This window comes from Xenopus laevis, chromosome 7S, assembly GCF_017654675.1.
Source record: "Xenopus laevis strain J_2021 chromosome 7S, Xenopus_laevis_v10.1, whole genome shotgun sequence".
Lineage (NCBI taxonomy): Eukaryota > Metazoa > Chordata > Amphibia > Anura > Pipidae > Xenopus > Xenopus laevis.
In genome coordinates this window covers 10500259-10644437 of record NC_054384.1, presented here as the reverse complement: position 1 = coordinate 10644437, position 144179 = coordinate 10500259, and the positions used below count along the sequence as shown (strand labels likewise).

Sequence of the window (144179 nt, the reverse complement as noted above, 5' to 3'; positions counted from 1 at the left end):
ACAAAGTACATGAAATTATAAGGTGTAGGTTGTATCAACCAGAGCTAAGAGGGTTCCATCAAAGGTCTGGTGAAAGGCAAAGTATAGCCCCATTTAATGCACAATGCTTGTTATACTTAGGGGGTTATTTATTAAGCTCTGAATATTTGAAATCCAAACAATTCTGATTTTGCGGACCTTAAAAAAAACGAATTTTTCGGTATTTATTAATGTCCGATGGTATGAAAACTCTGAATCTGAAAACCGGCATCTCAAAGCTCTCGGGGTCCCATATTAGTCAATGGGGAAGGTCCCAATGTCTGCGCTGCTGTCAGTATCCGATGATTTTGGACCAAAAAGCCAGAAAACTCAGAAAAATTCATGGTTTTTGCGGAAAAGTCAAAAAACTTCAGATTTTGGGCAAAGATTCGAAGACCAATTTTTTTGAATGATAAATAAGGTCCATTCGGGAATTCGGAGTTGCTTGGATTTTTATCTTAGAAATACTGAGATAAATTTGGAGCTTGATAAATAAACCCCTTAATGTGCAATTTATTTTAATTGAACAGAGCATAAGGGCATGACTCAATTCTTGTTTGTTAAATAAACTGGGTTTTTTTCCCCAAAACCTTTTCAATTTTATTTCAGTAATCGATTTTCTTGGTGAAGAATGCATCCTTGGATTGGTTGCTATGGATTAGCAGTCCTGGAGCAAACTTTGGGGCAAATTCACTAAAGGACGAAGCGCCTAATGCTAGTGTTAATTCGCTAGCGTAGCGCATTTTAGTTAATTCGCCGATTCACTAACGGACTCTGGCGTAAATTCGCTTGTGTTACTTCGCACCCTTATGCCTGGCAAATTTGCGCAATGGACTTAACTACGCAAATTCACTGACGCGTGCATTTTTCTGAACGCTACCTTTTACACTAGACTTCCTTCGCCACCTCAGACCAGGCGAAGTGCAATAAAGTAGATAGGGATTGCTTCAAAAAAAGTCCCAAAAAACGCTGGCGTTTTTTCTTTTTTTATGGGTGATAGGCTGAAAAAGATTGAACAATTTTTTGGGGCTACCCTCCTTCCCCCCTACATTTCCTTACTCATGGCACCTTAACTATACAGTATATAAAATAAAAATTTTATTTGATGTTTTGAAAGTTTCCCAGGCTTGTGTAGTGCTGCTACGTATAGTTCCATTGTAAATTCAATTTGGCGCAGTATGCAAATTAAGCATCGCTAGCGTAACTTCGCTTTGCCTGGCGAATTAACGCTAGTGCAAATTCGCAACCTTTCGTTTCCCCTGAGCGCAACTTCGGATTTTAGTGAATTTGTGTAGCGCTGGCGAAAATACGCCTGGCGAAGTGCGGCGAAGCGGACACTGGCGCAACTACGAATCTTAGTGAATTTGCCTCTTTGTGTTTGTTATTACCCTACACAAGTTGACAAGTACTGTTTACAAGTACTGTTTGCACCTCCGTAGCATCTTTTCTCATTTCACTCTGCTTCCCATGTCTGACTTGGGTGGGAACTTTTTCAAAGATTTCTGTACTGCGCATGGACCCTACTAGAATTAGTGCAGGGGACACCTGGGAGGATGGTGCAATGCTCATCAGTAACCTGGGCTGGTTCATTTTTAAAGAAGGTGATACTGGTGATGCCATGTGCCACCCATGTCTTTTATTCATGCACTAGACATTAAGCCCGTTAAATTAACGGGAGCTAGAACATATGTAGTCAAACATTCGCCAGAGACGGTCCGTGGGGCACATGCGCAGTAGCGCAATCCCACGGACACAAGGACTGGACGCAGAGACACTTCAACTTTATTATATAGGAGGATACGGCACTGCAGACTGTAAGTTGTGCCACATACAGGTAGAAGCATATGTTTTGCACCTTCCATTGTTTCTGTGTTTCTTAGTTTAGCCAACACGACAAGCAGTGTTGTAATAAGAGGGTACCGTATATACTCGAGTATAAGCCGAGTTTTTCAGCCCCCAAAATATGCTGAAAAACTCTACCTTAGGCCTATACTCGGGTCAAGCGCAAAAACGGTCTCCGGAGTCTAAGAATAGTCGCCGGCGTCTAAGAATAGTCGCATGCGCCTAAGAATAGTCGCCAGCGTCCAAGAATAGTCTCCAAGAATATTTGCCAGTGTCCAAGAATGGTCGCCGGCACCTCCAATGGGAGCAGAAACCCTAAATTATTTGATTGAAACTTACCAGAAGCTGCTGCATTTCTCACCCTAGGCTTATACTCGAGTCAATAAGCTTTCCCAGTTTTTGGGGGTAAAATTAGGTACCTCGGCTTATACTCGGGACGTCTTATACTCGAGTATATACGGTAATCATTTTTGCCCCCATACTAAAAAAATTGGGGTAGCATCCATCAGAGACACAAAGTGAGACATTCACTAAGATTCATAGTTGCCCAAGGTGTAACTTCGCCGCACTTCACCGCACATTTTGCTGCACTTCACCAGGCGTAGTTTCGCCAGCGCTTCGCAAATCCGAAGTTGCACTCAGGGGTAGCGTAAGGTTGCGAAGTTGCGCTAGCGTTGATTCGCTAAGCGAAGCGAAGTTACGCTAGCGATGGTTAATTTGCATACGGCGCCAAATTCAAATTTCAATGGAGGAATATGTAGCAGCACTACAAATGCCTGGGAAACCTTCAAAACATCAAATAAAATTTTTATTTTGCCCTACACATGTGCCCACTGTATAGTTAAGTTGCCATGAGTTAGGAAATGTAGGGGGAAGGAGGGGAGCCCCAAAAAATTTTTCGATCTTTTTAAGCCTATCACCCATAATATAGAAAAAACGCCAGGTTTTTTGGGAATTAGAAACAATATAAAACTTTTTTTGAAGAAATCCCTATCTCCTCTATTGCGCTTCGCCTGGTCTGAGGTGGCGAAGGAAGTCTAGCGTAAAAGGTAGCGTTCAGTACACTGCGCGCGTTAGTGAATTTGCGTAGTTACGTCCGTTGCGCAAATTCGGCAGGCGTAAGGGTGCGAAGTTACACTAGCGAATTTACGGCAGCGTTCGTTAGTGAATTTACGAAGTAACGAAAATGACCAACGCTAGCGGATTGACGCTAGCGTTAGGCGCTTCGGCGCATAGTGAATTTGCCCCAAAGAGCTATGAACTTCTGTAGACACATTTTAGGAATATTCCTAATTATGGATATACAAACACATATGCTGCAGTCAATGTATGGGTGGATCAGTAGGTATCAGTGATCCCTTTTTGTCTTTATAATCTGTCAGAGAGAAAGAAAGAATGTGGCACAGCTTGAGCAGATTACAGATGGGCATGAGTGTGCAGGTTAAGCTACAGGGCAGACAAAATGTCTTCTAATCTGCCCAAGCTGCACCAAATTATTTCTGTCTCCAATGCACATTCAAACAATGGGAACATTGCGCCATTAAATAGTAATGATTGCAGATGATACAGAGCAATTACATGTGGGAGGTTATTCTACACACAATACATAACTGCAAGGCTGTTTTAGCTGGCCAATCATAGATGCCCTTCTTTGATAAATCTTATTCGGTATAGTATTTAACTATAGATGATTCTTATGGTTCCATTTAACAGGTTGGTGCTCCTTTATATCAGAAATTCAGAACACTACAAATTTATACATATGATTCCTATTGTTATTTGTCTTGCTGGGAAGGGAGTGTAACACCTATAAACTCTATAGGAGCCTAATAGGTCCCTACAGGAGTATGACTGTGGGATAGCAGGTATAGTCGAGAGATGGTGCCTATAGTAACAGTGGATAATAGTCTCTGGGAAGGGAGTGTGACTGTGGGATAGCAGGTATAGTAGGGAGAGATGGTGTCTATAGTAACAGTGGGATAATAGTCTCTGGGAAGGGAGTGTGACTGTGGGATAGCAGGTATAGTAGGGAGAGATGGTGCCTATAGTAACAGTGGGATAATAGTCTCTGGGAAGGGAGTGTGACTGTGGGATAGCAGGTATAGTCGAGAGATGGTGCCTATAGTAACAGTGGATAATAGTCTCTGGGAAGGGAGTGTGACTGTGGGATAGCAGGTATAGTAGGGAGAGATGGTGCCTATAGTAACAGTGGGATAATAGTCTCTGGGAAGGGAGTGTGACTGTGGGATAGCAGGTATAGTAGGGAGAGATGGTGTCTATAGTAACAGTGGGATAATAGTCTCTGGGAAGGGAGTGTGACTGTGGGATAGCAGGTATAGTAGGGAGAGATTGTGTCTATAGTAACAGTGGGATAATAGACTTTGGGAAGGGAGTGTGACTGTGGGATAGCAGGTATAGTAGGGAGAGATGGTGTCTATAGTAACAGTGGATAATAGTCTCTGGGAAGGGAGTGTGACTGTGGGATAGCAGGTATGGTAGGGAGAGATGGTGCCTATAGTAACAGTGGATAATAGTCTCTGGGAAGGGAGTGTGACTGTGGGATAGCAGGTATAGTAGGGAGAGATGGTGCCTATAGTAACAGTGGGATAATAGTCTCTGGGAAGGGAGTGTGACTGTGGGATAGCAGGTATAGTATGGAGAGATGGTGTCTATAGTAACAGTGGGATAATAGTCTCTGGGAAGGGAGTGTGACTGTGGGATAGCAGGTATAGTAGGGAGAGATGGTGCCTATAGTAACAGTGGGATAATAGTCTCTGGGAAGGGAGTGTGACTGTGGGATAGCAGGTATAGTATGGAGAGATGGTGTCTATAGTAACAGTGGATAATAGTCTCTGGGAAGGGAGTGCGACTGTGGGATAGCAGGTATAGTAGGGAGAGATGGTGCCTATAGTAACAGTGGATAATAGTCTCTGGGAAGGGAGTGTGACTGTGGGATAGCAGGTATAGTATGGAGAGATGGTGTCTATAGTAACAGTGGATAATATTCTCTGGGAAGGGAGTGTGACTGTGGGATAGCAGGTATAGTAGGGAGAGATGGTGCCTATAGTAACAGTGGGATAATAGTCTCTGGGAAGGGAGTGTGACTGTGGGATAGCAGGTATAGTAGGGAGAGATGGTGCCTATAGTAACAGTGGGATAATAGTCTCTGGGAAGGGAGTGTGACTGTGGGATAGCAGGTATAGTAGGGAGAGATGGTGCCTATAGTAACAGTGGGATAATAGTCTCTGGGAAGGGAGTGTGACTGTGGGATAGCAGGTATAGTAGGGAGAGATGGTGCCTATAGTAACAGTGGATAATAGTCTCTGGGAAGGGAGTGTGACTGTGGGATAGCAGGTATAGTATGGAGAGATGGTGTCTATAGTAACAGTGGATAATATTCTCTGGGAAGGGAGTGTGACTGTGGGATAGCAGGTATAGTAGGGAGAGATGGTGCCTATAGTAACAGTGGGATAATAGTCTCTGGGAAGGGAGTGTGACTGTGGGATAGCAGGTATAGTAGGGAGAGATGGTGCCTATAGTAACAGTGGATAATAGTCTCTGGGAAGGGAGTGTGACTGTGGGATAGCAGGTATAGTAGGGAGAGATGGTGTCTATAGTAACAGTGGGATAATAGTCTCTGGGAAGGGAGTGTGACTGTGGGATAGCAGGTATAGTAGGGAGAGATGGTGCCTATAGTAACAGTGGGATAATAGTCTCTGGGAAGGGAGTGTGACTGTGGGATAGCAGGTATAGTCGAGAGATGGTGCCTATAGTAACAGTGGATAATAGTCTCTGGGAAGGGAGTGTGACTGTGGGATAGCAGGTATAGTAGGGAGAGATGGTGCCTATAGTAACAGTGGGATAATAGTCTCTGGGAAGGGAGTGTGACTGTGGGATAGCAGGTATAGTAGGGAGAGATGGTGTCTATAGTAACAGTGGGATAATAGTCTCTGGGAAGGGAGTGTGACTGTGGGATAGCAGGTATAGTAGGGAGAGATTGTGTCTATAGTAACAGTGGGATAATAGACTTTGGGAAGGGAGTGTGACTGTGGGATAGCAGGTATAGTAGGGAGAGATGGTGTCTATAGTAACAGTGGATAATAGTCTCTGGGAAGGGAGTGCGACTGTGGGATAGCAGGTATGGTAGGGAGAGATGGTGCCTATAGTAACAGTGGATAATAGTCTCTGGGAAGGGAGTGTGACTGTGGGATAGCAGGTATAGTAGGGAGAGATGGTGCCTATAGTAACAGTGGGATAATAGTCTCTGGGAAGGGAGTGTGACTGTGGGATAGCAGGTATAGTATGGAGAGATGGTGTCTATAGTAACAGTGGGATAATAGTCTCTGGGAAGGGAGTGTGACTGTGGGATAGCAGGTATAGTAGGGAGAGATGGTGCCTATAGTAACAGTGGGATAATAGTCTCTGGGAAGGGAGTGTGACTGTGGGATAGCAGGTATAGTATGGAGAGATGGTGTCTATAGTAACAGTGGATAATAGTCTCTGGGAAGGGAGTGCGACTGTGGGATAGCAGGTATAGTAGGGAGAGATGGTGCCTATAGTAACAGTGGATAATAGTCTCTGGGAAGGGAGTGTGACTGTGGGATAGCAGGTATAGTATGGAGAGATGGTGTCTATAGTAACAGTGGATAATATTCTCTGGGAAGGGAGTGTGACTGTGGGATAGCAGGTATAGTAGGGAGAGATGGTGCCTATAGTAACAGTGGGATAATAGTCTCTGGGAAGGGAGTGTGACTGTGGGATAGCAGGTATAGTAGGGAGAGATGGTGCCTATAGTAACAGTGGGATAATAGTCTCTGGGAAGGGAGTGTGACTGTGGGATAGCAGGTATAGTAGGGAGAGATGGTGCCTATAGCAACAGTGGGATAATAGTCTCTGGGAAGGGAGTGTGACTGTGGGATAGCAGGTATAGTAGGGAGAGATGGTGCCTATAGTAACAGTGGATAATAGTCTCTGGGAAGGGAGTGTGACTGTGGGATAGCAGGTATAGTATGGAGAGATGGTGTCTATAGTAACAGTGGATAATATTCTCTGGGAAGGGAGTGTGACTGTGGGATAGCAGGTATAGTAGGGAGAGATGGTGCCTATAGTAACAGTGGGATAATAGTCTCTGGGAAGGGAGTGTGACTGTGGGATAGCAGGTATAGTAGGGAGAGATGGTGCCTATAGTAACAGTGGGATAATAGTCTCTGGGAAGGGAGTGTGACTGTGGGATAGCAGGTATAGTAAGGAGAGATGGTGCCTATAGTAACAGTGGGATAATAGTCTCTGGGAAGGGAGTGTGACTGTGGGATAGCAGGTATAGTAGGGAGAGATGGTGCCTATAGTAACAGTGGGATAATAGTCTCTGGGAAGGGAGTGTGACTGTGGGATAGCAGGTATAGTATGGAGAGATGGTGTCTATAGTAACAGTGGATAATAGTCTCTGGGAAGGGAGTGTGACTGTGGGATAGCAGGTATAGTAGGGAGAGATGGTGCCTATAGTAACAGTGGGATAATAGTCTCTGGGAAGGGAGTGTGACTGTGGGATAGCAGGTATAGTAGGGAGAGATGGTGCCTATAGTAACAGTGGGATAATAGTCTCTGGGAAGGGAGTGTGACTGTGGGATAGCAGGTATAGTAGGGAGAGATGGTGCCTATAGTAACAGTGGATAATAGTCTCTGGGAAGGGAGTGTGACTGTGGGATAGCAGGTATAGTATGGAGAGATGGTGTCTATAGTAACAGTGGATAATAGTCTCTGGGAAGGGAGTGTGACTGTGGGATAGCAGGTATAGTAGGGAGAGATGGTGTCTATAGTAACAGTGGATAATAGTCTCTGGGAAGGGAGTGTGACTGTGGGATAGCAGGTATAGTAGGGAGAGATGGTGTCTATAGTAACAGTGGATAATAGTCTCTGGGAAGGGAGTGTGACTGTGGGATAGCAGGTATAGTAGGGAGAGATGGTGCCTATAGTAACAGTGGGATAATAGTCTCTGGGAAGGGAGTGTGACTGTGGGATAGCAGGTATAGTAGGGAGAGACGGTGCCTATAGTAACAGTGGGATAATAGTCTCTGGGAAGGGAGTGTGACTGTGGGATAGCAGGTATAGTAAGGAGAGATGGTGCCTATAGTAACAGTGGGATAATAGTCTCTGGGAAGGGAGTGTGACTGTGGGATAGCAGGTATAGTAGGGAGAGATGGTGCCTATAGTAACAGTGGGATAATAGTCTCTGGGAAGGGAGTGTGACTGTGGGATAGCAGGTATAGTATGGAGAGATGGTGTCTATAGTAACAGTGGATAATAGTCTCTGGGAAGGGAGTGTGACTGTGGGATAGCAGGCAGGGCCGCCATTAGAAATCACGGGGCCCCGTACAACAAAATTTTTGGGGCCCCCTGGGCCCCGCCCACACTGACGACCAAGCTCCGCCCCATATCCCGCCCACATCGCAGTTAAAAGACCACACAGACATCAGCGCTAAAAAAGTAACCCCCCCCCCACACAAGTTGTAAAAAGCTATTGATGGTCAGGGCCCCCTTATAAAAAAAATTGGGGCCCCAAAAAAAAAAAATTAAATTTTTTTTTTTTTTAAAAAACATTGGTGGCAGGGGCCCCCTGTTAAAAAAAACTTGGGGCCCCAACAAAAAAAATGTAAAAAAAACTAAAAAATAAACAAACATTGGTGGCAGGGGCCCCCTTCTAAGTTAAAAACAAATTGGGGCCCCAAAAAAAAATTTGAAAAAAAATTTATTTTTTTTTGAAAAAAAAAAAAACATTGGCGGCAGGGGCCCCCTTATAAGTTAAAAACAAATTGGGGCCCCAAAAAAAAATTTGGAGAAAAAAAAATTTTTTGGAAAAAAAAAAATGGTGGCAGGGGCCCCCTTACAAGTTAAAAACAAATTGGGGCCCCAAAAAAATTTAAAAAAAAAATAATTTTTTTTTGAAAAAAAAAAAAAACTGGTGGCAGGGGCCCCCTTACAAGTTAAAAAAATTTGGGGCCACCAAAAAGAAAATTAATTTTTTTTTAAAAAAAAAACCCCAAAAAAAACAATGGTGGCAAGGGGCCCCTTACGAGTTAAAAAAAAAATTGGGGCCCCAAAAACAAAAGTTTTAAAAAAAAGATTGGTGGCAGGGGCCTATAGAATATTAAAATAATACATTGGTGGCCAGGGGATTAAAAAAAAACACAAACTGGTGTTCAGTAGAATTGAACTCATGGCTTCAGTACTTCAACTTCGCCTCCTTTCGTGACTTCGGGTCTTTTCACCGCTTCAGGACTTCGGCTTCGGCTGTTTTCGTGACTTCGGGTCTTTGCGCTGCTTCAGGACTTCGGCTTCGGCTGTTTTCGTGACTTCGGGTCTTTTCGGCGCTTCGTGACTTCGGGACTTCGGCTTTTTCCGTGACTTCGGGTCTTTTCGTCGCATCGGCTTCGGCTTTTCGGCACTTCCGCATTCGGCACTGAAGAGGCAAGACGTACGGCTCGGGCGCTCGTAAGGGGGGCCCGGATCTTCAAAAAAATGCAGCGCTGCCGGGCCCCCCTTCATGCCCGGGCCCGGTACGCTTGTCCCCCCTGTCCGCCCCTGATGGCGGCCCTGATAGCAGGTATAGTAGGGAGAGATGGTGCCTATAGTAACAGTGGGATAATAGTCTCTGGGAAGGGAGTGTGACTGTGGGATAGCAGGTATAGTAGGGAGAGATGGTGTCTATAGTAACAGTGGATAATAGTCTCTGGGAAGGGAGTGTGACTGTGGGATAGCAGGTATAGTAGGGAGAGATGGTGTCTATAGTAACAGTGGATAATAGTCTCTGGGAAGGGAGTGTGACTGTGGGATAGCAGGTATAGTAGGGAGAGATGGTGTCTATAGTAACAGTGGATAATAGTCTCTGGGAAGGGAGTGTGACTGTGGGATAGCAGTTATAGTAGGGAGAGATGGTGTCTATAGTAACAGTGGATAATAGTCTCTGGGAAGGGAGTGTGACTGTGGGATAGCAGGTATAGTAGGGAGAGATGGTGTCTATAGTAACAGTGGATAATAGTCTCTGGGAAGGGAGTGTGACTGTGGGATAGCAGGTATAGTAGGGAGAGATGGTGCCTATAGTAACAGTGGAATAATATTCTCTGGGAAGGGAGTGTGACTGTGGGATAGCAGGTATAGTAGGGAGAGATGGTGCCTATAGTAACAGTGGATAATAGTCTCTGGGAAAGGACTGTGGCTGTGGGATAGCAGGTATAGTAGGGAGAGATGGTGCCTATAGTAACAGTGGAATAATAATCTCTGGGAAGGGACTTTTTGTTAAAGGCTATAGAAGTTCCCCACTTTGTTTCGCCCTGCCACCATACAGATGTCCCTTTTTGTAAATGCCTGTTCTCTCCAGCTGTAAATGTGGCTACACACAGCATGGTAAGATTGGTGAGGGAGCAAAAGAATAGTGCACCTGGGTGGCATAAATAATAGATAGTTTCAATGAATGTGTGCAATACAGTTTATCTTACAAATTGCTTGGTCTTGGGGATACTAGACCCGGCATTGTCCAGTGAGGTCCATTAATTTCTTGTCCCATCAGTTTTTGGGTCCCAGAGTTAAAATATATTTGTAGTTATTTTGCTGCTGGAATTAAGATGTAGGGATGCTTCTTCCCAAGCAACAATGGGGTTAACAATAAATCTGTATTAACAGCTGGCCACTAGGCCATGAACACATCACTGACATGTGAAGGGACCTCTTTACACGGTCAAATATAAACAGAAGGCCGTGCAAAGCTGCTTCTAGAACTCTCGCCCTTGAGTGGGGCCATGAAATCGGATTAAATAGAAGGTTTTCTTCCTGTTTCCTTAGAACAGCAGCGCTCAAGAGTGCACTTGGCCTTGTATTGATCAACACTTAATCAAAGGACTTGAATCCCTGGCCAATGAGTGACAGTGGAAACCTCTAACCTCTAAAGGAAAAAGCTCCACCACACACCTTTGAAAGGGCCATGTCCAAAGCTGGACTAACCTTTAATGGGACTTTCTATGACAAAACCCAAACAGTGTAAAAATAAAAACTTGTGGGCAGATTTATCAAGGGTCGAAGTCAAATTCTGAAGTACAAAAATTCAAATTTTGAGCTATTTTTGTGTACTTCGACTAGGGAATAGTCCAAATTTGAATATTGACATTTATCAAGCACTGTCTCTTCTAAAACCTGCCGAATTGCTGTTTTAGCCTATGGGGGACCTCCTAGAACCTATTTAAGGGGAAATTCACAAACATTTTTTTTGTTATTTTGTCAAAAAGTTTTTCGATAACAAAGAAGACATAAAGCAGAGATAGGGAAGGCAGTACATTTTTAGAAAAGTGGGCAACTCTACACTTCGTTTTCTCCTGTTAAAATATACTTTGGCTGTTTCCTCTGCTGCTAATACATTTGACATTACATAGAGAAAACAGACAAATCTGCTTTAATGCTTTTGCACCTTTAAAGGAAAACTATACCCCCAAAATGAATACTTAAGCAACAGATAGTTTATATCAAATTGAATGACATATTAAAGAATCTTACCAAACTGGAATATATATTTACATAAATCTTGCCCTTTTACATCTCTTGCCTTGAACCACCATTTCGTGACTCTATCTGTGCTGCCTCAGAGATCACCTGACCAGAAATACTACAACACTAACTGTAACAGGAAGAAGTGAGGAAGCAAAAGGCAGAACTCTGTCTGTTAATTGGCTCATGTGACCTTACATGTGGTTTGTATGTGTGCACAGTGAATCTTACGATCTCAGGGGGCGGCCCTTATTTTTTAAAATGGCAATTTTCTATTTATGATTACCCAATGGCACATACTACTAAAAAAGTATATTATTATGCTAATGGTTCATTTACATGAAGCAGGGTTTTACACATGAGCTGTTTTACTCAGTATCTTTTAATAGAGACCTACATTGTTTGGGGGGTATAGTTTTCCTTTAAGAAAAAGGTCCCAAAACTCACACTCACTGCTCTGTCCAAAAACTTTAAATCATATGAGCACGTTTCTGTAGGCAGCCAATCCACCTCGATTCTTTATTGCCAATTTAGCAACTTACAGCATCTGAAAAACCTCTTAATAGTCCCCTGGCTTTTATCTTGGGTTATGTGTAAATCCGATCATATTCACAGCTCTTGAGAGACTAAGCAATGTAGTCTAGCTGAAGGTCCTGTACCTAATACACTCATACTGTGTCTCGCCATGTAACCTTGTAGGGAAGCAGGACATCTTGCCCTTGGCATTTTATTGCTTCCCCATAAATATGCCATTACTCAGTACGCTGCCTGTAAATCAATATTTTGGAGCTGAAATACACCCAAATGCTCTTGGCCACGTCTAAGTGTAAAATGTGCAAGAATTAGCATTGAAGGCATATAATAATAATAATAATAATAATGACATTGCCTTTTCACTTTCCAAACTGGGAACACACACTAGAGAAATTCAATAAATTGGGTACAATGGTGTCAATTCAGAATGGTACAAGATGCAATCATTTAATAGTATTTTTATATTTTTAGCAGTACCTTTAATGGTATTTGTCAAAGGCAGGGCATTAGTAGTACTACTCACTAGCAAGTACTACTCACTAGCAAGTGTCCAGTCCCGAGAGTGCAAGACGCTCAAGTTGGTGCTCTTCAGGAGATATCTCTATTACTAAGCCTGACAACTTGAGTCACTATGCAGGCAGATGACACCTAGGGTCAGGGTCGGATTGGGCCGGTGGGAAAACGGGAAAAAATCCACAGTCACAGGCCCGCTCCCCCGATCGGCCGTCCCTGTTAAGAAGAAATTGTGATGTGGCGCTATGTGATGCTATTTGGTTGGATGAGTTCAAAATTTGGAAGGGGGCCCTCGTGACTGACAGGAAGGCCCTTTGTGTCCATCCTCGGTGTGCCTTCAATGCTCCAGTCTGACCGTGCCCAGTACTAACCTCTTATAGTTGCCTATTCTGCTAACTACACTCAGCCTGACTTTAACTCAGCTATAGCAGACTTTATCCTCATGCAAGCTACTTCTTCTGAGGCCTCCTATCTCTGGCTCTCCAGCACCATCCTCCAGCAGGTTAGGTCCAAAAGAGACAGAACCACATGTAGACTCCCCTTTTAAAGATTAAGGATACCTGACATCCCAACGTCCCTGGCCAATGAGTGACAGTGGAAACCTCTAACCTCTAAAGGAAAAAGCTCCACCACACACCTTTGAAAGGGCCATGTCCAAAGCTGGACTAACCTTTAATGGGACTTTCTATGACAAAACCCAAACAGTGTAAAAATAAAAACTTGTGGGCAGATTTATCAAGGGTCAAAGTCAAATTCTGAAGTAAAAAAATTCAAATTTTGAGCTATTTTTGTGTACTTCGACTAGGGAATAGTCCAAATTCGAATATTGAGATTTATCAAGTACTGTCTCTTCTAAAACCTGCCGAATTGCTGTTTTAGCCTATGGGGGACCTCCTAGAACCTATTTAAGGGGAAATTCACAATGGGGTGAAGTGACTAGCGTTCATCGCCGATTTACTAACGAACGCAGGCGTAAATTTGCTAGCGAAGGAGATAGACTGTAGCGCTACTTCGCACTCTAACGCCAGGCTATTTTCGCTCTGGCGAATGGACGTAACTACACAAATTCACTAAGATGCGCATTTTAATGAACGTTTACTCTTGCGCCAGACTTGCCTTCACCACCTCAGCCCAGGTGAATAGAGAAGATAGGACTTCCTCAAAAAATAGTTGAAAATTTTTCTAAGTCCCAAAAAATGTTAGGGTACCCGGCTTCCCCCCTAAATTTCCTTACATATGGCACATAAACTATACACTGGGCACATGTGTAGGGCATTGTAACACCTTTATTTTATTTTATTAAGGTTCCCTGGGCTTGTGTAATGTAATGTTTTTGCTGCAACATACGGCGGGAAATTTAACTTCCCGCCGTATGCAAATTAGCCAACGCTATCACAAGTTCGCTTTGCTTGCCGAATTAATGCTAGCGAAACATCGCCATCATTCGGCGCCTTGGAAGCAACTTCGCATTTTAGTGAATTACCGTTGTCCTGGCGAATTTTCGCCTGGTGAAGTGTGGTGATGTGAGCGAAGCAGGTTAGTGAATTTGCCCCTTGGAGTCAATTGGTGGACTTGTGAAAATTCTTTGAATTAAATTCAATAGAATGCGATCTTACTTCAATTCGAGTGATTCGAATACAGCCTATTCACCCGCAGGAAAAAACATTGATTTTTTAAATAAATTTTGGTTGGTCTTATTTTATTCGAATTTTAAAGTTATGGGAGTTCAAAAGAACTCCCATTACTTCGAAATTCGACCCTTGATAAATCTGCCCCTATGTAAAAAGATAGGCTGTGCAAAATAAAAAAATTTTGTAATATAGTTAGTAAGCCAAAAATGTATTATATAAAGGAGTTAGTCAGTGACTTGAAGGGGGTTTGCAATTGATCCTCTGCATTCAGCTCAGATTCAAAAGCAACAGATATGACCAATGTGGCCCCCCTCAAGTCTCTGATTGGTTACTGCCTGGTAACCAATCAGTGGAAACCAGTGGAAAAAGCAGGAAGTAGTGTTCTGGCTATTATGTTACACATCCAGTCACTCCAGCCTTTATACATTACATTTTTGACTAACTAACTATAGTAGAAATATTTTTTATTTTGCACAGCCTATCTATTTACCCAGTTTTTATTTGTACACTTAACTGTTGCTGCCGATACTATTATCCCATTTACTAATAGCAAGAGATGAGCTTACTAGCAATCTCTCTGGTTTCCATTTGAAATTGTTTATATTAATTTTTTAAAGCCAATGTAGGGCAAAACTGGTGCAAAAGAGGCTAACAATAGCATTACTGTTTATTCTGCAAGCCCTACCCAATGGAATGAATATCAGGCGCTAAAGGAATCTATAAAGAACAAGGGTGTGTTTTTATATGTTTGGCTGTATGGTTCAGCTCTCAGTTAATAACTGCATGCAGCCATCCACAATCACTGAAAAAAGGGTAAGTGCTATTTTCCAATAAAGTCACAAATGTTCTGGCAGATCTGTGCTTAGTACAGGAAAATACTGATGCTGGCACGGATTTGCTATGGGAAAACCTAGGTAGCTGTCCCTGCTATGGAGTGTTCCATTCAGTTGGCTGTGACCCCAGTAGAAGACTAGGTTATAAATAAAATAGATTAGGCAATCCAGTCCAAGTGCTGATAACTGTTTAAGAAATCTTTTATATGGTATCTGACAATTTACCCTTAAGGCAGGGAATGTGCTTATTTAGCAATTTTATATCACAATCACTTTGTTGGAAGAATAATTTTGTGTCTGTGACTGATGAATTTATAGAGGCGCCAAAAATACTGCATTGCAACATGAATTTGTTACCTTGCCAGTGTCTACACTGAGCCTTATTAACCCCCTTTTTTGTTTTTTCGCCAAAGGGACTTGGAATTCACTGACTGTAAAAAATGCAAAATATGATCTGGCAGATTTGTAAGATGTTACATGAATAATTGTGTCCAAACTGTAATAAGTCCAAATTCTTTGTGTCCAGTGCTTCAACCATGGTGAGTTTCTGCAGGAAAGGCTGAGCAAACACAATACTTTCAACAAAGAATTAAAGGTGTAGTTCCCCTTTCAGTTACATTTCAGTATTTTATATTAATAGGCCTTCATTATTTATTTTTTATAGTTTTTTAAATTATTTTTAGGGATACACCGAGTCCACTATTTTGGATTTGGCCAAACCCCCGAATCCTTTGCGAAAGATTCGGCCAAATACCGAACCAAATCCGAAACCTAATTTGCATATGCAAATTAGGATTCAGTTCGCCAGGCAGAAGGTTTCGGCCGAATCCGAATCCTGCTGAAAAAGGCTGACTCCCGAACCGAATCCTGGATTTGGTGCATCCCTAATTATTTAACTTTTTCTTCTGACTCTTCTAACTTTCAAAAGGGTGTCACTGACCCCATCTAAAAACAAATGCTCTGTAAGGCTACAGATATAGTGTTATATCTAGTCAGGCCTCTCCTATTCATATTACAGAATCTTACTGAAATCACTGCATGGTTGCAAGCGTAATTTTGGACCCCAGCAGCTACCAGATTGCTGAAATTGCAAACTGGAGAGCTGCTAAATTACAAGCTAAATAACTCAAAAAATACAAATAATAAAAAATTAAGCCCAATTCGAAATATCGCTCTCAATATAATTCTAAAAGTTAACTCAAAGGTGAACAAGCCCTTTAAATCATAAAGAAATATTGGTTTTGCAGAGCACCACAATAATTGGTGCTGTATATATTATAATATAATAAATTACCAGCTTTAAAAACATCAATAAAATTCCTCATTAATCTAAAGGCCCCCAAACACGGGCTGATAAAAACTGTCAAGTCTGCAGCTTACTGGCCCGTGTGTGGGGCCATCCGACGAGCGTCCCCAATCGATATCTGGCCGAAAGTTGGGCGGATGTCGATCAGGCAGGGTAAAAAATCCAGTCGGATCACGGCTGCATCTTTTTATTGATGTGGTCCCGTGATCCAACCGCCTGCATGGCCTCCATTCTGATCAGATTGTTGGGCCCTAGGGCCCACGATTGGTTCAGCCCGATATCACCCACCTATATGTGGGCATATCGGGGAGAGATCCGCCAAATGAGCGTATCTCTCTGTGTATGGCCACCTTAACAAGAGTCCTTCAGTGACATTGAGTAAGGGCTCTTACTGACGAGCACTTGAAGCTGCGCTCCCCTGCGTTCCATTTTCCTGCGTTCAGCCGCAGCAGAGCGCAGGAATAGACGCATTTAGCTTTTTTCAATGGGGCTGTACTCATACAGGCGCGTGTAGGCGCCGAACACAGGAAAAATGCAGCATGTTGCGTCTCAACCTGCGCTCAGCGCCTACACGCGCCTGTGTGAGTACAGCCCCATTGAAAAAAGCTAAATGCGTCTATTCCTGCGCTCCCCTGCGGCTGAATGCAGAAAAACGGAACGCAGGGGAGCGCAGCTTCAACCGCTCGTCAGTAAGAGCCCTTAGAGAAAAAACAAGAAGATAGCTAAAGGAGTTTGCTCTATCAGAAAGGGACTTAGCTTAGGGGACTTAGTTTACCAAACTGTAATGCATATTTCATAAATCATTGTCTATATACATGGGGAGGACTGTTTAATAAAACGCAACTTTTTCTCAATCTCATGTAAAAAACAATATTTGACCAAACCTCCAAACTTAAATCCCAATATTTTTTAAACTGTGGAAATCATGTAGAAGTCAATGGCAGATGGGCTCTTTAACAATTGGAATTTTTTTTTACCTTCAGGATTCTTAATAGCTTTGGCTGTTTGTGCTGGTTTTCGTTCAATAATCTGATAACTTTGATATTTAGTTTGGACTACTCAGTTGCTAAACTTCCTAATTGTGTTGTTTGTCGCAGGAAAAAATGATTGGCACATTAAAGGGTTTGTTTACCATTAAATTAACTTTTAGTATGATGTAGAGAGTGATATTCTGAGACTATTTGCAATTTCAGCTGGTTGCTTTGGCCCCAATTACCCTAGCAACCATGCACTGATTTGAATAATAGACTAGAATATGAATAGGAGAGGCCTGAATAGAAAGAGGAGTAATATAAAGTAGAAATAACAATATTTTGTAGCCTTACAGAGCATTTGTTTTTAGATTGGGTCAGTGACCCTCATTTGAAAGCTGAAGAGTCAGAAGAAGAAGGCAAATCATTAAAAAACTATAAATGATAAATAATGAAGACCAATTGAAAGGTTGTTTAGAATTGGCCATTCTATAACAAACTAAAAATGAATGTAAAGGTGAACCACCTCTTGAAGGGGCATGTTTATCGTGCCATGTAAAAAGCATTACCGGTGATGTTGCCCAGAGCAACCAATTGGCAATTCGATTTCAAAAGTGAGAAAACAAAAGCAAAAATCTGATTGGTTGCTATGAGCAACATTCACCAGTAATGTTTAACTCTACTTTTTACACAGATTTTGAAGCAGATTTATATACACTACAGTCATTTGTGTAAATTTGAGTGTCTTTTAAAGGAGAACTACGTGTTCCCTATCAAAGAATATCCGTATATCGTCTTTTTGTATGTTTTATATTGAGCCACTTGGTTTGTTCTCTCACAGGACAAAGTACAGGGTCTAACTGTAACAGGAAGTGTCCATTCATTGGATAATGTCACCTAGCAAGTATGTGTGTCCTAAGTCCTTAGTTTGCGTGAGCACTTGCCAGAGGGACAAACTTTAGCACCTAAAATGGCAGTGTTTGTTGTGGCATTATCCATAGCACATATTAGTGAACGAAATATATGTGTTTTTTTCGCAAAAAGGATTTGTTTATATGCAAGAGGGTTTAAAATGTGGGCCGCAGTGTTTGGGTACATTTAAGAAGATGATAATAAAGATGGCTGCTGGGGTGTCTCGTTGCTAGGGGGATTTTGTAACAAGTTCCTCTCCTGTTGACTTTAAATATTTCTGCGATGAAGTCGATGCTGACAAGCGTTCTGAGAAGCACAATGTTATCTGTAAACAATGATCCATGTTCAGTAAAGCAAAACAAATGTTTTGGAACTTGCTTTAAATTACTGCTGGCCAGACGCGATTACAAGCTGAAAACGCCTTATTTGCAAGAGAAAGGATTTGGAAAGGAGAAAGGATTCGGAATTAAATTCTGAGCCAGTCCATTGTCTAAGGGTAAATAACAACCATGTCCTTATGTTACATTCAATAATCGAGGTGATGACCCCTTGCTTTAAGGTAATTGTCTACGTTTTGCTTCTGATTAGGTCTGACGAAGCAGCGCATTGTTCCCTGGCCACGATGGCTTGTTTGTACCTGTATCCTGTGAAATAAAATGAACAGTTACACGTCTTGTTTTTTTTCCCCAGGTGCTGTTTTGTGGGGGTTTTTCTGTAGTAGGCGATTGAATAGAGGACATCTAATGCAGGTGAGAAAGTTATATTTCAATCGCTAGAGATGAGCCTCAATGGAAAATAAAGATTCCATTTCCTCCCACTGTGCTTTCATTCTATTTGTTTTCTGCCTTTGCAACTAGAATGAAGTGTTTGTATGTCGGTAGTAATCTTATAACCATGGTTAATGCTTAACGAGCACCAGACCATTGAGGTGGTGGGTGGGGGCAGCTGGTCTTTGGTGAAAACAAAATTGAAGACTCAGGTTGTGGTTTGAGGTTATTTGGAAATAGAATCTCTTGAAACTAATAAACTGTGGCAAGTAAGCACAGCTCATCAATGGCATCTTTGTTGGGTGTGATGAAAAGTTTGGGCATCCAGGGGGGTGGGCTGGGATAAAAAAAAAAATATATATATATATATATATATATATATATATATATATATATATATATACACATACGTCCCAACATTTTGGAAATAAAAAGAGGGACAAAAAAGTTGGCGCACATATTGTGGTGAATTTTTTTTGACCATGCCCATTTTTGTGGCCACACCCCCTAATTAACATGTTCATTTTACAAAACTTTGCAGGTTATAAGAGTCAAGGACTTTCCATGGCCAAACTTCTTTTTCTTATGCTTCTTAGAACATGATAACTTGAAAAAACTGATTATTTCTATACTAAAACAAATAGGAATAATTAAGAATTTTAAATCTGGAGCCTATTCACGATAATCTTGGGGGTACAGGAAAAAACTATGTATAATTGATCAAATAGTACCTTTGATCTACATTTAATGGATCATGTTCACTGAGTATAAAGGAAAAAGAAGGAGTGTCTGCCCTTTGTTATTATAATGGAAAATATTAGGAGAATCATGTATAATGAAGCATGATGATACAACCTGATTTGCTCAAGACGAGTTATGCAGAGACACACCCCTTATTAGGACAAAACCCCTCCTACTTTCCATTAAGCACACCTCCTTGGGGGTCTCTGATTCTGATTGGAAGTTTTGACAAAGTGTACAACCTGCAGCCACCATGTAAATAGCACTGTGTATGTGTGTATGTATAAATGATAATATATACAGTATATTATATATACAGTATTTATCTGTAGTGACAACGGGGTATATCTTGGAGTTTTAGGGGTTAAGATTTCAGTTTACGAGGTTTATTGGCCCACATGCCTGCTTATAGGATAGGATTTCGAAGGCTCTGTCTGGTTTGCTTTTAGAAGAGAAAAAAGGGAGAGATGGAATTCTTTAGTGTTGAAATAACCCATTCTTGTTATATTTTAATCATCGCACAAAAGCAGTTTTGCTGAACTTGGCACAGGGTGGGTTTTTTCAAGTTCCCGGATTTGTAAACCTTTTTTAGCATCATCGGCAGCGGATAGCTTCCAAAAACTTACTCAGCAATTTCACTGGCCACAGCCAAAGACAGGTAGTCCAGGGAACGTTTCTTAAACATGATGAAAACAACTAAATAAGGAATTTTGCTTAGCCTATCCAGTGCTGACTTTTTGGCGTTGTAAAAAATAACAATGAAGGTCATTGCCTGGGATAGAGTTTATTGTTTAATGCTGGTACCCAACACCGCAAGGCCCAGGGAGCTTAAAAAAGTATTTAAGGGAGTATTTGGTTCCATGACAGCTAATATTGTTGTAGGGCAGTGGTTTTTAGACTACACTAGACAACGTGGACCTTCCTCAGCATACAGTATATATATATATATATATATATATATATATATATATATATATATATATATATATATATATATATATATATATATATAAAATTAAAACAACAAAGAAAAATGCAGCTCATCCCTTTTTGGGTTCACATGGGTCAGGCTTGATATACATACTACTACAGAAATTAACCCCAGAAAGGGATGAGTGGCGTTTTTCTTTGTTGTTTTAATTTTATATTAGGAGGTGGCTCTCTAATCAATGCCTGCTCTCCCAACCCTGCTTAATGGTGTCTTTGGAAGAGATCATGCTAAAGAGAAAAGCAGGTATGGTCTTTCTCCCCCCAAAGATAACACTTTCGGGGGGCAATCGGCCCAGGGGTGCGCAGTTTTTAAATTTTGCCCTGTGAACTGACTTCTTATTAAATCTGCCAGTGTCTGACCATATGATCGTATGGTATCTTTTTTAAGCCCAAGACCATGAAGCAGAAACCCATCTGCCTGGATAGCTTGATCTTTTTTTTCTGCGGGGAAAGCTAAATGATGTTTTACTCATGGATCCCCTTAAAGTTTGCCTTTTCTATCCAATCTTAAAGGTTAATAAGGTTATCCTATAGCTCTAAACAACATAAGTTAGCCAATCCATTTTCAGCTTTGAGGAATCTTCAGCAAGATCTAAATAAATTGGGGTTAATTTACTAACAGAGCTGGAAAACTGCACCAGTACAGTTGCCTGTGCCATCTTACCAGATCCTTTTTTTAACTAGTGACTAGCTGTCTCATCAAAACAAACTGTTAAATTGCCACTATAAGGAAACAGTGCTGGGTTTTCTTGCTTTGGTTTAAATACTCCAGGAGCCAGGCCGTCGCCTGATGTATGATCTCACCCACAATAAAAATGAGCTGCTTCAAATTATTACATAAAAATGTTCATAATAAGGGATATTACTTGAGTGGTTTCATAATAACAGCTTTAAGGCTGTTCGATGGGTCTTTTCAAGACAATCAGTGAAGACCAAAGATTGAGGTAACAGCTGTGATCTTCATTTCTTAAAGATATAAAGGACCAAACAGGACCCCAAAATGATATACTGTTAATCAGCTATGTACCCTACAATTTAAAGTAAATGGGCAACGGGTGCGGGCAAGAACCTACCCTCTCTTTAGAAATGCACTGATAGATCAGATGTGGGTTTCCTAGTCCATAACTAGGTTTAATGTGATAGGGTAACTAAATTGTATTCTGGGCTCTCTCCCAAAAACCAATTAAGTTAGAAACGTTGTATGTTTTTCTGTCTGTTCAGTCCAGGAGATCAAAGAGAAAGACTGCGGGTTGAGCTGTCAAAATCAGGACTGTCCCGCGAAAAACGAATCAGTTGGGAGGTATGGTTAAAAAGTTGAAGTTGATGGACATTTGTCTTTTTTCAACCTAACTTACTATATTATGATTTGTATGCATACAATTACCTTTATAAATTCTATGGTTTCCAGGTATATCTTTGATCTATGCCACCCACATGTTTACTGGTAACATTTGAAGTGGCAAAATCAAGGAGAAGCAGCCACAGAAAGGGTTAAAGAATCATGTCATTTTTCCATACATTTATAGATAAGGTAAGTAAGGAGAGCAAAACAAAATGCCCCCCGCCTGTGTGCTGGCACAATAACAATAACCTATAACAATAACCTGTTTTTAAAAACCTTTATTTTTGCTTATGCATGCTAAATGTTAAAAAAAACCTTTATTATAGTGTTAGTGTCCCTTTACTAGTATTTTATTGGTGTTACACCCCAGCATGGGGCTGCAGGGCCAATAAAAGAGTTTAGTGTGTTCGGCCATGGGGTTAATGACAGGGAAAAAGCAGCCTTATCTCAGCTACTCCTGTGCAGATTACAGGTTTCTACTGCTGATAACTGCTCCAAGGGAATGAAAGGAGCTTTGTGCTGGCTGCAAGTCACCTGGAATCTTGCCTCCAAAGTCCCTTTCAGCCCCACTCACTAGTGGTTGTTGTTTTGCAGCAACAAGCTGGCCTCGTGCTGGTTCCAGCGGCTATCTCACTTCCGTGCTGCTAATTTCTTAGATTAATTGGCACAAGATTAATGGGCACATTACTTCCAAACGTCTACAAGTGCACAAGGAGATCATAATAGGGTTAGATTGCTATAAATGTGCTATAAATGTCAATGAAAGGGAGAAGCCACTCTGAACTATAACTCTCCCCTAGGGCTTACTGAGCTGTATGCACAGTGACCCTTAGTGGGTAATTACTAATAATTACTAATTTCTGATACTCCCCTCTGGCACATCTGCCACCACCTTCCTCTGGAGATTGTATATTAGGCAAGATCTTGGTTTCACAGCACAAATTTGTGACTGCAGGGGAAAAGCAGAGAATGAACCCTTTAGAACAGTGATCCTCAACCAGTGGCTCATGAGCAACATGTTGCTCCCCAACCCCTTGGATGTTGCGCCCAGTCAGGGCCGGAACTAGGGGTAGGCAGAGTAGGCACGTGCCTAGGGCGCAAAACTGGGAGGGCGCCAGGCACGTACCTCCTCTTTTGCCTACCCCAAGTCCGGTTCCCTTCTCTGCCCGACCAGCGACGTAACTAGAGGGGGACGGGCCCTGGCGCGGGATGTGCAGCCGGGCCCCACCCCCCTCCGTACGGCCAGAAACGGCCGCATTAGAACCGCGAGCTGCCGGGGGGGCCCTGAGTGGGTGCGGGCCCTGGCCCAATCGCACCCCCTGCTCCCCCGGTAGTTACACAACTGTGCCCGACTCGATGTATTTTTCGCGCTTTGTGCGCTTCTGCGCATGCGCAAATTCTCGCACTCTAAACACGCGCCGCAACTGCCGGGCCTGCCTAGGGCGCCTGCCCAGTGTGGCCCGGCACTGCTCCCAGTGGCCTCAAAGCAGGCGCTTATTTATGAATCCCAGGCTTGAAGGCAAGTTTTGGTTGCATAAAAACCAGGTGCACTGCCAAACAGAGCCTCCTGTAGGCTGCCAGTCCACATAGGGGCTACCAAATAGCCAAAGTTGTTATTTGGAATTTCTGGAACCCTTTTCATGCTTGTGTTGTTCCCCAACACTTTTTCCATTTGAATGTGGCTCATACTTATAAAAGGTTGGGGAAACTTGTGCATTGGAAATATACAGAAAGAAAATCCCGTGTGCACATTTGCCTATTTAAAGGAAAAATTACTATAAACCTGACTAAGGTACAGAGCATATTTTTCCATTTAATGCACAGGGAAAAATGACTCAGTATATAGAAAATGGTTAAAATAACTGCAGCTCTTCTTTCCCACACATTCGGTTGCAGGCCAGTAACTTATTACAGAAAATGACACAGAAGCACTTCTAGGTTTCTCGAGGGTTGCAATACGCAACAAGGATGAAAGGCACATGAGTGGTTTATTTAAGCGAGTATGAGGCTTTAAACATTTACTTCAAACGGATTTCTTCTCACTGTGGAATGCCAAAGTGTCGGCACAATAACACAAAGGCTTTGGGCAGGAAGAGAGGACAGATAGATACAGCGCTCCCCCAATTCAAACCAGACATACGATAAAGTTATGGTGGGTAACTGAAACCACCCAATGTATAGGATAAGGCTGAACTCACATATGGCCCTTATACTGAGCGTATTACACACACAAAGAGATTCCTTTCATATCAAAGAGGTTTTGTGAATCTGAGTGGGAGAGTTTAGAATTTGTGCAGGACAAAAAAAATTTAACTGATGTCAATTTATTGACATATGGACCCAAAACTCAGAGGAGATCACAACCAGCATCAATGGTGGCGGAGTCAAACAATTTCTATAAAACAGGAATGCTTCACTTATGACTCCAGTAGTATCTGAACTTCTACCTGCTGTTCCACAGCCATAGTCCCTTACCAGAGATTATTATCCCACTGCTATTATAGGCACCATCTCTCCCTACTATACCTGCTGTTCCACAGTCATACTCCCTTCCCAGAGACTATTATCCACTGTTACTATAGGCACCATCTCTCCCTACTATACCTGCTATCCCACAATCACACTCCCTCCCCAGAGACTATTATCCCACTGTTACTATAGGCACCATTTCTCCCTACTATACCTGCTATCCCACAGTCACACTCCCTTCCCAGAGATTATTATCCCACTGTTACTATAGACACCATCTCTCCCTACTATACCTGCTATCCAACAGCCACACTCCCTCCCCAGAGACTATTATCCACTGTTACTATAGGCACCATCTCTCCCTACTATACCTGCTATCCCACAGTCACACTCCCAAAAAAAAAATGGACGCTGGATGCTGTTTCGTGAATTTTTCAACCCCAAATTCACCCATCACTATGCACAACCTTCCAGTTGTGTGTATTGTCATTTCTCCGCCGGATCGTGGTTACTCCAAAGTAGGATATTACACATTATTTCATCCTCCTGATGACCATGATCCACGTGTTCTTGAGCTACATAAATAGATACCAAACATGGTTCCATTGCGAAAAATCACCTGCCTAGTAAGTTAGGTTAACTAAAGAAATTCCATGGAGTGCACCCCAACCAAAACACTGTACAGGTTGTTCCAATGGAAGGAAAACAAATTTCCTGAGGGGGGAAAAGTAGTTTGAAGGATCAAGTATTATTGATTGGTTGAACATTAATATAATACACACATATATAATGTATTCACATTTAAATGTCCCTTTTAAAAGCAATTCAAACCATTTTAGTACCAACCTATGGACCACTCATGGCTCTATCTTGGTGGAGAATTTGAAAAAGATTAATCTTAAAATAAGAAACCCATCCTATGCTGCTGGTAAACTTTTCCCTTCAGCAGTTTAAATATGTATGATTTTGTCACATTTACAGTCTTAGTTAGATATATTTTCTGATCACACTTAGTGTAAGGTAATTTTTTCCACAGGAGAAAACCATCATTTGTCAAACCTTTTCTTATAGGTTAGACCATCAAGTCCTTTAGTGCCCAATATGACTAAAGCTTTCCTCTTTAGTCCTCTTTAATTTAGATTAAAATACCATACCAGTGATCAGTCATAATGTTTATTACATTTTTTTACTAGCCCACTTGCAGTAGCAGTTTATGATGACCAGTGTTTTCGGTTTCTAGAAGGATTCCGGGTGAAAATGCCCATATAAGCAGAAAAGTTCTTAGGGTGCTTTGTAAATCAGGTACAATACATTGTGGTGGAATCCAAAGACTTCTAATCTGGGGACCTGGAGTTCGATAAAGGTCATTTGGCTTGATGTAACATTGCTATTCTATATTATTATTTGGGGACTTATCTTCACATGGCAAGGGGAAGTTTAGACCTCAGACACAGGCCCACAGCCTTAAATATCATAAATACTCGACCCCCAGTCACCTTTTCTATTCTCCTGCTGTTCCATTATCTACTCAGCTTCTTTCTAATCCAATGTATTATTCTATTTTTCTGTCTCTCGCGTTGTCTGCTTTTGTCTCGTGTACTTGTTTCATTCACATTTCCCCAAGCACCTTTCTCCTATATTCACCCTTCTTTTCGCCTTTCACCCTTTTTCCTATCATGTCATGTCATCACTTCAAATGTCCTCTTCACTTTGGACTGTCTGCTTCCCTTCTTCTCTTTCTAATTTCCTAATTACCCCCATCTTCCCGTTTGCTTCTCTTCCTACCCCCTGTACCCGTCTTCTAACCTTTTCAGCTCTCCCCCTTTCTTTCCCAAACTCTCTGCTCTCAATGTACCCTTACACTTTTTCTACTGCATCTTGATTTCTTTTGGGGGGGAGAGGTGGAAATATTTATTTTAATTCATTTTGTTTCCTCTAAAGTACTTTGTTGTTATTGTTTTATTTCTCTATAACTTGGCTATACATAAAAGTACAGCTATTTTTATAGGACGCTCTGCCATTTTAAATTCAGCTAATGTGCTAGTCACTATATTGTAAATGTATAAATACAAATATTTGAGTTCTTTGGCAAGGATTCACATAATATAAAGTTTTCTCACTGTTCTGCCAAAGTACACTGCTTTGGGGCCTAAAAAACTGCAAGTTTGAACTAGTGTGAGAAAAGTAGTCTGGGTAAAGAAGAGGCTGCAGGTGGAAATAATTTAAAGGTGAACTAAAACTCTTTTAAATTGCTTCTTGGCGTATCCTTCTACTTGCCCAAGATCAGCCAAACGTCTACTCTTCAGCTTACTTGTCCAACAAAATCCATAATTATTTCTTCCTAACACACCTTACATGATGGATGCCCAATCAAATAGGGATTGCGTCATTCACATCTTGCAAAGCTCCTTATAGAATATCTATAGATTGATAGACATGACTTGATCCTGCCCAGTCCCTTCTCTGGTACCAGCTATAAGAATCTTCCAAGAGTCCAATTTCTGTCTACCAACAAAAGTATTAGTCACATAATAGGATTATCCTTTTACATTCCAATATTCCAATAAGTAGTCAAGGCTCTAAAAATAACAGCAAGGTTCTACATACAGAATATTGGTCATTTAGTGTTCGCACCAATATCTCACCCTAAATGACCTTCAAAATTGGCTTCCTGGCATATTTGCCTTAAAGAAAATCCCATACCCAAGTGGTCAGGGAAGGGTTACTGAAATATATCTAATCTTTGTATAGTCTTTTCTTAACCCCTGTCAAAATAATGTCCCTAAAACTTTACAACAGCAATAAAATCTATTAGAATGGCCTCATGTTTTCTTCATTTTAAACAAAAAAAAATCAGGGGGTCACCAACATTTTATAACCTTTTTTTTGAAGATATAAATGTTAAATGAGGGTTTACAATTTTGAACTGACCTCCAGATGGCTGGAAGCATTTCTTTTTTATAACTACACGATGTCTGGGGGCCCGTAACCCTCTCATCTCTACTATCCTCCTGAGACCCCCACTTGCTCTGTGTCTCTCCCAATTTAACATACTGTTTCATCCCATTGCATCTTGTACTCCCACAGACAGCCTCCAAATCAAATGCAGATCTTTGCATCATGAATTTAACGCCATGGAAACTGTTTCCTATGAGTGCCAGGCTTTAATTCCCAGCAAAATTCTCCCCATATGGAGAGCAGCTCTAGAATCCTACAGATCTAGAGATGTCTGAGTGTGGAAAAGTAGAACTGAAAGAGCATGGAAGGCGAGTACAGTTCATCAGGCAGGGGGGCTATAGAGATTTCTCTGATGGATGGGGGTCATTTTAAGTTGTTGTAAGATTCAATGCGGGGGCCCTTATTTATATAAAAATAGTACTGTTCCACCATGTGCCCTGGCTCAACTGTTGTTGATGCCAAGATGATATTAATGGGGCATGAAACCTTGCAAAAAGTGAAACTTTTTTTTATTAAAGTATTTTTTTTGTATTTTAGAATTATCTGAAAAAGAGTAAAAAGAGTAAAGGCCCACATACACGGGCCGATAAAAGCTGCAGACAGACCAAGTCAGCAGTTTATTGGCCCGTATGTGGGGCCATCCGATGGGCGTTCCTGATCGATATCTGGCCGAAAGTCAGCCAGATCTCGATCAGGCAGGTTAAAAAATCCTGTTGGATTGCAGCCGCATCTGTGTGTTTATGAGGTTCCACAATCAGACCGCCCACATCGGATGCATTATGATCCGATCGTTGGACCCTAGGGCCGATATCGCCCACTTTAATGTGGGCATATCGGGGAGAGATCCGCTCATTTGGCGACATCGCCAAACAAGGGGATCTCTACATCCTTGGCCACCTTTACTGTGATTTTTTTTGTATTTACAATTTTACCTCAAATTACTCTACACAGGCCTGGCATAATCCCATACATTGAACAATTTCTTCCATTTTAGTACAAGTGGACTTGTGACTACATTTTTAAATGACCCCTAATATGGTGGGAGAGGGGTGAAAGCTCAGAGGTGTGGGGATAAAAAGAGAGAGAGAGAGAGAGAGAGAGAGAGAGAGAGAGAGAGAGAGGGTGAACATCAAAAAATAAGTGGGTGGGTGTAGTGCATGAACATTGGTGGCAATGTGATGGAGAAGGGATTTTAAATGGTCCAATGAGATGAGGGAAATAAAGAGATGTGAGACCTGGTGCAAGGAGATGATTGGAAGTAGCCAGGTGGCAACCCTAGAAGTGGCAAAATGGCAGTAATATGGACAGAGGAGCGGGTAGTATAGGGAAAGAGCACAGAGGGGAAGAGATAGCAGATATCAAGGAAGGAGTTTGGTGTTGATACGTTGGATATATATGATGAGCATGAGAGAGCATAGCCATTTGGTATGGAGTAAGTGGAGGCAGGAATATTGCAAAGCAAAATGGTGTCAATTTGCAATGAGGGTATAGTCTATAGCCCAGGCCCTAACTAGGAGTCAAAATAGGCCCTGGCATTTCAAGTACACAAAGTTCTAATCAGTCCCACTCCAAATCACTAAATAGTGATTGTCTATGGCATCTTACAGCAGCCCCTCTGGCATTTGCCAATCCAGGCCTGGTCTCCATGACAAATCACCCACCAACAGAATAATTATGATTTAGTGCAGTAATGTTCATGGTTTGCACCACATAGATAAAGCATTTTAATAAGTATTGTCTGTTGTCAATAGAGGATTCAGATTATTATAGGGAATCATGAGCACCCACTCTAAACAGCATGGAGATCCGTTTTTGGGTCAAGATCTCCAGTTATATAGATAAGTATACATTAATGACAGATAAGGTATATTGTCCTTTAATGTCTAGAGCACTAGTGACTTTCAAGGGAATTTGTGAACATTTTTAACCTTGGGAATGTTCAACCCATTACCCACTAACATTCCTGGAGTGGCATGTGTTGTGCAATACAACTTAAATGCATAGCGGTACTCCTGTGATTTTTCAAGTGAACAATACAAGTGGAAACCGTACTTGTGTAAGATAATTCTTTACCAACAAAGAGATACAGTATGTGTATTTCTGATGATTACACATGAAACCTAGCATTGTTACTTATTATACAAGGCCATTCCAGTTGGTATTGTTTGTAAAACAATAATTTATTCAATGTTCCAAAAGTCATTTTAAAGGTATTGTTTTTCTACTGCTTTTGGCTTTGCAGATCCATCTTATTGCTACTGTGTCGAGGAATAACTGGCTCTGCGGAAGGCTTCACCAGTGGACCCCACTGCCCTTTTTGCCTGTTTAGGATTTTAAAGATTTAAAAAGGGGCAGCTCACATTTTAAATTAACTTTTAGGATGATGTAGATGTTGATATTCTGAGACTATTTGCAATTGGTCTTCATTTTTTATTTTTTGTCGTTATTCAGTTAGCTTTTTGTTTCAGGGTCAGTGATCCGAATTTGGAAGCTGGAAAGAGACAAAGCATGAAGGTAAAAAATTTGAAAAATATATACAAAATAAACAATGAAGACCAATTGCAAACTTTATAGGAAAAGGACATTCTATAATATACTAAAATATAATTTTAAGGTGTACCACCCCTTGAACTTTTGGTCCAGGCATTCATTCATTTTTTTTATAACAATGTTGCAGATATTTGAGGACATTTTTGCAAATGTCACCCTTGTATAGTTACAAGAATATTTTGGTCAGAAGAAAATAAAATTGACTTCTGTTGGTCCAGCCGGGTCTCTCCATTTGCTGCTTTTCACCCAGTGACACCCAGGAAGTATAGGGGCCCTATAAGGCCTTCCTTCATATACAATTTAAATAAATTTAGGGATGCACCGAATCCAGGATTTGGTTCGGGGTTCGGCCTTTTTCAGCAAAACTCGGATTCGGCAGAATCCTTCTGCGCAGCCGAACCGAATCAGAATCCTAATTTGCATATGCAAATTAGGATTCGGCTCAGTATTCAGCCGAATCTTTCGCCAAGGATTCGGGGGTTCGGCTGAATCCAAAATAGTGGATTAGGTGCATCCCTAAAATACATAAATATTTAAAATAATAAATATTGGTAAAACAGGTCAGCCTCTACACATTTTGGGGGCCTTAAAAATACAAATAAATGCTGTGGGACCCAGTGATATTTAGTTACACCACTGAGTATTCCAGTCTTCACACCTTAGAGTAATGGCACAGGAGACGCATTTTCCACCATTTTTTTTCCAGCCTAAGGAGCATGTTATTGGTTGATATGGAAATAAGTGAGATGCTTTTTCCATTAAAACTAATGACAGACTCTTTTTATTCTTCAGGCATTTCAGAGAATAAAACCCGTGTGTCATGAACCTAAGAGTTATAAAATATATAGTGTTTTGATCACCAAAAAAATGCAATCGCAATACAAAAATCATGGCTAGAGTATCCTTGGTTTCAAGGTATATTGATTTCATCTATAAATCCTTGTCATTACGAGAGTATATTTGCATAAAGAAAGAAAATGTGATTCTAAGCAATATACTGTACATTTATTAATAGATGTCAATATAATTGCATAACAACATGGAAGCAAACGTTGAGCTCTCGTTGCACCACATCGCCTTTCATGGCAGTCAATAGCCATCATTGTGGGAAGTGTCTTGTTTATTTTGCTATTGAGCAACATCACTAGTGATATAGTTGGGATAAAGAGGAGTTTCTACTGCTATTTTCACCCCAGCGATACCCTCGTAGCCTCTCCCTTAGTAAATCAATGTATTGTTTTGTACATGAATGGCTTGTTTATCACAATGGCTAGGATCGAGCCAGCGTTATCTCAGCCTTATCTCCACAGCAGGACTGTTCAAGCCATTTCTGGGTAAATAATACAGGCACTTGGGAGGCAGCAATAATGTTTCAGGTTAAGGTTAGATATTGAGATGGCTTTGATATGCCGGCTATGAAATCAGATACCATGTACTCTACAGCTGATCATCTAACCATTTTAGGGTAGGGGCAGACGGGGAGATTTAGTCTCCTGGCAACTAATCGCCTCTTCTGCGGGACGACAATCTCCCCGAACTGCCTTCTTCCTGCCTTCCGCCTGCTTCTGTACCAGCCCAACGCAACCACAGCCCTTTAGCAGTAAAGATCTGTGTCTCCAAAGATGCCGCAGTAGCTCCCCATCTTCTTTTCTGCTGATTCACTGCACATGCTCTGTGCTGCTGTCACTTACTGAGCTTAGGGACCCACTCACAATATACAGTACACATAGAATAGAAATGTCACAATATAAGGCTGATTAGTAATTAATACACATAATTACTACATGGCAGCACAGAAACCAGTGCAATTAGCATCAGAATTTAATAATCAGCCCTGTAGCATCAGCTTATATTACAGCCAGGGAAGCTCATTTTCTGCTGGATAATTAGTGACGACCCCTAAGCTTAGCTTCTCAGCAGCTGCTCAGAGCCCACTGAGCATGTGAGTGTCACAGACACTTTCCAAGATGGTGACCCCCTGTGACAAGTTTGAAGTCCTGGATCATTGCTGCTATTGACAAGCTGAAACTTTAGGCTGGTTCAATACGGTTATTATATAAAATATGGCATTTTTCACCATATTAATGTTTAGGGTTTAGTTCTCCTTTAAGTGCTTCAATGACAAACCAGCCAATCAAAAGCAAATGCGACATTCATAGGGATATCCAATGTGCTAATGAATGGCTGCAGCAAGACATTTCTGGTTACTATTAAATCTAAACAGTTTACAAACCACTTTAGAGTAGTTGGTCATGTTCTTCATAAGGAGGTTATTTTGGAAACACTTTCAGCTATTCATACCTCCGCCTGCCTTATTATCTGCCTCCTTACATATACACTGGAACATGCTAGACTTTGTATAGGCTGGTTTATACATGGACGATCCTGTGTCTGCTGTGCCCCCTCTCGCTCCGCACTTAAAAATCAGCATCAGAGCAGGTGTAAGGGTGGCAGCATCACTAGTGCAATGAGCGCAACAGTGCTCTCTCTGCACTAGCAAAGCTGGGAAAAATTTTTTTTACAGCATGAATCAGTTAATAGTGCTGCTCCATCACAATTCTGCGCTGAAATCCATTTCTCAAAAGAGCAAACAGATTTTTTTATATTCAATTTTGAAATCTGACATGGGGCTCGACATATTGTCAATTTCCCAGCTGCCCCAAGTCATGTGACTTGTGCTCTGATAAACTTCAATCACTCTTTACTGCTGTACTGCAAGTTAGAGTGATATCACCCCCGTCCCTTTCCCCCCCAGCAGCCAAACAAAAGAACAATGGGAAGGTAACCAGATAGCAGCTCCCTAACACAAGATAACAGCTGCCTGGCAGATCTAAAGGTGGCCATACACGGGCCGATAAAAGCTGCCGACAGAATGTGTCGGTAGCTTATTGGCCCGTGTATGGGGCCCCACGACGGGCTTCACCGATCGAGATCTGGCCGAAAGTCGGCCAGATCTCGATCGGATGGGACAGAAAATCCCGACCGCCCGTTGGGCCCACGATCGGATCAGCCAATATTGCCCACCTCAAGGTGGGCATATCGGAGGGAGATCTGCTCGTTTGGCGACATCGCCAAACGAGCGGATCTCTCCATGTTTGGCCACCTTAAGAACAGCAAAATGTCTAGCCCCATGTCAGATTTCAAAATTGAATATAAAAAAATCTGTTTGCTCTTTTGAGAAATGGATTTCAGTGCAGAATTCTGCTGGAGTAGCACTATTAACTGATTTATTTTGAAAAAAAACATGTTTTCCGATGACAGGATCCCTTTAACACCTGTCAATGCCATAAGAATGACATGAATTCTAAGGAGCATTCCAGGGGAATGTCCAACACCTGCCCTTCTCGAATGCATTGCTGATGAACCCAGGCAAGGTGAGGTACAACTCTTTGCACCTGTTGTTTGCACTTAACTCTTTACATGGTAAATGAGCCATAATATTTTATGTAACCTTATTGGAAACTGGGGGGGGGGGGTTTACCAATTTCACTATGAAAAGGGGACAGTTGCAAAAATTATCCTTTTTACATATACAATGTAACATTCACGCCTGTTTAATGCCCTATAATAATGATCCATTTAGCAGGAGCCACTCTTGTTTCATGCTTAGTTGTTTATTCCCTTCCCACAGAATAAATTATATAATCTCTGAAGGCAAATGCCTGTTGTGTGGTTGTGGAGGGAGAGTAACATCAAAGGGATCCGTCCCTTTTGCAGACACTTTTCTTTTTAAAAGGTGTCAATTAAAACACTGAAATGCTCTTATCTGAGAAGGAATAAGAATACCTTAACTGGCTACAGCCAAAAAAACAATGTTTTCTGATGGTGCCAAATAGCAAGCACTGAAGCATCAATTTTGCATTTGTGAACTACAAATATCAGCATTGGCTGCAGACAGATTTTTGCACGTAGTGTGGTATAAATGGATATTAGCAGCCTCCTCCAAAGTGTACGGCTGCCCTCGTAGGGGAGCTCCAAGTGGATGAAGCCTAGTTATGGAGAGATTTTGGGTTAACTGTTCATTTACTGTCTAAAGCTGGCCATAGATGCAAAGATTTCATTGTACAAATTTCTGTTTCGTATGATTTCCGGGCCATGTGTGGAGTGTCCCAACATTTTTCTTACCATGTCTATCGGTCGATCAGACAGGTTATCTGTCTGCCGATAATATCTCTGCGTGTATTGCCGATCTGACGATATCAGTGGGAGACTGTCACCAGCTTTTGTCAGACATAACTTTCGTACGATGTCTGATCTGTTCTTTTACTACTTTATTTGATCTGAATGGTTAGTGGCAGGTCGGGAGATGGCACCGATCAATCGTTCGTCCAATATGAAGGTAAATCTGCACGTCTATGGCCAGCTTAAGATACAACCATGCCTTCCTATATCTGTAACTTTGTCATATGATAAATGGAGCTGGATATGAATGAGGGGCCTAAACCCAAAAGGCATGAAGACCTCTGAGCTATATACAGAACAAACTCAATTGCATTCTGAGCCTAAAGCTGGCCATAGATGTTGAGATTTTTAAAAGATCAGATCCTCATCGTGAGACCACGATCTTCTCGGAACGATCATACGAATTGACCATCAACTAAAAAGACCAATTTGCCAGGAAAACAAAGGGGAGCTGCCTGCTTGGCCCTGCAAACATAGATACATTGCACTGGGACCGACAAAGATTTTTTGACCTGGCCGATCAATTTCCTGACAGATGTCGGCTGAAAAATCGTAAGATGTACGATCGTTCGAATCCCACTAACCGCACGATAATTTCGAAGGACTTCCCTAAAATCGGTCATTCGGCAAGGAGAATCGTCGCGTCTATGGGGAGCTTAAGAACCATTGTCTCTGCTACCTCTAACCAAATATATCCGTTTTTAGGATATTGTCCCTTCATTACCAATGTTTTCAGTGATTTGGCTCCTTTAGTCTGCATCTCACGTCTTTCCATAGTGATAAGTGGGACATGCAACAGTTGGATCTTCGCTTTGAAACATTCACCGGAGTTAATTTTGAGAACATTTCCCTGAAAAAGCTCTGGTATTTCCAAATAAAAATACTAAGAGCATTATTTCTACATACTTTTAGGGCATGTTTGTTTCCTGGTGACACTTTCTAAGCATCAACTGAAAATCAAGTGGCATAAGGGTAAGGCCAGACGAGGAGATTCGGGGAGATTTTGTCGCCTGGCGACTTATCGCCACGTCTTTTGCGTGACTATCTCCCCAAACTGCCTCAGCGTCTTTTCCCCATAGGCTACAGCGCAAAATCGCCTGCGCTAAGACTTTCCCCTGATGGGTCTGCAGGTGTTGGCGTTTTTCCTGGGAGGCAGTGACGGGGTTAATGGGCAGCATCTAATGCTATTGGGCCTTCCATGGCATGGTTAATAGCCAGACTCTCAGATTCCATTTGAGGCCTCCATCTCTCCTGCAAACCACAGTTGGAGATGTCGCCCTGTATTTGTCTTTCACTAACCACAGAACCGATGAAAATTCCTGGAAATTTAAACAAGGGCAATGTGTTTGTAATTACAGATTTCTTTCACTGGCACGGCTGTGTAGGGCCCAAACTCTCCAGGTTTAAGTCTTGCGCAGACTCGCCCTCCTAAGGCAGGTTCACATTTTGTCACAGGGCAAATTTCTGCATTCTGTTAATATACAATGAACAACAGTGTGTTGGCTGCTACTCCTGCTGAATTAACTCTTTCATGGCTTGATTTAACCTTACGCAGAGCTAAAGGCAGCAGCACCAGGAGAAGAGGTCCCAGGAGTATGATGTCATTAAGTGAAATGAAATCATATTCCACAATTTCTATTGGGTTCCTCTTGCAATTCCCGTTTCTCTGCATGTACAGTACTCCATAGTGGAACACGGGGCAATTTCTTGGCATGTGAAACTGCAACTTTCACCATGTGGCACACGCAGGATCCTGCTGTTGTAGATTAGCACTTTGGCACACAATGGGGCTCATTTATCAACACTGGGCAAATTTGCTCACGGGCAGTATCCCATGACAACCAATTAAATTGTGCATATGAGGCACTGCTCGCACACCCTGGCCTTCTGGAATGGACGCCTGGTGCACGGTGATGGAGGGATTGGCACCCTCCTAATCAGACTCACTGGCACTCAAAGGCTGGTTCAAGCAGGGACGAACCCTTGCGTGTTTATTTGCAGTTGTGCAGAGTGAATCTTCCGGGGGTTAACCAATCAAATTGTTGCATTCATTGTTCTACTTGCAGCTGGCTTTAAAAAGCTAATCACTGATTGGTTGCTATGGGTAACTGCCCATGGGCAAAATTGCCCAGTGTTGATAAATGACTGCCAATGTCTTTTATGAACTATTGTGTTTCCACTGGTGTTTCCTGCCATCACACACTGAAGTGAATCAAGTGAATTTGTGGTCCATTTAAGAAGCATTTTTCGGCAGGGCAGCCATCAGGGGGGGAAAGGGGGGAGAGTTGTAGGGGGCCCCGAGGGTAAGGGGGGCCCGGCCACGCCACACTTACTTGATTATCTGGGCCCCATCTTTCTGAGAGCTGCTGACTTCGGGAAGGCATGGACGTTTAAGGGGCCCTAGCCACCAATTTTCTTATAATGTGTGGGGGGGGGGCCTAGCCACCAATTTTGGCCACCAATTTTTTTTTTCTCATGTGGGGTCCTAGCCACCAATATTTTTTAATGGGGGGGCCCTGGCCACAAATGTTTTTTTATGGGGGGCCCTGACCACCAATACCTTTTTATTTTTTATTAACATGTGGGAACCCTAGCCACCAATATTTTTTTTGTTTTTTTACTGTGCGGTGGGGGCCGGCCCTGTGGAGTGGGGAGGGCGGACCTGTAGGTGGGGCTTGCGGTGGGCGCAGCCCAGGGGGCCCAGGAAATTTTGTCGTATGGGGCCCTGTGATTTCTGATGGCGGTCCTGATTTTCGGTCTATGGAAAAAAAGGTGTAAATGATTAAAACCAACTTGCATCCATACCCGCATCCACAAGCCCTGTCCTCAACCCACATGTTAGCTGACCTGCTGTAGGGTTCTATCCCAAAACACAAAGCGTTTGCGCTGCCCATGTACTTCGCGGCAGAGAAACTGCTGGAAATGCCTCCTTCCATCCGGTTCTCTCTGATGATGTCACTTCTGGTTAGAAACAACGACACTTGTGGTTCAATGGTGTGTAGGAGGTCAAGTTGCAGGTTGGGTAGTGAGTCCTTGTGGGTCCGGGTCCCGGGGTACAGGTCCAACTTTCAAAAATTGGACCCACACAGGACTCTAGTTTACAATCCATCAGCACACAATGCATTTGATGAGCTGTGTAAAGCAATACAGAATCCCTACACTATAATAACAGTAATATAACAAGTATGTACAGATATGGTATCCATTATCAAGAAACCCTTTATTCAGGAAGCTCTGAATTACGGAATGAGATCTCCCATAGATTCCATTTTATCCAAATAATCCAAATTTCAAAAAAAATAAAAATTCTTTTTCTCTGTATTAATAAAAAAGTAGCTTGCACTTTATCCAAATTAAGATATAAATAATCCTTATTGAAAGCAAAACCAGCCTATTGGGTTTATTTAATGTTTACATGATTTTTTTAGTAGACTTAAGGTATGAAGATGCAATTTACAGAAAGTTTCCTTATTCGGAAAACCATACCTCCCCACATTTTGGAAACAGAAAGAGGGACAAAAAAAGCATGGAGCGATGCAAACTTTTTGGCCACTCCCACTTTTGTGGCCACACCCCTTAATTACCATGTCTATTTTACAAAATTTGTCAGGTTATAAAAGTTTGAACCCATTTCTATGGTTTTTATGTGTTATTACAGTTTTGCTAATGAAACTGACTTGCCCTTTAAGATGCAAATCACACTTTCCCCAAGAGACCTACTTATCTTAAATAGTTACAAAAGTATCTATTCCGTGCTCTCTGCCAAAAGCCGATTAAGTTAAAAACTTTGTATCTTTTTCTGGCTTTTCAGTGCAGGAGATCAAAAAGAAATTCGGGACATTTCAGTACAAATGCGGGATTGCGGGTTGAGCTGTCAAAAGTGGGACAGTTGGGAGGTATTGGAAAACCCCAGATCCCAAGCATTCTGGATAACAGGTCCTATTCCTGTACTTGATCCCAACTAAGATATAATTAACTCTTACTGGAAGCAAACCCAGTCTATTGTGTTTATTTAATGTTTTCTAGTAGACTTAAGGTATGAAACTTGATTTTCTAGTAGACAAACACCGAATAAAATTAAAGTGTTTTAAAGTAAGGACAATATAATGTACTGTTGCCCTGCACTGGTAAAACTGACCTGTTTGCTTCAGAAACACTACTATAATTTATATAAACAAGCTGCTGCGTAGCTGTGGCTGAAATTGAAAAAAGGCTAAAAGGCACAGGTTAAATAGTGGATAACAGATAACACCATTATGTTCTACAGAGCTTATCTGCTGTGTAACCTGAGCCTTTTCTCCGTTGAATGGCTGCCCCCATTGCTACACAGCAGCTTATTTATATAAACTATAGTAGTGTTTCTGAAGCAAACACACCAGTTTTACCAGTGCAGGGCAACATTGCATTATATTTGTATTACTTTAAAACAATAAAACATTTTGATGTTACTGTTCCTTTAAGGCAGTGTTCCCCAACCAGTGGCTCCTGAGCAACATGTTGCAAAGCAGTTGCTTATTTTTTGAACTCCTGACTTGAAGGTAAGTTTTATTTGCATAAAAACCAGATGTACTGCCAAACAGAGCCTGATGTAGGCTGCCAGTCCAAATAGGGACTACCAATAGCCAATCACAGCCTTTATTTTGTCCCACCCAGGAACATTTGTTATGCTTGCGTCGCTTCCCAACTCTTTTTACATCTGAATGTGGCTCATGGGTAAAAAAAAGTTGGGGAGCCCCGCTTTAAGGTATGAAGATCCAAATTACAGAAAGATCCCTTATCCATGAAAACCCCAGGTCCCAAGCATTCTGGATAACAGGTCCCATACCTGTATTGATTTGGGCTTTTGCTTGCTATTTACAGGGCCAAAAACTGCAAGAAATGAAAATACACCTAATCCATGTCCACATAAAGGCACACAAACACACATTATTGTATCACCAACCCCTGACTTCAAAGAACAGCTTTATTGTGGTTGAGCTGAGTCAGGAATATGCTTTCCAAAATGTTACAAACCCGCAGCCCAGAGTCGGCTCAGACTCACTTTCCTTTAATTGAAGTTGTGTAATAGAAACAGCTGAGATTTTTCTTTTTTGTCTGCCGTGTCACATCTAATGCCTGGGTCTGAGTGACTCCTGTTTAGTAACAGAGCCAGTCTGGGGACTGAGGCTAGTATGGGAATGGCCCAAGATAGAAAATACATAAGGGACAAGTTTTTTATTGTATTACTTTGAATATTTAAAGTTAAAGTTGTCTCTTTATATCCTCTAAAAAGCTCTTTATATCCTATTACCTGTCATAGGTAGTCAGTCTGCCGACGTTGAGCCTCTCCGTTCCGATTAAAAATAGAATATAGAATACTAAGCACGCCCAGATTTGTTTTCTACTTGTTTCATTTGGATAGGACTTTAAAGGACAAGGAAAGGCAAAAAAGTAAAATCTCATTTTTTACTTTCTTTAATGAAAAAGAAACCTATCTCCAATATACTTTAATTAAAAAATATGTACCGTTTTTATAAGAAACCTGACTGTATGCAGTGAAATTCTCCCTTCATTTACTGCTGTGGATAGGAATTGTCAGATGGTCCCTAACTGCTGAGCAGGGAAATAATCATATTTATGAACAGCAACCATAATATGTGTACTCTTCAGCCTCTCTGGTGCCAAATCTAGCATTACATAGATGGCATAGGTTATCTACTATCTTTAAGGAATGAGGTTTTTCTTCAGAGTCCGGATTTAATCATTTGAATATTGGAAAATCAGTCTGAGCTGTTGATGCTTTCAGTTTGGCTGGAGAAACCCAGACTAATCGGATATACTCTTTACAGCTGGCCAGTGCTAGGTAGTTTTTAATAACACAAAGGGGCCCATTTACTTAGGGGCTGATTCACTAAGGGTCGAATATCGAGGGTTAATTAACCCTCGATATTCGACTGGGAATTGAAATCCTTCGACTTCGAATATCGAAGTCGAAGGATTTAGCGCAGATAGTACGATCGAACGATCGAAGGATTATTCCTTCGATCGAATGATAAAATCCTTCGAATCGAACGATTCGAAGGATTTAAATCCAACGATCGAAGGAATATCCTTCAATCAAAAAAAGTTAGGCAATTGACTTCGGTAGCTTTTAGATGGCGAACTAGGGGGTCGAAGTTTTTATTAAAGAGACAGTACTTCGACTATCGAATGGTCGAATAGTCGAACGATTTTTACTACGAATCCTTCGATTCGAAGTCGTAGTCGTAGTCGAAGGTCAAAGTAGCCCATTCCATGGTCGAAGTAGCCCAAAAAAAACTTCGAAATTCGAAGTTTTTTTACTTCGAATCCTTCACTCGAAGTTAGTGAATCGGCCCCTTAGTTCGAGTGAAGGAATAGAGGAAAAATAGTTTGAATTTCGAATGTTTTTTTTGGCTACTCCGACCATCGAATGGGCTACTTCGACCTTCGACTACGACCTTCGAGTTCGATTTGAACGATTCAAACTAAAAATCGTTCGACTATTCGACCATTCGATAGTCGAAGTACTGTCTCTTTAAAAAATTCTTCGACCCCCTAGTTCGCCACCTAAAACCTACTGAGGCCAATGTTAGCCTATGGGGAAGGTCCCCAGAGGCTTCCTAACAATTTTCTGATGAAAGGAATATCCTTCGATCCTTCGATCGATGGATTGAAATCCTTCGAATTGTTCGAAGGATTTAATCGTTATTATTCCTTCAATTGTTCGAACGAATTGCGCTAAATCCTTCGACTTCGATATTTCGAAGGATTTTACTTCGACGGTCGAATATCGAGGGTTAATTAACCCTCGGTATTCGACCCTAGGTAAATGTGCCCCAAAGTGAATTGCTGGGAGTTCAAAAAAGAGAACAGCTGGGAATATACAAGGGGTGTATAAGGCCCTGAATATAACAATATGCCCAACCTACAGTGCTAAAGTCGAGAGGGTGCTGGGAAGTTATCTAAGGTGTCATAGTATGGTTTATCCAACTATTTAGGGAACTGCGTTTGTTAAACGAAAGCACCAATGTTGAGCATCTCAGTTCTGACTAATTTTGTAACTACAAATGATTTTATATTTAAAAAAACTAATTGTATGCTCTTGAACGGCGTGCACCAGTTTTGACTTTACTAATTACATTTCACATTTTTTAAATGTAAAAAAAAAAATCTCGGCCCTGTGACAAGTGGGCACTTGGATCTCCAGTATGGGGTTAATCCAGGTTGTTCCTTTTCACAGGGTGAAAGCGATAGCAGCAAGCAGGAGCAGGTAGAGACTGGGCATGGATCCAGAAGTAATATTTTCCCAGGGATGAGCTTAAAAGAAAGGTAAAAAGTACAAATTCTACATTCTTGTTCCTGTAGTCTCTCTGGAAAATGACTTGGTTTTGTACCCTGGACACAACTGTGTTTTTCTTTGTGTGTCTGGGAGGGGAGTGTATTAATTTGACAAATTACTGTACCAAACCTGCCTTTTTGTGTCTTCTGTTTCACCCGACTGCATTGCAATGCAAAAGCCACAGACCAGGAATCCCTCCAGACAAAGCAGCTCCCACATCCTTCCTTGTCAGTAAACTGGTTGAGTGCAACAGGGGGAGGCAGATGCTGCAAAGGAGGCCTGCTGTAAGGATATTATGGGAACTGTCTGGCCTTGGATAAGATACTGCTACAATACAGAGAGAGTAGACAAAAGTAGAACAAGATGGAAAAAGTAGAACAAGATGGCGGCAGTGTTGACCAACTGGTTTCCAAACAGCTACCAAAATTTGTAGACACAATTGCTCTTAGTTATTTAAGGAGGAAAACAGTGTGCAAAGCATTTAAACCCATTATATATTTAAAGAAATTTCCAAAAGCTGATCTTGATCTGGCACAGAATGGTAAGGGGCCAATATGGCACACAGAGCACCCAAGGATTTTGCATTATAAAAAAAAATAACAGAGATATATTATTGCATCACAGCCATGCATGTAACAAAAGTAAAGAAATAAAAGTGACCTTTAGCTAAAAGGAACTCTTTTGGGGAGTGTTAAGTCTGACCTTGATGGGTAACAGCCAGTGACCCAGATGACAGTTAATAGTGGAGCAGAGAATTTAAGCTAAACTTCACAAATCTAGAGAAGGACAAGACCAAACAGTAGAGGAGAGAATAAGTAAGAAGAAAATTCTTGATTGCACAGAAGAAGCACAGATGTTGAGTAATGTTGGCCTCCACTGTATATTAATGGAGGCCAGGGCTGCCATGCGAAACCTTGAGCCCCATACAACTAAATGACCAATGACTTTTTATAAGTGGCACCAGGGCTCAGATATTGTCTTGAGTGCACAGAAATAAGAGAGTTTGTGGTGGCTTCTTAAAACAGAAGATTAAACTGTCTGTAGTGTGTGAATGTGATAGGACCCTTTGATTGTAAGCTCCACTGGAACAGGAACTGATGTACAATGTGTACAATATGTTGGCACTATATAATTAAAGGATAAAATCAGTAGTTGACACATAACATTATGGAACACAAGGTCAGAGCTCATTTTCTTTACATTCAAAATAAATAATACTTTATAATTATATAATAACATAGCCTCATTTTTTAAGTAGAGGTGCAGAAAATCCCTGTTGTCCCCCAGAATTCCACCTACTGCTAGATGTGAGCATTCAAAAAAATATGGCCACCCCACCCATATGTTTTAGAATCTCTCTCTTTTTGACCTCAAATATTTATTTTTTTAGCAGTTCTCATGAAAAATAATTACTTTTTGGCCTTGTTTAGAATGATCTAGCTGGGTGTGTTGTGGGTGCTGTGTAAGACACGCAGAGAGATTTCTCCGTTCTCTTACCTCCCGGCGCGTCTCTCCCTGGCCTCTGGGGCACAGGCGCACGCTTCCGGCAACGTCACGTGTTCCGGTTGTGCGCAAGTGATGCTGCCGTCGGTTTGTTCCAGTTAGTCGCTAGCGTTGTGACGATCGTGTTTTGACATGGAACGTCATTACGAAATTTTTCAGTGCGAGATACAAATTTTTGGCTCCAATTCTCCTTTCAAAAGGCCTTCCTCCATTTTAACAGTGCCCAAGCTGGCTTCTGTTTAAAGACCCTGCTGAAACATTATTTACTGTTGGAATTTCCTGTTTTTCTTCTGCCTGTTTTGACTTTGATCTTTGCCTCGACCATTTTGCCTGTTTTGTGACTACATCTTGCCTAATCCTTGTTGGTACCTCTTAACGGACTTATCACTATCAAACGCACCGATTCCTTGTTGGTTCTGCAGCAGAAAGCCCGGAGCCCCAAAAGGGCGTTGGTGAACACCGGAATCCACAGGGCTTCCCTTGCGCGTCTGAGCCTACCAGCTGCCTTCAAGGTTCCTGATTGACGAGTACGTTACATGCTGCTTCCATTGCAACTGTTTCTTGATAATGATGTACATTGTGTAGTCAATTAAAGCTAAGCCAAGGAGCTATGGTACACAAGGCAAGGGTGACACTCTGAACCCCCATTCGTCCAACCACACCATTAACCCAGTCTGGAAGGGTTTGCAAGAGTTCGGCATAGACCATCACATCAGACACAGAAACACTGATTACCTATTTATTGGAAGAAGGACACACATAGTTAAGAATAGTTAAAGGGAAACTGTCATGGGAAAACATGTTTTTTTTCAAAACACATCAGTTAAAAACATGTTTTTCCATGACAGTATCCTGTCCTGTATCCTGTCAACGCATCAGTTAATAGTGCTACTCCAGCAGAATTCTGCACTGAAATTCATTTCTCAAAAGAGTAAACGGATTTTTTTATATTCAATTTTGAAATCTGACATGGGGCTAGATGTATTGTCAATTTCCCAGCTGCCCCAAGTCATGTGACTTGTGCCTGCACTTTAAGAATGAAATGCTTTCTGGCAGGCTGCTGTTTTTCCTTCTCAATGTAACTGAATGTGTCTCAGTGAGACATGGGTTTTTACTATTGAGTGTTGTTCTTAGATCTACCAGGCAGCTGTTATCTTGTGTTAGGGAGCTGCTATCTGGTTACCTTCCCATTGTTCTTTTGTTTGGCTGCTGGGGGGGGGAAAGGGAGGGGGTGATATCACTCCAACTTGCAGTACAGCAGTAAAGAGTTATTGAAGTTTATCAGAGCACAAGTCACATGACTTGGGGCAGCTGGGAAATTGACAATATGTCTAGCCCCATGTCAGATTTCAAAATTGAATATAAAAAAATCTGTTTGCTCTTTTGAGAAATGGATTTCAGTGCAGAATTCTGCCGGAGCAGCACTATTAACTGATTCATTTTGAAAAAAATGTTTTTTCCCATGACAGTATCCCTTTAAGAACTTTATTCCTTTCAACAACTCTGTACATCATCATGACTATCTCACAAAGAATTGCACAGTTTCATGAGAGTTTCCTTGAAGATAAAAAAAGCAATAAAATGTATGTGTAATTTTATCAGTGCTTTGTAAATCTACCCTTTAGTTTGGGTTAATGTTGTAACTGCACTTTTATTTAAAAAAAATACTATGCACCTGCCAAGCAGGTTCTGGGAAGCTCTGGCAGGTGCACACCAGACAACTTTATACATGTTTGATTGGCCTCTGTTTTCATAAGTAAACAATAGTTAAAATACTATGATCGTTTAGGTCCAATTCGGATCAGCATGATACAATTTCAGTCCAAATTAGTCTCTCAAGATTAAAAGATTGAAACCTTGAGAGGCTCTGATATTGAGAAGGAACGTGGGAGAAGAACGTGGTTGTATCCTCAATAGTGATGAGCGAATCTGTCCCATTTTGCCGGAAAATTCGAAAAACTGAAAAAAAACAATTGTGAAACGCCAAAACTTCGTAATGGGCTCTTTTATGAGTGACAAATTTTTAAGCGCACAACAATTTTTCTCGCTCCAAATGCATTAAAGTCAATAAGCATTTTTTCTTATGGTGACTTTTTATCCTATTACATTAAAATCAATGAGCGTTTTTTCTTGTGGTGACTTTTTTGTACTACTGCATTGATGTCAATTTGTATTTTTTTCTTATGGCGACAGCGAGATTAGTCGCCCAGTCAAATCTCCTCTTTTGAGGGTGACTAGTCTTTCCGTCTGCCACCACCCTTAGGGGCACATTTACCTAGGGTCGAATATCGAGGGTTAATCAACCCTCGATATTCGACTGTCGAAGTTAAATCCTTCGGCTTCGAATATCGAAGGATTTACCGCAATTTGTTCGATCATTCGATTAAATCCTTCGAATCAAACGATTCGAAGGATTTTAATCCATCGATCGAACGATTTTTCTTCGACCGGAAAATTGTTAGAAAGCCTATGGGGACCCCTCGGTAGGTTTTACTTGCCGAAGTAGGGAGTCGAAGTTTTTTTTTAAAGAGACAGTACTTCGACTATCGAATGGTCGAACGATTTTTAGTTCGAAACGTTCGATTCGAAGTCGTAGTCGAAGGTCGAAGTAGCCAATTCGATGGTCGAAGTAGCCAAAAAAAAACATTCGGATTCAAAGTTTTTTTTTTCACTCGAACTAAGTAAATGTACCCCTTAAAGTCAATGGAGGGTTATTCTTAAGGTGACTTTTTTCATCAAATGCCTTAAAAGCAATGGCGTTTTTTCACTGCAAATTTTCACTGCAGTTTTGAGAAAAAATGTGCACATGGCAAAATTTGGAATTTCACTGCAAATCCATGGCTCGCGAACAAATTTACTCATCACTAATCCTCAACGACACAAAAATATCCCTGTAGCCATATCTCCCAACTGTCCCCGACAGTCCCTCTTTTGACAGCTCAACCCGCAGTCCCTCATTTGTACTGGAAAGTCCCTCTTTTCTCTGCACTGAACAGCCAGAAAAAGAAACAAAGTTTCTCACTTAATTGGCTTTTAGCAGAGTCCAGAACAGCTAACAGGTGCAAATAAGATACATTGTAACAATTTTGAGACACAAAAACACAGTTTAGATAAGGAGAAATATTTTCAAACTTTCATAACCTGCCAAATTTTGTAAAACAAACATGGTAATTAGGGGGTGTGGCCACAGAAAGGGGTGTGGTCAAAAAATTGGTGCGCTACGTGCGGAAAAAATTTTTTTGTCCCTCTTTTAAAATGTTGGGAGGTATGCTTTAGCAAATGTGAAGATGGAACTCCTAGCCACTTCTGTGACCAATAAACTCCAATATTCAGCAGTAGCTGGCTCACAATCACCTCAAATCCAACAACATACGGTCTCTTCTTTCAATAAAGTGTTACACCAGCGGAAGTCTACAGCACCTCTCCTAGCCATGCATCTAGGTGCTATTTACAGTCATACTTCAAAGTCCATTGAAGAGCATTATTATTATTATTTAGCAAAGGTTAATTTTCCAACAAACTGCCCCCTTGCTGTCCTTTGCTGTTTTCCCTGCTGAGCTTTTTCCTGCGACATGTTGAGTACACATCTACATTTCTAAAGAGCTTCAAACTGTGCCCAGGCTGCCAGGTGACATGTCTAGACAAGCTCCCCATCACATCCCTCCCTTGCAGAAACCTGGCAGCCTTTCTGTGACTCCCCAACTCTCCTCCCTTGCTCTGCTTGACTGAAGGAGACGCTCGCTTCATACTAGCTGCAACTGTAAGAACATGGGAGAAGATGCATCATGCATGAAAACTGCAAATGGTGGGGCAGTAACTGGGATCACAGAAAATATAAGGCCTGTCGTGTATGGTATTTTACCCATGGGATAAAAGCTTATTCATCCTTTTCAGTCCTCCTTTCAGAGAGAAGATGTGCAACTTGAATGGTATTCCTCCATTTTGTATTACTGCAAATGCCTTAGGTACATGGATAAGGGATAACAGAAGTAGTCTGATCCTTCTAACCAATTGTAGTTTCTCGCCTTTTTGAAGGACAGTTGCCATTAGTATTCTTCTTATGTGCCAACACTTTTTCATGATATCATTCATATCCACCCCTTTTGCCATGGACAAACAAACTACCCCCTTTAATTTACCAATTTCAGATATCTTTCCCCACAGTCATTAAATTGTACAGTTTCCAAACTGTGGATCAAGCTCAGCCTGGAGGTGACTTTTTGGATACAATGCCTGATGGTTCAGTACACCTTGAAACCCAGGGAGAAGGTCAATTAGGGGGAGATATGGGATGAAACATAATTTGCTCCTCTGGCTGAAAAAACTATGTTTCCTATATCTGTAACCTTGATATTAGTTGAAGGGGGGGTCTTGAATATCTTCCAAGGAGAACTTGAAGCTTGACAATGACTGCTCTGCAACATTCACCAACCCCTGGCATCTCTTTGTTTGGACTGAAATACTCAAGATTAGAAAATCTGCAGGATGAAATAGCAAAGAAACACATCATGGCTTTTGAAGGCTGAAGGCCCAAGAGCAAGACTTGCTGGCACAGGAGGAAAAGCATGCAGAGAAAAATAAATGTATTACAAAAGACCGGCATAAATAGCTCCTGGTTGTCTCTGAAGCAATGTTGTGATTAATTTGTTTAGTTTTGCATGGCAGCATGCACCATTTTCTGCATACACCGTATGTCTTGCTTATAAAGCTACGTTTCCCTACACTTTCAGACTGGCCACCCTGTAGAAGACAATCTTCTCATTTGCGTGGGTTCAGGTCTTGCTTTTGCTTGTCATTTTGTGGAAAATTACCCAGTGCAACTAAAAATATCTTAAGCATTAGGCAGATGTTAGAAAGAGTAAAGGCTCACTTGTCTAGTTCTCTTCTGGCCCTAACTACAAGGGGCCAATGAATATCAAAATAAACACAAACTTTACAGACAAACCACTGGTCCACGGCGGCTGACCCATCAGATATCCTGAAAATCAACAAATGCTTGGTCATTTAAGAGGAAAGATTCAATAGAATGCCTCCTTGTAATAAAGATGAATGTACCTTTGCAGAGGCAAAAGAAAGACCATGTTACCTATTACTATCTTCATATTTCCATTGGACTACTAAAAAATGGAACTAGGATTATCTGTTCTGAAATTAGGTGAAAAAAAAGTAATTTCCATAGGATAACTAAAATACATTTTAAGCTTGGATTCTCCTTAAATACTTTCCACCTTGGTTCTTTGAGATGCAGGTTGTTCTTTCAGATAGAGGGTTTAAAACGTTTAGAAAAGATCAGTTTGTGCCTAATTTCCAAGGCTACTTTTCCCAATTGTCTAGGCTATTGTGTTTAATATTGAGATAGTTAGACATAAAATTATATGTTATGCAATAAATGATCTTAATGGCCTGAGAACATAAAAGCTTCTTAATGTTCTTTCAGGAACAGAACACTCAGACTTTCTTTAATTGCAGTTGCAGGAACATTGCTTTCCTTAAAAGTTGTGTTAATTCATAACATACACAATAACTGCTAAGCTATGGCTTACTTCTTTACATAGAGAATTCTTTACACAAGTGATCCCCAACCAGTGACGCGTGAGCAACATGTTGCTCTCCAACCCCTTTGGATGTTGCTCCCAGTGGCCTCAAAGCAGGTGCTTATTTTTGGGTTCCTGGCTTGGAGGCAAGTTTTGGTTGTATAAAAACAATGTGTACTGCCAAACAGAGCCTCCTGTAGGCTGCAAGTCTTCATAGGGGGTACCCAATGGCCAATAACAGTCCTTATTTTAGACCCCCAGGAACATTTTCATGCTTGTGTTGCTCCCCAACTCTTTTTACATCTGAATGTGGCTCAAAAGTAAAAAGGATTGGGGACCCCTGCAGTGTCGGACTGGGATGCCAGGGGCCCACCAGAAAACCTTGGCCTGAGGGCCCACTTTCCAAACTATTATACCTCCTTTCCTCACTCAACCTCTTTATTTTTCTAGTCTCTTATCTCTACATACTAAACTCTATTCTTCCATTACCTTTTTGTTCCTATAAAGAAATAGGGATTGACCATGAAATAGGCTAAATAGTTAGACGCAATAGGCCCACAGACACCTGGGCCCACCGGGAGTTTTCCTGGTATCCTGGTGGGCCAGTCCGACACTGGACCCCTGCCTTAAGCAGTCCAAAGCCAAATGATACTATATCCGAGGCTGTCTAGCAGTGTCAAGGCCCCGGTGAAAAGAACCTTTTTGGGGGGACCTTTTATATTAAGGTTGGACTGTTTAACATATGGCCTTCAGCTGGATCCCCCTAAACATAGCTTTGGCCGCACTTCAGATACACTATATGGTCAAATCTATGTCGACACCTGCCTGTTAAACATGTCATTCCATTAATATGAAGTTGGTCCTCACTTTGCTACTGTATAAGCTCTACTCTCTTGGGAAAGCTTTTCAGTAGATGTCTGAACATTGTTGGTGGGATTTGTTTTCATTCTTTTGTAAGAGCTTGGGCACTGATGTTGGAGAATAGGCTTGGTCAGCATTCCAAATCATTCACTGGGAGGAATTTCAGTTGGCTTGAGGTCAGGGCTCCGTGCAGTTCTTCCACTCCCATCTCATCTGTTTGGTCCTTACTTTGTGCATGGGGGCATTATTGTGCTGAAACAGGAAAGAGCCTTCCCCCGATCTGTTGCCATAAAGTAGGAAGCAGAGAATAGTGAAGAATCTCAAAGCGGCACCTACCTATGGTAGCAATGACTGGTAATAATAATTCCAATAATAAGTGGTGTCCACATGCCTTTGGCCATACAGTGTTCATATAATTCCAAAAGCCATAGGGGTAATTTACTAAAGGGTGAAGTGGCTAACGCTAGCGAAAATTCGGCATTCGTCATTTTGCAACTTCGCCGATTTACTAAAGGGTGCTGGCGTAAATTTGCTGGTGAAGTGGACCTACTCTAGAGCTACTTCGCACCCTATGGTTACGTCCCTTCGCTATGGCAAAGGGACGTAACTACGCTAATTCAATAACTTGCGGATTTTCGTGAACGTTACCTCTTGCGCCAGACTTTGCTTCGCCACCTCAGACCAGGCAAAGTGCAATAGAGTTGATAGGGATGGTTCAAAAAAAGTTGACATTTTTTCTAAGTCCCAAAAAAACGCTTTTTATAGGGTGATAGGCTGTGAATTTTTTTAGGGTACCCTCCTTCCCCCCTACATTTGATAACATATGGCACCTAAACTATACTGTGGGCACATGTGTAGGGCATTAGAAAACATTTATTAAGGTTCCCTGGCCTTGTGTAGTGTAATGTGTTTTCTGCTGCATATACGTCCATTGTAGTTTAACTGCACGCCGTATGCAAATTTCCGATCGGTAGCGTAACTTCGAACCGCTGATCGTAACATCTCTAGCGCAACTTCGCAAATGATTGGTAACTTGTGCGCAACTTCGGATCTTCGTGAATTTGCGCAGCCCTGGAGAATCTATGTCTGGCGAAGTGCGGCGAAGTCATCGCTGGCACAAATTCGGAGGTAAGTAAATTTGCCCCATAGAGTGAACAATCAATCTAGAAATTCCACAGCAGCAAAGTTTTTATTTACAGTCTTAGCTTACCATTTCTTAGTATACATTTTACACATCCACTTCGGGGAGAAGGCCAATAGAATAGTTTTTTTTATTTAATGAAAAAAATGGTTCCTTTTTCTATATTACAGCATAAATACCATAAAGCTCTATACACTCTGCTCTCTGTAGCTTGTCTTTGTGATTTCATGGTAAAAATATATGTGAGTTTTCTTTTAAGTTAACTACAACCATTGGCCAAAAACATCATTTTTAAAAAAAGCCAGACCTGTTGGTTCATTTTCCAAGTGTGTTTCAAGTGTGCTAATAATAAATTAAAACTGGGTTAGTTTTAGTAAGAAAGGAAGTATTTCTGTCAGTATAGGGCTCCTCTATAACAGAATTTTGCAATTACCTCCTCTCTTCGGTGACTTGCTGGCCGGTAGTATTAACCCTGACAGCAAGTTCTTTTTGTTGTGTTGTGGGTGTTTTTCCTTTTTCTTTTAGAATCAATACAAAAAATAATTAATTGTAAATATATAATATATATTTATACATATTTGGAATATATTTACATTTATATCCAGCAGCAACAATGCTGTGTATGTGCTCTGGTGAAGGGTTTAGAGGTGCTGGAATATATTTTCTCAAAATATTACAAAATTAACAAGAAAGGCAACAAGAAGTGTTTTGCCTTGAGTCCAAGTGACTGATCCCGGTGAGAAGAAGAATGTATCGGTGAACACCTGAAGTAGTTACAGGTTAAAATCCCGGCTTGTCGCAATCCTCCATACTGTCTCCGTGCTTTGCTACGCCAACAGCGCTGTTGTACCGCCATTTGATGCACCCCCTTCGGGAAATGTGAATACAACGGAATTTGCAGAACGCTGTTTTTTTCCGTTAGCGTCACGTCTTCAACTGGAATGTCCGCATTCCTCTGCGTTCTGCAGAATCTGTCCATGAGACATGCAGTCTTAATAGGGTAGCTGCAGAACGCAATAGGCTTCATGTCTTTACAACCCCGTTAACGTGTTGGAACTTGGGAAGGCAGGGGTCATGAGGCGTGGGGTCGGGAGAAAACACTGAATCATCACCGGAGGAGGAGGACGCGGAGCAGGAGGAATCAGGGAAGCTGGGAGAATCCAGGGGAGCACTTAAGTCGAGGTATTCCTGGGTAGGACAGAAAACAGAGAGATGAGTAGTGACTTAAACAGGGAGAAAAACATCACTGTCACATTTCCACTCTACATTCACAGTGTTCTCTCCAGATTAGAACTACAGGTTCCACTTAGGGATGAACTGAATCCAGGATTCGGTTGGGATCAGGCCAAGATTCAGCCTTTTTTAGCAGGATTCGGATGAACCGACTTTATCAGGTGACTTTTCATCACAAAACAAGGAAGTAAAATATTTTTTTCCCCGCCCTAATTTGCATATGCAAATTCGGTATCCGGCCAAGTATTTCATTTCGGTTGAATCCCAAATAGCGGATTCGGTGTATCCCTATTTCCAGTACTTCCCAGTACAACAACCAGAACATTTTTCTTTTATAGAATTGTTAATTATATACTTAGATATGAATCCAATCTTCAAAGGCATGTCAGCTAGATATGTATTCTACTTATTTTATTTGCATGGTAAAGCATCATAGAGGAGACCTATCTTTACCAAAAGGAAATCTTTTATTCTAAATGGTCCAAAGGGGATAGACTAGTACAACTAAACTGATATGGTGAATTGAATACAGGAGCACGATAGTTAGGGCAGAGGCACATGGGCAGATTTAGTCGCCTGGCGACTAATCATATTTTCTTCGGGGCAACAATCTCCCCGAACTGCCTTCTGCCTGCTAAAATGAAAAATCGCCTGTGCCAATACACTCGCGGCGCTTTGATCTCAGAAGTTGCGGCTTCAGAAATCTATGCGCAGCGAGTGTGATTGCGGTTTCTTATTATAGCAGGGGGAAGGCAGTTCGGGGAGATTGTCACCACGCAGAAAGGCGATTAATCACCAGGCGACTAAATCTCCCCGAATCTGCCAGTGTGCCCCTGCCTAGGGATGCACTGAATCCAGGATTCGGTTCGGAATTCAAACTTTTTCAGCAGGATTCAGATTCCCACCCCTAATTTGCATATGCAAATTAGCATTCGGATTTGGTTCGGTATTCGGCTGAATCTTTCGCAAAGAATTCGGGGGTTCTGCCTGAATCCAAATTAGTGGATTCGGTGCATCCCTACCCCTTCCCTTAGAATAACTCAACCACCACCAGCAAACGGAAAGTAAATGAGCCTATTGATTGCAAAGAAAGCCCAATGTATGGCCAAAGTGAGCAAAGTGAGTGCTACCTCTCTGCCACAGGCAGAAATATTCTCATGCTCTTCAAAAAGTGCCAGGGTTATGTGCCCTAAACAATTCAAAGTTTCAAAAAGTCCTAGATCAATGGTGCCAGATATATGAAACAAGGCTAACCTCATTGGTTGTGAGTGTGAGAATTCGATCCAGATCTTCCACCAGTTGCTTAAAGGTGGGTCTGTGAGAGGGGATGGCGTGCCAGCAATCCCTCATCATCATGTACCTGCAGAGTAAAAGAGAGAAGGGAATGAAGTCTTGTGAAGGCAACACACTGTACAAGGAGACTAAGATCAAGTCATCATCTGTATCTGTGAGAACAAGCTTCTATCTCAGCTCCAGCAGGGGAAATAATGGTTAGTACAGGGCCGCTTCTGCCATAAGGCAAGGTGAAACCCCTGCCTCACGCGGCAGCAAGTGGCCGGTTACTTGTAACTTTAAGAGCCGAACTTCCGGGTTTTAACCTGGAAATTCTGCTCCGCTAGTACAGAGAGCTCTATTGCGCTTAATGCACTGGCGATACTGCCCCCTTAAACCCGCTCTGACGAAAATTTTTAAGCGCGGAGTGGGAGAGGAGGCAGCAGCCCTAGAATCGGCGCTGGGTTAGTATAATGTTGAAAATCTGTCTGACTTTGGGCCAGAGATTGGGGTCATAAAGTAGGAGAGGAAAGGATGGGAATTCAATTCAAAGATAAGAGTTACCTGAGAGAGGAGTTATATGGGGAATGGAGGAGGCTGGTGGAGTTAAAGGACCCTACCCCCCTACCCTACATAGACTCCCCTCCCCCCCCCCAGTCTATCTGCTACCCCGGGCAAATGCCCCTAACTTTTTACTAACCCCTTGGTACAGATTCAAGGCATTGGAGTTTACAGCAACCATCTTCTTCTCCTTCCGTCTTCATTGGGTTTTCTTCTGGCGCTTCTGCAATTTTCGTGACTTTCAGAGCATGCGCAGTTGACAAAAAAATAAGACTGCTCCAACTGCGCATGTGCCGATACAGAACTTACTTCCCGATGAAGACCAAAGAGAAGAAGATAGCTGCCGTGAACTCCAATGCCTAGAATCGGCACCGAGGGGTAAGTACAAAGTTAGGGGCATTTACCCAGGGTAGCAGCTAGGCTGGGAAGGAGGAGTTAAGGGAGGGTCTATGTAGGGTAGGGTTTTTTTTTATAAGGCGTTTACTTCTCCTTTAAGGAATACTTGTCTCTGTAACCTAACCAACAGATTATACTCTTCCTAATTATTTTTTTCTCCCATCAAAATATATTGGAGGTTGTGTAATAAGTACAAACTTGCTCCAAGTCTAGTAACCAACAACCAACCAGATCGTTCAAACAGAAGACCAGTAAATACTACCTGCTGGTTGGTTGTAATGAGTTAAAAGAATGTATGGGTGACATGGTGCGTCAGTGGTTAGAACTTCTGCCTCGCTGAGTCCAAGTCTAATCTGGGCACTATCTACAAGGTAATATGTTCTCCCTGTGCATAGGTTTTATCCAGGTACTCACCAAAAACTGGCTCCTGAATAAACTGACCATAGTTTGTGCAAGTTTGATAGGCACCTTGAATTGTAAGCTCCACTGGGACAGGGACTGATGAAAATAAAGAATAGGGATGCACCGAAATCCACTATTTGGGATTTAGCCGAATCTCCTTTGTGAAACATTTGGCTGAATACCGAATAAAATCCTAATTTGCATATACAATTTGAAGGTGGGAAAGGAAAAAGTGTGGATATTGTTTTACTTCTTTGTTTTGTGACGAAAGTCAAGTGATTTCTTTTCCTGCCCCTAATTTGCATATGCAATTTTGGATTTGATTCGGTCAGGCTCAAGAATTCGTCCGAATCCTGCTGAAAGAGGCCGAATCCCGGATTTGGTGCATCCCTAATAAAGAACAATATTTGTATGGCTAATGTCACATGGGACTGAAACTGACACGGAGCTCCTCCTACAAGATTCTCTGTATAGTTCTTGTATGTTACAGCCATTAGTAAAATCATGGCAAAAAGGAGTTTTTCAGGGGGAAAAGGGTCTTAAGATTCTAGTATTCAAATAAAAACAAAAGCCGTGATAAAAAAAAGGATATTTTCATCCCTGTTAGAATGGAATATACAAAATTACAAAGCCTGACGCCGTGTGTACTTACAGTTCATTGGTGCAGTTTGCTGGTTTATCCATCCGGTGTCCCTCTTTCAGCAGCTTAAATAGTTCCTCTACAGGAATTCCAGGGTACGGAGATCCCCCCAGGGTAAATATCTCCCACATTAACACACCAAACGACCACCTGCATAGATAGGTGAAATAACCATGTAAGAGGGTGGTATATCCTTATATCAATTTCCATCGTAGAGACTGAATATTAGTGTTGCATTTATTAAACCCTTTAAGCACAGTTTGTTTTTTTTACAATTCCCCCTAAACATTAAGTAGAATGTCAAACGATCCAAGAAAGATGATATCCTGGAATCCAGAAATGTATAACACTCTACGATGCTCTTTTCCTTCTATTGTTCCCTTTACGTAAACATTAGCGCACACTTACACATCACTCTGATGAGTGTAAACCCTGTCGAATAACGCTTCCGGTGCCATCCATTTCACAGGAAGTCGGCCCTGGGAGAACAAAACATATCGGATCAATACGGAGGGGGGGGGGTACAGCCATGGAATGTACAGTAACAATGTTAACATCAGGCACTGGGAGACAAACATTGGCTCTATGCGCTTCCCATCAGGGTGAGACAAGAAGAGACAATGGTCAGAGAATGGGAGTCACCCATGAAACTGTAAACCTCAAAGATGCAGAAAGTACATATAGAATCTAAGGGGTAAATTTATCAAAGAGTGAAGTTCCGCCACTAGAGTGAAATTCCGCAGCTCTCCATTCATTTCTATGGGATTTTGAAAGGCGTATTTATCAACGGGTGAAAGTGAAAGTTCACCCTTTGATAAATACGCCTATAAAAATCCCATAGAAATGAATGGAGAGTGGCGGAACTTCACTCTTTGACAAATATACCCCTAAGTATTTATGTTGTATGTAGACCTGGTTATATTGATGCTTGGTTCATTTCTTTCACACTAATTATTCTAACCAGAATATCATGTGATTATCATATGCTGCAATGTTAAGATGAGTAGTGGTGTGTGTGTGTCGGGCTCTTCGAGGCAAAAATGGACTTAGGTAAGTGGTTCCCAAACTGTGGAACTGGACCCCACAAGAGTGGTCCTGGAGTAGTGCCAAAGTGGCTTTAGAGTGAAGGCCTGAGATTATGGAGGACAACAGTTTGCTCTCATAGGTACATCTGAAGCTCATTGTTTCTGTTTGGCTGAATGACTGATGAACCCACATTTGCGTAACTATGCTATGAGATAAAAAGGAAATCTTTATCAATGGGTGGACCTCCGAGAGGCGCTTGAACTGAAAAAGTCTGACAACCACGGGTTCAGGTGATGAAATGCTAGTCATTTTATGGGCTAGCTATTCTTCAGAATGCAAGAAACCTGGCAAAATCCATGGAATCATAATCTCATCTGCTGGCAAGTTGGGTAACATAACCACATGGGAGGGGGGGGGTAAACTCTAATGATAGATATTCATGATATTCTGGTTCTCCAGCACAACTGCAATGGCCAAACTGCCAGACAGTTCATTCAGAAACAAGGTAACTGTCCAAAATGGTTGTTCTTTGTGCAGCCACCTTCTAAGATCTACACAGTACAGGTATAGGATCCCTTATCCGGAAACCCGATATCCAGAAAGCTCCGAATTACGGAATGGCTGTCTCCCATAGACTCCATTTTATCCAAATAATCCAAATTTTTTAAAAATGATTTCCTTTTTATCTGTAATAAAAAAAACAGTAGCTTGTACTTGATCCCAACTAAGATATAATTAATCCTTATTGGAAGCAAAACCAGCATATTGGGTTTATTTCTTGTTTAAATGAATTTCTAGTTGACTTAAGGCATGAAGACCCAAATTACGGAAAGATCAGTTATCCGGAAAACCCCAGGTCCCAAGAATTCTGGATAACAGGTCCCATACCTGTATCAAGCCACAAGTTGATGGAGAAAATCCCCATGTTTGCCACTACTCTGTAATATGGCGGAACAGAAAACAACCAGCCCAACCAATACTACCAACCAGCACTCACGTTTGTTGTCTTTTTATAATAATCAATGTTATTGACGTCTCGCGCCAGACCAAAATCTGCAATCTTCATAACATTGTTTTCAGTTACCAGTACGTTCCTGGCTGCCAAATCCCGATGTATACACTGAAACAGATAAAAGGGAATCGGGAAGATTAGAGCTCAGTTCAGGGACAGATTTGATTTTGCTTTTGTATTGGTGTGCGATTTACATGAGGTATTTTAATTGGGAATCAGGGTAAGGGTACAGGGTACAGGGTAAGATTATTTTATTACCTTCTGGGAAGCCAGGTATTCCATGCCTCTTGCTATTTGATAAGTGCATGAGACCAAGTCTTTAAAAGTCATCTGCTCATCAGGAACCCTAGTAACATCGAATGAGTACTCCATCTCAAGAGGGCGACGGGCCCTGAGGTACTGACGCAGGTTTCCTTTAGCAGCATATTCAACAATGACATACAGTGTGCCTAGAAGCCAAGTAGAAGCAACCTTGTTAGGGATAATAGAGATGGACATTCCAGTGTCTAAAGAACAAACCTACTGTGCCATTACACAAGAAGCACTGGAATATCTGCTAATTAGTATAGTGAAAGTAGATTCTTCCACATTCCTCAATGAATTATGTGATTTACACCCCACCATGCTTAAGGTGACCATAGACCAGTGCTCTCCAACCAGTAGCTTGTGAGCAACATGTTGCTCTCCTACCTCTTGGATGTTGCTCCTAGTGGCCTCAAAGCATTTGCTTATTTTTGAATTCTACTCTTTAAGGCAAGTTTCGGCAACATAAAACCAGGTGCACTGCCAAACAGAGCCTCAATGTAGGTTTACAATCCACATAGGGGCTACTAAAAGGCCAATCACAGCACTTATTTGGCACCCCAAGAAGATTTTTCATGCTAGTGTTGCTCCCCAACTCCTTTTACTTTTGAATGTTGCTCACGGGTTCTAAAGGTTGGGAATCCCTGCCTTAGACTTTACAATTACGATCTTCCCTGGAAAAGATGTTTCCAAGAAAGATTGTTTGTTTCAATACACAGGCGTAGAGCTGAATCGTCGTACCTGTATCTGATGATTCAGCACTAAACGCAGAGACACACGCTCAGATTCGGGGAGATTTAGTCGCCCGGCGATAAATCGCCTCTTCCTCGGGGCAACTAATCTCCCACGAGGCAACTTCAGAAAACGAAGTGCTCCGAGTGCCATCCTGCCATCGATTTACACTCTAGCCGGCGGGAGGCAGTTCAGAGAATTAATCGCCCAGAAGAAGAGGAGATTTGTCGCTGGGCGACTAATCTCCCCAAATCTGAGCATATGTCTCTGCCCTTACAATGCCCAATGTAAGGTTGCCTTTAAAGACGCCCGATCACTGAGCCAACCTTTTTCTTCTGCAGATAGGTTGCTCGTCTCCCACCATACACGCACAGAATATTGTACGAACGTTCGGTTTGTACGATATTATCGGTGCGTCTATGGCCACCTTTAGGACCACTGATAGAAAAAGACAATTAAGCCCTAAGGAGGGACCTCTTTTACCCTAAGGAAGCTGCAATAGTGGTGTAAATTTCATGATGAACAGTGGGTAGAGTGATAGAGGCAAGAACTTGGAGATGGAGCTAGGGAACTGTGGATTAAAGTCAAGACAGACTAAGCTGATCCACTGCAAATATCAATGTGGACCTTGTACAGACATGGCCATTGAGTGCTGTACACTGAGACATGAACATAGGAAGAAGTTTTAGTGTTCAGTTACCTGTACCTGCCAGATCACTTACTCACCTCCCTGTGTGCAGGCTCCTAGCAAGTTAATGATGTTTTTATGCTTTCCAATCATTTTCATCATCTCCATCTCTGAGACCAGATCTGCTAGGTCTTTCTCTGTAGCATCATCTAAATAGAAACAGATGCATCAGTGCAGTTATCTAAATGTCATCACTCCATGTTACGGCACATGATTGGTGCAGTCAGAATGGGTAAACAACAGAGGAGCTTACAGTCTAGATGACCAAAGAGGGGGGGCATATGGAGAATAAAGGGTGGGTTAATAGATCTGGAGACATTTACAAATAAGTTGTTTACACAAAAGAGACATTGTAAATATTTACAAAGGTTTCAGGACATTGTTAGAAATGAGATACGACTGTTACAGGAAATGTATTTTTAGGCAAACTTCCTGTTTGTGTCTACAGGAGTATCACCGCTTTTGGGTGGCCTATCACATTGCTGTCCCTGGGTGCTGATGTCAGTAATGGTTATACAAGTAAATGGTTATGGTTCCCCATTAGCAAACCATAATAACCACTTTCTTTATTTTCTGTCCTGAGGCAAACTTCTCCTGTGATACTACATAATCCTAAAGACAATGGTACATGGGGTTAAGCATAGTGACCCATTTCCAGTCTGCTGTCGCTTGACAAGCGTGGAACAAGCATGTGTTTGGCGGTTTCAACCTAGGAGTAGCGGCTTTGGGTGTTTTTTTGCTGTGTTTTCTGACTCAAAGAAACCCTGTGTGCCATTGCCTCAGTGTTTTGGGAAACTTGTTTCTATCTGATATTTGGAAACCACATAAACGTCAGGAGGTCTGAACATATTTTTAATGATATAATATTATATTTGTGTATCAAGCGGATTTTCTAATATCTACGAACCCTCACTATCCAACTGATGAATCTGAGAGCTAGAGTTTGTAAATGCCAATAAGCTATGAGTTTGACAACCCTCAGCTCTACGATGCCTTAGGGCAAAAACACGCGCTGCGATTCGGGGAGATAAGTCGTCCGACGACAAATCTCTTCTTTGGGGCGACTAATCTCCCCGAACTGCCTCCGACCGGCTAGAATGTAAATTTCTGACGGCATGGCACTCGGATCGCTTCATTTTCTGAAGTCGCCCGAAGTTGCCTCACAAGGAAACTTTGGGTGACTTCAGAAAACGAAGCACTCCAAGTGCTATCTCGTCAGTGATTTGCATTCTAGCTAGGGGAGGCAGTTCGGGGAGATAAGTTTCCCCAAAGAAGAGGAGATTTGTCGCCGGCTGACTAATATCCCCGAATCGCAGCGTGTCTCTGCCCTTACTGAATGCCTTATCAGCCAAAAGAATGTGTTCCTGACTGTGAAAGTTCACAGTTTCCACATATCTTGCAAGAAGGGTGAAATTAACCAAACTCCTGAGGAGCAAAACATATAAATTAGAAGGAAGCAAACACTAAAAATGGACTGACTGCTTGGTGAGACTGCAACAAGCAGGAACTGAGCACTTTCAAGCTCCACGGTGGAAAAAGATCAGCAGGCAGGATTTAATGGAGAAAGACACTCATTGTACCCTGAAGACACAAGGATAAAACACAGGGAGAGTGGCAGAAAGATTGCATAACTCAAAGGAAAGGGGTCTGTAAATTACACACCGCCATAAAACACTGTTTTGGAATCACAGAGAGGGGCAGCTAAGCTGTCACAGCTGTTGATTTATCCTAAAGCATGAAGGTCAGGAATGTGACCCTGTGCCCCCTGAGAGAAGGGAAGAAACAGTCACACCCAAGCTCCTTACCTTTCAGCATCTTCACCGCCACTGTCACAGACTCCTTGGGACGTTCTTTATCAATCCCAAGTGCCTCAGCCATGACCACTTGCCCAAAGCAACCCTCACCGAGTGGTTTGCCCAGCGTCATCCTGGGAAAGAAGCACAGGGACAAGAGTTGGAGTAGGCAGTTTGGCTGGTTAGTACAAAGTTAGAGTACCAGCTCCAGAACAAAGAAAAACAACAGGGAACAATCAGTTTAATGCAGCTGTAAAAGCCCAAAAGAACCCACACAGGAGAGCTTGGATTTTGATAGGGACATACCCATCATCCTCATATGCATTGAACTACCCATAATACCTCTCTACTGCTTAGCCCCAGATGGAAGCGAAAGTATTTTGCAAGACTCCAGATTGGAAACATCAAACATATTTGCAGATTATAGTGTAAGAGTGTCTAGAATTGTCTATATCTATTGGGCATGTTGGAAATAAGGCGACAGGCAGCTATTGGAAAGGAGAAGAAGTCTTGCTGCTGCTATCGACATCAAGCCCCTTTTTTTGGTGCGGCAATCCACAAAAAATGAACCATTAAAAATTTTAAGTATACTGAAGGCAAAGCTGAAACATTTCCATTGGACAATGCACTGGGCAGCATGGAAGCTCAACAGCAATAGATATCATGTAGTAACCAAGACATACTTGTCTCTTGAGAACTCCCATAAGGGGTCATGTGGTAGCTCATATTCAGACACATTCGGTAAGGGCATGGCGTCAGTACTGGACAGGAGTCGTGTTGTGATCCTCACAAGTGGAGTCGTAGAGTTCATTGATGAGCTGGAATCGGCAGAAACCTGAATTTATAAGAGAGATGTTCTGTGATATGTGCCCAATATCAACAGCACAGAGGGGGGATCTACAGACAGCTCATACCATGTGCATGGGGGGGGGGGACCCTAACAGCTGCACTGATTGACTAAAACCTGGTGACCTGGTCTAAACTTGAGTTTCATGGTAGAATACACAAACTCCATCACAAATAAAACTCTGCACAAATTTATAGAACATAACTAGGGATGTCATGATCCATTGCTGAAGAATCTCCTAAATACAGAAGGGAATGTCAGTAGGTATTTTAGCATCTGGATACGATTGGTCTAAAACAGGCAGAAGCAACCTTTAGTTTGTAGCCTCCTCAATTCTCCATAAATATAAACCATACAGATATGTAGAACCCTGGCAGAGTTGCTAGTTCTGCAATCAGGCTTTGCTGCATGTGATAAGCAGAGACTCATCCTGTACAGTTAAAATGTCCAGATTCCATATGTTTGCTTTGCATTCTGCTGTCTGCTTCAATAGCTGTAGCTCTTCTCTCCCTCACTGTGTGCTTCACCCTTTCCTTCCACATCTGCTCCCTCACTGATGTTGACCTATCGGTGACTGCTTTCTAGGTAAGTTTCATTGACTGTTTTTTCTTGAATAGTTGCCTTCTGCCAGCCTGCAGCTTTCTCGTCCCTCCCTAGCCTTCAGCTTTCATATGCCTTAAACTTGCTCATTCCTCCCTAACCTTCAGCTCTCTCATGCTTTCCCAGCCATCAGTCATTTCATTCTTCCCCAGCCTCCAACTCTCTACTATTTTTCTAGGATCTAGCTCTCTCATCCTTCCCAGCCTTGAGCATGCTCGTTCGTTCCTAGCCTTTAGCTTGTTCAACTTTCCCACAGCCTCCAGCTTGCTCGCACTTCCCTTGCTTATCCTTCCCTAGCCTCTAGCTTGTTTATTCTTTCCCAGGCCTCCAACTCACTACTCTTTTTTTTCTAGCATCTAGCTCTTTTATCCTTCCCAGCCTTGAGCATGTTCATCTTTCCTCAGGCCTCCAGCTTGCTGATGCTTCCCTACCCTTTAGCTCTGTCATCTTTCCCCCAGCCTCCAGCTCGCTCATCCTTACCTAGTCTCTACTTCACGTGTCCTTTCCCACCCAAACTTTACCTTACTCCTCCTTTCAATGTCTGCTCTTTCCCTTCAGTTTGCTTGTCCTTCTCAAGTCTCCAGCATGCTCTTTTGGTCATCTCTCCACATCAATTTAGGAATTTCTCCCCATAGCTTGCTGCAATCCCCCACATGCTTGTGACTAGTTACTCTCTTATCTCTTCCCAACTGTCTCTCCCCTACCTGAAACTTGCACCTGTCACTACCAAAACAAATGTTGAAGCCAAAAGCAATTGATAGGGGCAGCTTCGGCACATGAATGGAAATGCCAATAATACACGATCAGACGTTCAGATCTTCTCCATTCTAGAGCCCAAATACCTGTTACAGTTCTCCTTTAGAAAAAAAAAGTACTGGGTATTCACACACCTAAAAATCAAGAAAATATTAGTACAAACCCCCTCCTCACTATTAGTGCAAACGCTTATACTAATAAGTGGAATGTTCAAGTAAATAACAACATTCCAGATCCAATCACTGTAATGGCTAATGGGTAACAGGTAATTACACAGACATAAGTCAATCTTAACACCAGTTATCATACTGACTAAAAACTGCTGTAAATCCTTTCCAGAATGCAACAGTGACAGCACTTAGCCCAGCCTTACCTAAAAGTGACATCACTGCTGCTGTGCACAGTTTGGCCTTTGTTTTGGAGACCAAGGTAAATGACTTGGAGAAAATGCTTGGTATATTATATTTAAGCATTTCTTAAACTAAGCTACAACCCCCAAAAGTCCCCTGTAAACCAACGATACTAAGGGGAAATGTAATTACTGGTGGAAAACTGCAGTAAATTTGGGAGATACATTTTCCAGCAGCAGATTCATGGTTTCCTTGTGAGGAAGACCAGTATCCTAAAATCCCAACAAGACAGATAATAACATATGGTAATGGCCATTTAAATAGCTACTTCTACTCTTTATTCACGCATGGCGGCTGTCGGCAGATGTAAAAGGGTCTTTGAACTCTTTATCTACTTTCTGTTACCTGGCGGTGGAGCGGTATTCGTTTGGTGAGTTTGTGCACCGGCGGCCCGGTGAAGTTCTTTTTCTTCTTGGCTCCTTGGCGCATGCGGCACATCACACAGATCATCACCATGCAGGCGATTATAAAGATACCAGAGGAGTATATACCAATCTCCATGTAATAGGGGACGGGGTTGTCTTCTGGTGCATTCACGGGAGCTGGCAGAAGGCAGGGGAAGAGGTGAGGTAGGATTATAATACAAGTCTATAGACAAAAACACACAATCAAGCTCACACTCGCATCCTGTTGGTGCAGTGCAACCAATCAGACAGTTGCATTTATCGTTACAATGGAGAACTGCAGAAGGAGGTTCAGTTTGTGATTGGTTGCTGCACTAGAGCAAGTTAACAGCATATAAAGCTGACCACACATGGGTTAATTCCTCAGCAGGTTGACCAATCAAACTGAGTTAGCCACACACAATCATGGTCAAATGCCACCAACCCAACCAAGTGTTTCTATCATTTCTATTTGATTACCAACACATAGGCCAACTGGACCTTAAGGATGAAGTTGACTCATTGGTAGTAGATAACCCAATGGGCTGGCTTCTCATGCCATATATTGACATCTTTAGTCTGTCCTTAAGACCACTATACCTTCGTTTTTAGATAAAATGCAAGGCTGGACTATACCAACCATAGGGTGCCATAACAATGGGGGTGTGGACAGACTAATCCCACTGAAGCTGGTAAATACACAGAGAGATCCGCTCGCTTCGCCAAATGAGCGCATCTCTGCCCGATCGGGTTGATCTAATTGTGGGCCCTAGGGTCCAACGATCGGATCATAATGAAAGGAATACAGGTGGTCTAATTAATCTCATATCTAATCTTATATAATTTATATATGTCTAGCAAACACAAGCACAATTAAATAAAGAACATTTACGAAACAACTACTTTAAAGGGGTAGTTAACTTTTAATAATAATATGTTATAGTACATATATGTATTCCAGTATATACCAGACACACTTGCACCTTTACACATACACGTACAAGCAAGCAAATATCCACATACATGTTGCCAGTAGGGGTTACCTTATAATTTCTCCAGAGTGTTGGATCAGCAGGAAAGGGAGAGAGAAAGAAAGAGAAATCTAGAGACAGAACACCCAGAAAGACAGGCTTATTTTATGGGCTATGTTTTCCTTTAATTTTAAACCCTTTTTTTCTACCATAAAGCAGACAAGGGGTTAAAATTTCCAGGCAAAACATTGAGCACCACATTGCATGAAGAACCCATGCCATGCAATGCAATCAGGGCAACATGCTTATGCAGGGATAGAATTTCTACATGGCTACAAGGGGCCAAATAACAAAATCAGATGTATTTATAATTTGAACGTCTGATCGTGTATTATTGGAATTTCCATTAATGTGCGGAAGCTGCCCTATCAATTGCCTTTGGCTTCAACATTTGTTCTGGTATTGACTATAAGCATAGTCAATGAAATCGAAGGACCTGAGCCAAAAAATTTGAGACATTGTGAATACGAGATGTTAGCATACAGGAGTCTGACTGGTGCCCTTCTAGACTAGAGCCACATAGAATTCTATCCCAATATTTATCCAAGCAAGAGGTAAGGTAAAGTCAGAGGCCCCAGAGAAGAGAGTAATACCTGGATGAACCGTCAACCAGGCAGAATGTTGAGAAATCCCAATAGAATTTCCAGCTATACAAGTATATTCCCCAGCATCCTCAATAGAAACATTTCTGACATACAAGACTTCTATCTCTTCGTCCGTAACGTTAACGCCAGCCGCCTGGAAGAGAAGGGTGGCAAAAAGAAAAGAAGAGCAAAGAAAACACCGGATGAGAAAAAAGGGATACGTGGAACAAGCTCGGGCGATATCTCCAGCCCAGAAGGTCCCTGGGGGATTCTGAAGACCTCCCTTGCTTTTCCACAAAGACAATCTTCAAAAGACCCAGAATACCAGAAAGTCACCAGAAAAAAAAACACACTTTCTTTTAAAAAACAAAATCAGTTTGTAAATTGTAATTGGTGCAGATGAACCGTCACCAGAAATAATCACCAGCAATGCATGCAATTACATGACATGGAAAGGCATTACCCACAAGGCAGGATACTCAGTGTCTAAGAATGGTAGAGGCATGCTCTTCTATTGGACTCGTTCTTCATTCTTAAGGGGACAGCAGCAAAGGGGAAAAAATGGGCTTCAAAATAATACTGAAATTGCCCGTCTGTCCTTGAACCCCCTTCATCATCCATGGGATAGATCAAAGCTGGGGGATCTCAGGTTGGGTCTCCCTGGTATAAATACTAAATATAAAGACCTTGATAGATGCCAAGAACCTATGCCCCCATAAAAAGTGTCCAAAGGTGCCATGATTGTTCCAAGACTAATCAATATCCACCAATTAGATGTTTCCTAAGGCAGTAGTATCATTAAAGGGATACTGTCATGGAAAAACATGTTTTTTTCTCAAAACAGTTAATCAGTTAATAGTGCTGCTCCAGCAGAATTCTGCACTGCAATCAATTTCTCAAAAGAGAAAATAGATTTTTTTAAATTAAATTTTGAAATCTGACATGGGGCTAGACATATTGTCAGTTTCTCAGCTGCCCCCAGTCATGTGACTTTTGCTGTGATAAACTTCAGTCACTCTTTACTGCTGTACTGCAAGTTGGAGTGATATAACCCCCCTCCCTTCCCCCCCCCCCAGCAGCCAAACAAAAGAACAATGGGAAGGTAATCAGATAGCAGCTCCCTAACATAAGATAACAGCTGCCTGGTAGATTTAAGAACAGCACTCAATAGTAAAATCCAGGTCCCACTGTGGCACATTCAGTTACATTGAGTAGGAGAAACAACAGCCTGCCAGAAAGCAGTTCCATCCTAAAGTGCTGGCTCTTTCTGAAAGCACATGACCAGGCAAAATGACCTGAGATGCACCTACACACCAATATTATAAATTTAAAAAAATACACTTGTTGGTTCAGGAATGAAATTGTAGAGTGAATTATTTGCAGTATAAACAGTGTAATTTTGAAATAAAAACTACACCATAAAAATCATGACAGAATCCCTTTAAATGCCACTCGCTGATTGGTTCCTTCACCAGACCTGGAGCAAACTATGCATCTGTTGGTACATTCCAGGGGATTAAAGAGGGCAAATAAGTGTGGTCATACTGGCACTTGCATATGGCACTCATAGTAAAGGAGATTATCATACAGAACATCTAACAGTGGCCACTATTAACATGTATTTATATAGCGCCAACATATTGCGTAGCACTGTACTACAGCCTTCTTGGGAAAATGGGCACAAAGGAAGCACATAATACAAGGAAATAGCAAGGGGATATCCAATGTCCTTGTGGGTATTTTTCCATGGCCGTTGACATCAACGGCAATAACACCAATACCAGATTGTTTCACCAAACGCCGCCTTCACCGAAGCACCAAGAGCGCGGGGCAGCCCACGTGCAGCGAGAAGGGACGTTACCTTTTTCACGTTCCACCGTGAGCCAGGCAGACTTGTTGGCCTCTCCTATATAATTGGAGACCGTACATATATATTCCCCTGCGTCCGCTTCGGTCACATTGTACAGTTTTAGCACTTCCGCGCTGGAACTGTTAATTCCCGAGTGCTAAACGCAGGCAGGCAGCAGAGGGAAAAAAAATATACAGAAAAGGGTCACTGCTGTTTTTAGGGGTCATCCGATTCTCCCCCCTGACAAAGGGCCCCTTGTGCGGTGAATCGTGGGACATTCGCAGAGGTGTTTAGCCCAAAATCTCACAGTGTATATATAACGCAGGCCAAAATGAACACCGGGGATTTAGAAAAGAACTAAAGTCCAACAAAGAATTAGGCTAGGAATGTTATTTATTAGGGTTCCGTACCAGGCCACGGCCCTTTAACTGTGAAGATCTGTGTCTCCGAAGATGCCCCCCTGTAGTTCCCTATTAACATCTGTTGATTTAAGACATGGACGTTTACTGTTATAGGGCTACTGAACCTCTGGGCTTTCATATACAAAATAGTATATTTCTAGCCATATTTTTAAAGCTTTCATTTTCCTTTAAATACCTTCGATCAGGTCTGGACTGGGAATCAAAATAGGCCCTGGCATTTCAGGCCCAAACAACCCACACCGAAGCCGAAACAGTCCAATAAATAGTGTCTGTCTATGACAACTTACAGTAGCCTACAGATTGCCAGTCCGGGCCTGCCTTCGATCAACATTATAACAAAGGGCTGGTCAACCTACAGCTCTCAGGGGATGCCGGGAGTTGCAGCGGACTCCAAATTGACTATCCCTCGGCTGGACTATTAAACATGGACAATATTTTTAATGTATAAAAGGCATTGAAAAACATTAATGAACAGTGAGAGATAATAGCTGTTGCAGAAGGGCAATTTAAATCAATCTTATCCGTAACACACGCACACGACTGAGCTGCTATGGGATTCTGGGAGTTCCTCTGGAGCTAGCGTCCCTGCTCAAAAGGATTAACCAAACTCCGTGCTTGCAGGCCAAAGTGCATGCACCCGTGTGTGCTGTCCCATAGAATCCCATTGATTTAAATGTGCAACGCAAAAGGGCATTGTACTCATCTCCACCCTGTATGGGTCAGGGCCCTGGTTGGAAGAGCTGAACCATCACCCATATGACTCCATATTACTGCTGCAATCCTCCCATCCCAGCATGTGACTCACCTTTAACACCTTAAAATAGGGTAAACCATCAACGCCATATCGGCTTCCATTCTTCTCGATGTATCGCACCCAGCGGATGTGGGGCTGGGCATCACTGTACACCTTGCAGACAAATTCTGCGTCTCCTCCCACCACGGAGGTTGTGTTTGCTGGAAGTCCAGCCTGCAGTATGGGTCTGTGCGAGGATCGTTCTGGGGGGGAGGGGGAAATATAAAAATGTATTTATTTTATCCTTATCAATATAGATTAAAGGTAGTGCTTAAAAAACCCCATAAAAATGAATTAATTTATACTTATCAATATAAATTAATGGCAGCGCTTAAAAAACAAAAATGTATTTATTTTATCCTTATCAATATAAATTAATGGCAGCGCTTAAAAAACAAAATTTTATTTATTTTATCCTTATCGATATAAATTAATGGTAGTGCTTAAAAAACTAAAATTAATTTTATCCTTATCAATATAAATTAATGGTAGTGCTTGAAAAACAAAAATGTATTTATATTATCCTTATCAATATAAATTAATGGCGGTGCTTAAAAAAACAAAAATGTATTTATTTTATCCTTATCAATATAAATTAATGGCGGTGCTTAAAAAAAACAAAATTTTATTATTTTATCCTTATCGATATAAATTAATGGTAGTGCTTAAAAAACTAAAATTTATTTTATCCTTATCAATATAAATTAATGGCAGTGCTTAAAAAAACAAAAATGTATTTATTTTATCCTTATCAATATAAATTAATGGCAGTGCTTAAAAAAACAAAAATGTATATATTTTATCCTTATCAATATAAATTAATGGCAGTGCTTAAAAAAAATGTATTTATTTTATCCTTATCAATATAAATGAATGGCGGTGCTTAAAAAACAAAAATAAATATTTATATTATCCATATCAATATAAATTAAAGGAGAAGGAAAGGCTAAAAGTAAGTAAGCTTTATCAGAAAGGTCTATATAAATACACCAGTAAACACTCAAAGTAATGCTACTCTGAGTCCCCTGTCAAAAGAAACACCACATTTCTTTCCTTCTATTGTGTACACATGGGCTTCTGTATCAGACTTCCTGTTTTCAGCTTAAACCTCCTTGCCTCGGGTGCGAGCATGCTCAGTTTGCTCCTCTTCCCCCCTCCCTTCTCTGCTGTAATCTGAGCCCAGAGCTATAAGTCAGCAGGGAGAGACTCAGGCAGGAAGTGATGTCACACCAAGCTAATATGGCAGCTGCTATTCTAAACAAACAGAGAGCTTCTAGAACTGTTTACTCAGGTATGGTAAAACGTTCTACAGAATAAATATAGCATTATAGCTTGCACTATTGCAGCTAATCTATTAGCAATAAAATGCCTCCGTAGCTTTCCTTCTCCTTTAATGGTAGTGCTTAAAAAAACATTAAAATGTATTTATTTTATCCTTATCAATATAAATTAAAGGTAGTGCATACAATTTGTAGAACTTGATGGGCATGGGTCTTTTTTCAACCTTTATTACTATGTTCCCATGTTACACATACCATAAGTCATCTCTAATGTATATAGGAATGCCTGTGTGCAAGTAGCTGCGTATTTTACACACCCCCACGCAGACTCACGCCGCCTATACAGACCCTCCTATACATTATAAAGTAAATAATGGATCAGTTACCAGGTCGGGGAGGGAAAATAACTGAGGTCGGCAGGCCCATAAAGATCCTGGCACCACTCCCTGCAGCAAAACTGGTGCCAAGCCGAGAAGGAGGGGGGATGGGTATATGTAAATGATGGGGAGGAAAAAATCTCAGGCTTCAAATGATACTGCCCGAAGAAAAAAAGCGATGCCTGTTCAATTATACAGGGCAGGGAACTTGTATGGAAAAGGGGGTGCCCAATATAGACAGTCATTCGGGGGATGCCATTCATCTGACGCTCAATTAAAACATTATATGGGAGTAATGTGGTTGAGCAAACATGTCCCTGCTGTTCAACTACATCTCCCAGCATCCCCTGGCAAACAAAGGGCTCATCTGTAACCAGATATAGAAGGAGGGATAGTGATAGTGATGGATTCACTTTGGCCTTGAGAGCGGAGAGAATGCCGAAGTAAAGATCCCCGAGGGGGGCAATTGGCACTGGGCGCCCGTTTGTCTGTAGTCCCTCCAGCGGCTCAGATCATTCATAGCCAGCGATATTTATTAGGGATGCACTGAATCCAGGATTCGGACAGGATTTGGCCTTTTACATCAGGATTCGGCCCAATCCTTCTGCACAGCTGAACCGAATCCTAATTTGCATTTGCAAATTAGGGGCGGGAGGGAAATCACATGACTTTACTTTTTTCCAGAAAAGGTGGCAACCTTATTCCCACCTGTAATTTGCACATGCAAATTAGGAGTCCGATTCAGTTCGGTATTCAGCCGAATCTTTCACGAAGGGTTCGGTTGAATCCAAAATAGTGGGTTCGGTGCATCCCTAATATTTATATAGATATTCTGCTTGGTGATGGGATGAATAAACCCCCCGTGGTGGAGTGGAGGGGGACTCTCAACTCAATTTTTTGACAGCTACTCGTCCCCAGCTGAACTATAACTCTCTCCATCCCTATGTTTCTCTACTGCCCTTACCTATGGCCCATGGCTAACGACAACTCCCAAAATGCCTCTACAAACAGAAAAAGGGGACATTTGTTTAAAGGGGTCTGACCAAACAGGTCTGGCCAAAGCTGCTGGAGGTTCCCCTGGCAAGGAAGGTGTTAAGTGTGAGTGTAGTCAATCTGTGAGTATTCCAATAAATTGTTTCACAAACAGGCGGCCAGAGAGCAGCGGTGGTGGATAAAGCCAGCACACCTCCCCAGAACAAAGGCGGCTTTCATGCAGGTTACTGTGGCTGCTGCTCTGCGCTGACGTAATGCTGGCACTCGCACACAACCGGCACCAACCTTACGGCGTGTTATTACACAAATCACACACTCAAATTACCCGGGGGTCACAAGGAATCCTAAGGGCAAGGCCCGATGTGGCGTTTTTAAAAAATCTCCGCCAGGCGTAAATACGCATAAACTGCACTACCACTGAAACTAATGGAAAAACGCACTATGGCAATTCACACAGGGCGCTTGCAATCCGAAACCCGCCACAGGACGCCAGTATTGGCGTTTTTCAGCAGAAACGTCAATACGTCAACAAACTACCAAATCAAAAGACTCTATGGGATCTCCACGTTGGAAACCACACTTTTTCGTAAATACGCAGCGTATTTTAAATATGGCGTCCAAATTCTCAATGAGAAGTGCATGTTGGCAAAAGAAACCTACGTGCTTAAAAACGCATGAAAAACGCATGTCGACGTCGCGTGCGTTTTCAGTGGCGTATTTACGCCCGGCGTTTCTTTTTAAAAAACGCAACGTCTGGCCTTGCCCTATGGGCTGTCTGCAGGGCAAGGGCTAAATGTCACCCAGGTGAAACTAAAAGGCAAATATACACAGGGGCACCAGGGTTCCTTTATAGATTCCTAACAAAAGTGATAAACATTATTTTAGGGAAGTGCTTATAATACTCGAAAGCCATGAATATCCTGTAAATAACATCCTTATAAACCGTGGCTGGTGATGTCATCATTTAGAAATGGTGAGTAGTGATGTCATTTTTGTCACCTGACTCGCTAAAACGTCTGTATTATTATAACTAAAGTACTTCTTGGAAAATATGAGGATATTAGAAGTAACCTCGGAGTTCCCTGACCTGTATAAAGTCATGGAACTCCTTATATTTTACGAGAAGGGGGTACTTGTTTATTCACTATATATCTCCATGGCACGGCAGGATGCTTTTTGTTCTAATGGCGTCAGTGGAGCAGAGGAGCTTACAATCTAAAGTCCCAAGCAAAGAAGCAGGGCTACAATATTGGCTGTGAGCGGTATACACAGTCCCATATAGATGTGAGTGCTCCATTTCCATGCAGGGATGTGAGTGTTACCATATGCTCCTCCATACAGCAATGTATATCTTAGCACCGGAGGGTAATAACTCAACTGTGAGTGCTCAGCAGGCAGATCCCCTGGGGAGAGGGGGGGGGGAAGATTCTGAAATGTTACATTCATGTTGCTGAAGTGACCCAAGGATTGTATAACGCACTGTAGCACACACACACGGAAACGGCACTGACCCACAATTCCTGCGCTTCCGTGCAAACTGCTCTCTTTATAATACAATAACCAGCCTGATTTAAGGACCAATCGCATGAGTGTTCAGTGGACATTAGGGCTGATACTGCTTGTACCAGGCGCGGAACATGAGCGCAATCACACACGACAGTGGAACTGCTTTCTGACAGGCTCTTGTTTCTCCTACTCAATGTATCTCAATGTGTCGCAGTGGGACCTGGATTTTACTATTAAGTGTTCTTAGATCTACCAGGCAGCTATTATCTTGTGTTAGGGAGCTGTTATCTGGTTACCTTCCCATTGTTCTGTTGTTAGACTGCTGGAGGATGGTGGGGAGGTTGATATCACTCCAGCTTGCAGTACAGCAGTAAGGACAGAGACACACGCTGCTATTTCGGGAGATTAGTCGCCCATCAATAAATTGTTTCTTCTTCGGGCTACTCCCCGAACTACCTTCCCGCCACCTAGAATGTAAATGGCACTCGGAAAGCTTCATTTTCCGAAGTCAATTCACGAGGAAACTTCGGGCGACTTCGGAAAGCCGAAGCAATCCGATTGCCATACCGCCGAAGATTTACATTCTAGCCAGCGGGAAGGCAGTTCGGGGAGATTAGGAAGCGATTTGTCGCTGGGCAACTATTCTCACGAAATAGCAGCATGTGCCTCTGCCCTAAAGAGTGTTTAAAGTTTATCAGAGCACAAGTCACGACTGGGGGCAACTGAGAAACTGACAATATGTCTAACCCCCATTTCAAAATTAAATATAAAAAAAATCAGTTGGCTCTTTTGCAAAACGGAAACAAAACACGTTTTTCCATGACAGTATCCCGCTGCCTTGAGAATGGATAAATCTGAAGGTGCAGGGAGTTGCAGCCCAACAGCAGCTGGTGGAGGGAGGCCGTGCATCTTTAGCATTTCTCTATTCCTGTGAGGATTAAGCAGGAAGCCGAGGAATGTTCACCTGGATGGGTTTCCTGGATGTTTACAGCACGGCAACAATTAGCGCACGTGGGTCCATGCTGTTTATAGCGTGTTGTCTGCGCCGCTCCTCGTCTCAACCTATGAAATGTCAGGGCGCTGGGCAGCCGCTGCAGCTCTCCAAGGGCAAGTATATGTGTATGAGAGTCTGGGAGGTTAATAGGAGGGATGGAGGCAGGAGGACAGCTGCAGGGTCTCCAGCAACAAGAACATGGATCTAACCATTAGCCGACTCACATGATTGCCTCACTGACATCCCTTCTTTCAAAACTTGTCAGCAAAATGTCCCATTAACTTGACCAAACACACACAGGGTCACCCCCGTACTCTTTGTAGCACAGGCAGGGGCCACTTCTTAAAGGGATATACTTGGTGCAGAATTCTCCTCTTTCTCCCATCAGGTATGGGACCTTTTATCCAAAATGCACAGGACCTGGAGTTTTCCGGATAAGGGGTCTTTCTGTAATTTGGAACTTTATACCTTAAGGGCTGAGACACACGGGAAGATTCAGGGAGATGTAGTCATCCGGCGAATAATCGCCTCTTCTTCGGGTGGTTAATCTGCCCCAAAAAGCCTTCCAGCTGGCTCGGAATGGCTCTCGGAAGGCTTTGTTTTCTGAAGTCGCCCGAAGTTGCCTCACGATGTAACTTCTGGCGACATCGGAAAACGAAGAGCTCAGAGTGCCATCCCTCTGGCCAGAAGGCATTGTGGGGAGATTATTATTATTATTATTAATAGTTCTCTGGAGTATAAGGCTAATGGCATACCGGGCATTTTATCCACCAACAAAGAAATAACCAACTCCACCCTTGCCGCCTGCGATTGACTTGAAAGGCATTTGCCTTGTACCCCTCATACATTCGGATTTTGGAATTTTAGAATCATGCACTTTTGGAAGTATAATGGTTTGTTTGCTTTGCCTCATCCAGAGCTCTTATCTCTCCTCCCACCTCCTGGTCGATAAATGAGACTGAGACCTCCCAGGCCACGGGGCAGTAAATGTAAATGAGACTTTTAGATAAAGGGTAACTGATCCTGTTCTGCGTCTTTTGAGACACAAGCTCTGATCCTGAGTGTATATGTGGAGTCTCTGCTGGAAATTGACATTCCCTGAAGTTAAATCATAAACACACTCTGATCCAGCCCCCACTAATAAAAAGTTATGGGTAAGCAAAGGGAGCTGTGGTTTTTAGAAAGACTAAATTGTCAACGCTTATATTTAGAGGACTATTGCCCAGTTGTGGATAATTTGCCTTTATCCCTGTACAGAAATTCCTGCCATTGTATAAACTATAATAAAGGAGCCGAGAGATGCCAGACTGTCTTAGGGCAGAGACGCGCTCAGATTCGAGGAGATTTAGCTGCCCAGCGATAAATCGCCTCTTCTTCGGAGCGACTAATCTCCCCGAACTGCCTCCCGCCGACTAGAATCGAAATCGCCGGCAGGGTGGCACTCAATTCACTTCATTTTTCGGAGTCGCCTGAAGTTTCCTCGTGAGGCAACTTCGGGCGACTTTGGAAAAGAAGCTCACCAATTGCCTTCCCGCCAACAATTTACATCAGGCCCGGACTGGCAATCTGTGGGTTCTGGCATAGGCCAGAGGGGCTGCTGTAAGGTCCCATAGACAGTCACTAATTAGTGGGCTAGTTGAGGACTATTTGGGCCTCTGAGTACTTGGAATGCCAGGGCCTATTTTTGATTCCCAGTCCAGACCTGATTTACATTTTAGTAGGCGGGAGGCAGTTCGAGGAGATTAATCGCCCGAAGAAGAGATTTTTTGCTGGGCAACTAATCTCCCCGAATCTGAGTGTGTCTCTGCCCTTATCAGGGATATTTTAAAGGGGTGTTTCACCTTTAAGCTAAATTTTAATACATTATAGAATGGTCAATTCTAAGCAACTTTTCAATTGTTCTGCATTATTTATTTATTATAATTTTTTTAATTAAATTAATTATGCCTTTTTTTTTCCTTCTGACTCTTTCAAGGTTTCAAAGGGGGGAGGTCACTGACCCCATCTAAAAACGAATGCTCTGTAAGGTTACGAATTTGTTTGTATTACTCATCCCTCTATTTAGGACCTCTCCAATTAGAATTCCAGTCTTTTATTCAAATCAATGCATCAATGCAAATTTGGACCTTAGCAACCAGATTCCAAACTGAAGAGCTGCTGAATAAAAAAGCTAAATCACTCAAAAAGCACAAATAATAAAAAATGAAAACCAAATGCAAATATTCTTAGACTATTATTCTCTTCATCATACTAAAAATTAATTTAAAGGTGAACAATCCATTTAAGGCAATATTCTCATATCTTCCTCTCAGAAGCAGTTTTAGGGTGCATTGGCATTTGCCCCATTATCCCCGGCTTCCCCATTGGCACTGCTAGCTCTGTTTGCCCTTCCAATAACAAGGCAGAAAACTCGTGCACATTCCTCCATTGCAACAAAAGAACAAGGTTGTCTAAATGTCATCCAACCAGATCTAAACTGATTGCTCCCCCAGATTCCTTCCTGCCGGTAAACACTGGGATGTTTAATACCGCCTGGCTCACACTCTGTGCTCCCTTTCATTGCTCCCATACAGCCTTTTGGGCTCAGCTAACGTTGTTAAAAAGAGGCCGATTTCGGCACATGATCCCTGTATAATTGGAACCTTACTGCTCCCCCACAAGCATCCATTTGCCTCCTGTGGGACCGGCCACAATGTTATTACAAGTTTTTTTCCTTGCCTTTCCTTCACTTGTCAAGCTTAGTGTTTCAGAGCTCAGCAGCAGGATTTAATTTCCTTTGCCCAAAAAAGCAGGGTACGGAGAGAGGGGGGGGGAAGACAAAATGGGAAATACTATAAGGCCAAGCTGGGACATGCCACAGACTGTGCCACACATGGACCTGTGCAGAACTGTCACGCTTGGCTTCCTTACATCAAAAGATCCCCGTGATGGATTGAATGGAACTGCCAGTGACTCCTATTCCTGCGTATGGCAAGTCATTGTCTCCCTGAAACATATTTAAAGGGTCACTGTACCTGTGGATTTACCAGCAGAAATTTGTTCAGTATTTGGAAAAAACAATGCTGGCATAGTTTATATACAAAAAAAACATTAGAGATGTGGCTGCTGCGCAGTATTTTTCACAGCCATGTTTGTTGATCATGCCCCAGTGAATTCAGACCACTCCCTCCTTGGTCAGACAGGTCATGTGACCAGCACAAGGGAATGATCAGACAAATTATTACACCCGGCACTTCAAATCAACACAAACAATGATTTTGCCATCAACAATATCTATTTTTAACCAGCCATTACCGTGTGCTTGCAATAAGTGGCTTACGTGGGCCCAGTGCTTACAAAGGCGGGAGACCAGCACATAATGACGGCACAGACTAACCAGCTGTAAATAATGTGTTTGTCTTATATTTACTACAATCCGTCACGTTACAACCGGCTATTCAATCACAATAAGCCATTACTATAAAGCTCACAGATATTTTGATAGAAAGAGGCCAGAAAATTATTTGAAACTCCTGGAGCTTCTTTGGAGAAGACATTGCTCCAATCACAGGAGACACTAGAACATTTTAAGAGAGACAGAGGTAAAAGGAGTACACGTTCTGAAGGAAAGGAGGCACAGTAGATACACAGAGAGAAATAGATACATGATGATAGATAGATAGATAAGATAGATAAGATAGATAGATCGATCGATCGATCGATAGATTAGATAATAGATAGATAGATAGAGAGATAGATAGTTGAGATAGATAGACAGAGAGAGAAAGCGGGAGAGATAGATGATAGATATATAGATGATCAATAGCGATAGATATTTAGATGACAGATAGATTATAGAAAGAGATAAATGACAGATAAGTGATAGAGAGAGAAACAGATGGAGTGATAAAGAGACATAGAGATATGAAATAGAGAGAGATAATAGAAAGATGATAGCGAGATGGTAAATGTTAGAGAGATAGCGAAAGAAAGAGATAGAGCGATACATAGAGAGGGGGACATCGAAAGAGAGACAGATGTGAAAGAGATATGGAGAATGAGATATAGCAATGAGCGGATTACAATGTTGCGAATGGGCGCAGACGCGTCGCAGGATCTCATCAACTAGCCGATGCGGTCCTGGATCGCAGAAAAAAATCAAACTTGCACAATAGAAATCTGGCTGATTTTTAGCCTGATATTGATCAGGAGTCTAAAGGAACGTTATCGGCAACTGTAATCTGCCCGTGTATGGCCACCTTAAGGGAGTGGATACCTTAATTCAGCAGTTAATTTTAGGGATGCACCGAATCCAGGATTCGGTTCGGGATTCGGCCTTTTTAAGCAGCATTCGGCCGAATCCTTCTGCCTGGCTGAACCGAATCCTAATTTGCATATGTAAATTATGAGCAGGGAGGGAAATCACTTGACTTTTTGTCACAAAACAAGGAAGTAAAAAATGTTTTCCCCTTCCCACCCCTAATTTGCATATGCAAATTAGGGTTCGGATTCGGTTCGGTATTCGGCTGAATCTTTCGCAAAGGATTCGGCCGAATCCAAAAAAAAAGTGGATTCGGTACATCCCTACTTCATTTTAAGGCTAAGGTTATACCTTCTTTTTAGGCAAAGTTCTTAAATAGGGAGTGGGAGCTGTCCCACTGTTTCCTCTCCAAAGTTAAAAAGAAAGAAGTCTCCATAAATTTCAATAAACAGCGCCCGCCTGGCAATAATCCTCGTGTGTAAAGACCCTCTTGGCAGCTGGGAAAACCCATGGGTCTGGAATTTTCCTCATAGCCTCCTGGCTGCCCTCTGCGAAACTTTGTCACAGGTCTGAGGTGCGGGAAGACGCAGAATAAACGGGTCATGAGGAATTCCCGACATAAGAGCTTGGCCGGCAGCCTGAGACACCATCCAGCGTAGGTGAAGGAAGGGGTGAGGTTCAGAGAGGGTATTTTCTCCTTCTCTTTTAGGCACCTGAACCCCCCTCCCTGCCCTGACCAGTAACACGACTATTGTTTTATCACCACTTGGCAATTCCACTTTTATTCCTTTGCTGTTTCTTAAAAGCCGGTGGCCCCCGGTTGATAAGAGCAGGTTCAAAGAAAGCCTGAGAATGTTATTTACAGACATACCACAGCAATTACCGCACATTCTCATCCAAATTGAGCTGCGCAGAACAAAAGGCCTGGTGTTCTGGGCAACACACACCTATGGGAGAGTTGGAGTGATAATTACTGTTCTCTTCATTGGCTAATTAAGGGCTGGAGAAACCTTGAAATCCCAGCCTGTCGCTCGTTCTCAAGTGGCGCTCCTGCTCTCCCGGCCTACGGGAATTTTTTTATGTCACACATTAAATATTTGGAATTGCCCAACACCGGCAGAATTTGAAAGTTAAAGAGTACTTATAAAGTTCAAAAGATTTGAATAAGGGATTTTGACAACTCCCTGGAGCTTTTAACAATCCGACCATGATCCGTAAGATAAGCAAAAGATAGATGGGGCAGTGTCAGACTAGGATGCCAGGGGCCCTCCAAAAGACCTCAGGCTGAGGGCCCACTTTCCAAACAATTATACCTCCTCTCCTCACTCAACCGCTTTATTCTCCTAGTCTCTTTTCTCTACATACTATACTCTATTCTTCCATTATTAAACCTCATTGTTTCCATAAAGAAATAGGGAATGACCATGAAAAAGACCAAATGGTTAGAAGCAAGAGGCCCACTAACACCTGGACCCACCGGGACTTTTCCTGGTATCCCGATGGGCCAGTCCAACACTGGATGTTATATGACTAGTACCAGTAGGTGCCATTTAGCAGTTAGCATCTATTTTAGCAAATGCCCAACCTTATCCTGCCCTCTTCCAATCCAAAACGCACCCAAACTGGCATTCTGTCCTTTTTTTATATATCCGCCAAATCTGCCCTTCTCTGAGGTCACAAGAGGATGTAGGGGGGCGTGTTCAAATATATAAATAAGGACAGCCAACGGAAGAAGTGGGGAATCAGAAGGATTTTATATTGCATGTGTGGGTGCGGCTATGGGCAAAGTTTGGTTTGCAACCAGCTGTCGCCTAAGCCTGCCCAATCCAAGGGTTTCAGGCTGGTGTGCACAATGCTAGTAGTGGCCCTCAGGCATCTATAACCTATTTAGTAAATTAAAAAAGAAAAAATCCAGACCTGCCACCAGATATTCGCTGCTAAATCCAGAAGTGAAGCTTGGGGGACACCTTGTCTAAGAAGGGGTTGGGCTAAACATATTGGCTGCATACTAGACAGGCATCTCTTAACCCATATTTGCAATGCATAGTATATGCAAGTGCATTCTGTACAAGTTCAGCAGGCAGCAATATGTAGAGCAATCACTAGCCTTTTTGTTGAGAATTCTGGGAGTTGCCGTTGACAAAAAACAGAGGGCTATGTTTATGGCCTAGTTTCTAGAAGCTGATAAACTACAACTCACAACACCGTTAAAATTGCAAGATCTCATGTACAGCATTTTGTTCTGCAGGCAAAGGCGGAATAGAGAAGCAGGACTCACCAATGACATCCAAGTGGTAAGTATGGTTAATGGAGCCATGTTCATTTTCCACAATACACGTGTAGATGCCCTTGTCTGATGGGACAACACTTTCCATGATCAGGCTCCAGTGCTGGTTACGAACCTGAGGAGAACAGAAAAGGTCTCGGTTACAGATCTCTGCCAAATAAACTCAGCCGTGGGACAAGGTCATTAGCACAGAACAGTGGGAAAAAAAGGGAATCAAGGACCAATCACATTACATATTATATACAGGTATTGGATCTGCTTTCTTAGCCAACTGCTAAAGCCAAGATGAACAGCAACAAAATATTTGAGAAACAATGGACACACTGTACATTCAGCTTAACCTGAAGACTATAAATGTACTCCTGGGCCTTGTGAAATAGGTTTAGGTTTTAACCCAAATTTGTGGTCCGCACATTGGGTTCACCCCCTCAAAACCGGGAAAATAGGGTTGTAATAGTCACCCAACTCTATTGTCCTCCACATGTGCTCTCACAGGTACACCTAATATGCGCACGTATTTACATGATAGCCAGATACTGTTCTACAACCCAAAACTCTACATTCCTCTAGTGCAGGGATCCCCAACCTTTAGAACCTGTGAGCAACATTCAGAAGTAAAAGGAGATGGGGAGCAACACTAGCATGAAAAATGTTCCTGGGGTGCCAAATAAGGGCTGTGATTGGCCATTTAGTAGCCCCTATGTGGATTGTCAACCTACATTGAGACTATGTTTGGCAGTACATCTGGTTTTTGTTCAGCCAAAACTTGTCTCCAAGCCTGGAATTCAAAAATAAGCACCTGCTTTGAGGACACTGGGAGCAACATCCAAGGGGTTGGAGAGTAACATGTTGCTCACGAGCTACTGGTTGGGGTCACTGCTCTAGTGTATCAAGAATGCGATAAAACAACAGGTTGTGCTATGTTTACAACTTTATACTAAAACCTAAATGTTTGAAAATTCTTTGTTATTTTTTACAGAACACTATTCACAAAGTTGTGTTGTCGTGTCTGTAGTTCTTTATAGCAAAAAGTCCTTGAGGAACCCATTGACCAATTACATATACGGCCAGCTTAATTTTCAGCAGCTTCACTAATAGAAACAAATAACTGTAGCCAATCTTGAAGGCTCTGGGCATCTGACAGGTCTTCCAGGCATCCAGGGTTGACAGAACACTGAAGTAATTAGAGGCCAAGAAAATGAGCTCTGGAAAGATGTCTATGGAACACAGAGTGCCGAGGAATGCAAAGGAGGGGTGTAGAGCTGGGGATGGCATGGAAGGGGGTTGGGGGGGAGGTATCAGTTCATACAATAAGGAGCCTCCTTTCAGAATATACAAAGTCCCATTCAACAGGAGACTTCCACTCTGTCAGCAGCTCATATTGTGAAATCATTTTAGGGACAATCATTACCAAGAGAATCCCAATCTCTTTTCTAAGGAAGAGTCCCAAAGGAGTTGTTCTGGTTAGAGGGATACAAAGCGAAATGTGTAAGGCTCTGGACACAGAAGATGGTTTAGTTCTTTGAATTTGCTTTATTGTGCTTTCAACACACTTAATAAAGCACCCAGCTTAGAAAATAAAAAGATTAGAAAAAACCACCTTTTTGTGTCAGAGAGAAAAACATCAATACAAAGCGTTTTCGGCACGACCGTAGCTACTTTTAACTGGCTGACATGACAGTTTATTCGTTTGCTAGCATGGAAATGTCAAGAGCTCCTACACTATTTCATAAAGCCAAAAATATGACAAAACATTTTGACAAATTCCATGTTTTTCTACAATGAATCAATAACTTGGTAAAAATATCAACCATTTCACTTGCAAGCGATCATTGGAACATTCAAGAAACTTGCCTCTGGGGCTGCAGGACAGACAAGCCAGACCTACTGAACTACAGTTTGCAGATTCCCTGGATGGCTCGGCTGGTTTAAAGGACATGTAAAGGCAAAAAATAAAATCCCCTTTTTACTATCTTTAATGAAAAAGAAACCGATCTCCAAAATATTTTAATTAAAAAATGTGTACTGTTTTTATAAGAAACCTGACTGTATGCAGTGAAATTCTCCCTTCGTTTACTGCTGTGGATAGGAATTGTCAGACAGTCCCTAACTGCTGAGCAGGGAAACAATCATACTTATGAACAGCAGGGGGAGCCCCCGCCTTACTTCCCAGCCATGCAGAACTCAAGCAGCTTTGTTTATGACGATCTCTAAGCAGCCCAGACCACACTGAGCATGTGCACAGTCTTAGTCTTGCAAAGATGTTTAACAAAGTTACAAGATGGTGACCCCCTGTAGCCAACTTTGAAAGCATAAATTATTTGTTTGATTAGGCTTGTGGTGCAGTAAGTTCATGTTTATATTTAGTATACAAAATACAGCATTTCTAGCCTTATTCTATTTTAGACTTTACATGCCCTTTAAGGCTAAGGCAGAAATTTGCCACGGGCTACCAGAATCAGAGCAAATCTGGTTGGGAAAAGTTGTCGCTGGTGTAGCCATAGTTCTAACTTACGGTATAATTGGCCATTTTAAGCCATACTCCATTTTCCCAGGGTCTGCCTGTTTATGGCCATGATCAGATTTTGTGTAAACCCCTTTTTTTGGATGATGGCCCTGCTAAATCATAACAGTTTCAAAATGTACTTTCTGGCAGTGGCTGTTGGACATTTGTAGTTCAAGCCACGTTTGAAGCATCCAACCTTTGGTCAGTTTATAGACATAAGAAAATATTGGTGTTAGTTCCAAGAATATCTAGGACAGCATATCATTTTTCACCCCAAATCTCTTTGACCTTAAAGGGATACTGTCATGGGAAAACGTTTTTCTTTTCAAAATGCATCAGTTAATTCTGCACTGAAAGTCATTTTTCAAAAGAGCAAACAGATTTTTTCATATTTAATTTAGTAATCTGACATAGGGTTAGACATATTGTCAGTTTCCCAGCTGCCTCCAGTCATGTGACACCCAACTCCTGCATGTAGACAGAATGAGGAGAAACAGATGCTGAGAGAGGAATAATGGAGATGAACTTGATTATTTCAGAAACAATGCAGAATATTAAATTGATTGTATTTGGAAAGTTTCTTATTTCAGTATGCTGAAGCTTGTATTACATTTTCATTTTCCCGATTGTTCCCCTTTAATAACAGTGGCACTAAGCATCATTCAGAAAATACCAGCCAGGTGCCGACAATATTTACAACTACCCTTCCCATCGTTGTTAGAGGACGTTCACAGAGTAAATAAGAATGTCTCTCCTTTTAACCAATGGACTGTTCAGAGATATCCCAAACCCTCTGAGATGGGGACTCATGAAGGACACCATGGCTACATGTTTAATTACATAGAACCTTGTGCAGCAAAATGAAGAAATATCTGCATTAAATGTTCTAAATATCAACAGAATTCAAACATTGCTGCCAAGGGGGAAGACAATTTTTGCGTCCTTCTTAATTTCTTTTATCTATTGTAGGTTCCATCATCATGATCAAGAGGTGGCTTTCTCTTGCTTCCTTATAGCACAACGTTACACTGTACAAAAGAATGGGGATTTTGGCTCATTTATCAGTGAATGGTCTGCTCTTTTATTGATGTATGTAAGCATTGAGCGTTGGACAAGGCGGTTATGTTAGAACATGGTGGGACCACGCCTTCGCGAGTTATACCGTAACCCGCTTATACCTGTCCTGCCAAATTCCGGGACATTTGCCCTTCATTCCAAGGCAGCCGTCTCACCACAATCAGCACTGTGTACTCAAGCAATTCCCAGCGATTAAACTGTTTGCTCTGCCCTTTTATTTACTCTTGTCAACCTGACTGTGTAGAAAGAACCAAGGGGGCGGGAGGACAACTTATCGACCTGGCAGATGTGGGAACGGAATCCAGTTAATGTTAAACCTGTTAAAATTTGTCTTTTGGGAGGTGCAAGGAACGCACAGGTCTTGTGAGCACAGGTGTTCTTGGAGGATTTCAATGTAAACAAAAGCAACTACACAGAGGTCATGTAATTAACACGCCTGCGACATAAGCACCTAGAACATTCGCACAAAAACAAGGATGTGGATACTAAGCCACACGTCCTGCATTACATGTATAAATAATCTATGAAGGTGACAATTGCAATTTTAGGCAGCTGACACTTGGTTGTTGTGTTTTTCAGGTGGCAACGAGAGGTGAAAGTAGCCTGTGTGTGTTATAACAGCGGTCCCAAACCTTTTTTGGCCCAGAGACCGGTGTAAAGGAAAACATTTTTGCAAGGACCGGGGGAGGGGGGAGGGAGAGGATCAGGAGAAGTCAGGAAGGGGTCGGGGGGCCAGCGGCAACTGTGCCTCCAATTTGGGGCGTGTCCGGGTGCCTGCTTCCAATTCGGGATGCCAGAGTAACTTGCGGGCTAGGCTCGGCGACCCAGTTCAGGACTGTCCGGTGGTTGGGGACCCCTGTGTTATAGCACTTAACGTTGCTTAAGTAGCCATTCTCTCAGGCTGGCTGTCCTCGCTGCTCCTCATCACCTACCTTAGCCCCCCTATTGTGTTATATTCCCTTTACATTAAGCCACAAAAGCCAATGGCTTGCCAAACAGGTGTGTAAATGGAACTCTGAAAAGAAAAGACATACAGATCTCCAGGTCGGTTTCAAGAGTCAGAAACCAGCAATTCAGAGAATATCAACAGCCAGCCAGATACCATTTTCAGCAGCAATTACATCTGCCCATAAAGTTAAACCAGTCAACATCTTTCATGAATGTATAGAACGTATTAACTTAAAATGACATTTTCTTCCATTAAGTTTTTGGGTGGATATTGTCATCTTGCGCTTGGTTTGTCTTCCCACTCATGCCCGTCGCTCTCAGAGTAAACACAAAAGCTCACGGCTAGAGGCAAGGTTTTTCTTACACGCCTGAAAGCAAAGTTTTGTGAGCGGCACAATCATTTACACAAGGGAATAAGTACCCGGCAGGTGGGGATCAGAATGCCCAAGGAGCCGGGGTGCACACTCCAGGCAGGTAAAGGCTGAAATGGGAAGAGCTCGACATTCGGCGTAGACAGCCCTTACGCACTGAGATAAAAATGCAGGGTGAAAACACATCGACAGCACCGCAAGTACAGACATGCAGCCAGCGAAACGCTCACGTATGCAGAAAACCTAGGATACACGACTGCACCTTTCTAGAAAGATATATTGATTAAAGGGCATGTAAAGTCTAAAATAGAATAAGGCTAGAAATGCTGTATTTTGTATACTAAATATAAACATGAACTTACTGCACCACAAGCCTAATCAAACAAATAATTTATGCTTTCAAAGTTGGCTACAGGGGGTCACCATCTTGTAACTTTGTTAAACATCTTTGCAAGACCAAGACTGTGCACATGCTCAGTGTGGTCTGGGCTGCTTAGGGATCGTCATAAACAAAGCTGCTTGAGTTCTGCATTGCTGGGAAGTACGGCGGGGGCTCCCCCTGCTGTTCATAAGTATGATTGTTTCCCTGCTCAGCAGTTAGGGACCATCTGACAATTCCAATCCACAGCAGTAAATGAAGGGAGAATTTCACTGCATACAGTCAGGTTTCTTATAAAAACGGTACACATTTTTTAATTCAAGTATATTGGAGATAGATTTCTTTTTCATTAAAGAAAGTAAAAATGGGATTTTATTTTTTTGCCTTTACATGCCCTTTAAGGTGATACTTTCCGATTGGAGCAAGCTTGGGACATATTTATACCTGCCAATAGAACCGACACATTTCACCAATTCAATGCCCTCAAAATTCTCTTAAAGGAGAAGGAAAGTCGTCAAATGTTAGGCACCCAAAAGTGATTGTATTGACTTACCTGAAACTGGTGCTCCTATCAGCAGAAAACTGCTCTAGCCCGGGGTTCTTTCAGCGAGCACCACAGAGCGTTCCTCTTCCGGCTTCTTCTTTCTTTAAATTTCCCGGGGCAGCCGCATGCGCAGTAGAACGCAATAGCCGACTTTTCCGTTAAAGTTCGGCTTTTTGGTCTACTGTGCATACACAACCGCGAAAAAGGCGGAAGAGGATCGCTACCATGGTGCTCATTGGTATAACCCCAGGCCGGTGCAGTTTTCTTCTGATAGGAGCAACGGGTTTCAGGTAAGTCAATACAATCACTTAGGGGTGTCTAACATTTGGCACCCCCAAGTGCAAGACGACTTTCCTTCTCCTTAAGTTTTCTTAGAAGGGGCTCATCGTTTACTGGGGTCACATAGACAGACAGGCTAAAAGTCATAGTCCAACAACAGCTGGAGTGCCACAGGTTACTATATAAACAGATGGTCTATGCAGACCCCACAAATGGTGTATTTAAAGGGGTTGTTCACCTTTAAATGAATTTTAGTATGATGTAGAGAGTGATATTCTAAGACACTTTGAAATTGGTTTTCATATTTTTAATACTTGTGATTTGTGAGTTATTTCGATTTTTATGCAGCAGCTCTCCAGCAATGTGGTTGCTATGGTCCAAATAACACTAGCAGCCATGAACTGATGCAAACAAGAAACTGGAATATGAACAGTAGAGGGCCTGAATAGAAAGATGAATAATAAAAAGTAGCAATAACAATTACTGTGTAGCCTTACAGAGCATTTGTTTTTAGATGGGGTCAGTGTCCCCCATTTGAAAGCAGGAAAGAGTCAGAAGAAGAAGGCAAATAATTCAAAAACAAAAAATAACTAACGAAGACCAATTGAAAGGTTTTTTTATATTTGCCCAGTCTATAAGATACAGATATGTGATCCATTATCCGGAAACCCATTATCCAGAAAGCTCCAAATTATGAAATGGCCATCTCCCGTAGACTCTATTTTTATCCAAATAATCCACATTTTTAAAAATGATTTCTTTTTTCTCTATAATAATAAAACAGTGGCTTGTACTTGATCCAAACTAAAGGTGGCCATACATGGAGAGATCTCTCCCCGATATGCCCACCTTGAGATGGGCAATATTGGGCTGATCCGATCGTGGGCCCAAGGGCCCAACGATCGGATCCTAACGGTGACTTCACGGGGGGTCAGATCGCGGGACCGCATCAACGAACAGACAGGACAGGATCCGACGGGATTTTTAGTCCCATCAGATCTAGATCTGGCTGACTTTATTTATTTAGTGTAAGTAACGTTTATTTTGCTTAATAAGCACAATAGATTAGAGTTTGGAATTATTTCTTTGAGTGACAGGTCCCCTTTAAGATAGAAAGATCTAAATTATGGAAAGAGCCTTTAATTAATTAAGAGCAACTTGTGCACTAGAATTGAAAGATCTGGCTGTTTGGCCCACAGGCTGAAAGGTCAGTCCAACAAGTAAAGTGTGGCCCCTTACTATTACAGTAGGTCGTTGACTTGGGTTTCATGGAGCTCTGCTCCAATGATTCGCTTAGTCACTAATCTCTAACGATTTAAAACCAGCTTGTGTCCACTCTTACATCTCCCAGCAGTCAAAGTTCAGAACTCCCAGTGGTGCAGATCTGCAGAAGCCTCCCAGCATTCTTCTCATAGCTCGACTGATGTCTCATTGCTGGACTGGGTGTACTGAAGGGCCCAAGGTTACATATCTCTGATTCTGTTCATACCAATCATTTGCAAATAAATGCTAATTAGTAATGTGTCTAGGGCCCAGATGCCCAGGTTGCGCCAAGCAGGAACTTTGGAGCAATACATTTAAGGATAACGCTACAGAGAAATGTCATACTAATAATTATACTACTGTAGTAATTCTCAACACGATTATACTACAAGCAAACAGTGACCATCAGTGTATGGCATTATACATGGCCATCAATAAAACTGCCAGGCTCTGCAAAGACTCCATCGCCTACCAGGCTGCAGATAATTATTACTGACTTATGGCATCTCTTTAAAGCCCAGTAAAGGTGTTAATATACCACAGCAGAGTGGGACAAGGGAGATATAAAGTTAAAGATTATCCATGGGGATTCTCAAAGATTCCTGATACCCAACGGCTAAAAATTAACCCACGTCTATATCCTAGCCAGTCAACTGTAGATCATTAAAAGGATAGTTTGCCTTCAATATGATGCACACATAGATCATCTGAGACAATTTGCAACTGGTTAGTTTCTTCATTTAATTTCTATTGACCTTTCTGTCCTGGCTCAGCACAAGCTGTTTGCAGCTTAAGGTCCGATAGCAAATTGTCAAACCAAGACATAAACATAAAAGACATAAAGAGTAAGATTCGGGGAGAACATCTATTTGTTCTCCTCGATACTCCTGAAATCCCAGCTTGAAGGTCAATTAAGAGTGAAATTTGGGGTAAAGTTGGCCATAGACGCAAAGATTAAGTCGTATGAAACTAAAGGTGGCCATACACGGGCCGATAAAAGCTGCAGATAGACCAAGTCGGCAGTTTATTGGCCCGTGTATGGGGGCCCCCGAAGGGCTTCCCCGATCGAGATGTGGGCGAAAGTCGGCCAGATCTCGATCGGATGGGACTAAAAATCCCGTCGTAACGCGGCCGCATCTGTTCGTTGATGCAGTCCCGCGATCCGACCGCCCGTTTGCTAGGATCCGATCATTGGGCCCTAGGGCCCACGATTGGATCAGCCCGATATTGCCCACCTCAAGGTGGGCATATCGGAGGGAGATCCGCTCGTTTGGCGACATCGCCAAACGAGCGGATCTCTCCATGTATGGCCACCTTAAGGGTTGTAAGATTTTCATACCGTGTGCGGATTGGCGAGACATTTTTCATAGCATGGCAATCTGTGGTTTAGTCGATTAGACAGGTTAGAAGATTCCTGTCGACTAACGATAATGTCTCTGACTATATAAATAGGTGACTGTCACTACTACAGTATCTGCTGAACATAACTTTAGGACAATTGCTGTCTGTCATTTCATGGCCAGAACATTGTCTGATTTGTTCTTTTTACTACTTTATTTAACATGAATGGAAGTAGGTTGGGAGATTGCAACACATGATCATTTGCCGGACATTGGATAAAATCTGCACGTCTATGGCCAACTTAAATATGTATTTTCTTGGAAACGCCAATGTTTTCCTATATCTGTAACCTTGACCAAAGCCTGACCAAACGGACCTTCAAAGGGGGCTTGAACGGAAAACATCTTACAACCAGGCCTGGACTGGCCATCTGGCAGTTCGGACAAATGTCCAGTTGGGCGGTCAGCCTAGGGTTAAGTGGGCCAGAAAAGTGGAGCCGCCGAATGGGAGCCAAAGTCGAAAAGCCAAATGGGAGCCGAAACTGAATGGGAGCCGAAAAGAGTTGAAGCTGCTGTTGCCTAGGAGGAAGAAGACCGCCCAACAAATTTTAAATGTAAGCTCCACTGAACTCAAATGGTTTTGTTTTTTATTAAAATAAACTGCCCACAGTCTTGTTTTTGACTTTGACTATGTTGATGACCTGATTGCCTACAGGTTGCTTCTAGCCTGTCCAATCGGAAAACTGATTACACAGACGAACAGTAAAACATCTACTCAGTTACCTCCCAAACCAGTAAAACTTGCCCAAAAATCTCAATAACATCCCAATTATTTGGACAGGCACCATACAGGTGTTGTAAGAGTTTCTGGAAATGGTGACATGTTGTCAATTGACAATCAGAGGCTTTTTCTAACGACCTGGAAAGACAGGAAACATGGAGCCAAGAACAAGCCAGAATTTGCTCTTTATTGGGTTTGAGGCAACACCTGGTTTTAGTGTAGGGACAAATTATGGCCCAAAAAACTGGAAAACATGACCTTTATTGACTCTGTGGTGGTTATAAAACCTTGAGAAAGTGGTTGTGCACCAGGTGTCAGGAAAGGTGGTGGGACACTAAAAGGTTTCTATGGCTTGAACTCCCAAGGCTGGAGGCAAAACTGACAGTGTGGGAAATCTGAAGATTGCTACTCTAGAAGGTACAATATGTTTTATTGTTACACACCCAGGCCAAAGCCCAATATCTGAAACTGCCAAATCAATTAGCACAGCCTGAGCCTTTTCAATTGCCATAATTCTCTGATAACAGGTTTGCACCTGCCACATTTATCATCATCAACAGATAATATATCTATACTATGTCAATCTAACAATTAGCAGTATCATATAAAGTTCCAACTGAACATTTGCATTTATTCATGCACTTTCTCAAATTCAGGGCTGCACCCCCCAGTTCAGCAATGCTACCAAGACGTTTGAGATTTCACTTGGCCAGATTTTGGACAAGGAACCATCAGATGATGTGGTGCCCAATCATAAGGTCAAGTCTGATTAACTATGAGCCATTCTGCAACCAGAGACTCCTTCATTACCTCTTATTCCAACCAACTCAGTTAATCAATTAAGAATTTTAATTTTCAGGGTCAGATATAGGAACAATAAACAAACAAAGTCAAGAGAAGACACAACAAGTCAATTACCCTGGTGAAGGGGTGCAGAGACACAGAAGTATGACAACAGAGAGAAACCAGAAGAAATATGATAAAAATTAATAATAATATAATTATAGCAAAAGATTAATAAATTCCTTCTTTGCTTTGGCTAATTGGCTAGACACACAAATTAGTATCAGATAAAGGTGGACATACTTGTCCACTGGAAGAATGGTCATAGAACTGACGTTGAATAGATAGATAGAAAAAACAACCTTACCTTGTATCCGCCTATCCGATGCTCCTGTTTGAACTCCTTTCCATTCTTTAACCACCTCATTCGAGGGGTGGGGTTCCCTCCTGCCGGGCAGCGTAATTTCACTGTATTGGCTGCGGGAACAGCATGAAGCTTCTTCTCCAACTTCTCTGTGTTAGTCCAGTATGGAGCTCCTAGCATTAAGGAGAACAAAACACTTTATTGGAAATGGTTCTTCTGTCCTTCTATGCAGGATGATGCCATTAATCAGCTAGGAGCTAGATGGAACCAATAAAACTTTCAGATATTTGGGATTTAGAAACCTTTCCTTTGATGTACTGTAGGTAACTTGAGATACATTTTCTAAATATTACTAATGCACCAACGACACTTTAATGAGAACAATGTGCTTGTGAAGGCTTCAGATAAACAGATACATAGTCATGAACCTAATATTACTAACATAGACTGCGTATCAGATTATGGACCAAGATACCAGAATGTGGCCATCCTAATTTGCTCCCTCTTAACGAATCACAGCTTCATGTGCCCTTGCCTGTATTTGCTACATTTGAAGACATGCCATGAAACTTACTTATATTATTATTGTCATTGGTGAAGTCTTCAGAACCGTCGTTATCATCTTCATCATCCCCTGAAGAACTGGCTTCTGGAAAACATGAAGGTACATGGCCTTATTAAAAACCCACGCACATCTAAAATCATTGATCATTTGCAAACAGACTACCCTAACTGATAACAATAGAGACTTCTTTCATAACTTGTTGCACAAGCCAACTCTAAAGTCAAGCCAAGTTATAGCACAATTTTTGTAGCTGAACTACAATACATAGCGTAGCTGAGGATGATGGGAGCTGGAAATGTTAATTCTGAATACTGAGGCATTTGGGATGGTTCATATTAAAAGGAGCATTGTTAAGGGAGGTGTCTCCACAGCATGTGCAAAAAGCCAGTACTAGTGAGCTGGAAATTAAGGGAAAATAAACCTATTTCTAAGTAGTGTTTATTTTCCATTTGCCTGAGATACATAGAAATGTACGGTAGGTGAGCACAGCTTAGTGTGTGCACAAGGCAATCCTCCAGGAACTATACACAGTTGCATTCTCTGCAAAGAATCGCAACCCTAACAACGTTAATGTGTTCAGATTTGCCTCATCTGAGCAAAAAATATGGCAGCTCTAGCTCATATGTTGTGTGCACAATACGCTACATTGCTCTATATTTAAATGAAATTAAATGCATAACCAGAAATCAAAGCATGGCATCATTTAAAGGGGATCCATCATCAGTGATGATGTAAATTATGTTTATATATAGTTCTGTGCAGATTTAATGCAGATTTATGATAGGCTATTTGCTCCTTGACATCTGGTGGTCCCTGAACCTTTTCAAAACCAGGCAGGCTGAATAAGTCAACTCTTACAGACAGTTCCCACTTCAGTAAAACCAGTAACTGCTGGACAACCAGGTCTACCAAAGTTTCCACTGGGCCCAGACCCTGGTTGGACCAGCCTTGGAGAATTCCCACCTGTCCTCCTTATTTTCACCATGAGTCTATCAGAAAAAGACCTATATTCTTTGGTACTATCTTTACCTAATTTCTGTGAGAGTCAACCAAGGATGTCTGGTCAGACTGGGTCTCCTAGGACCCACCATAGAACCTAACATTCTTGGTCCACTCTCACAGAAATTAAATAGAGATAGTACCAAAGCATATAGGTCTTTTGTGATAGACCCATGGTGAAAATAAGGAAGGGCAGATGGGAATTCTACATGGCTGGGTCCCACCAGGGTCTGGGCCCACTGGGAATCTCTGGTACTTAAGTAGATGGGTCTGAGTCTGGTTTTCCCAAAGGCTTACTGCCACTTTCAAGCTTGAGTCTGTATTTTTTGCTGAAGGCTGGTTGAAATAACTCTGAGCTGACTCATTCTTGTGTGGCTACAGCACCTGCGTCTGGGCATGCAACCCCTGCTCCCGAGGCTCTATTTCCACTCACCTGTGACATTGACATGGAAGAAATGGAAGTTTTTTAACACGGAACAGGCATAGAGCCCTGTGTCCCTGGGGGTAGTCTCTTTAATCTGCAAGTAGTTCCTGACAATCAACGTCCTATTGTTGGCCTCTAACTTTGCCCCATCTTTAGTCCAAGTCACAGGGGGGCCATCGGCCAGTGGGCAGCGGAGATCAAGTGGCTCACCAGGCAGAACGGGAAAGACATCAGCTTTGGAGATTTGGTATTTGGCTGGAAGTTCTAGAAGAAGGGGGGGCAGAAAGGGAGCGAGAGACAGGAATAAACCAAACTGGTAAGTAAAGCACCCAAAGTATTTCCAGTGAGAGCAAGCAGCACTCTATAGAGCAATATTAGTGACAAGTCAACAAAAGCTCATGCACTGACACCCCACTCAATATTTCCCAACGCTATGTGAGAAATATCATGTTATCGCTGCACCCCAAAAATACAGGCAAACTAGCGACACTTAAAAGTAGTAGACATTTTAAAAGCATTTAAAATTACTGGACAAAAGGCAAATTTGAATTTGAAAGCCAATGGTATTGTGATTAACAACTGGGACAGCAAATATGGCAGCTCTCAGGGATGTACAAATGCAAAAGTGCAGGGGAGGAATGTTGACATAACCTCATACTATATGGTGTAAGGGAAAGAATATGTCTCCTCCCACTTTACATAGGGTATAATTGCTCTTTAAAGGGGTTGTTCACCTTTTAATCAACTTTTAGTAAGATGTAGAGAATGGTATTCTGCAAAATTTGAAATTGGTTTTCATTTTTTTTTTATTATTTGTGGTTTTTGAGTTATTTAGGTTTTTATACAGCAGCTCTCCAGTTTTCAGCAATCGGCTAGCTAATGCCCGGCGATTTACATTCTAGCACTTTTATTTTCCGAAATCACCCGAAGTCTCCTCGTGAGGCAACTTCGGGCGACTTCAGAAAATGAAGTGCTCTGAGTGCCATCCCGTCGGCTAGAATGTAGAATTCTAGCTGGCGGGAAGGCAGTTTGGGGAGATTAGTTGCCCCAAAGAAGAGGAGATTTGTCGCCGGGCGACTAAGGTCCCCAAATCTGAGCGTGTGTCTCTGCCCTTACATAGCATTTGTTTTTTAGATGGGGTCAGTGACCCCCATTTGAAAACTGGAAAGAGTCTGATGAGAAAAGCAAATAAAAAAACTATAAAAAAATATAAATAGTAAAGCCCAATTGAAAAGTTACTTAGCATTAGCCATTCTATAACATACTTAAAGGAGATCAACCATTTTAATTTTATTTTCTTGCCTGCTGCTTTTTTTCTGGCTTGGGCACAACTAGCTTACACAGGTAAAATTTGGCCTTAATGTTAACAAGTTGCAACCACAAGCAAACAGCAGAAATACCAATTTACTCTTATTTTTAAAGAGACGGAAAATACATGTTGTAACAGTGACTGTATAGTACATAGCCGCTGACCCTGCAAGGGTAAAGGAATGCAGCTAGGGTTGCCAACTGGACGGTATTTTACCGGCCAGGCCGGTAAAAATGATGGCTGATCCCAATGTTATTAATAGGGAAAAAAGATAAATATATAGGAAGGCCGGTATTTTTTTCCAACCCTAAATGCAGCACATGCTTCTCCCAGCCTGCTAACATGGCATAAACAAAACCATATACCATCACTTGAGTAAGGTAGAGGCATACAGTACATTGCTGGGTAGTTGTTACTGCAGGCCTTTTCCCAGAACAGCAGTCTATTTAACATGTGTGTATTAAAGGATACTGGGAGTTGTAGTCAAAGAGTTAAAGAGCCCCTGCGCTAATGACTCTTTGGATCTCAAAGTTATTCTATCAGGGATGTGTTTTAAAACTCTTATTAAAGCAAACGTAGGTACATCTTGATTTGCAAAGGATACGATAAATTATAGTTCTTATACATGAAAAGATCTGCAGGGCTCTCCCCTGGTAGCTGGACTACAATTCCCAGAATCCCTAAGAAAGCCTGAATAAGGCCTGCAAGCACAAGAACCAATGCATGTAAAAAAAGGACCCTGATCGGTAATTGTTCTCTGCCTATGGAACATTCAGGGGGTTATTCACTAAAGTCCAGTCGGCTTTGTGGTGCAAAACTAAAATTTTTCATGGTTTTCTTTAAAAACTCTAATTTTTCTTGATGCTGCCAAAAGTGAGAATCCGAAAATCCTCCATCTCAGACCTGCCGAGGTTGCATATAAGTCAATGGCAGAGGTCCCTATCCGATTTGGAAGTTTCTCTGGTCTGTGCTGGAATTAGCCCAAAAATCGACTATTTTTGGGCAAAAATCCGAAAAAATTCAGGGTTTTTTTCTGAAAAGCCTGATTTTTTTTCAGATTTTTGCCCGAAATCAAGCGATTAGATACTGTACATTCATTGTTCATAAGCAAGGATCAATCATGAGTTGAGTTACTAGTCATTAGTAACTCATTTTAAGTTCAGGCCAGTGTTACCAAATACAGATGTTACAGTGTTCCCTGTAGGTAAGGGTGAGGGCAGATTTGTGTTCAAGCAGCAGTTTGATGTTGTTGCTTTTTTCCAGTACAACTTGCTGTGATTATTTGCAACAATCCTAGAGCTTTTTATGTTAAACCCCAGCAAAGGTCAATTATGTAATGACATAAACAGCCCTGAGATACCATAGCAAATTGTCCAAAAATGGCTTCTATTTCTATACAGACCTTCTGCTAGTCATCTTTTATTCTGTTATCCAAACACATGTCCCATTGCTAAGGAGAGCGGCAGAGGAAAATTAAAAAAAAATAAAAACAATAATGAAGACCAAATGGAAGTGGCCTCAGCATGGCATTCTCCATATCATAGTTGGGCAGCTATTACAACTACAACTCTCAACAGCTGTGGTTTCCAACAGCCTCCGGATGCTGGTCTATATCACAATACATCAGTGATGGAGGAGTCATTGGATTGGTTCAACAATACTCAGGAAGCTTTTCTAGGAAGTAACAGCAGTTCACTCTTGGGAGATATTTTTTATGGATAATGTTTATGATGGAAGGTCGCAGCTCCATCCACACGCCGGTTATGTTACTGTTTCTATGATTATTCTTATGGCTGAGAGAAAAAAACACATTATCCTTTATAGGCTCTGTTAACCCTTTCATCGCCGGCATTCGGTTCATAATTCATTCCAGATGGCGTACAATAAGCGGACTATATTTTCTGAAGATTTCTCTCCTAGAGAAGGCAGGATTGTGCTCCCAAACGCATGTCCATACAAGGAAGCAGACGTGTGTTTTGTGCAAGTTCTCTCCAGGTTAGGGAAATGTATCATATTGATCCAATGCCTCGGGTTCTGGACATGTTCCGCACCAGAAAGAACGACACTGATCTGGGGGTCACTAGGCTCACAAGGGAGCTAAAGCTGATAAACTGCAACAACCTGCATCCTCCACCAACCATTTAGGCCACCAGACAGTCTCAAAGTCCTTCACATTCTGTCCAAGTCCAAATCCCGGCAGCCAGTGGCCAATAAGAGCTGGAGAGCATTTCAGTTCTGCTGCAAGTTATACTTTACAGAAGTAATTATCATGCAATCAATAATGCACAATAATTAAAATACAATTTCCTGAACCCCCAAATAAAATATAGTGACTACCCACCACGCTCTCTGGAATCCAACTAAGTAGAGATCCTGTAACTCTCACCTCAGTGTTTCTGTCCTCCAAGACATAACAAGGAGCTGGAGTAAAAGGAGGAGGTTTCATAGGCCTCTCTGTTGTGTATCCGGCAGAAAGGAAAAGTCTGTGCATGTTGTACTGGGTTATGGCTGGTCTCCTCTCAATGTAAGGCAAGAGCAGTTGAGTGTGCAAGCTCTGGCTGTTTATATAAAGCTGTTTATATAGGGCTGGGCCCATTGCCTCCGCCAGTCACAGTGCAGCCCTAGCAAACATGTCCAGGCAAGATCCTCGCCATTGAGACATCAATATAATTGTGAGGTGCCCTCCTAATAACCTTCCAGAGGTACTTTCACTACAATGTACAGCTCCATTTATATATATATATATATATATATATATATATATATATATATATATATATATATTTCCAAACGAGCGGTTCTCCCTGTGTATGGCCACCTTTAGGGCTGTGATTGGCTATTTGGTAGTCCCTATGTGGACTGACAGCCTACAGGAGACTTTATTTGGCAGTAAATCAGGTTTTTATGCAACTAAAACTTATCTCCAAGCCTGGAATTCAAAATTAAGCACCTGGGAGCAACATCCATGGGGTTGGTGAGCAACAGCCATTGGCTGGGGATCACTGTTTTAAAGGATACCCCTGATTGACCCAGCAGACAATGCATGAAGACCAATCGTGGTCTCTCTGCTGTGGTTTTCTACTGGTTAAGTATCATTTTTGGATGGGGAACAAAAGGAACATATAGGACAATTGTATCCATCGGGTTGTGGTGGCCTGACCTTATTTTCACATGTGTTTGGGCTACTGAGGCTAAAGGCCTAAAGAATCCTGTGGACCACTGTTCTGAAGAAATGTTAGTTCAGACATTTAAGGGAGGAGATGAACATTTAGAAATCCATAGCATCCATTGGTGTGACGGTCAATAAAGGTAACGTTTGGGTAACATATCACAGGTAGGCGCTCATTTTTTCTCTCTTATTTTATAGTACAGGTATGGGATCCGTTATCCGGAAACCCGTTATCCAGAAAGCTCCGAATTACGGAAAGGCCATCTCCATAGACTCCATTTTATCCATATAATCCAAAATTGTAAAAATGATTTCCTTTTTCTCTGTAATAATAAAACAGTAGCTTGTACTTGATCCCAACTAAGATATAAGTAATCCTTATTGGAGGCAAAACCAAACTATTGGGTTTATTTAATGTTTACGTGATTTTCTAGTAGAATTAAAGGAGAACTAAACCCTCTTTCTAATAAAAACCCCTACCCTCCAAAGGCCCCCCTCCCTGCTCCCACAGCACAGGAGTTAACACAAGTAAATACCCCTAAGCCGGTAATTACCCCTTGTTGCAGTCAGCAGAGCTCACAGGGGGCCATCTTCAGCCACTTCGGTAATCTTTGGGTCTTCTTCCGGCGCTTTGGTAATTTTCGTCACTTTCAGAGCATGCGCAGTTGTAGCGAACCGGAAAAATGCTCCAACTGCGCATGTGCCGATATGGAGCTTCCTTACTAAGATTACCGAATCGGCTAAAGATGGCCCCCGTGAGCTCTACTGCGCTGACTCTGCAACAAGGGGTATTTACTCCTGTGCACGGGGGGAGCAGGAAGGGGGGTTTATTAGAAAGGGGGTTTAGTTCTCCTTTAAGGTATGAAGATCCAAATTACGGAAATATCCGTTATCCAGAAAACCCAGGTCCCGAGCATTCTGGATAACAGGTCCCATACTAGTAACAGAAATTCAGGGGGCAATTTTTAGGCTTTTATTTTACTGGAAACAAAGACACATCTTGTGCTCTTTCAATTGTAAGAATTCTCTGTCTCCTGTAGTAACAACCACCCCCAAAGTATATCCAACCCCACTGGCTCTAGCGCTGCCTCCAGACCCAAGGGAGAGCCTGACACTGGCAGACAAGTCCCCAGAATTCTGAGAAACAATAAGAACCCGCAGTACTATTGTCTGTTTACCTCCTTATATGCACATAAGCTGAATGCTAAAAGCGGCTGATTCTTGACAAAACAAAAAAAAAAAACAAGAAGTAGAATAACTAAAATAGTATAACAATAATTGAAATACTTTTCCTACATGAAATGTCTGTATGCATTTTGTAATATTTCCTGAAATAGACATTATCATTGCAGTAAAAAATGTCCAATTTTCCACCAATACGCACATTGGTTTCAGGCACAGACAAAAAAAAGTTTGTACCCGAAACCAATGCTCATTACATGGGAAAATCAAATTTACTTGTCATTTTACAGTTTGCACATTTCTACGTGCCTCTCTGCTTCCTCCAGTCATGTGATACTAGACGAGTCTCACCCCAAAAAGTGTCTAAGGGGGGGGGGGTTATTTAAAAAACTCCAAATGCAAAAATCAAGAAAAATTTGTGATTTTTTTCATAAAATCAGACTTTTAAAAAATCACAAATCTTTCAGAATTTATTAAACCCCGAGGATGGAAAAGTCCAAATCTGAAAATCCGGCATCTCAGACCAGTCGAGGTTGCATATAAGTCAATGGGAAGAGTCCCAATGATTTTTTGATGTGCGCTGGGTGAAAATTCTGAAAAAATCTTGAAATTCCTGCATATCGGACGAGAAAATCCGAAAAGATCGTGAAAATCAGATCTTTTACCGCAAAGCAAATTTTCGGGAAAATGTAATAATAAATAAAAAACCAGAGCGGATTTGATCGGAGTTTGTAGCAGAAAATATTGAGATAGATTCGGACTTTGATAAATAACCCCCTAAGAGTCAGCGATCTGATGTCCCTTTTAGTATGCTATGGAATGGCCAATTCAAAACAACTTTTCAAATGGTCACCATTATTTTTTTTTTATAGTTTAATTATTTGCCTTCTTCTTCCAGCTTTCAAATGGGGATCACCTAAAAACAAATGCTCTGCAAGGCTACACATTTATTGTTATTGCTACTTTTTATTACTCATTTTTCTATTCCAGTCTCTTCTTCAAATCAATGCATGGTTGCTAGGGTAATATGGACCATAGCAACCAGATTACGGAAATTGCAAACTGGAGAGCTGCTGAATAAAAATCTTAAAAAAAAACAAATAATAATGAAAACCAACTGCAAATTGTCTCAGAATATATATGAAGGCAGCCATACATGGGCCTACTGGTTGCACTTTCCAATAAACAGAAGCATATGAGGGGCTATGGTGCATCGGCAGTACACAGTATTTGCCCATTCAAAAACACAGGTGGTGAAAATACCAATAGCTATTGGTTGCTAGGGTACAATTTACCCCAGCAACCAGGCAGTGGTGTGAATCAAAGACTGGAAGATGAATAGAAGAAGGAATAAGAAATAATACTGTTGCCTTACAGGGCAGGAGTTTGTGCATCTGTATTTTATACAGTGAAAACCTTGAGCAGTGGCAATAACAAGAAGCTGCCATGTTTTGCCGAACAAATGAGAAAATATCTTTTAACTGCTTTACGGTTCATTCTGCTGCACCGAGCGTGTTGTAACATTGGCAGCATTCTTTGGATTCTACGGAGCACTGACCTAGGTGCAGAAATATTTACATTCCCCGCTCTGTTAAGGCGCATATCATTTCATATAAAGCTACAGAATCTGTCGCCTTTGTGTGCCACGGAATTTCTATTCACCTCTAAAGTCCTTACTAAAGAAAAAGGACGTCAATCCTTTAGGGCAGAAACACACAGTCAGATTCGGGGAGATTAGTCACCCGGCTACAAATCTCCTCTTCTTCGGGGCTACAATCTCCCCGAACTACCTTTCCCTGCCCTCCCGCCGGCTAGAATGTAAATCGCCAGCGGGATGACACTCGGAGCAATTCGTTTTCAAAAGTCGCCCGAAGTTGCAGAGGGCGACTTCGGAAAACAATCTGACCGTGTGTCTCTGCCCTTAAAGGCACACTAGAGAGGAAATCTATAGCCCTCTGTATGTCAATGTTTATTTTCAGCAAAAAAAAAATAGAAAAATATTCGTATTGAAAGAAACCATGGCTTAAAGGGTAACTAAAGTGGAGAAAATATTAATTGTAATTTATCCATAAGGTCCCTGTACAAGTGGAAGTTCAAAATGGTCAAACCTTTTTTTTTGACCTTCTACAGCAAACTTATTATGGATGTTACATGTAGGGGCAGATTAACTTAAAGGGCAGATAAAAGCTGCCGACAGACTGAGTCGGCAGTTTATTGTCCCGTGTGTGGGGGTTCCTCGATCTATATCTGGCCAAAACTCGGTCAGATGTCGATTGGACAGGACAAAAAAATCCCATTGGATCGCATCTGTTCGTTGATGTTGTCCCACCATCCAACTGCCCGTTTACCAATCGTTATGATCCGATCATTGGGCCCTAGGGTCCACGATCGGATCAGCCCAATATCATCGCCAAACAAGCGGATCTCTCCGTGTATGGCCACCTTTAGGCTTGAATGGTAATTTCAAATTGGAATTTTCAAAAAAAACTCACAAATTCAAATTTAAAACCATCAACTATAATTTTAATTTGAATGTGAGATTTATCACACCTCGACCCTGGAAACAGTTTTAATTTGGCTATTCACCACCAAAAACCTGCCGAGTTGATGTAGAAGTCAATGGCAGGGGTCCCTTGAACTTTTTGAAGATGTTAATAGTGATGAGCCAAATTTTTGCCAAGTTTAGCTACAAAAATGATGCCCCATAGACTCCAATGAGAGAAAAAAAATGTTGCGCGTCAAAAAAAGTCGATTTTTTTTTTTTGGAGCAAAACAACTTGAATTTGATTCTAGTTTTTGGATCGGGACTATTGAATCGACGTTCAAATTTTTTTATACATAACATACCATTCGAAATTGTGAATACAATAGAATTTATTACAGTTTTAAAAATACACATTACTCTAAAATTCGACCTTTGATAAATAACCCCCTAAATGTTCACTCAACTTTATTTACCCTCTAAGCCAGTGATCCACAACCAGTGGCTCGTGTGCAACATGTTGCTCTCCACTACCATTGATGTTGCTCTCAGTGGCCTCAATGTAAAAACCAAGTGAAATTTTTGACTTAAATTCAAGTTTACTCTTACAGAGTGTTCTTCAGGTTGAGTCCACACAGGGTTATCAATTAGGCTATCACTGCCCTTATTTGGCATCTCCAAGGAATTTTTTCTTGCTTGTGTGTTTTCCCAACAGTTTTAACATTCAAGTGTAGCTCACTCATAAAAAACAAAGTTTGGGGTCCCCTGCTCTAAGCCATGGTTTCTTTCAAACGTGGCCAAACCTGGCACCCGTTGATTTATTCCATTCTGCCCCCTAATAGTATCATCACTAGGCAGGAGAAGAATGTCCTCACTGGTACCATCATAACCCAGAACTCAAATAATGTATGGACTAATGGCATTAGGAGGGTTGGAGACCTACAACTTGAAGATCTCAGCTGAGGACAACTATTATCTTCCCATCAATGGTAAACCCATAGCATTAGCAGCCATCTTCTCCAGGGATTGATTTTCATGGTGGAAATATAACGTCCTTTCCATGGACTTTATTTGGATACATCAATACCCAAATGATCAACGATTCCCCTTTAAAGAGTATATGTGGGTTGACATGAGGTTAAGTTGGGTGGGATTGAATACCAGTCTTTATCTAAGGAAGACACTGGCAGCAAAGGCATAATGTTGTTTATCTATTTGTCTACCCCCTTTCTATTGCTCTAAGGGAACTGAAGTCATTGAGGTGTAGTTCCACATTGATGTGACACAAACAGGATGGGTGGCATTACTCCCATACTTTGTCACTACACTCAGACAGACTGACCTGAGGAATGGGGATAAAAGGCAGTAAAATATCAGCAGCTACTTCTATTGCCTGACCTCATGAAACATCCCTCCAGGGCAAACCATTAGCTCTTCCTTCACACAGACATTCAAGCGAGGGTTCAACCGAAGCCCTCAGAAAGAGGGGGTGGGGAAAACACTAAGAGCAACAGAGCTCAAACTTTCTCACCTGGAAAGTTAACAACACAGTATTGTCTATTGCCTGAAGGAAAATATATTTACAGCGTGTGACAAAATCAAGGGTGAGTAATATGGGAACTCATGAAATAATCTCTGCTAGTAAACCATCTTTGGAGTAACTGCCTAGGGTCCTGCATGCTGAGTGGCCCCAGAGGACAAAAGCTGTTGATTCGTGGAAGAACCCCTGTAGTAGTGGGATAATAGTCTCTGGGAAGGGAGTGTGACTGTGGGATAGTAGGTATAGTAGGGAAAGATGGTGTCTATAGTAACAGTGGGAAAATAGTCTCTGGGAAGGGAGTGTGACTGTGGGATAGCAGGTATAGTAGGGAGAGATGGTGTCTATAGTAACAGTGGATAATAGTCTCTGGGAAGGGAGTGTGACTGTGGGATAGCAGGTATAGTAGGGAGAGATGGTGTCTATAGTAACAGTGGGATAATAGTCTCTGGGAAGGGAGTGTGACTGTGGGATAGCAGGTATAGTAGGGAGAGATGGTGCCTATAGTAACAGTGGGAAAATAGTCTCTGGGAAGGGAGTGTGACTGTGGGATAGCAGGTATAGTAGGGAGAGATGGTGCCTATAGTAACAGTGGATAATAGTCTCTGGGAAGGGAAGTGACTGTGGGATAGCAGGTATAGTAGGGAGAGATGGTGCCTATAGTAACAGTGGGATAACAAGCTGACAATTCCAGATCAATACAGATGGCCATTTAAAGTCAAACTTTACAGCAAAACCCAATCATCCCGTGAGCACTCCAATAAGCATCAAGAAACAATCGCTAAACAACTACAGGTACATGGATATCATGACATTGATGGTACAACTGAAATCATTTCCCATCTTACCTTCGGGTTCAGGAGTCGCATCCTCCACCATGCTGTAAGACGGCCGGGCTAGCGTTCGGCTGACCAAAAGAAATGCAAATATCACAAGTAGCAGCATCCTGTCAGTGTGGCCGCCTCCTCCTGCTTTCCCTGAACGCCACACTAAGGACATCCCCATGAGTCCAGCTGAGTGCAAGCATGAGCCGCACGTATCAATGTGAGGTCCCAGGTACTGCGGGGTTCTGCTCCCTGCCCGGGAGACCTGCAAAGGAGACAGCAGAGATCAGCATAGCCACTAACAGAGACTGCAGCCAATAATTCCCTGCTAAACCACAAGAAGAACTTCATTTATACCCCTTTTGATTGCAAGCTCTTTAGGCTAGACAATGCCTTATGGTCTGTCTGTGTGAGCTTTAAAATGGAGTTCCTTCAAGCCTCATAGTTGGTTATGTATGCCTATACAAGTATGGGATCCGTTATCCGGGAAACCCGTTATCCAGAAAGGTCGGAATTACTGAAAGGTCGTCTCCCATAGACTTCATTTTATCGAAATAATCCAAATTTTTCAAGATGATTTCCTTTTAATCTGTAATAATAAAACAGTATCTTGTACTTGATCCCAACTAAGATATAATTAATCCTTATTGGAAGCAAAACCAGCCTATTGGGTTTATTTAATGTTTACATGATTTTCTAGTAGAGTAAAGGCCATACACAGGGAGATACGCTCGTTTGGCAATAGCTGGGCAATATCGGGCCGATCCGATCGTGGGCACTAGGGCCCAACGTTTGGATCACAGAATGGAGTAGGGATGCACCGAATCCACTATTTTGGATTCGGCCGAACCCCCGAATCCTACTTGAAAGATTTGGCAGAATACCGAACCAAATCTGTACCCTAATTTGCATAGGCATATGCAAATTAGGGGTGGGAAGTGGAAAGTATTTTTTTCTGACAAAAAGTCGCACAATTTCCCTCCCCGTCCCTAATTTGCATCTACAAATTAGGATTCGGATTCAGTTCGGCCGGGCAGAAGGATTCAGCCGAATCCGAATCCTGCTGAAAAAGGCCGAATCCTGGATTCGGTGCATCCCTAGAATGGAGGCGATACGGGCAGTTGGATCGCGGGACCACATCAACAAACAGATGCGGCCGCCATCCGACAGGATTTTTTTACCCAGCCCGTATATTGATCAGGGACGCCCATCAGATGGGCCAATAAACTGACGATTCGGTCTGTCGGCAGATTTTATCTGCCCGTGTATGGGGGCCTTCAAGGTATGAAAATTACAGAAAGATCAGTTATCCAGAAAACCCCAGGTCCTAAGCATTCTGGATAACAGGTCCCATACCTGTATAAGAAGCCAGCATTGGCAGGTGCCTAGAAGTCCAGTGGGTGTGGCTTGACATAATGGGGGTGTGGCTAGACAAACATGGCTGTAAATGGCACTTTCCATAGCTGTGACTCCTCTCTAGGCTTTCTATTGACCTGTAATGAGGGATACCATAAATCTTTACAGGCACAAACATTCCAGTTTATTGTTAAGTTTTCTGGATTGTGACCCTTAAAGGTTTTTTTTTTACAATTGTACAACTGTTGAATTTTCTACACGCTGGCACATACAGGGCAGTATCCGTTTAAAGGCAAATCTGCGCAGCTTCAATTTTAATGTCGTGTCAGGACTTCTACCTAAGGTTAAAAAAAACCCAAAGACCAGTTTAAATGAGCCAAACAAATTGCTTTTGTGAGCCGCCCTGGCAGGACGAGAGTTAAACAGGCGCATTATTCCTCAAAATTGCAAATAAAGTGCAGACTGAGATGCAATTACCTCCCAGCACCGCTGTTTGGTTTTATTGCGGCATTACATTGCTGCCCGGTGAAATCCAGCAAACCACCCCGAGCATGGCTGATTTACCACATCTCCACAATAAAAATTCCACTGCTCCAGAAACATGCAATGTGCAGCGTTAGCAGAGACATGCGGTAACAGCCCATTCGTTTCCCTCCCTTCTCTGTCCTCTGGTTCTGACTCTTGAAATAATGTAGATGTTCTCCTCCAGCTGGCTTCTAATATTTTAACTTGTTCCCAAGAAAATGAGCCCTGACCTCTGCTTCTTTTTTTTTTTTTCTCCAAACCTGTTTTTTAACACTTGACACATATCAGGAGGAAATGCAGCATTTCCGTCAGACAGGTTCAGATCTCTGCAATGATCAATATAACCAGCAATGGGGTGATAGATGGAGCCAGGGAAGTATCAGGGGTCTCCAACATTCATGAGACCTTGATAGCTGGTTTAGTATTGTTTAGTACAATAATATTGGTGCGTGTATGGCCACTTTAAGATGCTGCATTCCCCTTAAACTTGGCCCTAAACCTGAAGATCTGGTCGACTGGTGAAGTTGCACTCAATTCAGCGGTCGCTACACACACAGATACACATAATAATTACGTAGGGGCAGGTGCTTTCAACCCCAAAAGAACTTGAGGAACTACCGAGTGTGGGAGGGAGCCAGCAAGTGTGGCCAATAGAGAAGACCTGCCCGAGCAAACCATTAAAGGTGGCCATAGATGTTACAATTACAATCTTTCATGGATGGAGATGTTTCCAAGAAAGATCGTTCGTTTCAATACACACGTGTAGAGCTGAATCTATATATATATATATATATATCTGTATATGTATAGCACTAACATTGGCGCATGTTCAGGTTCCTTCAAAGGCACCCGATCATAATTTTCCACCCAACCCGATCAACGAGCCGACCGATATCCAAGTCTTCTGCCAATATCAGTTGGCTCGTTTCCCACCATACACGCACCGAATATCGTACGAAGATTTGTTTGCCTTCGATGTTTGGTTGTCTTCAAAGACACCCAATCAACGAGCCAACCTTCTTCTTCTTCTGCAGATATAGGTTGGCTCGTCTCCCACCATACACACACCGGATAGTGTACGAAAATTTGTTTTTTGCACGATATTATCGGTGCGTCTATGGCCACTTTAAAGCTCCCCTGTCGTCAAGGAAATAGCCAGGACTTATAATGCAATATAAAGCAGTGAATCCTTCAGAAAGCCTATAAATCCTGCAGCATGTGGTCAGAGAAAAATCCATATTCAAATCTTTGCAAATCTGCTGCTGGCAAAAAGAAAAAAAAAAGCCCTGTGTTCTTAAATGTGCCTGGAGCTGCGTGCGACGGCTGCTCGCTTTCCTGGGCTGGACCCTACATCTCTGCAAATGGAATGGTCTTTTCAAGTTCTGTGGGCTCTTGTTTGCAGAGAAAGTGCGAAAACTGCTGTAGGTTCTTCCAGTGTTTTTACAGCTGCAAAGCCAAACTCTCCCCCCACCACCACCGGGAGGATGAAGGATCCAGCTTCTCGTGTGTGCAGAGAAACGCAGTCCCCTTTGTGCCAGCATAGGGGCAATGGCACACGGGGGCAATTCCAGTGCCCCTTTACTAATTTTGTTGCTTGGCCACTGAGCTAAAAATCACACTGGAGACTAGGGATTCACCAAATCCAGAATTCGGTTTGGGATTCAGCCAAGATTTGGCCTTTTTTTTAGCAGGATTCGGATTCGGCCAAATCCTTCTGCCTGGCCGAACCGAATCTATATCCTAATTTGCATATGCAAATTAGGGGAGGGAAGGAAATCTCATGACTTTTTGTCACAAAACAAGGAAGTAAAAAATGGTTTCCCCTTCCCACCCTTAATTTGCATTTGCAAATTCGGTTCGGTATTCGGCCAAATCTTTCGCAAAGGATTCGGGGCTTCGGCCGAATCCAAAATAGTGGATTCAGTGCATCCCTACTGGAGACAAGCGCCCTGAATCCTAAATCTGTATTTATATAGAGCCAGCCTATTCTCCAGCAGTCCCTGCCTTGGTGAAGCTTACAATCTAAGTCATACTTCCCAACATTTTGAAAATAGAAAGAGGGACAAAAAATGTGTGGCAAAAAAAAAAAATTGGCCACGCCCATTTTATGATCACACCCCCTAATTACCACATCCATTTTACAAAATTTGGCAGGTTATGGAAAGTTTGAACACATTTTAGGATCAGGTTTTTTTTATGTCTTATTACAGTTTTGCTAATGAAGTCACCGTTTTCCCAAGAGACTTGCTTATCTTAAATTGTTACAATTGTTTCTTTGCTTATCTTAAATTGATACAAAATGACCTAAGTGCACCTGCCACTATTCTGGACTCTCTGCCAAAAGCCAATTAAGTTTTAGAAACGTTGTATCTTTTTCTGGCTGTTCAGTGCAGGAGATCAAAGAGAAAGTCGGAAACATTTCAGTAAACTGCAGGTTGAGCTGTCAAAATCGGGACAGTCCCACATTAAAACGGGACATTTGGGAGGTATGATCTAACGCCCCTATAATATTCATACACACTAGGGTGCAAAACAAAGTAGCAGCAGTCAGCTCTCCTCCAGGTCTGCTAATAATCTTCTGCTGCCTTGTTTCCTGGAGTCAGAACAGGCAGTGCAGAGAATATCAACAGTCAGCCATTTAACGCTGATTTCTATGGGTTAAAATGGTTGAGGCTCAGGTTGAACGTCCCCAGGTACGCAGGGAAAATATGTGAGCAGAATGCCAAGAAGGGATGAATAAATACTTATTTTGCTTCTGGTATTTACTAGACAGAGCTCACTTTATAACAGAGCTGGAACCCCTCTAACCTTAGATGCCATTGCTTATTTTCCCAGAGTTGGGCTCTTTCTGCCATTGACGCCTAAGGGGCATTTTGCACGCAGGCAGAGGTATTGTGACCACGTCTCCACTAATAATTGAAAGGGCCCTGGCTGCTGCACATGGAGCAGTGATAGAAGGAGTCCTGACATGGAAGGTCCACCGTACAACAAGTAGACAGTAGGTGTCAATTAGAATAGTGGTGGAAATAAGAAAGGGTTGATTGTCCTAGGCCCACCAAGATGGATCTGGCAGGTACCCCTACATCATTTGGTAATCAAGTTGACCTGCCAAAGTAGACTTTGGGTATTAACAAGCGTTTTGCACCCTGTCCTACTCCCAAGCTAGAAACCAAAAAGCGTTGAGTGCCATGCTCCTTAGTGTGCTTTACAGGACTGTGGCTTCCATTGTTTCTATTCACACCCAGTTTACAAGTAGGCTTTATGGATTTATTTTTCTTGAAATGCCCAGCGACATCTATTGGCATAGCCCGTTCTGCCCAGGGAGTTGTACTTATGTGCATCGAATTATATCCATGAACCGGCATTCAACAGCTCCATCGAAATCCTGAGCAGGTACCCAAGCTCTCCGTCCATAACGGATCTTACCATGCCCCTTTAGTTAGCTTGATCATTAAAATGTTTCCTGCGTGGTTAAAGAAAACCTTCCAAATGTGCATTAATTACACATTTTTACGATTGATTATCTGTCTGGCTGCACTGCTGCCTATGACTCCCGAACCAATGTTGCCGAGGCCAGCTGATGGACACGGAGGAGAACTGACGTCTGGAGCAGAGAACAGAAAGGGATAAACAAATGCTGCTTTCCTTCGCAAGCACATTCATGACCGTATAATGGAAAGTTGCTTAGAATTCCATTTTCTGTCATTATGGAACAAACAGTTTTTGGGTGCCCTTTAATAGTGAGCATGGTGCAGAATATTTTTACCACCAGCCTCCATCAGAAGAGATTCTGTGCACTGTGAGCCCAGCATTACTGGGGCCCCTGTGCAGCCATTATTGGTATTTGGATGATATCAGTCCTTGATTTATACAGTACAACTCTCCAGATCGGGACCCCGATACTCCTTCCCAGATTCCCGTGACACATACATTGTTTTCCCATGTACCCTACGTTGCTTTCCATGGAGTCTTGTCTTCTGTGCAACCCACATTCCACTTACATTTGCATCTATTTCTTGTTTTACAATCACGATACAGTTGTATTAATACTAATTGCTCAGGGCGGAGAGAACCTCGGCAGCCGTATTTAAAAATGAGGCCCGGACGCCAGAAATCGCTCGAAGAAAAATATATTTAAATTTGCCAAAACAAATACAAAAAGGGAGCTGGAAAAAAAAAAGATCCTTTTTAGGAAATTAAGCAGTGATTAAACCCAGACTTTACAAAACTCACGTGCGTCGACTTTAACGATTATAAACCCCGTGGCACCTCCAGATCCCAAATTTATTTTTATTTAAAAAGTACATTTTTTAAAATTAAAAGGGGGGGACCACTGCCTCCCATAAAAAAAAAAAATCCTCTCCCATTACGACTGAAAACTTAAATAAACATTGGCCTATAAAAACAACTCTTACACAAACATTCCCTTTATACAAACGCCTGCCGAAACTTGCTGCTTCCATAAAGACGTATTTACGGCTTGTGCCAATAGTCTGAGGCTGGGACCGAGAAGGTTTTCTTTCTCACTCAACACAAAACTTAGCGGGGCCCCACAAAATGACAAAAAAGAAGAAGAAATGGATTATTCTATTGCAGCACAGCTACATATTCCCATGTCTTGTACAAACAGCTCCGCGTTTAACCCTCTCACACTTCTGAATCCAATCTTATTAAACAGCTTATATTTTAATTAAAAGATTTCTTTCCCCTGAAATCAAAAATCAAAGATGGTCAAGATAATGTCCCTTGTTCTTGGGGAGGAAAAGTTGCACAATTTACAGGGTGGGATGGTGATATTGGCATTTCTGCCCAGTGCCTAGAAGAGCAGCTATTAAATTGTAAGCTCCACTGAGTCAGGGACTGATGTAAATGATATTTAGGGGCAGAATTATCAAAAGAATTTAAAAAAATCCAATTTCGAGCTAATTTCTGTGTACTTTGACTAGGGAATAGTCTAAATTCAATACAAATTTGAAAAAAAAAATGTATCATGTACTGTCTCTTTAAAAATTCAAATTCAACCATTCGCCAACTAAAACCTGCCAAATTGCTGTTTTAGCCTATGGGGGACCTCCTAGAACCCATTTGGAGTCAATTGGTGGACTTTGGGAAAAACTTTGAATCGTACGATTCCAATGCGCTATTGCTTCGATTCGTATGATTCGAAAACTGAACTATTCGATCGAAAACTGACCTATTCGGACAGAAAAACCTTTAATTTTATTTAATTTAAATTTAATTTCGGTTGGTCTTTCTGAATTCGAATTTCGACGTTTTTCAAATTAGAAATTTGACCCGTGATAAATCTGCCCCACAATGTCTGTATTATGTGCTGGAACTATGGGATCCGTTATCTGGAAACCTGTTATCCAGAAAGCTCCAAATTATAGAAAGGCCGTATTCCATAGACTCCATTTTATCCAAATAATCCACATTTTTTAAAATGATTTCCTTTTTCTCTGTAATAATAAAACAGTCGCTTGTACTTGATCCCAACTAAGATATAATTAATCCTTATTGGAGGCAAAACCAGCCTATTGGGTTTATTTAATGTTTATATGATTTCCTAGTAGACCTATGAAGATCCAAATTAAGGAAAGATCTGTTATCTGGAAAACCCCAGGTCCTGGGAATTCTGGATATCAGAACCCTCTATATAATAAAGGGTAATAACAATGACAAATTGTATCAAATTTTTAAAACAATTTAAATTTTTAATTAAAATAAACTGCGCTTTTTTGGATATAAAAAACTCAATAATAATGAGTAATGCTATAAATTCTTATCCTACTCATTATTTTCGATGGTCCAACTGTCAAAACATTTCCGAAAACTCAAATGGAACTTTGGCCTAGGACAACTCCCGTTGACTTCTACAGTTTTCAGATGTCCAGTTTTTACATTCGAGGTTTTCAAGTTTTTTTTCCCTACAAATTCAAGTTTTCAAAACTCGAATTTGAGAATTTTAATGCAAAAACAAATTCAAAATTGGAACTTTGATAAATCAGTCCTTACAAACTCCCATAGAGCCCGGTTGTAGGAATGCGAGATCCAGGGATACACGGAGAGCACATGTTTATATTTAAGCCTCAGACTAACATTACTACCCGGAGAAAAGAGCCAATTCATTGTAATTGTAAGAACACATTCCAACCGCTAAGCACACACACACACACATACACCTCCACAAACACACAACATGCTCCAGCAAACTGCCACAAAAGGCACAAAGGCCCGTGTGTTACAATAGTCAAAAGCCTCTTTTATAAAAAGGTGAAAAGAAGAAACGTTGTGGAATGTTACTGCCCAGGTGGATGTGTTTGCACTTCGTCTCTGGAGAGTTGGCTTTTGTAAGCTCCCTGTGTCAATAGGATTTCGGCATTGTGTTCCCCACTTCGTCTCTACACGAGTGTTTAAGTGTGGAGCTGGGATGGGCACTATGATACATTTACTACAATATGAGCACAGAGGCGGGAGAGCTATAATGATACTTTTACTACTTTGTTAGCAATAAAGCAGGACCGGACAACTCCCTGATATTATCAAGCCAAGACTCTAAGGGTAAGGGCACACTGGGCAATTAGGGGAGATTTAGTCGTCTGGCAACTAATCGCCTCGACTTTGCGGCGACCCCGAATGCCTTCCCTCACTCTGAGCTGGCTAATCACACGCGGCAATTCGTTTTCCGAAGTTGCCTCACGAGGAAACTTCAGGCGACTTTGGAAAATATGAATCGCCAGTGTGCCCTTACCCTAAGGGGCAGATTTACTAAAGGGCAAAGTGGCTAACGCTGGCGACAATTCGCTAGCATTTCCGCCCGAAAGGGGCATCGACAATTTACTAATGAGCGCAGGCGCAATTCTCTAGCGATAGAGACCGTCGCTATCGGTCATTCACATATTTATCGCTCTGGCAAACGGACGTAACTGCGCAAATTCACTAAAATGCAGATTTTACTGAGCGTTACCTCTTTCGCCAGACTTGCCTTCGCCAGCTCAGACCAAGCAAAGTGCAATGGAGTAGCTAGATCTTCCTCAATCTTCTGTCACTTACATTATATTCTGTGAGCCGAAAATGCATCAATGTTCAAACAACACTGGCGAATTTTCCTGCAAAAGTCCTAAATTTTTTATTTTTTTTTTGTAACCAGACTCCCCCATTTATTTTCCAATATATAGAAAATTAACTTTACAGTGGGCTCATGTGTAGGGCATTAAATAACTCTATTGTATTTAATATGGTTCCCTGGACATGTGGTTTAACAGCAGAAATGTTAAGTATTTGAACCAACATTGACAATAAAGACATCCATACATGAACGCTTTTGCATCTTCGCTTTGAAATTCCCGCCAAAAGTCGCCAGAGTTCTACGCCCAGGACGAAGCTCCGCATATTAGTGAACTGGCATTGTCTGAGCGCATTTGCACCTATCGAAGTGTTGTGCGAAGCGACGTTGGCGAATTTTTGCTGGTTAGCGAATTTTCGCTGGCTGTATCTGCCCCCATATGTCTACTCTACTCTAAGTAGGTATACATGCCACTAAAGAAGATTATATAGATCTAGAAGAACTGTACCTCTCAGGTTATTGCATGCTTTAGGCCAGTAGGTCCCCAACTGTAGGGCTTCAGATTGGTGTAGGAGGACCACTTAAGATCCTTGCTCTCCTACAAACACATAACAGCCCAGCTAGAAGGTCAATAAAGGTGGCCATTATAAACCGACAGATTAAGTCAGAAGCTTATTGGGCAGTGTATGGGGCCGTCCAACAGCCTTCCTTAAAAAATATATGTCCGAAAGTTGGCCAGATGTCAATTGGGAAGGTTTAAAAATCCCGTCAGATCGAGGACCGCATTGGTTCGTTAATAAGAACGCCTGTATTCTTCTCATTGTGATCCGATTATTGGTCTTTGGGGCCCACAATCAGATCAGCCCAAAATCACCCACCTCAACATGGGCAAATTGGGGAGAGATCCACTCGTATGGCAACTTCGCCAAACAAGGGGCTCTTTGTATGTATGGCCAACTTATGGCTTAAAGATTTGGGGAGTGAACTAGATATTCTATTACTGAATTACATATACATGGTACAGAATTGGTTTCCTGTATCTATAAGCTTATTATCTAAAATGGGCCTAAAAACATGATGGACCTCCATAGAGGACTTGAGCAGAAACAACCACTAATGTCATTGGTTTATCCACATGTTAATGGGCTGTATAATAATAATAATAATAATAATAATAATAATAAATAATCGTGTCAATAAAGACATCCGTGGAGCACCTTGACATTTCTTTGAGGCCTCATCCCATACCAAGGGCCTCTAGTAGTACAGCCTCGCAGAAGGATATAATTGAGTGGTAAACAACAAGGCTTGGAAGGTCCAAAGAGTATGGAGTTAATGCTGAGCTGATGGTATCCAGCATGATGACCATGATCTACTAAACATGGAAAAACCTGCCCAATGATATGTCCAACTCTGGTTCAGCAGGTTATACAGAATATTAATGGGAACCAAAGGCCATATAAGATTCCTTATTTATTGGTCAAACCCAAAAACATTCCAAAAGCCCCCAATAACATCAAAGCACACACAGTCCCTCCAGCACCACTCCTGTTTTAAAAAGCTTTTCAGGTTCTACAAGAGTCCATATTTATTGCCTCTATTTACCTACAAACATAGACACAATAAAAGCCAATAAAGCCGCGAGACAATGGAATTTCTTTTGTGGTCGTTCCATTAATAAGCCTACAATTCATGAAAGGAAGGAGGCTAGCGGTCCATTGTGGTTGCCCCCTCAAACCCTGCTCTTGTTATTTGAGAGTTCAAGAAGATTCAGAGGAATGCAAATATCCATCAAAAGAAGCTGAATCAGCAACCAAAATCCGCTTGTGTATGGGCAGCTTTGGAGCCGAGACCAAGAAAACCTGTTTGTTTGGCAAAGCTGCCAAATTCTGCTATGACCACCCAAGTGGTAGGCCAAGCATGGCTGATCTGATTGTGTAACCAGGACCAAAACCTGGATTAAATGAGTGACCAGTGTTAACCCCCACCCAAGGACGCACCCACAGCCTCAGGAGTTAATACATAGAGGCAAAGAGAAGCCTGCCAAATGGAGGGGCTTGAATCCAAAGTCCCACTCATTGTTATCAGTCAAGTGGTAAAATAAGTTATACATTTTTAGTTTCTGATTATAGTGCCGCCAAAACATAAAAGATTTAATTTTCAGGACCCCTTAGGGCAGAGACACACACTCAGATTTGTGGAGATTTAGTTGCCTAATAATCGCCTCTTCTCTGGGGGGCGACTTATCTCCCCGAACTGCCTCCCGCCGACTAGAATGTAAATCGCCAGCAGGATGGCACTTGAATTACTTCGTTTTCCGAAGTCGCCCAAAGTTTCCTCGTGAGGCAACTTCGGGCGACTTTGGAAATCGAAGCGCTCCGAGTGCCATCCTGCCGGCGATTTACATTCTAGCCGGCGGGAGGCAGTTCGGGGAGATAAGTCGTCTTGAAGAAGAGGAGATTTGTCGCTGGCCCAACTAATCTCCCCGAATCTGAGTGTGTGTCTCTGCCCTTACTCTTTAACCCATACACGTACATCGCTCTGCACCAGAAGATGAAGTTCTTAGTTCGCACCTCATAAATACATTTCAGCAATTTCTCACCCTCCAGCCTCCCCGAATTCCATTGTGTACTTGCTAGAAGTGAATATGGGCCTGGAGGCTGCTGTCTCTCCTCTCCCCTGCCAGAAGAAACCTAAGACCTTTCCTTACTGCAGGCCAAACATAAATACCTTTTCCATTCTTACTCATAATCTACAAGCCAAGCTCCACGCTGTGTAGCCTGCCTGTAGTACCCAAGTCTGATCTGTATGGCCCCCGAAGCAGTAACATGCCATATATAATGCCCATGCGGTTATAAAAGAGGTTGTTCACCTTTAAATTAACTTCTAGTATGATGTAGAGAGCGTTATTCGGAGGCAATTTGCTATTGGTTTTCATATTTGTGGCCTTTGAGTTATTTAGCTTTTTATTCAGCAGCTCTCCAGTTTGCAATTTCAGCAATATAGGTCCAAATAACACTAGTAACCATGCATTGATTTGAATAAGAGACTGGAATATGGAGAGGCTCAGAATAGAAAGACAAATAATAAAAAGTAGCAATAAAAATACATTTGTATCCGTACTAAGCATTTGTTTTTTTTAGATGGGGGTCTGTGACCCCATTTGAAAGCTGGAAATCAGTCAGAAGGCGGCAAAGAACTAAAAAAGAACCAATTGAAATGTTGCTTAGAATTAGCCATTCTATATACATACCAAAGACTTTATCTAAAGGTAAACCACCCCTTTAATATAGATTTTCCCTTGTTATTGAAAATATATGATTATAGAGCTTGCAGTTTCAGCTTCACCTTCCCTGCCATTGTCACAAGCTTCCAATGAGGGATAAAGCAAAAATACCAGCATTGATATTCCCTTGGGCATAGCAGGAAAAGTTGAGGGTTCAGAGGTCTTTAAAATGTCCCATGGCTGATCAACTGATTGATTGACCTGTAATCACACAGGAATAACTTGACTAACAACCTATTTCACAAGTGCCTTCATAGCACTGGAATCCTCCACCAACACACTCGGGGGTCCGTTAAACTTACAAACCAAAATGTTTCAATTAGCGTATATTGGAAAGCTGCTTAGAATTCTCATTTGGGTGGCGTTCCCCTTTAAGGGGAGATTTATCGCCCGGCGACAAATCGCTTCTTCTTTGGGCAACTAATCTCCCCGAACTGCCTTCCCGCTGGCTAGAATCTAAATCGCCGGCGGGATGGCACTCGGAGCGCTTTGTTTTCCGAAGTCGCCCGAAGCACTCAGAGTGCTTTGTTTTCCGAAGTCGTCCGAAGTTAGAAGCAGCTTCAGGTGACTTCGGAAAATGAAGTGCTCCGAGTGCCATCCCGCTGGCGATTTAGATTCTAGCCAGCGGAAAGGCAGCTCGGAGATATTAGTCACCCGAAGAAGAGGCGATTTGTCACCGGGCGACTAATCTTCCCGAATCTCTACAAGGGTCTCTGCCCTAAAGGGGTGGTTCACCTTTAAGTAAACTTTTCAATTGGTCTTCATTATTTATTAGTTTTTGAATTATTGGCCTTTTTTCTTCTGACTCTTTCCAGCTTTCAAATGGGGGGTCACTGACCCATCTAAAAATAAACGCTTTGTAAAGCTACACATATAGAGGCCCATTTAAAAAAGTCCGAATTTATCTCATTATTTTCCAAATCCGCACAGATTTTTTCCCCTTATTTATCAATACATTTTCCCAAACATTTCCTGTGCGGGAAAAACACCGGAACAAATTGTTTAAAAAAACGAATAGTACGAATTTTTCGGATTTTCCACCCAAAAACTTTTTTTCAGATTTTTGCCTGAAAACCACAAAATCTTCAGATTATTCCACGAATTTGGCCTTTTTTCTTCTGACTCTTTCCAGCTTTTAAATGGGGGGTCACTGATCCCATCTAAAAACAAACGTTTTGTAAAGCTACACATATACAGGCCCATTTATCAAAGTCCGAATTTATCTCATTATTTTCCAAATCCGCACAGGGTTTTTCCCCTTATTTATCAATACATTTTCCCAAACATTTCCTGTGCTGGAAAAACACCTGGAAAAATTGTTTAAAAAAACGAATAGTACGAATTTTTCGGATTTTCCACCCAAAAACTTTTTTTCTGATTTTTGCCTGAAAATCGCGAAATCTTCAGATTATTCCACGAAATTGGCCTTTTTTCTACTGACGCTTTCCAACTTTTAAATGGGGGGTCACTGATCCCATCTAAAAACAAACGTTTTGTAAAGCTGCACATATAGAGGCCCATTTATCAAAGTCCAAATTTATCTCCTTATTTTCTGAAAACTACTCCTACCAAATTCGCACAGGTTTTTTCCTCTTATTTACCAATACATTTTCCCGAGCATTTAGTGTGCAGGGAAAAACATTCGAAAAAATCATGAAGAAAAACAAATATTACGAATTTTTCGGATTTTCCACCTGAAAACTGCGCAAAACCAAGTGCAGAATAAAAAATCTTCAGGACGTCTCCCATTGACTCATATGCAACCTCGCCAGTTCTGAGATGCCGGATTTTCGTATTCTGAATTTTTACATCCTTGGGGTATAATAAATCCTGAAAAATTCGGATTTAATAGTAAAAAAAAAACATGATTTGTTTTGATTTTTGGCAATCGGATTTTAATAAATAACCAACTTATTGCTATTGCTACTTTTTATTAATCCTCTTTCTATTCAGGCCTCTCCTATTTATATTCCAGTCTCTTATTCAAATCAATGCATGGTTACTAGGGTCATTTGGACCCTAGCAACAAGATTGCTGAAACTGCAAACTGGAGAGCTGCTGAATAAAAAGCTAAATAACTCAAAAGCCACAAATAATAAAAAATGAAAACCAATGGCTAATTATCTCAGAATATCCCTCTCTGCATCATACTAAAAGTTAACTCAAAGGTAAACAACCCCTTTAAAGCGCCATAAGTGATCAAGTGACGCATCGGCTTTTACGTAGCGAAAAAAACATTTGGACACATTTTCTTTCTCTAATGTTTTATGCGTGAGTGTGTCAGACACTATAAATACAATGTATTTTATAAAGTGTTATCGTTACCACATGCTCCTGGCAATAAGTGTGAGCTGTTTACTTTCAGAGAGCCAGTTAAACAACGTAGCTTGCTTATATTCCATAGAGAATCGACATTACATGGGAATGGGGTCTGGCTAATGTAAGGCTTGTTGTGCGTGTCTTTTTTCAACCTCGACATCTATGTTAAATCAGCAGTCTGTGCCAGTCGCCCGTATAAACCCTTACTGTAACTTCCAAGCAGTGAGAGTTGCCCTTATGCTGGATTGGGCATGACACATAAACTGTGCAGCCTGCTCGCCCGACCCCTGCAGCTGCAGTCTTGGTAACCTTGGCGCAAAGCACCCACAGAGCAGCTACGCATTTTTTTAGGAGAAAACAAGAAGACTTGATGTATTTCAGCTTAAATCCTGAAAAAGCAAGAAGATTTTGAGACAGAGAATTAAGGGTCAGGGCACACGGGCAGATTCATGGAGATTAGTTGCCCGGCGACAAATCTCCTCTTCTTCGGGGCGACTAATCTCCTCGAACTGCCTCCACTGCCTTCCCGCTGGCTAAAATTAAAATCGGGATGGGATGGCAGTGGCACTCAGAGTGATTTGTTTTCTGAAGTCGCCCGAAATTCCCTCACGAGGAAACTTCGGGCAACTTTGGAAAAAGAATTGCTCCGAGTGCCATCCCGCCGGCGATTTTCATTTTGGCCAGCGGAAAGGCAGTTCGGGGAGATTAGTCGCTCCGAAGAAGAGGAGATTTGTCCCCGGGCGACTAATCTCCACTAATCTGCCTGTGTGCCCTGACCCTAAGGGTAAGGCCACACGAGGAGATTCGGGGAGATTTTGTCGCCTGGCGACTAATTGCCTCGTCTTCTGAGCGACTATCTCCCCGAACTGCCTCAGCGTGTTTTCCCATAAGCTACAATGAAAAGTCGCCTGCGCTAATGCACACGCGGCGATGCGTTTTCAATAGTCGCCCAAAGTTGCCTCAGTGATCGCCGCGTGTGCATTAGCGCAGGCGACTTTTCATTGTAGCTTATGGGAAAACACGCTGAGGCAGTTCGGGGAGATAGTCGCTAAGAAGACAAGGCGATTAGTCGCCAGGCGACAAAATCTCCCCGAATCTCCTCGTGTGGCCTTACCCTAAAGGGCAAGTCAACCGCAAAATGAAAATGTGGCCTATTAAAAGAAAACATAATTCTAAGCAACTTCCCAATACACATTTATTAAATATTATTGATGCTTTTATTTTTGATTTATTATATGTAAAAACCTTTGTTATTGAAAGCAGCATTTAATTAACTCCTTGGATGTTTAACGATGTCGCAGAAGTTTTAAGCTGGCCATAGACGTGCAGATTTTAGCCTCTTATTGTACAAACAATTGCACGGCCCTGTCTCCCGACCTGCCACTAACCATTCAGATGAAATAAAGTAGAAAAGAACAGATCAGCCGATGTTCTGGCCTATGGGAAGGAAAGTTATGTCTGACAGATAGAAGTGACAGTTTCCCATTGATAAGGTCAGACAGGCAATACATGCAGAGATATTATCATTAGCCGACAGAAATCTTCTAACCTGTCCAATTGATTAAACGACCTATCGCCATGGTACAAAAAATATCGAGACAATCCACACACAATCTGAAAACCATACAAAACGAATTTTCATGCAACTTTATCTTTGCGTCAATGGGCAGTTTAAGTCCCCCAGCAGCAAAGTCAGGTCTGTTAATGGGCTGCCTTGTCTTACATTGTATGTGAGCCACCAGGGCAGAGAAAAGACACACGCTGCTTTCATTAACAATACATATACAGGTATGGGTTCCGTTATCCGGAACCCCATTATCCAGAAAGCTCCGAATTACAGAAAGGCCGTCTCCCATAGACTCCATTTTATCCAAATCTAAAAATTATTTCCTTTTTCTCTGTAATAATAAAACAGTATCTTGTACTTGATCCAGATTAAAATATAATTAATCCTTATTGGAGGCAAAACCAGCCTATTGGGTTTAATTAATGTTTACACGATTTTCTAGAGGATCCAAATTATGGAAAGGTCCCTTATCCAGAAACCCCCAGGTCCCGAGCATTCTGGATAACAGGTCCCATGCCTGTACCAATAACTTGAACACCATAGACAAAATGGAATGAAGGTTTATTGCTTAGAAATATGTTTTCTTTTGTTATGCATAAAACATTTTTGTTGGGGTTGGCATTCCCTTTAAAAGGAAAATTGCACCAGGAGTTAGCAATTGCCCCATAGGCATATACACAAGATGTTCACTTAGTCGACACTATTTTGGATTCAGCCAAATACCGAACCGAATCCTAATTTGCATATGCAAATTAAGGGTGGGAAGGGGAAAACATTTTTTTACTTCCATGTTTTGTGACAAAAAGTCACGTGATTTCCCTCCCCTAATTTGAATATGCAAATTAGGATTCGATTTGGCCGGGCAGAAGGATTCGGCCAAATCCTGCTGAAAAAGGCAGAATCCTGGCCGAATCCCGAACCGAATCCTGGATTCGGTGCATCCCTACTATAAACACCTTTGGTTTTGTTTTGCAGGGATTTCCGCAGCCCGTGTCATGGATAGGTCTTCTCACATTCTGCTCAACCAAATGCAAACCATTTCTTGTTCTTAACAGGATTAAAAGATTATTATTTCCTTATGGCCGCTACTCGGCCGGTCTTGACAGAATTAGCGGGACTCGTGCCCAAGCATGTGACCAAAGCAACAGACCCCTGTGATCAACATCTGCCCTACTCTTGTGTGCAATTTGGGTACAATAACACTACATACACCTCCTGGATCTTCCAATCGTGGGATGAGGCCCTTGCAGACTGAGCCAGCGGCTTATTAGCCCATGTGTAGACCCAATCAATAGTCTGCCTCATCAATATATGGCTAAAAACCATCCAGACATGTATCAGACGGATAGAATAGTCTATGGCAAGAGGGGGACTGCCAAGCATCCCAAGTGTGAACACACAATCACAACAAACACATGCACAGAAGAAGAAGGAATCAAACTGATAAATCAAATTCAAGACCAACGGCTGGGGAGAAAATTTCCTTCCTGTTGTCTCCTGCTTTGGGAATATTGAATATATGGAATCCACTATCTGGAAACCCATTATCCAGAAAGCTCAGAATTACAGGAAGGGTTTCTCCCTTCTACTGTGTAACTGTATTCAGCCCTGGACAGGCAAGTATATACTGTACATCCAACATTCAATCACTATATTGTTCTTGTGGGAAAGCAGCTAAAGTGCATGATACATGATACATGATACATGATACAGAATAGATGTGCCCGTCCATTTTTGTGGGAGAATAACCCCTAAACACAGCGGCCTCAGTACAAGGCTACAATTTCTGGCACTTCATTAAAGTGTCGTATGATTTTACCCCTAATTCATGGCAGGTAATTTCCCCTGCGTAACTGCTGCTCCAAATAACTGTCTCATCCGATTCCCCGACACCTTCGTTCCCAGCTATTCGGCCTCCCCTGCCCTTGTTTTCACGACTTACTGAGCTGGCGGGGACATCAGTGGGTGATTTACAAGGACACGAAAGTCTGGTTTTTAATCCTTGTGGGTCCGGCATTTAACAATCATAAAAAACAATAATTCAGGTCCATTGTGTTCTGCTTGTTCTGCTCATAAGTTAAAAAGTTGCAACTATAAATGTGTTTTAGGTTCATTTGCCCTTTAAACGTCAGTAAGCATTAGAGTATTTATTACTGCAAGTGCAAAACACCATTGTACGTGGGAGCTGCCATAATGCTGTTACCTTGGCAGAGAAGCATACTATAGAGACTAATGTAACAGAACACTGAGTGCTCAAACACAGATGGCTGCCACATTACTATGAAATCCTCCTGCGGTGTAACTCAGATGTTGCACAAAATATTGCACTTCCATGGCTCTGGGGTGAGGCTGCAGCTGCATACAAGAGGGCTGCATGTTGCGAATTCCCTCCCAGCGCATTCTTTGACTTCTACATTTTATGAACTTCCTAGGAGAAGTCTGTAATTCAACTGACTGCACCGAGCAGAGGCCTAACTGCAAGATCTTTCCAAAGTCGGCTCTGTTTCTTGTCATCCCCCCTAAAATGCCAGGCCCATGTCTGCCCCAGACCAGAGCTACAGTCTGTACCTGTCAACCTGCCTGTGATTAATGACCCACAGGCCCAGGGACTGAACTCACAGCAGAACAACACACAGAGCCCCTCAGTCCCACCGACAAACCCTGTCTCCCCCCCTCTCGCTGCCTCTGCACTGTGCAAACTCTGGGCTTTGCCAGAATCACTTGGCTTAGGGAGAGAAACGAGGCCAAAGAGATCTGGCAGGGAATGCGTCCAAATACCTCCAAAACTGCACCAAAAAAAATAGCCACATATAGGGCAGAGACACACGCTCAGATTCGGGGAGATTCAGTCGCCCCGGAGATAAATTGCCGAACTGCCTCCTGGCAGCTAAAATCTAAATCGTTGGTGGGGTGGCACTCGGAGCGCTTCGTTTTCCAAAGTCGCCCAAAGTTTCCTTGTGAGGCAACTTCGGGAAACGAAGCGCATCGATTGCCATCCCATTGGCGATTTACATTCTAGCCGACGGGAGGCAGTTCGGGGAGAGTAGCCGCCCCGAAGAAGTGGAGATTTGTCGCTGGGCAACTAATCTCCCCGAATCTGAGCGTGTGAATCTGAGCGGGGTGCTCTCCATAAAGTCACAGAATTGCTCAACTCTAATATTGCTGCCTGACAATAACCACCCCACCCTGGAGAATGGAGTAACCCTTAGCATGCAGGCAGGGCAGTGGCAAGGGGTCTGGGGTTAAGGTTGCCACCTTTTCTCGAAAAAAAATACCGACCTATATATTTATCTTTTTTCCCTATTAATAACATTGGGATCAACCATCATTTTTACCGGCCAGGCCAGTAAAATACCCGTCAGATGGCAACCCTATCTGGGGTAGGCTATGCAGGGGAGGCTATAGGGGGCAATTCTGCAAACAATGCGGGGTGCAGCTTTCCTTATGCGTCACTGGATAGATTTTTGGATCCCAGTTGGTGCAATGAACTGCTGTCTTTAGAGACAGGGGCAAATAAGTGGGTAACTACCCCAAGAAACTTGCCCATGGGTGTCAGGCAGCTCAAAGAGCAAGAGCGCGGGTGAGAATAGATCTACAGTAGATCCCCCCTTTTACGTTTTTTCAGGGACCAGGAAAGAATTATGTAGAATCCAGGAAAATGTAAAATCCGGGAAATGTGTTAAAGTAACTTTTTCTTGAAGTACTGAAAGGATATAAGCACAGGAGTCTGTTTTACTTTGAGATACAATATTTACTGGTTAATAACAAGGGTTAAACATTGCAGGGTTAATGTTACACTATGGGGGGCACGAGCAAGACTCTCTGTCAGTCACACACACAAGTGATTGAAATAAGTGATTGGTGCAGGAATGTATAAGGGGCAGTTTTTGGGAACATCAGAACAAATATTTTGATGTACAATCCGTAAAAACAGCGAAATGCACCCAGTGAAGTGCATTATAAATTGGTGGGACCACAAATAAAAAATGTAAAATACTGGTAAACTTAAAATTAGGGTCCTTAAAAAAATCCAGGTTTCCCTATATTCGGATGAGACTTCCAGCATTACTGTTCAGCACCAAATGAAATGTCATCAGGGCCATTAGCCCAAAACAGTGGTTGGGGGGAGGGGTTCTGGTGGTGCAACAACAGCTTTCAGCTTGGACAAAAGTCCTTTTAATAAAAAATAAAAATGGACCCCCACCTAGTCGCTTTTGGCCAGGACCCATCACGCCCGGAAATAAAACAAAATGAAATCTCTCCAAATGAAAAGTAAACGCTGCCACCCACTCCATGCATCTGAGCTTGAGACACTGCAGCCATTGTTGCCTGTTCCTTTATAATAAATTGTTATTATTTCTGTTTGGTTTTCATCCGGACCAAATGTTTTCGATCATCGCCGCCCCACCAGAAAGCAGATTATAAAAAATATTCTCAGTGTTTTATGAAAGTTGAGCTCATTACAGCCCTTCTTCGTCCAATTTGGAGCTGCCATCTTGCTTGCATAGGGTAAGCCAGTCTGCACCTTTTGTATTTTATACATTGTACCGGCCCAGAGGTCCAGCAGTCCTACAACAGGATCCAGGCCTTCAAATGAGCTCCCCATCTTGGATCTGGTTAGGCCATTGTTTGAGTGTCAGTGGCTCTGCACATGCTCAGTGTGCTCTGGGCAGCTAAGCTTTTACATTTGTATTTGATTCATAAAATATATTAAGGAACAAGGCAAATCGGTTAACAGTCCCTTAGAGTTAAATGTCATGCTCTTATTTCCAGCAGACATGGGTAGTGATGGGCGAATTTGCGGCGAATTTCTGTATTTCGCCACCGGAATTAAAAATAAATTTGTGCAATTGCAGCGAAAATTCGTCGCCAATTCTAGGCGCCCATTGACTTTAATGGGTGTCGGAATTGTCGCCGACGGCGGAATTGTCGCCGGCGTCAAAAATATTTTGATGCTGGAGCCAAAATTCGAGTTTCGCTAATTTTTCGTGAAGCGAAATGGGCCTCGCTGCCTCTTCTTGCTAACCGTCTGTGATGGAAGAGACTATTAGTGTCTGGGCAGATTCAGGGTGGTGATAAATCTCCTCTTCTTCGCAGCGACTAATCTCCATGATCTGCCTTCCGCCGGCTAAAATGTAAATAGCCTGGGGGCAGGCACACAAAGTGCTTCGTTTTCCAAAGTCGCCAGAAGTTTCCTTGTGAGACAATTATGGGTTTTCATTTTAGCTGGCGGAAGGCAGAGGAAGGCAGATCGGAGAGATTAGTCGCGGCGAAGAAGAGGAGATTTGACGCCTGGCGACTAATCTCCCCGAATCTGCCCGTGTAGCCAGACCCTTACTGTTACACATCCCTAAGCCAACTTCAAAAGTACCGTTTCTCCCCCCACATCTGTCCCACTCTGGCTCCTGAATATAATGGGGCATTTCACTTTAAAGAAAAAAAAAATTTTGTTTTAAAAGGGGGGCTCATTTTTGCATAATGACACAAACATCATTCAAAGCAACGTTCCAATATACATGAAACATTTTACAAGTTATTTGTAAAGTTAATCGTAGTTGAAGGAGTGTTTTTAGTTCTACCTCTGAATGTGGCCGAAGCTAGTTAGACGTTAATCGGCTACATTGCTTCAGGAATCGGAACCAGCAGTGCAGAGACTATACACAGCCAGACACATAGCACTTTCAACAGCAATTACATTGGCAAATAACATTAAAACCTCATTCAATGGCCTAATGATGTTTATGCATCGCAGGTGAGGAGCTTAGCACCTGAGTATCATCACTTTATGTTTGTGTTTGTTTTATTTTCACTTTCCATGGGGGGTCTAAAGAGCCGGGTGATAATTGCCCTTTCCCTCATGTTGACCCATCCATCACACTCATCCGTGACTCCTGCCTTTTGGAAAAGCCTCCCCTTTGCCTTTGAGCTCTGATCTCCATCCCAAAGACAAAGATTAAGTTGGGTGGGGGTTAAGCAATGAGGGGCTTTAGAATCCTCAATTCTGCCAAGAATTCTAAACAAAGGAACATGGAGATTTCACACACCCCCCTCCTTTCCCTAATGAGATATTACACTGGCCACCTAGCACATAATAAAAGCCATCCCCGTTAGAGCATTTACAGTCACTTTCACTGGCCTCTTTGGAAAGACCTCTATTGGAAAATTAGATTGTAAACTCTTCAGATGTTTGCAGTCTGCCTCAGGTTTGAAACACATAGAAGCCAATTAGAGCTTAGCTTTCATGATTCTAGCTGCTTCAGAACGACCAAAGCTAAATGCTGATTGGTTGCTGTGCAGGAAACCATTTCCCAGTGTATGTAAATACGACGCACTAACCCTAAGGGCAGAGACACACGCTCAGATTCTGGGGGGATTAGTCGCCAGCGACAAATCTACTCTTCTTGGGGCGACTAATCTCCCCGAACCGAAAATCGCCGGTGCGGTGGCAATCGTGCGCTTTGTTTTCTCAAGTCGCCCGAAGTTGCCTTACAAGGAACCATGGGCGACTTCGGAAAACGAATCGCTCCGAGTGCCATCCCACCGGAGATTTCGATTCTAGCTGGCAGGAGGCAGTTCGGGGAGATTAGTAGCCCTGAAGAAGACGACGTGATATACCCCCGACGACTAAATCTCCCGGAATCTGAGCTTGTGTCTCTGAACTAATGCTTTAACAGGAAGAGATTCGGGAGGGAGTTTAAAGGATGGGGGTAACCTGCTTCTAATCAAGTTCCAAAAGACCATGTACAGGTATGGGACTTGTTATCCAGAATGCTTGGGACTTGTGTTTTCCAGATAAGGGATCTTTCTGTAATTTGGATCTTCATACCTTAAGTCTACTAGAAAATTATGTCACCATTAAATAAATCCAATAGGCTGGTTTTGCCTTCGATAAGGATTAATTATATCTTTGTTTAGATCAAGTACAAGCGACTGTTTTATTATTACACAGAAAAAGGAAATCGTTTTTAAAAACGTGGATTATTTCATTATAGTTGAGTCTATGGGAGACGGCCTTTCTGTAATTCAGAGCTTTGTTTCCGGATAACGGATCCATTACCTGTATAATAAGCTGCCTAAAATGAAATGTAAAATCTAGCCACACACAACCACATCAATGCACCAATGTGCCCGATGGGGTTTTTAAACCTGCCTGACAAATATTTAGACAATTTTTGGGCAGATATCTATTGGGGAGGGTCCATACATAGGCAGGTAAGGAGCCAACTTGGTCTAAAGGAGCAAATATAAATTATAATTTACATTAGTTGGACTGACATAATAGGACCAAAACCCCAATGACCAACGACCCTGTTGTGGAAGAGATTTATATGAAAAGGAAAAGCACAAACAACCTCTTGTTTAAGGGCAGAGACCCACATTCAGATTTGGGGAGATTAGTTACTCGGTCAAATTTGGGGAGATTAGTTGCCTGGCGACAAATCTCCTCTTCTTCGGGGCGACTAATCTCCCCGAACTGCCTCCACTGCCTTCCCACTGGCTAGAATAAAAATCGGCAGCGGGATGGCAATCGGAGCGCTTCGTTTTCAGAAGTCGCCCAAAGTTGTCTCACGAGGAACCTCCGGAAAACGAATTGCTCCGATTGCTGTCCCAATGGCGATTTTCATTCTAGCCAGCGGGAAAGCAGGGGAGGCATTTCGGGGGGAGATTAGTCACCCTGAAGAAGAGGAGATTTGTCGCCAGGCGATTAATCTCCCCAAATTTGACCGTGTGTCTCTGCCCTAAAAGTCTGACCGTATGTACTCAAGTCAGCAGGGGCGTAACTACAGAGGAAGCAGACCCTGCGGCTGCAGGGGGGCCCAGGAGGTACAGGGGGCCCCATGAGGCTCTCATTGATGAGCAATTTGAACATATATTGGTAAAACAGGACAAACACTGGATATGTTGGGGGCCCTAAAATTAATTTGCTGTGGGGCCCAGCAACAGCACCCTTCCATAGGTGTCAAATGGTATAACGAAATCAGCGATGGTAAACCCCGCCAAGTCGTAAAACGCACTTCACACAATCAGCTTGTAGCCTGTGGCCCCTTACACAGGAGGTGCCGTATATTAGAGGGAAAAACAAAACACTGCAAATCCAATCATGTAAGCCAGACAGACAGATAATGACGTCAGCAGCCTGTAGCTGCAACAAAAACAGGCAGAGGGAGGAAACGAGAGCGGATTATGCAGAGCGGCTTGTAGCGGGCATAGCAGGTAATAAGGGAGGCGGAATAAAGAGGGTGATTAAATAAAATTAAGCCCCTGCTATGATTTGATCAAAGGAAGATGTTTATTCTCCTGACTGCACTGGTGAGGGGGACTGTGGGATTAGCACAATAAAAGACCATCGGGGTCAGCCAGAGAGATTCCCCCTGTTATTGTTCAATGACCCTCACGGCATGTCTTTGCCCATTTAGTAAAGTCACTGAAGCTTGGGCTATTTACAAGCAGCCGTACAAGCAAAAAATGGGGCACAGGCGTCTCCCAATTAGACATGGGGTGTATGTCGGCAGGCTGCAACTCCCAGCATTCCCAGTGAGCCTACTGCAATGAACATAAGCAGATGACATGCCTGACTTAAAGAACTGAAGAGAATGCAGTTGTGGAGGAATGACTGCGTTAAGCCGAATCCCACATTAAAAGCACTTATAGCTTCAAGGGAAGGGTGGTAGTTACAGAGAAACAAGTACAACTACAGAGGAATGTAAATCTGCCTGGGATATATTTCCAAATGACTTGAAGGCTAAATAGTTCTTGGACTTTTAGATAAGCTTGAAAGATATGTGTCTACCCTACAGGCATTTCTCTACTACAACTCCCTGCAGCTTGTCATATGGTGAGGGAAGCACAATGTTAACAACTAAAGAGCCACATTCATTACAAATAACAGATAATTAAAGTCTGAGTTTTACAATAACCCTTACCGCAGAGACTAATTATCCCAGCTGGTTACTGAGGACTAATAGAGCACTATCTCTGCCCTACTATACTGCTTCCCACAGTCAAACCCTTTCCAGAGACTATTATCCAGCTGTTAGTGGAGGGTGTACACCATCTGTTCCCTACTATAAGCCTGCTATCCCCAGTCACACTCCCTTCCAAGAGACTATTATCCACTGTTACCATAAGGCACACATCTCTCCCTAACTACTACCTGCTATCCCCAGTACACACTCCCTTCAAGACTAATTTAATCCCTGTTGGTACTAATAGGCACATTATCTCTCCCTACTATAGCCTGCTATCCCGAGCAGATCACAGTCCCCGTTCCGCAGAGTAACACTGATTATCCACTGTTCTAGTATAGGGCCCCATCGTCTCCCTACCTATACCGTAGCGTATCACTTCCACAGCCACATGTCCCTTCTCAGAAGACTAATAGTAATTATCGCTCACTGTTAACTTACGGGCACCGATACCTGCTATCCCACAGTCACACTCCCTTCCCAGAGACTATTATCCACTGTTACTATAGCACCATCTCTCCCTACTATACCTGCTATCCAACAGTCACACTCCCTTCCAGAGACTATTATTCCCACTGTTACTATAGACCACCATCTCTCCCTACTATACCTGCTATCCCACAGTCACAATCCCTTCCCAGAGACTATTATCCACTGTTACTATTAGACACCATCTCTCCCCTACTATACCTGCTATCCCACAGTCACACTCCCTTCCAGAGACTATTATCCCACTGTTTACTATAGGCACCATCTTCTCCCTACTATACCTGCTATCCCCACAGTCACACTCCCTTCCAGAGACTATTACTCCACTGTTACTATAGCACCATCTTCTCCCCTACTATACCTGCTATCCCACAGTCACACTCCCTTCCCAGAGACTATTATCCCACTGTTACTATAGACACCATCTCTCCCTACTATACCTGCTATCCCACAGCCACAGGGTCCCTTCCCAGAGCTGTTGATTCCCAGCTGTACTAATACGCTTGGAGCCAGTACGCAGTGCTCTCCCTACTATAAATCCTTGCTATCTCCAAGTGCCACACTGTCCTATCCCAGAGATCTAATTTATCGTGCCAGCTGTTTAGACTTTGTAGCACCAAGGTCTATCCTCTCTGATAGGGTTGTTCCTGCGATAATCTGCAGCAGTCACAGCTTCTCTTGTCCCGAAGACATTAGTTTCGCACTGTGTTACGAGGTAGGTTAGTTTGACACCATACTTCTCCGCGTTAAGTATACCTTGCTTGATCGCCAGCGAGTCAGCACGTTTTGTTGCCTTGGCGCCGCCAGAGAGCTATGTATCCCACTGTTACTAATAGGCACCAGCGTCCTCTCCCTACTAGTATTTGGCCTGCTATCCAGACAGTCACACTCCCTGTCCCGAGTGACTATTATCATGCAACTGTTTGACTAATAGGCACCAATCTTTCTCCGCTACTATAGCTTTTAGCGCCAACAGTCACACTCCCTTCCCAGAGACTATTATCCCACTGTTACTATAGACACCATCTCTCCCTACTATACCTGCTATCCCACAGTCACACTCCCTTCCCAGAGACTATTATCCCACTGTTACTATAGGCACCATCTCTCCCTACTATACCTGCTATCCCACAGTCACACTGCCTTCCCAGTAGCTATATAATAATGCTGCTACATTGTGTTCAAGAACTAAAAAACTTATGGTATGTCACTGAGTTTCCACACACTCAACCTACCTCCAAGTGCAACCCCCTTTGCTCAGAGTTCAGTTAAATCACAGATAGAATTTCTCCTCCTTGGAATCCCTGCAGACATCTGTAGCCCATTCTAACACCAGCATTGAGTACAAGGTGATACACATGTCCACACTGTGCCAGGAATACAGGCAATACCATATTCCAAAAAGTGGCCTCCTAAATTTCACCTGACAATCCTGTTTTTCCTGTAAAACCTACAAAATCTTCTTTTTTTTTTTTTAAACATTCAAAAGAAAAAAAAAAGCTCTCCAAACTCCCAGTACACATGTTCATATCTGTATTCCCTGCAAAGCGTCGGCACATAAGAGAAGATCCAGAAGAATTTAAAGTGACATTTTTTTTCCCATCCCCAAAACAAAACGTAATTTCGCCTCTTTGGGAAAGAATGCGGGGAATTAAAGGGCCACTGCTTTTACCAATGATTTAAGTCATCATGCAACAGTCGAGTTCTCCTCTGAATAAGGACACTTGGTATAATCTCTATTATACAAGTCACTTTCTATAGCACCTATTCCTATTGTCAGCACATCCCTTTTATCAAAACAAAACCTTGTCTGACTTTCTCTGTCCCCATGCAGCCAACTCCAAAGAGCTCAATGTAAGAGGGTTTAACCCCTGCACCCCTGAAACCTGCTAAATCCCTGGAATGCCCAGTGCTGCCACTGTCTCTTATGTGTGTGTTTAATTCCCATCTAGAATTTCTCATTTTCTTTCCAAGGAGGTCCTGGCCTCCTCCCTCGGTGCTCCATCATACACTTCTATTTCTAAAGCTTTGGCCAAAATCAGAAAATAGCCCTAATCTGCATTTTAATTGGGATTCTGCAGAAGGGGAGACCTTGCTCAATCCCTACTTATCTAGGAGCTTTACCGCAACCCCGATTAAATGTGTACAAAGAGACGCACTCTCTCTAATATAAAGCCGAGGAATTCTACCTCCCTCTTGGCCACCGATTCCCCTCGTTGAACGTTGCCCAGATTCCGGCACACAATGTACATTCAATGAGGGCCCTTGCAATGCACTTTTTCACTCTTAACACGTCCAGTATGGGAAAGTGGCTAATGTTTATGTTTTAGAACCAGCCTAAAAACAAAGGTACAATAGAGTTCTACAGCCGAACACAAACTCCCATTCACAACAGAGGGAAGAGCTTGAGTTTTTGCACAACAGCCCCTGGAACATTTACGTTATCAGTGGATTTTATCCCCCATTTTTACAAACACACACTTCCAAGCCAGTTCCTTGATTAACACCAGATACCACGAAGACTGGGCTCAGGAATTCATGGCCGGTGGGACAAAGGAATTTTTATAACGATAAAGAAAAACTGGAGTTTGCCAAAATGAGAACCTTTTGTTGGGCTCTGTTCAGGGGCTTCCAATGCACCCATGGGTTTGCAGCAGTTTATGCTGGTGTTTAACACCCAACAGGCCTCTCTCCAAGTGAACAAAAATCCTAGCCCCTTTCTCCCTTCCCCGGCGCAGACTATAAACCTGTCATTAATTGATCTGCAGCTCGTTTAACCTGTATGACGCATCCCCCCAAGTCGTTGCTGAGTTTTGGTGGTAAATGGGGGGAGGACAAATGAATGCAATTAATGGGCTACTGTATAAGGCAGACAATGTAAGGAGGAGCACATATAAAAAACAATATTCCAGCAGGAATCCTTCATATAAGAACACGGAGGTGCAGTATTCCCTGTGACCCCAGGACATTCCAAAAGGAACAGTCTTTACAAGATAATTTATTTAAAAAATATTTTACTATACGCATGCAGACTGCACAGACATAGCCAGCGTATATACACACCACTAGTCAGACTGTTCGAGCCCCTTGTGCTGGGCCCCCCAAGCTTCTTAGCACCTCAACTGGAAAAATCTGTACCGTCAACCATGGGGCAAAGGAATGCAGTGGATTGTGTATTTCAGTGAGCCTTTAACTCCACAGCCCCATACACACACACACTGCGGAGGCGTAAATGTGGCTTGTGCAATATAAATACACATAGCAACCGGTCCCCGGCAGGTTCCGACATTCATACCCATTGTGACATCTATCTGTACAAAGGAGCTATTGTTGAGCGAGCACTTAGCAGCAATCAGGAGGCGCACGCCCACCCCCTACTCTGCAAGGGGTACTCACAGGTATAACATCTGTAATAAGCAAATCCACATTCTGCATTCTGTAGTTTGTCAGCCTGCAGCCCTCCAGCGTTTCCGGCATCAGATAATAAAGAGAATGGCATTTAGACAGTTTGGTTATTACCAGGAGGCCTGTGTTTATACGTTACTTTCATAACCCTACTGGAGACTCTGCATGCTTTTATTGCAAGCCATAACACAGGCCGCAGTGGCCCTTCATACGCTGCTCCACAACTGCCAACGTGCCCTGCTTGCTTGTAGGAGGCCCACCAGCTGACCATCATTTCTAACCCAAGACTGACCATTTATTATCACTATGATCACCTTGACCGTATTTTTTATAAATGTCCTAAAACACATAAGCATTGTTCCTTCTGCACAAACAGCCTTATTTTCAAATATATCATTGAAGGGGATGTTCACCTTTGAGTTAATTCTAGTATGACGTAGAACGTGATATTCTGAGACAATTTGCCATTGGTTTTCATTTGTTATTATTTGTGGTTTTTTTTGAGTTTTTTAGCTTTTTATTCAGTTTGAAATATCAGCAATCTGGTTGCTAGGGTGTAAATGATCCTAGCAACCATGCACTGATTTGAATAAGAGACTGGAATATGAATAGAAGAGGCCATACACAGGGAGATTCGCTCGTTCGGCGATGTCGCCAAATGAGCGGGTCTCTCCCCGATATGCCCACATTGAAGTGGACGATATCAGGCTGATCCGAGAGTCCTAGGGCCCAACGATTGGATCATAGTGGATCCGACATGGGTGGTCAGATCGCAGGACCACATAGATGCATAAATGCGGCCGCGATCCTACGGGATTTTTAAACCTGCCCAATCAAGATATAGATCGGGGAAGCCCATCGGATGGCCCCACACACGGGCAAATAAGCTGCCGACTTGTATGGGGGCTTTTAACGAGCATTTGGTTTTTAGATGGGGTCAGCGACCCCTATTTGAATGCTGGAAAGAGTCTGAAGAAGAAAAAAATGAAGACCAATTGAAAAGTTCTTTAGAAATGGTTATTTTATCACATACTAAAAGTTAACTTTAAGGTGAACCACTATTTTTTCTGGAGGGACTATATGGCTTTGCAGAGCTAAAATGAAATATCATCCACACACTCCAATGATACATCACCTCTAAGTGGTCACATATTGGAGTAAATAAGCCAGCAAGCTTGTTCTTGAACATTCATATTGTGATTCCATTTCAGGCACTGGAGTGCCACTCTTTCACTCATGTATACCATTTGAGCAAATTTGTTTTGTCCAAAAACAAAAATCTGATCAGCTCATATAAAAATCATAATTGGCCAATTTAAAGCTGTTTTGAAGTTAGGGGCTGCCTTAATTTTCTATAACACCAGGGCACATTTTCAGGTATTGCCCCTTCATAAAGGCAAAATCTCCAATAAAAAAAAATCACCAGGCGCCGCTTTTTGTGCCGATTTAACGCACTGCGCTTTCAATTACGCACAGCGATATACTCGCACTGAAGCAAGAAGGAGAATGCAACTGAATTAATGACATGACATAGGATTATCCCCTGTGTGTGGGGGTCTGTGTCTCTGTTCTAGTGAGCAGAGGAGCCCCTGGAGTTACACAATGTCGTGAGCTTTTTGGCATTACCTGGAGAGAGTGCGCTGTAAGCGGATCCCCTCAGTCCAGCATGAGGCGTGTGCCGGGCGAGACTCCGTGCGTCCCAGGGGACAGATTCCCAAGTCCCGTTGAAGCCAATGAGAAGTAAATATCCCTCAATCAGTGAGTCCGGGGCAGCAGCAGCCAACCCAGGAGGCCCCGGTAAATGAGCAGCAGCCGGTGAGGTTCCAAAAAGGGAATTTTAGAAGAGTCAGAGAATTCTCAGTGATTTCTGTTCTGTGCGAGAATCCCCGATGGTCCCATAGAAGGTTTCAGTGCAGAGGAATCCCAGTAAGTGATGTCCAACCAAGCCAGGCGCTTCCAGTAGGGATTTGTAGCAAAGGGATTTGTAGGAAAGGGAAATGTAGGTAAGGAATATGTTGGGCAGGGAAAGTTCCCCCAAGTGGATGTGAGAGAGGTACAACCAGTGTAGATCCTGTGTGTTTGGGGCAATGGAAAGTCTGTGTGACTTTTTCCTCCCCCTCACTCCTCATCTTCACTCCCAGCCCCTTCCTCCTCCCTGAGTCACTCCCCCCTGTCTGGAACCTGAGCCTTCATCCCTCCCTCTCTGCAATGCTCTGGGCCAGTCTCTGCTGCTGCAACTCCTTCTCCTCAGCCTGTCCCCTGGCAGCAGCAGCAGCAGCTACATCACTGCACACAGGGAAGGTTTGTTTGTATTGGAATTACTATGCTATGTGCGCTCTCTCTCTCCCTTTTTCCTTCTCCTAATATTTATCTTTTCTTCATCATTACAGCAAGAACATTTTGAGAGCATCCGTGATGTCACCATATTTTAGTGATGTCATATTGTATACTTGCTGGAGTCGTATATCATCATAGGGCAATAGGATCAGCAGTGTGCCTTTTTAAGGGGTGGTTTACCTTTAGGGCAGAGATACACGCTCAGATTCGGGGAGGTTTAGTCGCCCATCGATGAATTGGCTCTTCTTCGTGGTGACTAATCTCCCCAAACTGCCTCCTGCCGGCTAGAACGTAAATCGCCAGCTGGATGGCACTCGGAGCGATTCGATTTCCGAAGTCGCCCGAAGTTTCCTCGTGAGAGAACTGCCTCCAGCCGTCTAGAATGTAAATCGCCGGCGGGAAGGCACTCGGAGCACTTCGTTTTCCGAAGTCACTGATTGGCATCCCGCCGGAGATTTATATTCTAGCCGGCGGGAGGCAGTTCTCTCACGAGGAAACTTCGGGCGACTTCAGAAAATGAATCGCTCCATGTGCCACCCAGCTGGTGATTTACATTCTAGCCGGCGGGACGCAGTTCGGGGGAATTGTGGCGAGGCCACACAGGCCAGGCCTAGAGCAGCGGAATTTTAGGGGCAGCTAAAGCGTATGCGCTAAAGTGTATGCGCCGGCTCGCATCGGTGCGCACGTTTGTGTCGGGGGGGGCGGATGTACGTGCGCCCGGCGGTCTCCAGGACCCAGAGGCCTCTGGGCGGCGAGCAGGGAAATCCAGCCCTGTTAGTCGCCCCAAAAAAGAGGAGATTTGTCGCTGGACGACTGATCTCCCCAAATCTGAGCGTGTGTCTCTGCCCTTAAATTAACATATAGTATGTTATGGAGTGGCTAATTCTAAGCAACTTTTTTACTACTTTTTTAATTATTTGCCTTCTTTTAATTCTTTCTAGCTTTCAAATGGCCCCATCTAATAAAAAAAACAAATGCTCTGTAAGGCTACAAATTTATTCTTGTTGGTTCTTGTTATTACTGATCCTTCTATTCAGGGGCTCTCCAAATTATATTCCATTTTCTCTTTCAAATCAATGCATGGTTGCTAGGGTAATTCAGACCCAAACAACCAGATTGCTGAAATTGCAGAACTGGAGAGCTTTTGAATAAAAGGCCAAATATCTCAAAAAACACAAATGAAAAAATGAAAACCAATTGCAGATTGTCTCCGAATATCAATCTTGTGATGACCCATTTAGATTCATGAAAAATTTGCGAAACTGCAATAGTTTGCCAAAATGCATTGAATTCTATGGGCAACAACGTTTTTTTTGACACGCAACAAATTTCACAACAATTTTTTTTTCACCCATTAGAGTCAATGGGCGTCATTTTTTCAGCAAAACTTGGCAAAAAAATTTGCTCATCACTAAAACATCGTAATAAAAGTTAATTTGGTGAGCCAACTCAGGGCACACGCTCAGATCCAGGGGGCAACAAATCTCCTCTTCGGGGCGACTAATCTCCCTGAACTTGCTTCCACTGGATAGAATGTAAATGGCCGGCGGGATGGCACTCGGAGCGCTTCATTTTCCAAAGTCACCTGAAATTTCCTTATGAGACAACTTCGGGCAACTTCGGAAAACAAAGCGCTCCGAGTGCCAAACCGTCGGCAATTTACATTCTAGGCAGCGGGAAGGCAGGACAGGCAGTTCGGAGAGATTAGTCGCTGAAGAAGAGGAGATTTGCCGCTGTGTGACTAATCTCCCCAAATTGCCCTTAAACAAGAGAAAAATATTCTTCTACTACCTAATTATAAATATATGTAAAGTAATATCTTTCTTGTGCTGTACTCACACAGACGCATGTATGCGCTGAATGCAGGTGAAATGCAACATGCTGTGTCCCACATGCATTTGGTGCTTACATGCGTCGGTGTGAGTACAGACCCCTTCACAATAATTGAGTGTGTCTACTCCTGCGCTCCCCTGCGAAAGCGAAATGCAGGGGAGCGCAGGAAAAAACGCCTGCGTGTAAGAGCCCTTAGTCATGCTGTGCTGAGCCACGCACCATGTTAAGGAAAACGCAATCAACCAGTATTTACATGCAAGGTGCAGGGATAGGGAAGCCGGGGCAAAAATGCATTAAAAATGCACATTGCAATTCTGAAAAAAAACATTGCATTATGGATGAAAAAACAATATGTTTGTGTACCTAGCACATTGCACTTGTTTTTGTACATGAGCCCTGTAGTGTATTTATGGGCACATGTAGGCAAAGCAATGTACAGTTTGTAATTCCCAGCAAGCACTATATAAATAATCAGGGCCGCCATCAGAATTTGTATGACAGGGCCCCCCATAAGTTGAAAAAAACAAGCGGTGGCCAGGCTAGGACTCTCACCAGGACAGTCTGGTTTTTGGAAGGGCTGTTCGGGTGAAAACTGCCTGTCCAGATCACTGATTGGCACGTCACAAGACCCGCCCCTGATGTCATCAGACCCGCCCCTATGGTGTCTGTTCCGCCTCCTACATCACCTGCCCCCCCCTGATATCACCCACCCTGCCCGGAGATGGGCAAACAGAAATGTGGCAACTGTAGTCCACGCCCCAGTGGCCAGGGCCCCACTTCAAGGTTAAAAAAAAAAACATTGGTGACCAGTCCTCCATAACAGTTTTTTAAAAAAAACATTGGTGGCCAGGGTCCCCCCATAAAGTTAAAAAGAATTGCTGCCCAGGGTTTTTTTTTTTAAAAAACATAGTGTTCAGTTCTTCTTTTTAGGCTCTTTTCATCAGCTTCGGCTCCTACTTTGGTGGTGACCTCGTCTCCTGCTTTGGTGGCGGCTTCAGCTCCTACTTCGGCGACTCAAGGGGGGCCTGGCTAATCCTGGAAGTGCAGCACAGCCAGGCCCCCCTAAACAAACGCAACCAAGCCCAGGACAATTGTCCCCCCCCAGTGATGGAGGCCCAGTAAATAATAAATAGTCATGTATATACAATAGAACTTCGATTTTAAGTTTTACCAGGGGACCATGTCATAATGGTGTCAATTCTGGGGAAATGTAAAATCCAGGGATCTACAATTGGGGTTCTATAAATATATATATACACACACACATATATGGACTGTTACTGCAGTGGTTTTTTCCCTTTCTGCTCCCCCCCTAGAAACCTTACAAATATATAAACACACCTGTATATGAAATCATTGGCATTTATCTTAGTGTTTTTATTGGCAGCTCACATGGGTTGCAGGATTCAGGGCAGACTAGACTTCTGTCTCAGGATAAAAGACGGCGCTCTTGGACCCCCCAATTCTCTCTTGGAGGTAATCACCTCCCCATGGAAAAAAAGGTATTTCTACATAGGGTTTATTTTTTCCATGCATCGGGGTGGAGCAAACTGCAGCCTTCCATTTGCTTTTTAACTACATTATCTGCACATTTGTGGATGTTCAAATGACTATGAGCAGCCATAATTGCTCGCATGAGGCAACCTCATAGTGAAAGAGCACCCCCAGAGGAAAATAAGTGCAATGCTCTACCAAGCAATAAGGGGGAAGCACCTAAGAGAAAGGCATGGTAGGAGTAATTTGGCTCAGGTAGAAAAGACAAAGCAGGTATTGTTCTATAACTACATAACTGGCCGGTGCAAAGTCCCTTTAACACAGCTCATTGCATGTCTATGCAGTTCATGCATCTTGTTTGCAATCAGATTATTCACTAATGATAAGGGTGAATGCCATCTTCAAAGAGACAGTTATGGGCACTGTCTCTTTAATTATCTACCAATTGGATCATAGAAGAGACTAAGTGGTTTATGTCTTCAGGGAGATAAAAAAATCTTTTGATCTACCTCCCCCCCCCATGGCACCTATAGATCGTTATACAAACCCAAGGCTTTTTTTTTTTATCCACAAAACAAATCGTCTCTTCTTCAGGCGTCTAATCTCCCCGAAAAGCCTTCCCGACGGCTAGAATGTAAATTAGCGGTGGGATGGCACTCGGAGTGCTTCGTTTTCCAAAGTCGTTTCCTTGTCAACTTCAGGAAAACTAAGCCCTCCGAGTGCCATCCCACCGTCGATTTAGATTTTAGCTTTAGAAGGCTTTTTGGGGAGATTAGTCGCCCGAGGAATATGCACTTTGTTGCCGGACGACTAAATCTACCCGAATCTTAGCATGTGCCCTTACCCTAAAACCCACTGCACAAATACATTATCTTTTAAGTTGGCTGTGGGCATAACATGGCACCTCTGGGCAGGGCAGCCATTAGGGGGTGCTCCAGTCAGGAACCCTGTGGCTCCAAGAGAGGGAAATGTGTGTTTTGTGGCCAGGGCTTGAAGGGAGTGGTGGGGTTTTGTTTGGAGGGGTTTTGGCATAATGGCGTTTGTTCAAGGCAGATCAGGGATGTGCCCAGGTATGCAAAGGGCATTTTTTTAATTGGCACCCTGCTAGTAGACCAAGGCGGCAGCTTATCTGCCCTCCCCAACTGCTTCCCCAATACCTGGCCAAAAATCCAAATCATCGGATCATGGAATTGGCTCAGAATGTAGGTGGCTAAATAGGAAAAAGATCTGCTTGCTTGTTACCCTCTCCAAATGTTGGACTTGAGGGACAGGGCCTACTGGGGCTTACCTTATGGGACCCCACATACTCCTGGCCCCCCTACTTCAGTCTCTATCCAATCACTGTCGCTATAACACCCCCTTCTTCTTGCGCAACACCTTCTTCTTATCGCTTGCCAGCTGTCATGGTCTGGGTCACTGGGGCCCACTGGGTTTTTCCCAATGTCCGGCCAGCCCATTCTGATCCTGAGTGGATCCTATTGTGTATGGCCACCTTTAGCAGTATGGATAACTTATGGCAGCTTTATAAGGGTGGAAATGTCACTGGAGGGGGTGATGGTGTCATGGGCCATTGGTCTCCCCTAGTTACACCACTGCAGGGGAGGTGCTTCCCATTACACTTGTGGGAGGAGATTTAATCAGATCCTCCCAGATACGCCCTCAATATAATGAACTCCACCCTTAATGGGGGTAAGCTTGGAGCTTGGTATACAGGACTCATTATGTCCGTACCGTTGCTTTTTCAAGTCAGGCAGTCCAAGAGTGCAACGAGACATTTTACCCCCATTTTGCATGAATAGCTCAGTTTCCCCATACGAGTGCATTGGATACAATAAAATAAGAGCAGGCCGATCCCACATGCATCATCTTGCCCAGGCTTACCTCATGGGGTCTATTTTAATGCAATCTAGAAGAGAAGAATGGCTCATGAATTAACGCGCCCGGCCAGTTCCCTTCATTTGCATTTGAATTCTTCACTCATTGTTTATTCCCAAAACATATTCTGAGTGAGAGAGCCCTGGGGCTATTGCACTGAAATCCTCTCTCTCCAAACAAACACAATCCCTTCTGCTATTTGGGGACAGAAAACAGCATTTCATATTAACAACACATTCAAAATATTATTAAAGGGAAACTGTCATCCAAGAACAACATTTTTATGCCTTCCTTAAAACGATGTGCAATGTAAAGGGAAACGAAGTTGAGTTAGATATGGCTACTAAACCATATGCTTGGCCACATCATGTCACATCAGATCATAAGACCTGCCTATGAAGAGAAGACCAGGCTGATACAGTTCATATCCAGTGGGACTTTCTATTCTTCCCATATATATCTGGACACTTTTTGGGAAGATATTGGCTGGGCAGGGACCAATAAGCTGCCAACTGTGGAGGTACGGAGTCACTATACATAGTGGCCTATGAGTGATTATGGTTTCTCCACCTGTACTGGCACCATGGATGGTTTTTAGAAGTTTCTCTAGGCTGGTCATGGAGAAACTGCCCCATGTGATATCGAAGAACTCAAAATAGAAGGTACAGATTGGAGGCCCATTAGGAGATATATGGGGGAAAGAATCTTCTTACTTGGATACTCTTGGAAGCCCAGCTTGAAGGTCAATTAAAGTAAGATTTGGGGTGAAAACGTATTTGCCTTGTCTTGGATGTTCTCAGAATTATGACTATGGCTAAGGAGGGCCCCGGCCAAATGTTGCCCTAGAAAGGCTGGAAGCTGATCTTATGTGTCATTTAACAATCCTATAAAATCACTTGTACAAGGCAAATGGGACCCCCCCCAACTACTTTGGTTAGGATGCTGGTAGTTGTAGTTCAACAACAGCTAGAGATATAACAGCTCAAGGCCAAGGAGTCCCCTATGTCAGCTGCCAGGAGATACTGGGGGTTCTAGGGAAAATCAATTGCTGAAATGTCTAATTCCCAGAGGGCTGCCAAGCTTATTTCCTTGGATTGTGCCTTTACCTACCGGGCTACATCCGTATCTTATGGTAAATGTGGTTGATGTACTGCTACGGGGGGAATAAATCTTCCACACACACAACAACAAGACCCATGAGGATTCACTTTAGGTGCCAAGACTTGAGGCTGAGGAGCCAACCCTTCCTGTGCCAGAGGGGCCACATTCTACTGAGTGACAATTCATGGCAGGCCCCTGTGGCAATGAAAGATTGGAAGCGTTGTGGCGAAAAAGAGTTTTTAATTCCGAGCTGGTTGATTATATTGTGTTTGGACGGATGTTCTCAGGGTCTCTGAGAATCAGGCTCCAACCTCACAGCACTGACATTTTTATGAGCCAAGTTTTGTCTTGGGGGGGGGAGAGAGAGAAGCTTTAACGAAAAGCATCTCCCAGGCAGCACTAAGAGACTGCAAAACCGTCCCAACGATTCCTTTGTTCCGTGCCAACCCCCCTGCCCCTGTGCACACACAAGATTACACCATCATGATGGAGACAATACACAATTAATCCTCTCCCTCACACCCTGAGAACTCCAAAGATTTAAAAACAAGGAGAGGATCTTGCCAGGGAAAGGCTTTCCCATTAAGGTCGTGCAGCTGAGCTCCCTCAGCTATTTATTATTATTATTAACATTTATTTATATAGGCTACAAAGAATATATGTGAGTCATAGTGGATCAGTCTGTGCAAGGTGTGGAACCCAATGCTTGGGTGCCAGTGGCCCTTAAATTACATTTGATGGCATCTCCTAGCAGGCTTTGGCTGATGATGGTTGCTCTATGGCCCTATGGTTACTTATGGTGACCCTGTGTCAGGCCCAGTTTACTCACCCCTATCTGAAGCCCTCCAAAGAAAACCGTGGTCAGCAGTGGCCTGATCAGATTTTCATAGGCTCCATATCTGTTTAGGACCCCTCATTATCAAAAAATATTTGGATTATTACTGTGATATCAGTTAGTATCCCTGTTGGGCCTTCTATGAACGCTGAAACCTTAGCAGTCACTTTATCTCATGTGACCCTGGGCCAGAGGCCAACACTATACTCAGCACTGGCCTCTATTCCTGTTGATGTAGACCTGCAAGGGATGATGACCTTGTGTGAGGCCAAGGTGAGTCACCCCTGTCTGTAGCTCTCCAAAGAAAGCTCTGATCAACAGTGGCCTAATCAGATGTTTGTAGATGTCCTATCAATTCAGGGTTCCTCATTTTTGAACAATTAGCGAGTATCAGTCCGGATTCCTGGAGGACCTTCTATGAACAATGAAACCCTAGCAGTCACTCCATCTCATGTGACACTGGGGGGTCTGTACCCACGGGGACAGAGGCCAACACTAAACTCACCAATGAGCTTTAATTCCGTAGATGTAGACCTGCAAGGAATATAAGATTACCATGCATTTCCATTAGTTGAGATGCCTACAAACTATTCTACAGGGCAATGTGATTCAGTCATACTGGCCAGTGCCTCAACTGAGGTAAGTAACATGGCAGCTCCCCTCAACCATGCAGAGAAGAATTGATCTGAGCACCCCATTGTCTTCAACTTTTTAACATATTCCTACTCCTTCCCCAGCAATGAGATATCCCCTGCCACAGCTGCATTTACCCCCCGGGATGTGCAATAACATTGGGCACTCGTTGCTAGTTTATATTATTGTGACTTGACTTCTACACAATCCAATAAACAAATACAAACAAAACATCCCCAGCTCTCTGTAATAAGGATATTTGTTTATTATATCAGCAATTGGCACCTACAGCCCAGTGACAGCAGCGCTTGCAGCTAAAGCTCATTAACCCTCATCTAAAATAATTTCAATCATCAATTATGTTAAAACTAATTAGATTGCAGATTATTCAGGGGGTGCTTCCAGCCTTTTTGACGCCGAGGTGACAGAATTAATGCTGCCCCCCTTACCCACCAGGCTTACATTTCCTTTCCTCCAATGGGGGGGGGGTAGCACAATTACACTATTTACACCAAAGAGCAGAATTCTCAGCTAAAAACTTAGAAAGTCTTCCTTAAAGGGGAACTTCAGTTTAAAACTATACCTCTTTTGCTTTTGTACCAGCCCAAGGCCACCACAGCCTTTGTTCCATCAAAGATGCCCCAGTAGCTCCCCATTTCTTCTGCTGATTCATAGCACATGGTCTGGGCTGCTGTCATTTAGTTGAGATTAGGGACGAACTCACCATATAATGTATATTTAGAATATAAAAGTCAAAACACAAAGCTGAGTAGTAATTAAATCAGCTTCACATTACATGGCGGCTCAGAAGTCAGAGAGTAATAATCAGTGTAGTAGTATCAGCTTCTATGACAGATAAACCTCATATTCTGCTTGATGATTCCAATGATCACTAAGCTTCCCAACAGCTGCCCAGAGCACACTGACTGAGCATGTGCAGTGCCACTGACACTCACAAGATGGCCTAACAAGATCCAAGATGGCAAGCACATATGAACAACATGGGCCCTCTCTAACTTCTCCAGCAGATATAAGCCAGATATCTATGAGAACGTTTTAATGGGTCTTGGCACCCATTAAGTGCCACTTATTGGGCCAAAGGCCAATCAATTTAATCAGCCCAATGTGGCCAGCACATACTACAAAATCTATATGTGTATGGCCACCTGTAGAATACAGCATTTCTAGTCATACTCATTTTTAGGCTTTAGTTTGTCTCCTTAGGTTACCAGTCTCTTGTGGCCCCTCTTCCACAGGGCCTCTGAACTGCAGTTCCCTCTGATGGTAGTTTTGGTTCCAGGGGGTGACAGTTATACCTTAAAGGGATACTGTCATTGGAAAAAAAAATTTTTTCAAAATGAATCAGTTAATAGTGCTGCTCCAGCAGAATTCTGCACTGAAATCCATTTCAAAAGAGCAAACAGATTTTTTTATATTCAAATTTGAAATCTGACATGGGGCTAGACATATTGTCAATTTCCCAGCTGCCCCAAGTCATGTGACTTGGGCTCTGATAAACTTTAGTCACTCTTTACTGCTGTACTGCAAGTTGGAGTGATATCACCCCTCCCTTCCCCCCACCCCCAGCAGCCAAACAAAAGAACAATGGGAAGGTAACCAGATAACAGCTCCCTAACACAAGATAACAGCTGCCTGGTAGATCTAAGAACAGCACTCAATAGTAAAAACCCATGTCCCACTGAGACACATTCAGTTACATTGAGAAGGAAAAACAGCAGCCTGCCAGAAAGCATTTCTCTCCTAAAGTGCCGGCACAAGTCACATGACCAGGGGCAGCTGGGAAATTGACAAAATGTCTATCCCCATGTCAGATTTCAAAATTGAATATACAAAAATCTGTTTGCTCTTTTGAGAAATGGATTTCAGTACAGAATTCTACTGGAGTAGCACTATTAACTGATTCATTTTGAAAAAAAAAAAATTTGTGGTACGCATGAATGAGGGTGCAGGAAGAAACGGATGTGTGTAAGGGCCATAAGGACTGAAGGACTACAGGTTGGGCAAATAGATCTGCCACCTCACCCCTTTAATACTGTCCACATAATAAATCCACATCTGGCATGACTA

General features: G+C 42.4%; 1 protein-coding gene across 4 annotated transcripts; it reads right to left on the bottom strand.

The window, feature by feature from the left end:
* Nucleotides 1–50987: 50987 nt before the first annotated feature.
* Nucleotides 50988–134094, bottom strand: fgfr2.S (fibroblast growth factor receptor 2 S homeolog). Of its 4 annotated transcripts, none has more exons than XM_018227341.2 (18): nucleotides 133610–134094; nucleotides 103029–103269; nucleotides 92511–92765; nucleotides 91088–91162; nucleotides 90517–90686; nucleotides 79870–79993; nucleotides 68214–68404; nucleotides 66999–67143; nucleotides 63479–63681; nucleotides 61210–61361; nucleotides 60539–60660; nucleotides 58772–58882; nucleotides 57269–57459; nucleotides 56996–57118; nucleotides 55381–55451; nucleotides 54985–55122; nucleotides 52956–53061; nucleotides 50988–51656 (listed from the first exon to the last, which is right to left on the bottom strand). In XM_018227341.2, exons 2-18 carry the CDS (start codon nucleotides 103183–103185, stop codon nucleotides 51492–51494), a joined length of 2499 nt encoding a protein of 832 aa, XP_018082830.1. In that variant the 5' UTR covers nucleotides 103186–103269; nucleotides 133610–134094; the 3' UTR covers nucleotides 50988–51491. The 4 variants fall into 4 exon arrangements, with proteins under 4 accessions (XP_018082830.1, XP_018082829.1, XP_018082832.1 ...); XM_018227340.2 differs by lacking the exon at nucleotides 66999–67143 and adding an exon at nucleotides 65147–65291; XM_018227343.2 differs by lacking the exon at nucleotides 66999–67143 and adding an exon at nucleotides 65147–65291 and having other exon boundaries at nucleotides 63485–63681.
* Nucleotides 134095–144179: the final 10085 nt, after the last annotated feature.

Coding starts and splice junctions, on each gene's coding strand:
- fgfr2.S (XM_018227341.2), bottom strand. CDS start 103,185: ATGGGGATGTCCTTAGTGTGGCGTTCAGGGAAAGCAGGAGGAGGCGGC. Junction 61,362..63,478: donor CGCTCCACCGCCAGGTAACA/GAAAGTAGATAA, acceptor TTATAAATTCAG/GTTTCTGCCGATTCCAGCTC. Junction 57,119..57,268: donor AATACCTGGCTTCCCAGAAG/GTAATAAAATAA, acceptor TATCTGTTTCAG/TGTATACATCGGGATTTGGC.